Source organism: Hermetia illucens, chromosome 1 (assembly GCF_905115235.1).
Source record: "Hermetia illucens chromosome 1, iHerIll2.2.curated.20191125, whole genome shotgun sequence".
NCBI lineage: Eukaryota > Metazoa > Arthropoda > Insecta > Diptera > Stratiomyidae > Hermetia > Hermetia illucens.
The window spans coordinates 113745530-113872065 of record NC_051849.1 but is presented as its reverse complement, the minus strand read 5'-3'; the positions used below and the strand labels follow the sequence as shown (position 1 = coordinate 113872065).

At 39.7% G+C, this 126536-nt stretch overlaps 1 protein-coding gene and 1 long non-coding RNA gene across 5 annotated transcripts; one reads left to right on the top strand and one right to left on the bottom strand.

Moving 5' to 3' along the window:
• Window positions 1-9065: 9065 nt before the first annotated feature.
• LOC119646912 (homeobox protein orthopedia) lies at window positions 9066-117322 on the bottom strand. Of its 4 annotated transcripts, XM_038047585.1 has the most exons (9): window positions 117183-117322; window positions 116982-117122; window positions 113155-113498; window positions 87301-87461; window positions 87066-87224; window positions 22646-22844; window positions 22348-22473; window positions 12222-12385; window positions 9066-12147 (listed from the first exon to the last, which is right to left on the bottom strand). In XM_038047585.1, exons 3-9 carry the CDS (start codon window positions 113186-113188, stop codon window positions 11926-11928), a joined length of 1065 nt encoding a protein of 354 aa, XP_037903513.1. In that variant the 5' UTR covers window positions 113189-113498; window positions 116982-117122; window positions 117183-117322; the 3' UTR covers window positions 9066-11925. The 4 variants fall into 4 exon arrangements, with proteins under 4 accessions (XP_037903513.1, XP_037903511.1, XP_037903512.1 ...); XM_038047583.1 differs by having other exon boundaries at window positions 116950-117316; XM_038047584.1 differs by having other exon boundaries at window positions 116977-117316.
• Window positions 18136-18765, top strand: LOC119646913. Its single transcript, XR_005248785.1, has 3 exons — window positions 18136-18252; window positions 18347-18445; window positions 18502-18765. It is a non-coding gene; the product is annotated as an uncharacterized LOC119646913 (long non-coding RNA).
• Window positions 117323-126536: the final 9214 nt, after the last annotated feature.

Genomic DNA, 126536 nt, shown 5'->3' with positions numbered 1-126536 from the left:
TCCCATAATAGGCCCACTAAGAAGGCAAATCATTCGTTACAAAAATAACGAAATAATGATTATTTAAAGTGCACACAATACTCTGCGTATGGTCTGAAAGTGAAATTATCCCAATACCTTCATACAATGCCGTGACGCTTTTGAAGTCGACCTACTTGAGAAACTGGCTATTCGTTCAAACGCGCCACAACATTGGAAGGTGTTGGGACAGGTTCACTTTTAGACCATACGCAGAGTATTGTTGGTGGCAAAGTTTCGTAGTCGCTCGACAAGAAGAAAAGCATTCACCTCTGAGGAAACCGTCTGCCTTTGTAAAAGAGCGTGCTATAAAAGTTGTGGATATTTAGTTTTATGGTCTGGTAAGAATAAATAAACCTGTTTGGGTTTTGTAGGTAAGTCAATGTACCACGAGCCGGACTTTATCCCCAACCTGACGGTCATGGTATCGCTCATAGATTGCGCCGTTATGTACGGAATCGTCCATCCTCATGTAGAGGGCAAAAAATTCTTCGGAGGATTCTTCTCTCGAACCCGGCTAAGAGTTCGCAATTTTTCTTGCTAAGAACCCAAGTCTCCTAGGAATACATGAGGACTGGCAAGATTATTGTCTTGTATAGTAAGAGTTTTGACCGTTTCGAACGGAACAGTTTTTGTAAGCTGAAATAGGCTCTATTGGCTGCCAATAACGGTTTATCTGGCTTTGCACATTGGTCAAGGTCAGCCTAGTCAGTTCTATCAATTTCGTCGGGATACCGAATTTTCTCATGACTGTGTACAGTTTTAGCCTTGGCCATGCTATCATAGGCGGCTTTAAAGTCGATGAAAAAATGGTGCAACTGATATCCATATTCTAAGAGTTTTCCATTGCTTGCCGCATAGAGAAAATGTGATCTGTTACTAATTTGCCTGGAGTGAAGCCCCTTTGGTACGGGCCAATTATGTTCTGGGCGTATGGGGCTATCCGGCCTAGCAAGATAGCGGAGAATATCTTATATATGGTACTCAGCAACGTGATACCGCTGTAATTGCTGCACTGAGTGATATCTCCCTTTTTATGTATGACACAGATAATGCCTCCTTGCCAGTCGTCAGGCATTAATTCACTGTCAAACACCTTGAGCACAAGTTGATGAACCATTTGGTGTAATTGGTCGCCTCCATATTTAACCAATTCGGCTGTAATTCCATCGGCTCCTGCTGACTTATGATTTTTAAGCCGATGAATTGCACGGACTGTTTCTCCTAAACTTGGTGGTGGCAGTATTTGTCCGTCGTCTTCAGTTGGCGGGACCTCCAACTCGCCGATGTTCTGGTTGTTCAGTAGCTCATCAAAGTACTCAACCCATCGATCTAGTATGCCCATTCTGTCGGAAATCAGATTTCCCTCTTTGTCTCGGCAAGATGAACATCGAGGTGTATAAGACTTCCTACTGAATTGTTGGCAAAACTTCGCGCCTGGTGCGGTTGCTCCCTGTACTTTTCGAATTCACAGACCTGTTGGTTCTCCCAGGCTTCCTTTTCCATCTTTGAAGTCGCTTCTCCGCTCGCCGGAGTTCGTGATAAATCTCCGCGCGTACCCGCGTCCTTTGAGAATGCAACTACTCGGTATGTAGCATTCTTCCGTCGCATTGCTAGCTTATATTCATCGTCAAACCAGCCGTTCCGACTCTTTTTTGCGGCTGGGGCCAAGTATGTTTGAGTCCATATTTATGATAACGTTTTTCAGGTAATTGTGAAGATCATTTATTGATGTTTCATCTCCAGGATCTCTGTTGACTGCGGTTATTGCGACACTGATTTCCCTCAGGTGTTACTGAGGGCTGTATTGTGGATTGATTCAGTGTTAACTCTCACCTGATTGTCAGATGGGATTCTGGGTGGTGTTGTTATTCGAGCTTGGAAAACCATGCCAACGAGATAGCGATCCGAGTCTTTATTGGTCCCCCTATATGTTCGGACATTCACCAAGGCTGAGAGGTGGTGGCGTTCGATCAACACGTGTTCAATTTGGTTGAAAGTGGTCCCATCTGGACAGCGATGGCCGCTGTAATATATGGTGTAGCAACTGTTTTCCAGGAAACCGGTCCCTGTCCAACGCATTTCCTGCAACGCTACTGCTTCATCCCTATTTTGGGACAGGGTATCGGCTAGCTGGCTGGCAGCTCCATCTCTGTACATGGAGCACACGTTCCATGAGAAAATGCGCAAATCGTTATTCTTTTATCGTTGCCGGATTCGTCGTTGTGTTGTCCGTCAAGTCCGAGGCTCCTGTTGTGGCTTCGTAACATCGGTTTTCTGTGTAGAGTTGTCAGCCCTGCCCTACCCCCAACCTGGAGGACCAGTTAGTACAATTTGTCCCGTATTAGGTGCAGGAGACCCGCCTTCACCCTTCTCCGTCTGCAGCTTTTTGTTAGGGTAGAGCTCCTAGCGGTCACCACGTGGAGGTGGAGATGGGGTTTGGTAGTAGAGCTGGTGGTGTTGGATCAGCAGTCGTTTCCGAGGTTAGGATGGGCAATACTTTCTGCAGTGGAAGTTTTTCAAATATTTTTGATATTGTGGGAAGGAGTGTTATCGGTCCTGTACGATTTGACTTGAGTGGCATCCTTTTTAAGTTTTGGTATTATTTTCACGATTCCATTCTACCAACAATTTTATAAATATCCGATTTCGAAGATATACACTCCTGCACAAAATTATACGCCCACCTTAATTTGTTTGGTTTTGAAGATAATTCGAGTTTGATGAGGATTGTCCAATTCTTCTCAAGGATATTTAACTATAGTAATTCGTTTACTCCTTCTACTAGCAAGTGTTTCAACCTTCTTTTTTTTCAGCCTTTGTCCCGTTCACAAGTGGGGTCAGCTCGTCGTGATTGGTTTCGCCATTTGGTTCTATCAAGGGCCGATGTTCAGACCAATCTTGGCAAATCAACTCTCGTAAGCGCGAATTGCGTGACCATACCATCGAAGATGCCTCTCTCGCAATTTTCCATGTTCGGTGCAACTCCATATCGATCGCGGATATCCTCATTTCGGATGTGATCAAAACGTGTCACGCCACTAGTTCAACGCAACATCTTCGTCTTCATTACCGCAAGACACCGTTCATTGTCTTTTATAGTCGGCTAACACTCAGAACCATAGAGGGCGATAGGGCGGACGACATTGCGGTAAATTTTAGATTTGGGACGTTCATTGATACGTCGATCACAAAGAACACCAGTTGTAGAACATCACTTCATCCAGGTTGCCTTAATGCATGAAACGAGTTCATAACGCAGTTCTCCATTCGATGAAAGCATTTCCCCGAGATATTTAAATCACTCAGGTATGGGCAGGTCACTGCCGCTGACGGTGATTGTAATAGACCGCGGATGACAGCGATCGTTTTCTTTGCTTCCCGCTTGGTATTCTTATACATTTGCCAATTGGCCAGCGTTTTATCGTCGAAAAACTTATGGTTGGGGCGTTATTTTTCTTGGACCTTCATTTGAACGTCGTCCTTCCAAAGCCATGTATCTCAATTGATATACCGCTTACCTAGCTTGGTAACCCCGAAAGTTGCAGAGGCGGCTTTGTGAATCGTGTCTTTAATTTGGTTCCACAATTCTTCCACATTCGTAATGGTTGATATTCGCGTAATTGAGATCACTTCTTCTTTTTTCTCATGAAATGGCCACCATTTAATGCGCGACAGACCAGTGGGTTCCTCGCAGGACGGCAATCAAGGGTCAACGTTGAAGTGCGATGGTCTCATAGGGAACAGCTTTACAATCAGTAACGGTGGTAAAAAGTTGACGCCTTATGAGAATATAGCCGATTTCCGTTTTACTATTCCCACTATAAAATGTTGGAACATGAGACAATCGTTTGATGAACCATCTATTCATAAGTACAAGGTCATGAGTGTCCGCCAAATCGATTATACGCTCACCACCCTCATTGCAGGGTCCAAACCCCTTTCCCGCATGGCATCTGTTACCGTCTGCCTTTTCACTCACATGATATAGTCATCAGCAGACACCTTGCAGGCTGTGATTATGTTGTTTCTAACGACATTGGATGCATTTTCTTTGTCGGACCTGTTGCGGGACCTGTCACCAAGAGAGATTAGGTAGGATTTAGCATAGTAAAATAACTCTGACTGTACTTTATTTATCTCTTTCTTTGATCTCAGCATTTTATTTTTGTTTTACTGAGGATAGTATAGTTGATATTACGTATTCTCTGCCGGACACTGTCCCACAACATGTGTAGAGGTTTCATCACTTTCTACAGTGTCCGTAGATATCTGTAATTTCCACAGGTGATAGTTTAGCCTACAGTGACCAATGAGTATTGCCACTATGATCCGGCAGCTCCTCTTGGTAAGGTTTAACAACCTTTCGAGAGTTTCGATTCATTTCTCCCCTGGAATACCCTGCACTGTTTTATTCCCGATAAGTTCTGCGTGTAAAGTTCCCTAAGCCATGCTTCTTCGTTCCTTAGCGTAATCGCCTTCATAGCCGCTTGGCTTTTGATTAGAATAGCTATGTTCTGCTCCTTATAGTTCCTTTAGAGGTAGAAGGAGGCACATCTATCTATGGTGTATATTTCCGTCTGGAAATCCTCATTGGTAGAATGTACCAATTGATTCAAGGAATCAATTGGCACTCGCTCTCCCTACCGCAAGGGAATCATAATTGAACCAGGTAATCAGTTGCGGACACTCTAAAAGTCGCATTCTTTGCCTTCGTCTAAACGTGCTGATGGAAAAGGAGTCAATCCCGGAAGGTCCTCTAGGGATGCCGTTGGGGATGTTCTCATTGCGCTACTCATACACACGCAAGTCAGTCTTTGAAGTTTGTGTAACTCCCTAACTGTTGTTCTGTGTGTCCAGATTATCGCCCCATATATAATCATGGGCCTTACTGTTGTGTATATCCAGTGGAATGTTTTTGGGGTGCATCCCCTTCTTTTCCCTACTGTGGACCTGCAAGTCACCAGAACCCTTGTTGCTTTTCAACATGTGGCTTCCAGAGTAGTTTTTGGTCAAGTGTGATTACTGCTACTCGTTTCACATCCATGCCATGTAATCTAATAGTTTTCCAGGTGATTACTACTGTATACACTATACTACTATATTGGCCTTGACTGGATTTATGAGCAGCCCGCCTTCCTCACCAGTTATTAATGATTCGCAGTCCAGTTGGGATTCAGTCACTTCGGGTATCCTCATATCCAACCCTTCAGATTACAAAGTAACCCTGGACCTGTATTCCAATGTACTCATATATTAGCTCTCCTAGGAGTTCGTCAACTACCATGCTCCACACTAAGGGTAATAACAGCTTGGTAGTTAGAGCACTAGACTGTCGTAAGGAGGGTCGCGATTCAAATCTCACTGGCGGCAGTGGGATTTGTATCGTGACTTAACGGCGGATACCAGTTGACTCAGCTGGGAATGAGTACCTAAGCCAAATCAGGGTAATAATCACAGGCGAGCGCAATGCTGAACACATTGCCTTCTACAGGGTACTGTAATCCTATAGTGTACCGTTACGGTTTTGAATGAAGTCCAATTGGACTGTCGCCCCAACGATTATTATTATTGGGCGGTGTTCTTGACAATACAATTTGTACATGTCGCTATTTCTATTTGCCTATCCCGCAACATGCTGTCCATCCAGAATGCCAAGGTGTTATCCCACTTCCTTGCGGATTAAGGCATTTCGTATCTATGTTTGCGTTGTGTTATCGAACGCTCCTTTGATATTCAAGCACCCACACAGTGTTATTTCTTTTGTTTCTATGCCATCCCGTACAACATCCATCACCTGATCCAGGGCAGTTTTTGTTGACCACCTTGCCCGCCAAGCGTGCTGACATGGATGTAGGGAATTGCACATTAGAATGCTAGTTTTAATGTCCATGGCATTCTCCACTGTTTTGAGTACACACGATGTCAGGCGGATTGGTCTGAAAGGTTTAGGGTAATAAGTGTCCTTTTAAATAAAAACCGCCCTTTCCCGCCTCCATAGTAGTGTTTCCTGTTCACTCCTTGGTGGAGTATAGGGCATCCATACAGTCAGATTGTGCTTCAGTTTCACTATCAACACACTTTACGCTGTGCAAGTGATAAATTCATAGTAGCGAGAAAAATACAAGACGAACCCAGACACCCATAACGACTGGGATACGAACCTAGAGCAGCGAGATTGGGAGGCTGGCGATCAATCCCTTCAACCATCGCGCCGTCATTGCCCTTGGTCTATATCTCAAGTGTTTCCAATTCCCTGTCGTAATTCTTAACGGAGATTCTCTGGAAGTTGCCGAGCAATCCGCGAGGAAGTTTCTAAACAGCAGGAAAATAAGAATGGTTTGATTACTTCTGCAAACTGCCGGGGACCTGACAAAAATCCGTAAATGCGGTGAGGCAGCCCATAAAGCGAACACCTGAAATGAAAAAGGAAAGCTGAGTCCTATGCAGGGACCGTGGCGCGACTGATGAGAGCGTTGTGCACACTGCGGGATCGGGGCGGTGTCCAGTTTTCAGAGAACAACTGGAAAAAGCTAGGACACGGTCAACATGATTCCTACAAATCAATATGCAACCACTCACGAGTTGCTAGCGCAGTTCGCTATGGAAACCAAAGCTGATTTAGTACTAGTTTTTTAGTGTCTATCTTACGCCGAATGAGATGATGCCGGACTTTCGTCGGAGGCTTGATGCTTTGGAGGACGCTATCTTAGGCACGGATGGGCGGATCTTGGTCGGGGGTGACTTCAATGCTAGGGCACTTGAATGGGGCATGCCTCACACAGATTCCAGAGGGAAACGAATTCTGGAAATGGCGGCGAGAACAGGACTGGTAGTTCTAAACACCGGATCCACTCCAACGTTCCGGCTCCCGGGCTACGAAGGAAACATCCAGACGTAACCTTCGCGTCGGAATCACTGGGTGTCGCTGGTGGACGGGTGGCGAGTTCTGGAAGACTTCTCGGCAAGTGACCCCCAATACATTGCTTTCGAAGTGGTGGACACAAACTCTCGGTGTGCGCCGCCCCAGCAATCTTTCTGTGCATGGAACGTCGTGAAATTGAACACCGGGAAGTTTGTCGAAACTCTGGGAACAGGTGGGGCCACACTGGAGGGTACTCATGGGGGCGGTGGCGCCGCAGCTGATACTGTCGTAAATTCAGTTATGAATCTGATAACGACGGTCTGCGGAGCCTCCATACCCAGGAAGACATCGATGCGCGCCAAACTGTCCATGTATTGGTAGACAGTGGAAATCGCAGAGCTCCAGAAGGAGTGTCACAGGCTCCGCCGCTTAACACAACGTCTAGGCGACCGGGAGGAGGCATGTACCATAATAACGGAGTACAAATGAGCCAAAAGGAGACTCCGCAACGCAATAAACTAAGAGCAAAGCTCGCTGCTGCCAAGATCTGGTCGACGAGGTGAATGGGGACCCGTGGGGACTCGATTACAAACTGGTAATCCGAAAAATCGGGGTTTCTGCGGAAACGCTGTTCACTTAAGGCCGAGCAGATGGACTGCATTGTAAGGGCGCTCTTCCCTACGCACCCCGTATGGGATGATGACGTCGGCGCGGAGAGCACAGAGGACTGTCCACTTTTCTCTATAAAAGAGTTGGAACAGGCAGTCCTCTCTATGAAAAACAAGAAGACGCCAGGACCCAATGGTATTCCAGCAGAGGTATACAAACTGGTATTCCAACACCGACCAGACCTACTGCTCGGCACATTCAACGCTTCCCTGAAAGAGAGCATTTGCCCTGCTCGTTGGAAGGTTGCGAGGCTTGCGCTGATCCATAAAGAGAAAGGCGACCCCGAATTGCCGTCTTCATACCGCCCACTATGTATGCTTCACACTGCTGGGACAGTGCTGGAAAAGCTCATCAGAAGTAGACTCGCTGAAGCGATACGCGCTGCCGGAGATTTATCTCACCAGCAGTTTGGTTTTAGAGCAGGGAGATCGACAATTGATGCTGTCATGCAAGTCGTGGACGCCGTTCGACGAGCAGAGGCACATAGCCGCCGAAATCGACGAGTGGTGCTCCTCGTAACACTTGACGTCAGAAATGCCTTTAATTCCGTAAGATGGAAAGACATTCTAGGCACACTAGACAATACTTTCAATGTGCCGAACTATCTCTTACGGATTTTTAGGGACTATCTGCGGAACCGCTCCCTGCTTCTATGAAACACTAGAGGGTCAAAAGTGGATGAAGGTCACGTCGGGGATAGCACAGGGATATATCCTAGGGCCGGATCTCTGGAACGCTACCTACGGACCTCTGGAACGCTACCTATGACAGTCTGCTTAAACTCGACATGCCAGAAGAGTCGCGCCTGGTCGGCTATGTAGATGATGTCGCAGCGCTTGTTGCTGGACGCACTGTCGAACAGGCGCAAAGCAGACTCGGCATATTGATGCGACGGGTAAGCGGATGGATGAGTACTCATGGTTTCAAGCTTGCACTGGAAAAAATCGAAGTAGTCATCCTGCCTAAAAAGAGAATTCCGACCCTGCGTCCCATATCGTTCGGCGAGTCGATAATCGAGTCAAAATCAGCGGTAAAGTACCTCGGGTTGACTCTTGACTCAAAGATGAGCTTTTCTGAGCAAATCAAAGCAGCAGCGAACAAGGCTGCGGCTGGAGTTTCGGCGTTAAGTAGGCTAATGGCAAACATTGGGGGTCCTACGTCTAGTAGGCGACGTCTCCTGATGAGTTCAACGCAGTCTGTCCTGCTCTACGGCGCAGGGGTATGGGCTGGCGCTCTTAACAAGGAGGTATATCGTAAACGCCTCGCGCAAGTACAGAGACGGGGAGCTTTACGGGTGGCGTCTGCGTACCGCACTGTCTGCAATGGAGTTGTGGACAACGCCCACCACAGGTGGGATGGGGTTCGTCAGAGGGGATCTCTCCAGACAACACTGTAGAAGAGATGCTGAGGACTGCTGACAGGTGGAGCCGTGTTGCCCATTACGTTCGGGCCCTTCTCGTTGCTAAGAAGATAGAACTCGACCGGTGGAGGAGCCGAATGGTAAGGAGTTCCTTGAACTGACAGTTCCCTTCCTCCTCTCCCCTCCGGTTGGTGAAAGGAATTTCCTAATTTGAAGGCGCCGCAAGGAGGGAGAGTTCGGGGACTAGCCCGAAGTAATGTGACAAACGGTTCCAGACTAGCTCTCTGACGATGGGGAGGTGTTTAGTTGGTAGTCCGACGACGTACCGAACCGAGAGTCCAACACTGTGTGCGTAAATGCATTCACGGATATTCTCTGAAGATTGGCCTATTAATCTGTCTAGCTGCTTTCGACAACGCACAGTCATTGGACCTACATGCAGACAGCCCATCCAGGAATTGTTGTCTATCGGACTCCCGACCCTCTAAAAGCGCCAGTTGCGGCATTTGCAGTAGGGGAAAGAAAGCGCACAGAATTACAATGGTATTGTTTATTTTATATATATCGTATACAGAATGGCTTTACATTTCACATTATACATTCTTTACTTCATCACTAAATCTGGGATCTGTACAATTATAATTAAACTTACGAATATAACTACGATTGTAATATACTATAATTGGGGAATCATTTACTAATTTTACTTATTCAGCTTTCAAATTTTCCAAATGGTTTGCTTAGTTGTTTTATTACGTCTTATAGAATAGTAAGTTGAATTTGCTTACAAGGATCATATATTGTTTTTACTAAAGTATGTCTGTGGCGCTATTATGTGTTTGTTACCTTGGAATGTGTAAGTACAATATATTTTAATGTTCCTAGCGGAGAATCATCTGGTAAATGCTGATTATAACACATTGAATTTTTCTGTTTTTTAAAAACGTTCGTATACTTATTTTAGTCTTTTTATTGTTAAATATTTTTCATTGGGAAGTTACTCCGTGTCGTGGCTTTATCCTATTTCTGCGCTAAGTTAACAAAATAAATAGAGAACTGATAGGGATTGCGAAGATACGTTTGATTGCACTGAACTCAACTCACAACGATTGTCAGAGTTGTTTCTTTCAAAATATAGGACTCCATTTTTCGGGAGTCAGTTTTCAGATAGTATAAAATTTGACTATTTACAATTTAATCATGTGTCAAAGGCTGACCACTATTAAAATTTATGAATATCGCTCTTTCATACCGGTTGGAATGGTGGCGCATAACTTCTCCTTAACTTATGGTAGTCCTTAATGATTTCTGGATGTTGGCAACCGCCGAAAACACCGTATTGCAGGTTGAAATTACGATAATTTTGAATTGTATGTAGCTTTATTTGTCATTTGTTTGGAGACCATTAATACAGACATTTTCTTTAAGAAAATTATCTATGGCAATTGCTTATATATGTAGATGAAAAGTTTAAACTTCTACAATTTATATTGAAGCAAATTGAAACTAGTGTAAATCACAAGAGATAACATAATTGTGGTTATTTATGTGATATTCATTCTCCACCTCAGAAACATGTATACTGGCTTTGAGGAGTAGCAATAAATGCATAAAATGTTTGGATTAATTCAGGTAATTTCTAGTTGGAAGACACCCAGAATGCAAATTTATACTTTAAAGTTTCCAAAAAAAAGTTATTTATTTCGTATACATTGCTGTGAAATTGATATCTCTGAAATCATTTGCACTATCTCGGGACGATTTTAGGATGTAAATTCTTCACAGAAAGCGCTTTTGAAATTCATCATCATCATCAACGGCGCAACAACCGGTGTCCGTTCTAGGTCTGGCTTAATAAAGAACTCCAAACATCCCGGTTTTGTGCGGAGGGACACTAATTCAGTATCCCTATTAACTGGCGCCCTGGCCTACTATATTGCACCATTTGAATTTGATCATATGAATTAAGTGACCTGCCCCTGACAACGGTCATGATTCCGTAGCTTATACAACAAACTAGGGATCTACTTTGTTATATAAGCTACGGAATCGTCCATTTTCCTGTATGGGACCGTAGATCGTAGCATCCTCCTCTTGAATGCAGTTAAGAGTTCCAAATTTTGCTTGCTAAGATTCAGAAACTCTGATGAATACATGGGAAGAAGCAATAGCTAGTTTTGCACAGTAGGAGCTTTGACCCTATGGCGAGACGTTCCGACTGGAAGCGTTTTCGTACGCTGAAATAGGCTCTATTGGCTGGCAACAATAGGTGGTGGTTTTCGAACCTAACATAAATAGGAGAAATTTTGAACGTTTGCTTTCAGTTGACTAGTGGTATTGGATACTGCGGTTGTTTTTGTTTATAGCGTTGACGTTCTCACCAAATACTTGGTCTTATCTTTATTAAAGAGCAGTTAAAGACCTGGATGACGGCAGTTTATACATCTCATGTTGTTCCTCCCATTACGTGAATATCGTGGGATTTGAAAAAGAAATTGTTCAGTGCTGTTTGCAGATTTTCCCACCGTGGTGTAATTACTTTGAGATTTGCTAACCAATCTATGCTGGCTTTGAAATGGGCATTAAACTTTTCCATAATTAAGGTCAGTCCTTCTGGCTGGCTTTCTACGGTTATTCAAATATCTTCACTGAAACTAAACATATCGTATTTTACAAAACACTTGATAAACGATTGTTAGCAGGTAGAATCCAGAACAGCTACATATATGTACTAAAAACCAGTTTCGATGCCCGCTTCCTCTGGAAATTCCAAAAGGATGGAGTGAGTTGTTCATATTTGCTAACATAATCGAAAATCCCCATCAAGTGCTTGGTTTATTTTTTGTTTCTGTCGGAGTAATGCTGTTTCCATACCGACCTCCATGAATATCCTGAATAAAAGGATGCTTCTTATGATCGAGTAGACACTGGGCGTTTTGAATTTCGAAAACGTAAATTAAAGATCCTAGCATATATAACCACGATGGAAAGTTTCCTGGCACTCGGATAACTCTCAATATACGGAGTTGTGATGTTCGTAGCTGTGCGCGTGCAAGTAGGAAGGGATTGAGGACGCATTCAGTTCGGAGGCTCGCCGCCGAAGCGCTGCTATACTATGTCCCCGCCAGACATCATCCTCTCCGTCATGACCCGACTGCAGCGCCTGGCAATTCGTCGCGTGGTGGTTATTTTGCTCTTGATGTTGTCCTTGCTGCTGCTGTGGCTGTTGCGAGTTCTAAAATGTTCAGAATGGAAAGGAGATTTGGTAAGGTTTGAATACTCGGCTAATGGGATATCGAAGATCCTTACCATTTGTTCAGAATTGACGTCATTCTGACTAGGATTCTGTTGGTTATTGGAAATTGGCGGCGTCACTGACGAGCATGAATTTATGTTTGGGGGTGTAGTGGTCGTTGGTGAACTACCTGTGCAGCCGACACCACTCACTGAATGCTGGTACATCATGGTATCCCCTGCAGAATAAAGGAATGACATTATAATACTATGCTGAGGTTATTAGCCCACATTTCATTTAAGAACGTTTTGATATTTGTTTCAACTATAGTAATGGAATTACAAGAGTTACAAGAAAGTATAAGGAAGTCAGTAATTGGTGAAAATTTTCTTGATAATTCTTCTACAAAGACTGGGCTTGCTATAGTAGGAAGGACTATATTTCGCCAATCAGGTTAAACTAATAGCAAAAGCTTAAGAAATTTTTGGTGAATCTAAGTAGGTAGTAGGAACTGTTGCCTAATATCGAATTTACTTAATCAACAATATAATGGCACTTGCATCGCAAATGAGAGTGTTTAGTTTCAGTTCCGTATCAGCTTTCTGAAGATTATAAAACCTGAAGAGTGAATCTTTTATGAAAATGTCAATCCTACAAACAGTTTCTAATCAACGAGAAAAACATTCAATGAGAAAGGCGTTGGTTCTCTGAAAACCCCATCACCATTTACTTTGATCTTTTGAGCATCATTTCTTTACCGTACAAAGGTCAGCCCTGAGGAGATGGGAGGATGGGGTAAGATTCTCCCCGAGCCCGGAGTAGAAATTCCTATGTAAAATAAAGGTAACACGAGACCCGAAAATTGTTTTTCAAGATTCTTAACTGGTTTGCTCATCATGCGCGACGAACAAATGTCCTTTGAGTCAATGAGGTTCGTATAATTCTCCGAATACGTATTTCGGTAGCCATTTACTGTCTTCTTCAGCAGAAGAATTTGTTTATTTTTTGGGCATTACCTGGGGAAAATAATTCGCCCGACCTGAACCGTTTGAAAATGGCTGGAGACACAATCGGAATTTTACGACTCTTCGATTCCGACTCTAAGTGTGTTAAAAAGCAATAATTATGCTATAGAAGACGTCATAGATATACTCTTTAAAAGCATAATAATAATAATAATCGTTGGCACAACAATCCATATTGGATCAGGACCTTGAAGTGTGTTAGAGCACTTCATTCAAGACCGTAACGGTACACTACAGAACAGTGTAGGAGGCAATGTGGTCAGCATTACGCTCGCCCGAGATTATTACCTTGATTTGACTCAGGTACTCATTCACAGCTGAGTCGACTGCTATCCGACGTCAAATCACGATACAAATCCCACTGCCGCCAGCGGGATTTGAACCGCGACCTTCCGTACGACAGCTTTGCGCTCTAACCACTCATCTATCCGGACACTCTCTAAAAGCCTGCCGGACAAAATTAGAGCGCCATTAAACCAAAGCGTGGACCTGCCAAATATTGATTTTTAGAAACAAACTTTTATGTATTTGTCTTGAAGAATCAAATAAGAAAAGTAAAAATAACAATTTGAATTGAAGAGACGGCAGGAGCACCTCAGCACGATTCTAAATCGTATTATAACCAGTGAAACTCTACTCCCTGCAGTTACGCACCGTTCCTCTAAGCAAAAGTGAAATCGTCTTGGCCATGAACACCCTCACTGAAAAATAAGCTGCGTGAATATACAACGAATGCTTTTGAGGGGACACTCGAGTTCAATTTATCCACGAAAAGTAAGGTCATCCAGATTACTTAATATGTCATGGAAGCAAGTGATACTACTATACCCAGAAGACGATTGGTACCCAATAAGCAACCAAACTATTGGTGGAGCGAAAACATTACAATGTTGTGAGGCGCATGCTTTTGAGCTATGGAAATTTTTCAGAGGATCAGCGCTAATTCACTCCCACAACTCCCCAGAAAAATTGAGCGGATGCATATAGGCAATTCCAAGCTATCCAAGAGATCTAATAGATGGCAACCGTGTGGTGATCGGCGATAGTAAAACCTCAGGTTCGAATGGCATTCCCAAAAAACTTCGAAGCTTTCATTTAATGCCATATTGCTAAGTCATCGGTCACATTCACACCACACACCGTGAAGCCTGACTAACCGCGGAAATTTAGGAGGCTTAACGAATAACATAAGGAGCTGAGAACTTGAATGGACGCTTCTAGTGGGTGCAAGAGCAATGCGCTAGATCGTTGAGTGAAATGACCAGTCTGTTCTTCACACCCCGCTTTCTTCTTTTCATTGCACTAGAGTTGGTTGGTCCATTACCTTCTTGAAAGAGCCCAAACTACTAATTTCAAAGTAAACTAATGCTTCCTCGAAATGAATTTATACTTTTTACTACATTTCTCAAGCGATTTAGTCCTCCTACCAAGGAATGCAATTCCTTGTGGAATGTGCGGCTGTGGCTTTAAATTGAAATTTCAGCAAAATAAAGTTACTATTGCTAAACAGGTGTTTTGTCAGTAACATCATGCCAGACATTATCGGCATGCACAGGCGTGGCATTTCATAATTTTGATGGAGCAACTAATGATAGGCATTTTTGTCTAGGTAAATTTATTTCGTATTTGGTTAATTTTTAAATAAAACACGTCGGAATACGCATCGGACGTTTCAGATATAAGAGTTGTGTGTTCATCTTGTGTGAGAAACTATTTTTACACGTTTTTCCGCTCGTGGACAGATAAGAATTCAAAATAATCCTTGATATGCCTCGTTCATATTGTGGTGCACTTGAATCTTAGATCTTAGATTGCGATAATTTCACGTGAAATATACAATTTTCAACTTCTATAACTTTGTTAATAATATTTGCATCTCCTTCAAACTTTCCATTCCATTTCATTGTGTATTATATTATTACTTATATGGTAATAAATTTTTTACCCTTAGGACAAACTTAAGGGAATTTCGGGTAAATTTATAAAATATATACTATTTTTAACGTTAATTGAGCAGATATCGGGATGGGGTATACTTTGAGGCCTAGATTTTGTATAGACGCACCATTGTGATATTTTTTTTTTCAGATTTTTCGGTTGAATAGGTTCTGAGAACGAGACTTGTTACACTTTCCCTGGGCACATATTCTGAATCCTCGCTCACCCATGTTTCACTCTATATCAGAAATATCAGCTTCGAAAGTACTAATCGAGCCCTTTCTTTTGAAACCCCACATGACCATATTCTGTCTATGGATAATAGGGAATGACGATAACTAAATGACAAAAGACAGCAATCGCTGTTACCTGAGCAGTCCATTACAAAGATCTTTACGTTAAACTGGACATTCGGGATGGTAATGAACATCTGTATCGACTTGTCAAAAGCCAACACAGGATATCGTATACTTCGGTTACGTTAACGACAACAGCACTTTCCTTACTGATCAATGAGTCACGACGGATAGATGCCGATGATATTCCAAGCAGATACCAATTTCACCTGTCGAGGAAGCAATCAAACGAATAAAATCAGGGAAAAAAACGAGACGCCAGTTCTCGCATGTGAGTTCTGAATAGCGAAAATCTGAGAGCCAACGTTGAAGTCGAGCGAGTTCTTCAATCTGGTTATTGAGCAGGTTAGAACATCATCTGACGACAAGAAAGCACCACCGTTCCAATATGGAGAAAGAAAGGTAGTCCAGCAGAATGTTCACATTGTCGTCCGATCCGGTTACTCTCCAATACAATGATGATTTTTGAACGCATTTTTGACAACCGTATTCACGATATCGTTCATATAACTGTAAATTAAGCGAGGGTTTTTCAAGAACTGCGGAATTACATGCTGAGCGGTTAGTCATGGAGATTTACCGTGAGAAGCATCGCTTTCTTTACATTGAATTTCTAGATCTAGAGAAGGTGTTTGATCGTGTGTCACACAAACTCGTCTGGTATGCCCTATGGCGCTGTGTCAATTTGCTCTACCATGATCCGAAATGTAAAGTTCGAAGTTTGACGGGTATATTAAAACCTCTTCGTGTCTCTGTCCATGTTCATCAAAGAAGCACCCTCCCACCACTCCTCTTTGTTCTTGTTATGGACACACAGTTTTTGTCGACCGATACTAATGAAATAGGGACATTCACCGGTAGTAGCAGTGACCTGCCCAAAACTGAGCGATTTAGATATCGCAGGTCAATCAATGGCGAACTGCGTTATGAAATTATTTTACGCATCAACACAACTTAGATGAAGTAGCGTTACACAACTGGCGCTTTTTGTGATCACGTGTATCAGCGAACGCCTCAAATCCAAAATTTATCGCAGTGTCGTCCGCTTTCTATGTTCCTGAGTGTTGGCCGACCAGAAAATACAATGAAGGGCACCTCAAGGTATTGAAGGCGAAAATCTTGCGTTGGACCAGTCGCATAGCGCATCATGATTGCATTCGAAATGAGGGCAGTGAAAGAAGAGTGCGAGCTTTTCGGAAAATCGTGGTGAGACCTGAAGCACATTGCCAGGAAACGGCGGCAATGGCGCCTAGGTTTAGCTAATACACTGTGCCCCACACAGAATTTATGCCAGCCATTCATATAATTAATGCCATTGTTCATGTAGCCATTATTTAATCCGACCACAAATTATCGGTTTGGATAATTACTTGGCTTGAAAAAGTACTAATGGCAAAAGGATTGGATTGGTTGAAAAATCAAACATGGTTGACATTAGTTAGAGATGTCTAACTCATGAGTGAGCCAACTCAAACCGTGCCACTCAGTCCATTAATGTGAAGGATGGGACTCATCATAAGAGAAGCGAAAAAAATCAGGACTGTACGAATATATCACACAAACTCAAGGACACTTTAAGTACGATACACATCCAATTCAGTGATATGTGCAAGATGCGATTCGATTCAAACATCAGGTGGTAAGTTGATTAGGTGCCCTGTTGATGCGATATACTGTAGTGCATAGTGTTACCGAGTGTATTCTGTATTATACATTCAGCAAATATAAAATATTGTATGTATGGATGTCTACAGTACGATCTTGTATCTTATGCTTTGGTTTATTCAAACGATCAATCAAATAATGCCTTTTTAAAGTACCTACCTATGCATATATATTGCAATAATTAGCTATTTTTGTAATGTTTTTTGTTAGAAACGTATCTTTCTTTGATAGTAAAACAAAACATTTGATTGTGAACTTAGTTTAGATGTGTATTATTGTTATAAGCTGCTTTTTAATTTAACATAATGGACATAATGGAAGATGCTGCTACCAGTGTAAGGAATTAATCATGAATGAAATTTTTCGTTAGTGTTGTCTCTTCCCTAGAAACAATCTATTCCGGTGATTGGCAGGAAAAAACAGTCTGCCGTTATGTGTAGTGTTTGTGCTTACGAACTTAGCCTTTAGGGTGATTAACGTGCGGTTTTCTATTAGATAATGTATTGCTATGTGCTAGCGCAATAAAAGCAACCATGAATATGGATTTGTATCCGCATCACATATGTATTTGTTTTCTGACCTTGAAACAGTAGTTGCCCGAACAATTAATTAACAAGAAAACATCAAGTTAAAACCAGATTCTGAACCATTAATTTAAAAAAAATATACTCTAGAAGATGCATTAAGCGTTTTCGTGTACTATGGCATGGCAGCAACATGTCTAATTTGAAATATAAACAAAAATGGAAAAAATCGTGAGCTTATGATTTTTGAATGTTCGAAAAAATGACTGCACCTTTTCACGAATTTCCTAACAAAAGAAAAAATGCCGTGTTTGATTGTTATTTTTCAAGTAAGAAAAAATTGACATGAGCCACATTTTTTCCGTTGCTTATAGGTAAATAAGTCTATTTATTTTGTCCCGCGAACGAAGGAGCTATCCAGATGAATGCAAACATAAGCTGGTATGTAATTTTCCACCTTTGGGGCTCAGTTGAAGTTAAGTTTTGATGTCTAAAGTAATTATAAGTTCACAATTCAATAAGAGAAACCCAATGAAGATTTCTGCATGAATAAGCTCCCAAATTGGGTTATTCAGGAAATGTAGTTACTCCTTTGAGGTACTTTCTGAATTTCATTATTTAACGGGACAGCAGAACTGACATTTAATTTCAAAAAAAACTTCGTCAATTTACTCTTTGCTGTTTGCCCCAGGAATCAGACATTTATTTGCAAAGACCACTATCCCAGTTATTAGTTGTACTTTGGCATACCGTATCGGTACAATGATACATATTTGCATTGCAGAAAACTGTGAGTGAATTTAATGTTCTATCAATTCCACAAGTAATAGTACATATTTGTTGCAGGTATCATTTCAATGGGGGAAATCGTAGTTCGGTTGATCTAGGAGTTAGGCTAAGATTTTCATGTTCCCACGACTCTATTTGTATCCTAATAAACACCAACAGAGATAGTAATCAGACATGGAATCAACGAAGGCAGCTTCTAAGCTCGCTGCGATTTTGTTTGGCATTGAATTTGTTGATCCATCTCTTTCCTAAAAGCAAATACAAATACCAAGTCAAACAATATGAAATATGAGTCATTTAATGAATTTTGAAGGCACTTTAGTCCAGAGAATCGATATCATGGAGAACACATCAAAGATTTTCTTTTGCTAGACATTGATATGGAAGCCTCCAACAAATGCTTAACTAATTGCGCACGGTTTTACGAAACAGAAGCGCTGCCTATTTCAATTCAGGGTACGTAGTTCGCTACAAAAAATTACAGAAAGCGTAGTCTTCATAGTTACTTCAATTATCAACTTCAGTTGTAGGTTATGTAATTGTAAAGCGGACTATCCAACGCGTGCAAGTACTGCGAGATTCTCATCAAACCTTGCGTTGAAGTACAACTGAGTGGGAAATTATTATACCGACCCGATAAGTACACTCCGGGTTAAACTGCTATGGAACTACAATATTGTCACCGAAAAATCGGAACTACGGCCCCTAGGCGGTAGACATGAAGCAGACATGGAGGCTAAAAAAGATCCATGTACTAAGCACTGAAGGCGGTGGATCTAAGTGCTACAGTATACATCCAGATGCAAACAGAATAGTTCTGTCTGGTGACATCTTGGCTTAGAGCGCACTATTTTCAATTTGGTCGAAATGAAGGTAGCAGGGAAGTGACACTATGTACTGACTGGTTGAAAAGTACCTTGACAATAACTTCAGCAGGAATGGGGATTCCACTATTGGCTGAGTTTAAGCGAAGTAAACCGGTTTAATTCCGATTAGTGCTACTTTCCTCTCATGTCTAATCATATTATTAGTTTGTGGATAGATGCTAGCGATTTGCGGAGACTGAGGAAACTGTCTTGCCTCATGGACGAAGTTTACCTAATAAAATCCACCAGAGTACATAGGTGAACGCAGGAAGACATTAAAAGGGCTTCATCTCTATCATAAATCGATTGTCGGCCACGTCCCATAAGACATGGTAGAGTACGGAAACGAAAATAAGATCAATGAATGTAAGAGCTGCTGGTGGAGGTGAAAGAGGTGTGCTATAACATTGGTCAAGCAAGCAGAAGTTTTCAGAAACATGAATTTCCTTTCTCACTACTATTTTTTTTCTCGGAAACGGTTACTCCCATTGATACGAAATTTAGTGGAAAGGTGGTAATTGTGAATCACCAAGCATGCACTGAGTAATACTACGTTGATCTTAAGGGTAGTGTACAATTTTTTTTCGCCGAATATACGTGGTGTATCAAATGAAGATTTTAGCACTTTCCAAAGCTATCTTCAGTTCTGACGATTGACGCAAAAGCGGAGAAGTGCGGGGGATGAAAAGTGATCATTTCTTTCACGGACCCCCATTCTCGGAAGAAAGATATGAAAAAAATCACCAGGCTGCCACTGTACCTTCGATGCAGATATCTCTTTTAGTAAAGTTGATAATAATATTTTACTGTATTTTTTTCATCATATCATGAAATTTTGCCGTACTCGTAATGAATGAGTGAGCAACTACCCCATAGTGCGTATAACGCACATATCTGTGTGTGTGTTGATTAGAAGGCGAATATGGCATTTATATATGGAGCGGATTAGACAGCCATGGCCAAAAGTATTAGGCACCCCTAGAAACTGTTGATACATTGAACAGTACAAATTACTCTTACAAACGCTTTGGATACAACCTAGGCCGATACCGTTACATGTAAAATACGACAACATGAAACTTTATATATTGATTAGTGCAACATCTGAAAAAGTGAAGCTACCAAACACATGTTTTGAGTTTTTTCTTAATGATGTGTTATCAGTTTGTATTTGCTATTAGTTAGTGCAAGCGCATAGCTTTTTGTTGTTTCTTTGGTTAAGTTCGCTTGTTGTGTTTCCGAAAATAGTAAAATGAGTGAGCTTTCAACAGCAAAATGAATAAAAAACAATTTTTTAGAGAGAAATGAAGTCTCACGTTCAAATGTTAAAGTTAGTGAAGTGTTCACGGCGAGCGGTTGAGTCTGCTAAGGTTGAATGGGACAGGCTGCTACGCTAATAGATCAAAAGCGGTAGAAAACTGAGTCATGCCAGAACGGGAAACTTTCGTGAATCTGTTAAGGATCTTAAAGAAATTGTCTGAGCTTGCTAAGGATCGGCGGAAAAAAAATAGAAAGGATTATTGTTCGTACTGCAAGAAAGAGACTTGCGAAAGTGGATCTCAATGGTTATATAGCCGGAAAGAAACCGTGGCTTTTGGAGGAGGACAAAAAAGAATCGCTTGGAATGGGCTTGATGACGTCAACATCGGGAAATTCGATGAATTGAACTTGCGAGTAAGTTTGCATACGAGCGTTTATACAATATTTTTTTGTTTTTTCGCAGGCATAAAAAACGTCGATTATGACCTTCCTGAGACGTCGTCTTGCTGAAGAATATTATCTGGATTGTGAGGCGGTCACTGTTATGTACGGAGGAATCAATTTTATGGTGTTAAAATGTAGTGGCATGTAGGAGATGGTCTTTTGTGAAGGTCGGATAAACAGTGGCAAGCATATAAATGGCTTGATGTCTCCATTAACGCACATTTTCAGTGACACCGACTTGAATGGTATTAAATTCCAGCAAGTTAACTCACCCTATTACAAATCAGCTGGTCTAGAAAGAATAGCATTGTGTTGTTAGATTGGCCGGCCCAGTCCCAGATGTGAACCCTATCGAAAATTTTTGCGGCAGCTTAAACCACAAAGTAAGCATAGCATTGTTTAGCTTCTCCCCCATCATACACACACACACACACACATAGCATTACATCCAACGTTTTAATCCACGAATGGAACGCCACATGCGCTTAGCAATTTCGGAACCTACTAAAGGAGTATAACGTAAATGATGACCAACAAAATATTAATATTATATGAATTATACAACGCAATTTATTAAATCACTAAAAGAATTTCATTTTTAACTCTAAAAAAGAAAAAGACTATTATTTATGGCCAAGGCTGTAAGTGCGTTCTTGGATATGCCATGGAATGCAACCCACTTTTTCTGCAAAGTCAATGAGTAGGTCGTTCTAGAACTACATCGTGCAGGACAGTTGAAGAGGAACATAAACTTCTCGGGAAGTCTAAGGAAAATTAAAAGCGCGACGTTGATGACGTTTACTTTTCATATGGTTTTAGAGCGTTATTTGAAGGTTGCAGAATTCATCAGAACTATTCAAATTCTCTAATTAGTCAACTTAGTCTTATGTTTTACTCTGTTAGAATTCTACTTTTGCCGGATTTTATAAATGTGAAATTTTGAGCTGTTTAACTAAGGTCGAACAATCGGTTTTTCGTCATATCATGTCAAATTAAGAATTCGTTCATTATCAAAAATAGAAGAGTGTGAATACTTTTGAAGAAAATGCACAAGAATTTCAATAATATAATATAGGTTGCATGAAATAATCGACGAAACTGAGTTGTTTGATAAGAAAACTTTGTAATGCGTATCTGAAAGCTGAATGAATCCGCGTAGACATTGATATGCGCAATATATATTCCATTATACATTTTCTCATTGAAAAGGAATATGTAAATTGGATTATTATGTTAAATGTTTATTGTAAGTGGTCAGCACTAAAAGTTTTACAATGTATTAAAAAAATCTCTGGAGAAATGAATTTACTTAATTAATTAGTTGAAATCTCACCCAAAGCATTCAATCCATAATGTTGGTAACTGCCAGCACCCATAGCAGAACTAATGTTAATACTCGAATTAAGACCACTATTTAACGTAGATGAGAGTGTAGACGATTGGTTAAGTTGGCCAAAACCTTCAATAAGTAGTACAGACGAAGATAAAACGTTAGTAGATGTTAACCATGCAATTTTCACAACAAAGTTATATATCATAGCTAAGAGCAAAGTAGCATCACATATTCTATGTACTACGAAAATTACTCAATCATATTTTTCTACATATAGTTGCTACTATAAAAACTTTACCTGCAGTCATTGGGTTCACACCCCACCGATCGCCTCCGAACATAGAGGACCCACATAAGCTCTCGCCCATTGTGATATTAGTTATGTTAGTTCCAAACGGTGGTAGACCGTGTGATGGAAGCAGAGCACCGGGAGTTCGAAAAACATTGGTTGTCTTCTTGCGTTTCTTCCATTTGGCACGACGATTCTGAAACCAGACCTGCAAAGATCAAGTTTTAAGAATTAGAGGGAAGGGTTAACTGTAGGTTCCTTGTTAGACAGTTTAAAAACAAAAATTGTTGAGTTTAAGCTCGGCTTAGTCCTTATATTACATCTACTATATTTCATATAAGAGCCAAGTTTCCATCCATTTCTTTTGAGAAACTATGAAACAACGCGGGTTTAAAGTTTCTTTCAATTTACCTTACAGTGGCGTCATATGCAGAACGTGCACATATTTTCTACAGAGTTGGTGGTATCTTCTCTACTTGTAGTGTTATTGCTCAAAATCAAACACTCAGTGCGAGCTGTTTGATCAGTGGAAACTCTTATCTGTTTTACCTAGTGCAAAATTTAAACATTTCTCAAGTTTTTTTGTAAAACGGAGGGTGGGGGCTAGAAAGTGATCACTTACTTCACGAGGCCAAAAATGTGAAAAAAAAATTAAAACTACCCCTATAGGATATCATCATCATCATCAACGGCGCAACAACCGGTATCCAGTCTAGGCCTGCCTTAATAAAGAACTCCAGACATCCCGGCTTTGCGCCGAGGTTCACCAATTCGGGATCCCTATAAGCTGCCTCGCGTCTCGACCTCGCCATCGCTCGATCGCAGGCAGGGTCTGCCTCGTCTTCTTTTTCTACCATAGATATTAGATAGATAGATTGCCCTTATAGACTTTTCGGGTGGGATCATCTTCATCCATACGGATTAAGTGACCCACCCACCGTAACCTATTGAGCCGGATTTTATCCACAATCTGACAGTCTCGGTATCGCTCATAGGTTTCATCGTTATGTAGGTTACGGAATCGTCCATCCTCATGTAGGGGGCCAAAAATTCTTCGGAGGATTCTTCTCTCGAACGCGGCCAAGAGTTCGCAATTCTTCTTGCTATGAACGAGTCTGCGAGGAATACATGAGGACTGGCAAGATCAATGTCTTGTACAGTAAAAGCTTTGACCCTATAGTGAGACGTCTTGACCGGAACAGTTTTTGTAGTCTGAAATAGGCTCTGTTGGCTGTCAACAACCGTACGCGGATTTCATCATCGTAGCTGTTATCGGTTGTGATTTTCGACCCTAGATAGAAGAAATTATCAACGGTCTCAACGTTGTAGTCTCCTGTCTTTATTCTTGTTCATGTTTGTGTTTGACCAGTGCGGTTTGATGTTGTTGGTTGGTTGGTTTCCGGTGCTGACGTTGCCACCATATAATTTTGTCTTGCCTTCATTGATGTGCAACCCAAGAACTCGCGCCTCCTGCTGCTCGATCTGGATGAAAGCAGTTTGCACATCTCGGGTCATTCTTCCCATGATGTCAATATCGTAGTATAGGCCAGTAGTTGGGTGAAGTTAAAGAGGATCGTACCTCACGGCATCTCGGCATCACGGATGACTTTCTCAAGCGCCAGGTTATAGAGGACGCATGATAGGGCATCCCCTTGTCGCAGACCGTTGCTGATGTCGAATGGTCTTGAGAGTGATCCTCCTGCTTTTATCTGGCCTCGCAGTCTTATCAATTTCGTTGGGATTCTGAATTCTCTCATAGCCGTGTACAGTTTTACTCTGGCTATGCAATCATAGGCGACTTGAAAGTCGATGAAGAGATGGTGCAACTGATGTCTATATTCCAACAGTTTTCCATGGCTTGCCGCAGAGAGAAAATCTGATCTGTTGCTGATTTGCCTAGAGGGAAGCCTCTTCGGTATGGGCCAATGATGTTCTGGGTGTATGGGGCTATCCGGCCTAGCAAGATAGCGGATAATATCTTATAGATGGCACTTAGCAACGTGATATCTATATAATTGCTGCACTGTGTGATATCTCCCTTTTTATGTATGAGACAGATAATGCCTCTTTGCCAGTCGTCAGGCATTGATTCGCTGTCCCATACCTTGAGCACAAGTTGTTGAACCACTTGTAAATAATCACCACCATATTTAACCAATTCGGCTGTAATTGCATCTGCTCCCGGCGACTTATGATTTTTAAGACGATAGATGGCCTGCTTCTGCCATGCTTGATGGTGCCAGTAGCAGTCCATCCTCTTCAGTTGGCGAGACCTCCAACTCATCGATATTTTGGTTGTTGAGCAGTTCATCAAGATACTTAACCCACCGCTCCAATATGCCCATTCTGTCGGAACATAGATTTCACTGTTTGTCTCGGCAGGATGAGCATCGAAGTGTATAAGGCATCTCCTGCTGATTTGTTGGTAAAACTTGCGCGCCTGGTGCGCTTGCTCCCTGTACTTTTCGAGTTCACAAACCTGTTGGTTCTCTCAAATCTCCTTTTTGCGTGGGTGAAGTCGCTTCGCTCGCAAGGCCAAACGTGGATTGGTACCTACGATGGAGCATAAAACCTGGGGAACGCATGCTGAACCAACACCAACAGCTCTACTACCAAACCCTATCTCCACCTCCATGTGGGGATCGCTGGGAGCTACTTCCTAACAAAAAGCTGCAGACGGAGAATGATGAAGGCGAGTCTCCCGCGCTTAGAAAAGGGACAAATTGTACCAACTGGTCCTTCAAGTTGGGGGTTGGGTAGGGCTGACAACCCTACACAGAAAACAACCTGTTACGAAGCAACAACAGGAGCCTCGGACTGGACGGATTACATAACGACGAACCCGGCAACGACAACGGAATAACGATTTGCGCATTTTCTCATGGAACGTGCGCTCCCTGTACAGAGATGAAGCTGCTGAGCAGTTATCTGATACCCTATCCCAATATAGGCATGATGTAAAAGCGTTACAGGAGATGCATTGGACCGGAACCGGTTTCCTGGAGAAGAGTCGCTACACCATATATTATAGTGGCCATCCATGTTGGAATTCAGATTTCCCTCTTTGTCTCGGCAGGATGAGCATCGCGGTGAACAAGGCTTCATCCTGCTGATTTGTTGGAAAAATTTGCGAGGTGCCGTTAATCGCTGTGCTTTTCCAGTTCACAGACTTATTGGTTTTCCTAGGTTTCCTTTTTCCGTCTGTGAAGTCGCTTCTCCGTTCGACGGAGTTCGTGATAAGTCTCTGCGCGTGGTCGCGTTCTTTGAAAATGCAACATTACTCGGTATGCGGCATTCTTCCGTTCCGTTGCTAGCTTACATTCATCGTCAAACCAGCCGTTCCGACTCCCTTTGCGGCTAGGGCCAAGTATGTTTGTGGCCGTATCAGTGATAACATTCTTCAAGTGGTTGCGAAGATCATTTGTTGATGTTTCATCTCCCGGATCTCTGTTGACTGCGGTTATTGCGGCATCCATTTCCCTCTTATATGTGTCGCGGAGGGTTGTGTTGTGAATGGCTTCGGTATTCACTCTTACCTGATTGTCAGAAGGGATTGTAGGTGGTATCGTAATACGAACTCGGAGCACTATGCCAACGAGACAGTGGTCCGAGTCTATATTGGCTCCCCTATATTTTCTGACATTCGTCAAGACTGAGAGGTGGCGCCTTTCGATCAGCACGTGGCCAATTCGGTTGAAAGTGCTTCCATCTAGAGAGGCGCGTGTATGTTTGTGGATCGCTTTGCGCACGAACCAGGTACTTCCAACAATCATTTCGTGCGATACTGCTAACTGAATAATCCGCAGTCCGTTATCATTTGTTTTTTCGTGTAAGCTATGGGAGCCAACGTATCGCCTGAATACGCGCTCCCTCCCTACTTGACTGTTGAAATCTCCAAGTATGATTTTAATATCATACTTCGGACAGGCTTCGAGGATCCGCTCAACTGCCTCGTAGAAGGTCTCCTTCTCCGACTCTGCAGTCTCCTCTGTAGGGACGTGTACGTTAATGAGGCTTATATTTCTGGGAAATTCCTGCTGAACTAATAACAACAGCTCTACTACCAAACCCTATCTCCACCTCCACGCGATGATTGCTGCGAGTTCTTTCTTTATGAAAAACTGTAGATGAAGAAAGATGAAGGCGAGTCTCCCGCGCTTGAAAATGGGACAAAATGTACCAACTGGTCCTCCAGATTGTGGGTTGGGTAGGGTTGACAATGCTACATGGAAAACCGATGTTACGAAGCCACGGAAGGAGCCTCGGATAAGATGGATTTTAAAACGACGAACCCGGCAACGACAACGGATAAATGATTTGCGCATTTTCTCACGGAACGTGCGCTCCCTGTACAGACCGAATGATGCTGAGCAGCTAGCCGACACCCTGTCCCAATATAAGGTATGATGTAACAGCGTTGTAAGAGATGTGATGGAAAGGGACCGGTTTCCTGGAGAGGAGCCACTACACCATATATTATAGCGACCATCCAGTAAACCATGTGGAATAGGTTTCTTAGTCAGCTAAGAAATGAGACCTGCTGTTATCGGCTTTGAAAATATAAACGAAAGGCTATGCACTCTGCGTTTGCGAGGCAAGTTTAGAAATATAAGCCTGTAGGATATGTAGACCTCAAAATACCCTTTATATCGATATCTGCGTAATTGAAGTTGATAATAGTAGTTTATCTGCTGGCAGTATATTTCTAAGCATTTCTATAAATTATCAAAATGGATAATACTATAAATTTGTTAACACTGAAATAGGATCTCCGGTATTTAGGATGCTGTTCTTCGGATGACACCATCAATATAGTACCCCGATCAGAAGTTAAGTCCTCGGAGTAATCCATGTACAAATTCCGAATTCCGATATCTTCGAAAACTCCTAAATCATGAAGTTCTTAGATGTTTACCTCTGTCACATATATATGTATTTAGTGACTGTAAAAAAAATATTTTTCCCTGCAGGAGCTGACATCTTATATTTAATAATAATAGGATTTCGACAAAACTTTCCAGTACTATGCTCCACATTATGGCCTACGCCGCTCATGTGTACTTCTACGATGACCTTAAATCGGACTTTCAATAAAATTTCCAAAGCATCTGAAGATCTGTTTTGAAAAGTAATACCCAAGACCTTTTATTACACACCTACACGCCCATTTGGTTTCAAAATGTGGTGTCAATATATAGAGCGGTTCGTCAGAATAACGCGTGTGACCAATAGACAAACAAACAGACTGTGAGCCGATTTGAAATGAGCTTTGTTTTATAAGATGTTAAAAAGAAATTTAAACAAGTCGGAATACCGGAAGCTGGCACTTCGGGTGAAAAGGTTTTGTGTTCATCTTATGTGAGAAACTCTCCATGCAAATTTTGCCATTCGTATAGGGCTAAAAACCCAAAATCTCCTTCCTATTTCTTTCAAACTACAAGAAATACGTACATATTACAGACGTAGATATTATGCTCACCCTAAGCAAAAAAACATTGCCTATTGTCTAGAATACTATACTTATACATGCCCCTATATAAATTGATCATACACATATGTGTTTATGTTTTATCTTCTTTCAAACCTCCGTTAAATATAAAAAAATGTTAAATCGTTTGAATCGCTCCAAATCCATCCTTTAAAGTAGGTTGAACTCGCTTCATCCACTTCCGTTTCGACATTAATTATATCTAAATTCAAATTTGGATTTCTGGAAACTAAAATGCCATGTTCAGCCATATCCTCGACTGTTTTAAATTCGTCATCAATACTTCAAAAGTGTTTCCAACATTCTTGTGTTGCCAAGTCATCTACAGTCAAAGTGCGATCATTTTGTTCAAATTAAATATTGTATGTGCAAAAGAATTGTCTATTGTGCGTGAAGAAACACGACCCCAAGCATTTGAAATTAGAACAAATCGAAAAACTGGAAGCTGGGCGCTTCAGGTATGAAAGGTTTTGTTTGCTTCTTCTGTGAGTATATTTGGGTGCAGAACTATCCCATTTGTACGCAGCTCGTTATGTATATGCATTTAGCATGTCAGACTACTCACTTTATTGTGATTTTGATATTTAGTTACAGTAAAATATCAGGATAAAGTTAACTTTGAGCTACTGTAACTTTGTATGATTTTCAACAAACTTGGGGATAACATGCTTCATATTATATTCTGTAATATTACAAATTTTTATAGCTCTGGGATAAACTTAAAGGGGTTTTTACTCAGTTTCCCCAAAAATATGGTAATATACTATTATTATTAATTTGAGCAGATATAGAGTAAAAATAAAACTAGGTAGATTGCTCCTACTACAATATATTTTAATAGTTAGTAAATACGTATTCCGAGAGCTACTTACTCTCTTCCTCAGTACTTAAGCTAAATATACTGTAGTAGGAGCAAGCTACCTAGTTTTATTTTTATTTAGAAGAACTACAAACATCGGAACGATAACTATTTTACCATATAGAGATTTTTCGGCTGGGTAGAGAAATCATCACTCTTCACCCAAATCTTTGCAAACAAAACCTTAAAAATGGCCTGAAGAATATGTAATTTTTCAGGAACTCCTTTTTCGGCGATGTCTTTTAAGTTTCATGATTTAAAGTTTTCTACAGTGGGTTTTCAGTGAATTTATTACACCATGATCCATTGGTTGGAGAACTGCGATAGTATTTGGAGGAAGAAAGACTAGTTTATTGCTTTTAAATTTTAAATATTCGGCTGAGTTGGATAGTTATTCAAGAGCAATAAAATTTTCTTTTTTTTACGGAATAAGTTTATTGTTCCATCGCGTAATAATTTTTTCAAATAATGTTGGCGACATCCAGCTTGTATTTGTGAGATGAGAGCTCAATTTCACAAACGACGGGACAATAGAAAACTCAACTTTTTGGTCAGAATTCGTTGAAAGTGTTGCCGAAATCGAAGGTGAAAGGGAGGCATTCATCCCAAAATTTACATCCCCTCATTATTCGCGGAAATTAATAGAAAGTCTGAACATCAACGGCGGCGCGTGGGACAGCATCGTGAGCGGTTTCCACAAATGCGGAATCTATCCGATCAATCAAACGAAAATGCTTGACAATTTCCGCACTACAATGACGCATTGGATACGTTTTTCATACAGCTTCTGCGTCTCCTGGCACTAACGGCGGCCGCACACAGACAGCGTAAGGAGAAGCTGAATTTTACTCTAGGAAAAACTATCAGCTCGCCTGATTACCTTAAATCGAATCGCTTCACGCAAGGCCGTCACCACTTCTTAGTCGGCAAAAAATTGGCTGTCCACTAGCCGTGATACGATGCGGAACACTGTGCAAAGTAAGAAAATGCCCAGCAGCCCCGTCCGAATGGTCGACCTCATCTGATGATTCAAACAGCGACTTAAATACTCATTCGATATTTTCAATTTTTCATTCTATTTGTGTGTTCTCAAATAATAAACGATAAATTTTCTACTTCAAACACGGTTCTCAATGGTTTTTCCCAATTTGTTACTAAAAACCCCATTTTGCGAGAAATACTCTTTTTATCCTCTTTTCTTAAAACCGAAACTCCAATCAAAACAAAATTTCACTCTTCAAAGGTGCTAAACTGACTACTGAACGCAACACTTAATTGATTGCGTACGTTCTTTGTTGTGGTATTGACGAATTATGTTATGATGACGCCATACCTGTTTAGAATGCACAAAATCCATACAAAATGTAAAAGTTTCACCTTCTATAACATTGCAAGTAAGAATAGTTGAATCTCCTTCAAACTTTGCAAAGTTATGCCTTATTTTATCCCCCTATGCAAGTGCCAAATTCAAGGGGGGTTTCGGCCTAAATTCCTAAGATATGGTAATATACTATTATAAACTTTATTTGTGCAGATATCGAAACCGGATGCATTTTGAATTCTAGATTTCGTTTAGATACACTACTGTCATTTTAAGGTTTTGTTTGTAGAACAAAACCTTATTAAAATCGGTTCAATGTCTGTCTGCCTGTCTGTCTGTCACAGGCACTTTTCTCAGAAACGGCTATACCGATTGATACGAAATTTGGTGAGAAGGTGGGAACTGTGGACAGACATGCAGTGAGTAATATCCTCCAACGTAGAGATTTAGGGGGGGGTCTCCATACATGTAAAAGGGAGCTGTAAAATTTTTTTTCACCAAATATAGTCATGTATCAGATAAAAGGCCTCGATTAGTACTTTCCGAAGCCGGTCTTAGTTAGCCGGGGAAACAAAACCTTATTAGAATCGAGACGGTGTCTGTCTGTCTATCACACCCGATTTATTTGGAAACGGCTTAACCGATTGTCACGAAAATTGGTAAGAGTGTGTAATCTGCTGTTTCGTTTACATGCAGTAAGTGGCGCCATTTTGTGTTATGTTTGATATTGGGTGAAACATAGGGGAGTGAGGGCTCAAAATACGACCCACAAAAAGTGTAACAGGTCTCGTTTTCAGTACCTATCCAACCGGAAAATCTGAAAAAAAATCACAGTGGTGAATCTTTACGAAATCTAGGCCTCAAAATACATCCGGTTCCGATATCTACACAAATAAAGTTAATAATAGCATATTTCCACATTTTAGAAATTTACCTGACAACCCCCCTTATGTTCATCTCAGAAGTACAAAATTGGCGTAAGTGTAAGGAATAACATAATGCACAATTTGGTCAAGTTTGAAAAAAATCCAACTATTATTAACAAAGTTATAGGGGGTGAAACTTTGCCATTTTTCGTGAATTTCCTGCATTCTACACTCTGCATGACGTCATCATCACATATCAATTCATCAATACCACATCGAAATGAGTTCTTATGAATGGGGTCGCAAAGAATTATTTTTTTTTAGTTTTTTAATCATTTGTATAGGAATATCAATTACTCCAATCAGACATGTCCGTACATAGTATATGCGTGCTAATGAAGTTTGCGGGTAGTGTCTAATTCAGATAGATATATTTGTACATTAAACCAGCTATATTTAATATACGTATTATATATATACATATGTATGCTTGTAGTTTGGGAAAATATGAAGGAATAGGTTGGATAGAAATATGTGCGTTGAGGTTTCTTACATAAGATGAACACAAAACCTTCATACCCGAAGCGCGAGCTTCCGGTATTCCAACTTGTTTTTAGATTTCTAACGTTTAAGATATATTATAGATGGTTCACACGAAATTAATAATTTTTATTTGCTATAACTTTGCAAGAAATAATAGGATTTCCACGAAATTGTCTGTTATGATGTGGTGCACTACTCTTTATGCTACTGCAATTCCGAACTCCCAGGATAAACATGAGTCCTGGCCCTCCTTAAATTTGAACTATTCCACTACTTACTTCCCTATTTTGCTAGCTATATCAAAACTGCTTGTAAAAGTATATAATATAATAATTTAATACCCGACACGGATACATTTGGTGAAAAAAGGTTTACACCCTCTTTCCAAGGGGGAAGCCACATTAGGAAGTTTTCAAAATCGATTTTTTTTTATTGCAGATCGTTAACTTAGCTATCCATACGCTGCAAAAATTTCAAGGCAAAATTTGGATCCCTTTCCGAGGAGTGGACCAAAAACCGCCACCCAGCGAATGGCGTATTTAGAACCCCCCCATATTCCTAAAAAAATTTAAATAAGCCTCGGTGGGCTTAAGCTGAAAATTACTAAGTGGTTTTAAATATCAATATAATTCATACCCATGACCAAAACCAGGAAAGAAAGTTTCTTTTCAATTGGGCAGGTCCGGACATCAAGTGTAATTGTAGTTAATGTAAATAAAAAAATTTCACATGTTATTTCAATGTAAAAATTAAACCGCTTTTTTCTCGAAATTCTATTTTTGAGATTGGTAGTCATAATTTCTCGAAAATTATGAACCGATCTTCTTCAAATTTCGCACATATCTTTTATACAATATTGCTTGAAAGAAATTTTTTTTTCTATTTTAAGTTGTTTTTCAAGGCCATAGATGGTGCAGTTTTTTATTAAAAAGTGGGAATTTTAGTTCCATTAAAAACGCAAATTTTAAGTTTCTTTCCTTATTCAAGTACGAGCCATGAGCATCTACTAATAGAAAATTTTTGGTTTTTTAATTTCACATGAATCTGTCATGAGTTATCTTGACTACGCCGAGATGAGGTCTTAATGTCCGAATTTTGAAAATTTTTTATTAACAATTTCACAAAGTACAAAGTACTGTTTGAATAAAATATTCTATTGGACATATAAAAAAATCCTAAAAGTGTACCCGCTTTAAGCCCTTGAAACCCATCTAACCCTTTAATATAACATACATAACATACACTAAGAGCATGTACAAATGGAACTTTCGTTCCTTTAAGGCGTTACAGGCAGTTGTGTTGGTCGAATATTCCTTAAGTACATCATCTCTAGAACATTTTCACCAAATTTCATAATAACCGTAGGATTATTTGTTTTTGTATAGGCGGGGTCGACTATTATTTCTCCTTCAGCACACGTATAATTTCCGTCTTACTGGAAATCACATTTTGCTTGTCACAACTTCTAAGTGATCTCATACATTTTCATCCGGAGTCATGTCGGGGCTTTGGAGAGTTGTGTTAATACTTTACGACAGTTGAAAAGAAATTAGATTCCGCGATAGTGCACTTTGTGCTTTGGGTCGTTATTGTGTCAAAACACAAAATCATTTATCAACTCAATTCCTCTGCATTGCGTGGAAAATTTCTTTTAAAAGCTCTAACATAGGTTTCTTTGATCATAGTAGTATCATTTACTACTGATTTGACGACTCCTGCAACATATAGTCCCAAACCATGACGCTTCCTCCCCCACATGTTACCGTTGCTCGAATATTATTTTTGTATTGCACGATGTTTGGCTTATGATACACCCTGTGAAATAATCACTTCCCGCAACCCCAAATCTGTGGCATGTACCTTCTGTTTCATGAAAACTAGCCTTTTTTTCTTATAGCAATCAGTGTGAGATTTCGCGGTATACCACTTTCACCACTTTCACGTCAAGTCTTTCTTCTTCTGATATATGCAACGGTTATTTTTAATAAGCGTTCCAGACAATAGCGGTAGCCATTTTCGAATAAATTGGATGTAACAGACAGATAGACAGAGCTGGGGGTGATGATCTTGAACCAGATTGGATTTGTAGGTCCCCAATACAACGCACACAGTAAAATAAAATCAATGTATTTAGAGGTACGATATGAGCTACACTGGTCCTAGAACATAAACGCAACAGTAGAAGTAGCAACACAAACGTTCTCAAAGTCAATACTCTCAGTAGGAACCCGCCCTAGAAGTAATAACTCAGTAGTGGAGACAGACTGTACTCCGAAGCGCAAGGAGGGGAAAACACAACGGGCGCAATCAGCAATCTTATCTAGTGAAAGTGAATTGAACCATTTGGAGAAACGCATCAATGAGTCTACTTTGACCAAAGTAGAGAAGAAAGGCAGAAATCTTACGGAGGACATGGACTTGGGTGAAGACATGAGCAGGATAAGACACTCGTAGAAAAGCGATTTACGCTTTGAGTTTAGACCTGGGCAGAAAAAGTCCCACGATCTCCATAAGAAGATCAAATCATCACTGGGCAAAGCAGCGGAGGTAAAGGTGTGCCAAATTTCAATCCTAATTGAGAGCAAGGACCTAGATTAGATCACTAAATACTCGGAGATCTGTGAGACCTTAAAAACCCAATTCGGCAGATCTAGTAATTTGGAGGCGAAAATTGACGCCAGGGACGCGGTTGTCACCCGAGAATATCGTTGATCGTTGATATGTTAGCCTCTGAAACAACTTGTCCGGCGGTGGAAAAATTAATGAAGGCAATCCACAATCTATTGAGGAATGAGGGGCTTTGGAAGAAAGTAGCGAATAACGGCACGAGTCGCATTTCGTAACCCATCCTGCCTCGCGACGTAATACCCAAATAGCACTCCCGCGGAGTAAGCGAAGGAGTTGGTGATGGTTTTAGTGAGTAAAACTCTCACATAACCATCTGACAGAAGCTAGCGGTAAGTTTTGAACCCTTCCACCTTCTAATGCCAAAAAAAGACAGATAGATGTACAGACAGACATTGAGTTAATTCTAATGAGGTTTTGTTTTAATCTTAAAATCAATGTTTAGTTGATTGTTGTAATTACGGCCGAATCACTTAAAATCACGGTCTGCGGTCCCTTGGAGAACCCTCTTGGTATGTTAAGAGTTAAACATTCCTACATACATGAAAATTTACAAAATATATCATACCTGAAACGTTTTCGTCTTGCTTACATGATATATGGTTGAACAAGGTAAAACGCGAATTAGAACAAACATAGAAATCATTGATAGACGGGTTTCTGTTTCTTTCATTTTAATTCAGCTGAAAGGTGTCGTCTCTGTTAAAACACGCTGGCTATGTACTTACACCTTTTTATTTTCACAACAACCAACATTCTTCGACATATTCAGATTAGATATTAGCAATGATGAAGGAGACACATGGTTCCCGAAACAATTGTATAAATAAAAAAAATTACAGAATAAGGAAAGAACCCTAGTTCTTTTCTTAATCTATATTCAATATACACATTCAACCACTCCAAAGTGCCACTGTCGATTGAAACATATAACAGGTGTTCAACATCGTTTTCATAATGCACAACTAGTGTTTTGCAATCCAACATTAGGGAACGGTGATATCTGAAACAAGCGTTAGACAACTGAACTACTGACCATGTGGAAGAACAGGATCAAATAGTTTTTAAAATGAAGGGGTCGCTAATAAAGGCTTGGCATCGAACAACCCCTCAAAGGGTGGTATGCACTTATGGTAGATCGCCTGTTAGATATTACTATTACGGATAGTTTGATTAACAGGGGATTTTCGTGGAGGTGATATCATACCGCGTTTAATTGCATAATTTGAAACAGCTGATTTCTCTTCCCGGTGAAAGGACATTCAATCAAATCGAAACAGCGCCTTCATATTTCTAGACAATGAAAAGCCAACTTCAACATAGTATATTTTCGATTTACCGTTTGGGGTGGTTAACGTACAATCAAACTGCTTTCAACCTCAATATTAATCGCATCATTGATAATTTATTCATAGACTAAATCAGGCGCACCCTCAAAGCCATAATATTTTTCCTGGATGACTTTTTAACGCCTATTTATGGGAAACGTATAGCTAGGGTGGTTGCTTCGAGAACAGTCTTGGATAGTAAAACACATTCGCAAGATTTAATTTAAGAAAAGAGTTGACATGAAAACAGTTTGCTTTTTAGATAAGACTTTTGAACTTATGTTGTTCCTTAAATCATACACACATAAGGACCCAGGTGATTTTATAAATTTGTATTTTTCTCCTGTATATACTGTACTTTCATATCGCATCACGCATTTATGCGGTGAAAAGGGAATTCTTTTAGAAGCGCTTGTGTGTCAATTGCTAGATAGCGATTTCGCCTGAAAAATATACTTAGAAATTCTGTACACAAAACAGACATTAGAAGGGTTTCACGCCTTTTCAGGAGTTATAATAAATTCACATGTCGTCATTATCTCGGAAAAAATAGGCGGCGGAAGGAAGCCGGCGCATATTGCCAGAAAATTGCACCAGAATTTTCTTCATGGGATGCACAACAGTACAGGGGATGCTAACTGGAAGGAGAGAAATGAGGGTTCCACATTGCCTTGTACCCTATAACGCTACGGAATTCCCTTTGTTTGGACGAGCTATACCATTAAAAAGTCAAAACCGAACTAATCAATTATTTATGATGACACCGCAAATCTCTTACGTGTTAAGTGTGTTTTGATGCTACCCTTGTATAATAAATAGGGAGTGGAAATGTGGGGTTATGGTTGTGAAGATCTAAGGTTGTTATTAGGTTAGTTACCAGATTCAATAAGCTGAAACTACTTCTTGAATATCTACCTGATTGAAGAGTGCTTCGATCCTGCTGTTTAAAATCACATATTTGAATGTAAGGAAATATACTCTAAACAGTAGTTCTTAGGAATCCTTTGTTCAAACTACACACATAGTGTCATTTGTTAATATCATAACAATGGTGTCTGATTACTCAGTCAGTAGTTTAATTATTATTTCTCATCACCATGTGCTATTATCGTGACGGGATGTCGGATACCAGTCGACTCAGCCGAGAATGAGTACCTGAGTCAAATCAGGGTAATAATCTCGGGCGAGCGCAATGCTGACCAGATTACCTCTTACAGTGTACTGTAGTGTACCGTTACGGTCTTGAATGGAGTGCTCTAACACACACACATTATTGCGGCAACGATTATTATTATTATGTGCTAGTAGCTTTATTTTTTCTAAACAATATTGTTACGGGTAAAATCGAAGGATGACAATTATCTACTTAAGTTTTCCACGTAATAAGTTTCGATGACTGGAAATGAAAAACTTACGTTGTGTTCGAATTAAAAAACATTTAGAGCATGTGCAAATGAAGACTTTTAAGGGCGTCCCGTGTGTCGCATTCTAGGATCAATTGTATTTAGATATAGTGTAGAATATATGGGGAAAGTGATTTTTTGATAATTATAGTGTTAAACAGGTAAAATGTCACATGCCAGGTTTATGTCTATCGTCCAAGGCTTTACTTGTGCTTCTTCAAGGTTTATGGACTAATTATAGCAGATTAATGATCAGTTAAGATTTTATGATTAAAAATCGCATTCTACTTTTTAAATGCGTTTTTCTCGAAACCGCATGTTGAAAATCTGCTGAAATTTTCAGGACTCATTCGGAAAATATTTCTACGGTCCGCAAAACTAGGATAATTGAGATTCATTCGGCAGTTTTTTAGGATAATTGAGATTCATTCGGCAGTTTTTTTTTAATTCATTAAAGAAGCCTTAAAAAAACACCACAAAAAAAAAGTTTAAAGCAGCAAAATTTAGCTTTCAATATTTTTTGAATAAACCTAGTTTGCAAACTGTGGCTATGTCCGCACATTAAAATGCCGTTTACATTTTTCTTTAGGATGATCACAGCGCGCTCTATCGTGGCAGCAGAAAAAGCACCTTTTTTGGAGATGGGTGTACAAATTGCTCGGTATTTCAATAATGAACTATGTGATCGGGCTGGAAAAATTACTATGCATGCTCAAGATATTAATAAATCTATTTCTTCATTAAACGTTCGTGTTATGAAGTTTTCGAAAAAAAGAAAAACATTTTTATTTCTAGGCTGAGAGGCTGCCATGAACATGTGTGGCGTTTATTTTGAAGCTGCTATCGCTAAAAGCATAGCTGGAAGCCGATTTTCACGTTTCAAGGGAGGGCGATTTTTACCTAAAGAGATGTCACACTCCAGAGGATCACCAAACTTGGATGAATACCATTTGAATGCAATAATCCATGACGATACTCGTCAAATGGCAAGAGAACTTACCTAAATAAGGGATTACGACCGTCGTTCAACATTTGAAAAGTTAGGAGTATAGAGGGCGTGTTTTAAACGAGAATAGCAAAAATCAACGAGTTTCAATAAGAGTTTCCTTGCTCGTAATTCGGCAACAGCACAGGCGGTCTTTGTCTCGCATAGTCACCGGTGACTATGGTGATGAGGAATGGTACTTGTACTTGAATTTCAACACAGAGAACAGAATGGGTAAGTCAACACCAGTAAGGAACGCCTGATGCCAAACAAGTTCCTCACCCAAAAAAGAACGAAGATGTTATGCGTATGGTAGGATGCTATTCCCGGGAAGTCAGAAAATTAGTGCCCTTTATTGCCAATAACTTCGTCGATATCAAGCAGCTTGCTTTTCAAGAAAAAAGTCCAGAATGACCGCACCAAGTGATTTTCCAGTATGCCAATGCATGTCCTTAAATAAGAAATGTGACAAAAGTGGTCATTCAAGAGCTTGGTTGGCAACTTCTTCCACATTTGGCTTATTTACCGGATCGCACTCTGCGATTATCATCTATTTCGAACGCTTTCGAATAATCGAATATTTTCCTTGAATAACGGTGCTAAACTCCAAAATTAGTTTCAAGAATGTATTAACTCCAAGCCAGCCAATTTTTTAAAGCAAAGGATCCAAAAGTTATTGGAACGTTGGGAGAAAGTCATAAATAATTTAGGAGAATACATTATTGACTAACTATATCTCCTTTTTTTGTGAAAAAAGGAAAAAATAAAAGCTTAAAAAGACCGGAAACTATGCACCAACCGATTACCATCGAAGGGAAGTTAGATGGCGGGGGAGACTTGACAGCGTACTAGAGCGTTTTCGGAAGAAAGCGCGAAATTTTAACACCAACATATACAGCACATTCGTAAACCTTGAATGTAGGAGTATAAGTATAAAATTAAGAGAAAGACATAGAGTAGGATTATTCAACATAGAAAATTGAATACACACCGATTTGCCGCATCTTTTGGTTTCCAAATAAAACAAGTCGGGGAATCGGAAGCTGGACGCTTCAGGTATGAAAGGATTTGTGTATTTCTTATATAAAGATATTTGAGTGTGCATTTGCCCCATTAGTAAGTAGCACGTAATATATGCATATATTATGTGAGAGTATCCCCTTTCGGATGATATTGACTTTCATAGTCTTGAATTTGCAAAGAAGTGAAAACTTTGACCTATAATATAATAACTTTGTTAGCAATAGTGCGATTTCCACCACTTGGTAGCATCATGCTCTATCAAAAAAAGCGATGGCGGCTTTACGGTTTCTTACCAGGGTAGAGGCAAACCGTCAGACGCTGCCTTACCTCTGCCCTGGGAGCAGCGTGACCGTAGCGGCTCGCAGATGTTGAGTGCTCCTTTATATAATTCGTAGAACACGACATGCCTACGAATTATATTGAGCGCAAATCTGCCTTATTGACCAGAGCTTGGCCAGAGCTGAAAATATTCGTTTTGAGAATGAGGGGGTCCTAAGTCCGCATCAACTTAATGCTGGACCGGAACGGTAAGAAACCGTAAAGCCGCCATCTCTTGCTTTTTTTAAAAGTTTGGGTGCAAGCCCTAAGCGAGGGGTCCGTGGACCAGGAAAGAGGGAGTAAGTTGCTCCCCATTTGGTCCGGTCCAGCATTAAGTTGATGCGGACTTAGGACCCCATCATTCTCAAAACCAATATCATGCTCTATGTTGTAGCCTATTTTGCAGCAAATTACTAAAAATTATAATAATATACTACTATTAACTTTATTTAAATATAGAGCCTAGGAACCATACCGTGGCAGCCTCTTGTTTTCTTTTTCAAATTTTTTGGTTGTCTGAGAATGGGACCGTTAAAGAAATCATCATTTCCGACCCCTCCCACTCCCCGCCTTTCCAACAAATGTCAAAACTAAGACTGGCATCAAAAAGTGCCAATCAAGACCTTTCATTTGATAGAGATGACTGTATTTGGCGAAAGAAAAAAATACACCCCTTTTTTGCTGCCCTTTAAATTCGATGCAAAGGATGCAACTCACTGCATGCATGAGTGTTCACAGTTCTCACCTTTCCATCAAATTTGGTGTCAATCGCTACAACCGTATCCGAGAAAAATGTGTGTGACGGACAGACAGAAAAACGGACAGACAGGAAAGATTTTATACAAAACTTTCAAAAGGACTGGGGAGAAGTAGATTCTTCAGGAATAGAATTTTAATATTTCACTCGATTATCAACCATTCTCGTTAATTATGACGTCAGTATCTTATTTGCATGCCTTTAAAAGCAGTAAATTCGCGCGAAATGGCTAAGACAGTGAATCGATTTGATTTCACACAAAACCTTAAAAAGGGAATCCAGATAGCTGAGTGGATTGTTGCGCCAACGATTATTATTATTAAAAAGGGAACCCCTTTGAAAATAACAATAACATTCAGCTAAATTGATTCTATCGTTTTTAAGGTTTTGTGTGAAACAAAACCTTATTAGAATCGAGACGGTGTCTGTCTGTCCGTCTGTCCGTCTGTCCGTCTGTCTGTCTGTCTGTCTGTCTGTCACACCCGATTTATTCGGAAACGGCTAGACCGATTGTCACGAAAATTGGTGAGAGTATGTAATCTGGTGATCCCTTTACATGCAGTAAGTGGCGCCATCTTATGTTAAGTTTAAGGGGGGGCTCCCCGTACATGTGAATGGAAGGTGCAAATTTTTTTTTCACAGAATGTAGCCATGTAGGATATCAAATGAAAGGTCTCAATTAGTACTTTTCGAATCTGGTTCAATATTTGATATTAGATGAAACATAGGGGAGTGAGGGTTCAAAATATGATCCACAAAAAGTGTAACAGGTCTCGTTCTCAGAACTTATCCAACCGAAAAATCTGAAAAAAATCACAGTGGTGCATCTCTACGAAATCTAGGCCTCAAAATATATCCGGTTCCTATATCTGCACAAATAAAGTTAATAATAGTATATTTCCACATTTTAGAAATTTACCCGGCACCCCCCTTATGTTCATCCCAGAAGTACAAAATTTGGCATGCGTGTAACGAAGAATATAATGCACAGTTTGGTCAAGTTTGAAGAAAATCCAACTATTATTAACAAAGTTATAGGGGGTGAAACTTTACAATTTTTTGTGAATTTCGTTCACAATACAACCCGCATGACGTCATCATCACATATCAATTCGTCAATATCACAACGAAATGAGTTCTTACGAATTGGGTCGCAGACTTTATTTTGTTTTAGTTTTTTAGTTATTTGTCAACCAGACATGTGTGTATGTAGGTATATAATATATGCGTGCTAATGAACTTTGCCGGTAGTGCCTAATTCAGTTAGATATAAGACGTAAATCGGAAATATGGGTACGATAAATTTAGATACGTGCATATATGTGTACAGTAGGTAATAGGCAGTTTGTTTGTTTAGGGTGAGCGTGATATCTATGGCTCTAATATGTGCGTATGTCTCGTAGTTTGGAAAAATATGAAGGATTATGTTGGATTTGTAGCTATATACGGACAGAAAAATGTGCGTCTCTTACATAAGATGAACACAAAACCTTTATACCCGAAGCGCGAGCTTCCGGTATTCCGACTTGTTTCCTTTTTAAGGTTTTGTGTGAAACAAAACCTTATTAGAATCGATTCGATGTCTGTCTGTCCGTCTGTCTGTCTGTCTGTCTGTCTGTCTGTCTGTCTGTCCGTCTGTCTGTCTGTCTGTCTGTCACAGCTGATTTATTCGGAAGCGGCTGAACCGATTGTCACGAAAGTTGGTAGGAGTATGTGATCTGCCGTTCCCTTTACATGCAGCAACTGACGCCATTTTGTGTTAAGTTTAAGGGGGACTCCCCATACATGTGAAAGGAGGGTGCAAAATTTTTTTTCATAAAATGTGGACATGTGGGGTATCAAATGAAAGGTCTCAATTAGTACTTTTCGAAACTGGTTCAATATTTGATATTGGGTGAAACATAGGGGAGTGAGGGCTCAAAATATGACCCCCAAAAAGTGTAACAGGTCTCGTTCTCAGAACCTATCCAACCGAAAAATCAGAAAAAAATCTCAATAGTGCATCTCTACGAAATCTAGGCCTCAAAATATATCCAGTTCCGATATCTGCACAAATAAAGTTAATAATAGTATATTTCCACATTTTAGAAATTTACCCGGCACCCCCCTTATGTTCGTCCCAGAAGTAGAAAATTTGGCATGGGTATAATGAAGAATATAATGCACAATTTGGTGAAGTTTGAAGAAAATCCAACTATTATTAACAAAGTTATAGGGGGTAAAACTTTACAATTTTTTGTGAATTTCTTGCACTCTAAAACCTGATGACGTCATCATCACATATCAATTCGTCAATACCACACGAAGTAAGTTCCTATGAATTGGGTGGAAAAGAATTATTTTGTTTTAGTTCTTTAATCATTTGTATATGAATATCAATTATTCCAACGAGACATGTGTGTATGTAGGTATATAGTATATGCGTGCTAATGAACTTTGCGGGTAGAGCCTAATTCAGATAGATATAAGAAGTAAATCGGAAATATGGGTACGATCAATTTATATACGTGCCTATATGTGTACAGTATTCGAAAATAGGCAGTTTGTTTGTTTAGGGTGAGCGTAACATCTACGGCTATAATATGTACGTATGTCTCGTAGTTTTGTGGCTGTATACGGATAGAATAATGTGCGTTGAAATTTCTTAGATAAGATGAACACAAAACCTTTATACCCGAAGCACGGGCTTCCGGTATTCCGACTTGTTTGCATATGTAGAGGCTCTGTCGACCTCCAATTTGTTCTTTAGATCTGGTCGGCGGGTTGGGATTTACTCGAGAAGGTTCAACTTTGGTATTCTTTCCTGTTTTACTGAGTGTGATCATGTATTCCTTACGGCCATGATGCACATCATGCTTCAGTCTTCAAAGTTAGGAGTTACAACATTAAACTTATGAGTTACAACATTAAACTTATCATCATCATGGGGGTGGATCGACGAGACAATTCTAGTGTCTACTGTTAAATAGATTTAATGCAGCTGGATCGAAAACAGAAGGCAATAGTTATAGTAGATCCTATTTTGGAACACAAAACTTGACCTTGTCTTTCACATATCGGTTGAGAAAGAAATGAAAATGCACTGAACATCTGAACTACTTCTAGTCAGAGCAAGTTGATCGCTTCATAAAGTAGTTAAGAGACAACAGGAGCAAAACATATAAACTTACCTACTAAACTTAATGCTTACTAAATGAACAGACTAAGACGAAGTGAAGCCATCAAAAGGAGGAATCAACTTATCGCTGAGAATCTCCAAACAGATTTGGAGAGCTGGAATTCATGTGATATAAAGCACCTTAGACCTTTGGCTTTCGAATGAGTCAGAGCAGTTTAATCCAGAGTACAAGCCCTCGAACGCAAGGTGGCCCAGTATATACCACATAAGTTTATGTGGCACACGATCAGACGCTTTCCGCTAGATTCTGGAGTCCAAGCAAAATGTAATCATGAAATGTATATTTACAGATAAAATTGTTTTCGCAATCGAAATATTTGAATGATGAAACCTGAACCTGATATGAAACCTTTAGAATTTGGCGATTAATCGCCCATAGAAGTTTTTTTTTCTTCTACGATAAGCATAGGAGCACTGTCAAGAAATTCTGACCTCCTCTTCATGACGAAAGCTTCTATCAAATGGGTTGTCAGATATACTGAAGCTAGCAATGTCAAATGCACTTTGCTCAAAATTTCTGTCGACATCAATTTTCTCACTCGGTTTTCTCGTTCGAAATTCGAATATGATAAAATATACTTTGAAGTGGGCAGTCACAAACATTACTTCAACTGAATGTATATATAATTTCAACCCAACCCGCAAATACATACATATGTATTTGGACCATAGGGATTCAGACTACTGAGTGGGTTGGACACGTTCAACTTATTTGCACGACTACTTCGCTTTAGATGTAAAGTTCACCCTGTGGAACAGTTATATCGCATTTATTTAACCATGCTAGTTTATGCTATTCCAATTCAAAAGTCTTTTGAAACTTTTCATATTCTATTCATATAGTTATTTGAAAAGTCTCTCCACGGCCATCCGTTTTAGGAAGAATATAAATTTCCAAAGCTATTACTGAGAAAATCCTTGCTTAATCAGTCAAAAAGTTGGTGATTTCTTATTACATACTTCCATTAAGATTTCATTGAAAACCTGCGGAACTCTCCTCCGTACTTTCGATACAATAATACAAATAAGTGTGAGATATCCTAAACAAACGGGACAATAAACATCCACTGGCATAAAGTCCATTTACGAAAATGTCTTGAAAATAAGGCTGCCCATTTATTTTATTGAATCCTCTGGGAGTCCTGTATAAACCTTGCTGCTATGGAGGGGCACTGAAGGGAAAATCCGGCAGAGAAATGTACACAATACTCTGACTTCAATAAATTGAGATTCCAAGTATTTTCCGTGTTGTGTCCGGTTCTAGAGATGGATTGTCTTATTGGGCGGAATTGTATGGGTATGTATTTGATGTGGGGACGGGAATTCACAAACGGATTGAATCCTCAGAGCAACTCTGCAGCCGGTCGCCTCTTCGATAAACAACAATTAATCAAACAATGACCAATATATTGACCACTGACTATCTGTGCAGTCATTGTTGGGTACGAGGTTCATTGTAGGAGTTCTGGGTATGCTCCTGTCATATTTCTTGTCAGTGGGTATGAGAAAGGTTTCAGGCAAATACAGTGATATCCGCATGAATACCTTCTTGAGGCATTGAACGTGGCCATGCTTATCAATTAGGAAAACATCATAGCAGAGTATGTAGCCGTCGTGTTATGCATATGCATAAATTTTCATCCAAAGTTATTTGCAACTACTGTCCAGTAAGATAATTGAGATTTATTGGCCTTCGAACTAGAATCAATATCTATGGATAGTTTCAAAATTACAAAGCCATTCTTTTTCCACAAGTGCAATTCGTTTTCAGGTTAATGCCATCTGTGCATTTAGATCAACCGAAATGACACAATTACTGTACAAGAAAAATATTTAGGAATGGTTTTTATAAAAATTAAGAGGTGTTGCAGGGCAGAGGCAAGACGTCAAACACCCTGGGAGCAGCGTGACCGAAGCCGTTCGAAGATATTAAACGCTCTTGTATCATATATAATTCGAAAAACACTACTACAGCGCGTATTATACTGGACGTAAATCCGCCGGTAAGTTTGGCCGGAGCTTATGCTTAAGCGAAAAGAAGTCAGGAAACTGGCAGCTGGACGCTTCAGATATGAAAGTGTGCGTGTATTTCTTGCATTCTTAGATGAGAAGATTTAAGAAGACATTGGTCCAATTTGTCAAAAGTGCAGCTCGTAATGTTTATGCATTTATTATGCCAGCCTACTGGGGCCGTAGAGAGAAAATATGGGCCCGGTGTGAAAATTATGCGGAAAATGGGACCCGGGGTGTTAATTATACGGGTCTGGGGAGAAAATTATATGGGACTGCCTATTATGCCCTTATTCATTTAAATTTGTATTCTGGGCCCTTGAGAATATCCCGGACCGGGGATAATCCCTCCTTTTCACTGCCCTCCCATTTGAGCTGCAGACTACCGCATTCTGATACTGAGATTCAAAGTTTGAAATTGTAGCGAATTTGCACAAAAGCGACAGTTGCTTGACCTATTATTAAGTTGCTGGTAATAGTGCAATTTCCACGAAAATGCTCTAGATTATAGCCTCCATTACTGCGAAACTTGATGTTTTTAGGATAAATCTAAAGGGGATCCAGTTAATTTCTGACGAATTTAGTAATATAATAAATATAATAATACTATTAAATTTAATTAAAATTATTTAATTATTTAATAACTATAATAATACTATTAAATTTATTCGAGTGGATATCGCAACCTACAGTATGTTGAGGCCTAGATACCTGCCTGGACCACCATATTTTTTTACAGATTTTTTGGGTGAGTTGTTTCTGAGAACGGGTCCTTGAACAAATTAACCCTACGGATGGACAGATAGATAGACAGACTGATTTTAATGTGGCAGCCGGATAAAGATATTGTGACGAAAATCACTGTGGAAAAATATGTGTAAAGTCAATTTAAATCATAGCAACGACAATTAGTCAGGGCACTAAAATTCTATAAAAGTAGGAAAAATATTGATTGATAACAGATGACTCTAATGTCAATAGGAAAATCCTGTCAAAGGCCAAAGTAATTTCCCAGTAAAGTATTCGGATGTCCTTTTATAATGTTCCACGGGTTAAAAAAAGACGTTCTTGAGTCGGAACAGGATGCGTCTAGTCATGGAATTGTATCAGCTGTTTTATAATTAATCTTAGTAGTATGGATCCACGGGAACAGTTTGTGTAATTTGAACGAGTGTTGTCAACCATTTGTGCGGATTCCGATTACGGAAGTCTAGCGGTTCTAAGTAAAAGGGGCTTACGAAGCTCCAGATTTTCACGTAAACCAGTCTGAGTATGGAAGTGTCGGCGACAGAATAACGATTTGCGCATTTTCAGCTAGCCGACACTCTGTCCCAATACAGGGCTGATGTAACAGCGTAGCAGGAGACGTGTTGGACAGGGACCGATTTCCTGGAGAAGAGCTACTACACCATATATTATAGTGGCTATCCAGTAAATCATGTGGTGGGAGTAGATTTCTTAGTCAACCAAAAAATGAAACCTACTGTTATTGGCTTTGAAAATATAAGCGAAAGGCTATGCACTCTGCGCGTGCGAGGCCAATTTAGAAATATAAGCCCCATAAACGTTCACGCCCCTACAGAGGAGACTGCAGAGTCAGAGAAGGTACCTTCTACGATCATCGAAGCCCTTTCCCAAATTAGGGGTGTCCACACAAAATGGTTGTTGGAAGCACCTGGTTTGTGCAGAAGGTAGTCCACAAACAAACATGGGCCTCTTCAGACCACTTTCAACCAAATTGACCACGTGCTGATCGAACGCCACCACCTCTTTGCCTTGATGGGTACATATAGGGGGACCAATAAAGAGCTCGAATAACAACACCGCCCAGAACCCCCTCTGACAATCAGGTGAGGTTAACTCTCACTCAACCAATCCACAATACAGTCCCTCAGTAACACTTATAAGAGGGAAATGGGTGCCGTAATAATCGGAGTAAACAGATAACCTGGAGAGGAAGCATCAACAAATGATCTTCACAATCACCTGAAGGACGTTATCATAAATACGGCCACAAACATACTTGGCCCCAGCTGCAGGAAAAGTCGGAACGGCTGGTTCGACGATGGATGTAAGCTCGCAAAGGAACAGAAGAATGCCGCATACCGAGTAATGTTGCATTCTCAAAGGACGCGGGCACACGAACTGTGGTGAGCGGAGAAGCGACTTCACAGACAGAAAGAGAAAGCCTGGGAGAACCAACAGGTCTATGAACTAGAAAAGTACAGGGAGCAACGGCACCAGGCGCGCAAGTTTTGTCAACAAGTCAGCAGGATGAAGACTTACACACCTCGATGATTGTCCTGCCGAAACGAAGAGTGAAATCTGATTTCCGACAAAATGGGCATATTGGTGACCTACCAAACAATCAGAACATCGGCGAGTTGGAGGTCCCGCCAACTGATGACGATGGACAAATACTGCCACCACCATGTACAGAAGAAGCAGTCCGTGCAATTATTGGCTTAAAAATCATAATTCGCCAGGAGCCGATGGAATTACAGCCGAATTGGTTAAATATGGAGGCGACCAATTATACCAAGCGGTTCATCAATTTATGTTCAAAGTGTGGGACAACGAATCAATGCCTGACGACTGGCAACGAGGCATCATCTGTGTCGTACATAAAAAGGGATATATCACGCAATGCAGCAATTATAGAGGTAGCAGGTTGCTGAGTACCATCTATAAGATATTTTCTGCTATCTTGCCAGGTCGGATGGACGATATCGGCATTATGGGAAGAACAACCCAAGACGTACAAACTGCCTTCATCCCGATCGAGCAGGCAGCGATCGGCGCGAGATCTTGCGCTGCACATCAATAAAGGCAAGACAAAATATATGGTGGCAACGTCAGCACCAAAAACCAACTAACCAATAACATCAAACCGCACTGGTCATAATGGATAAAGATAGGAGACTACAACTTTGAGACCGTTGATAATTTCTCCCATCTAGGGTCGAAAATCACAACCGATAACAGCTACGATGACAAAATCCACGCATGGTTGTTGGCAACCAACAGAGCCTATTTCAGCTTACAAAAGCTGTTCCGCTCGAAACGCTTCATCATATGGACAAAGCTGTTGCTGTACTGCTCATAGTTTTGATCATGGCAGTCCTCATGTATTCCTCGAAGACGTGGGTTCTTAGCAAGAAAAATTGCGAACTCTTGGCCTCGTTCGATAGAAAAATCCTCCGAAGAATTTTTGGCCCCCTAGATGAGGCTGGATGGATGCTTAAGGTTATTATTTACATTGGTGTCAAATTTCGTATTTCTAGAATGAGCTCAAAAGGGGTTTTCGGGTAAATTTCCAAACTATGGTAATGTGTTATTATTAACTTTATTTGAGTAGATATGCGATGATATTTTTAAGGTTATTTGCAGAACAAGTCCTGTTTCACTTTTTGAGGCACATATTTTGAGTTATCACCCCCCTGTGTTTCCCCCAATACCATACCAGTTCGCATTGCACTCTACACATGGAAAAACTTTATATTTGCCAATTTTATGAATTCTTTTGTATTTGACACGTTTTGTGCTGTACACGCTAGCTACTGGATCATATGAATAGAGCCTTGCCGGCAAAATAATCCTTGGCAGTGGTCACGCGGGGTTACGGGCGGAGAAATGGGGGTAGTTTTAGTGTATGAAAGCATCACTACCACCACTACCTGGCGGAGTAGAATCTTTTTAAGATTTTCGCCTCCATATCTACAGAAAAACCCTCACCCCAATGATAGTATAAATCGTATAATATGAAATACAGGATTATAGTACCACTATAGGAGGCAATGTGGTCAGCATTGCGCTCGCCCGAGATTATTACCCTGATTTGACTCAGGCGCTCATTCACAGCTGAGTCGACTGGTATCCAACGTCAAATCAATATTCAAATTCCACTGCCACCAGTGAGATTTGAACCGCGACCTTCCATACGAAAGTCTTGTGCTCTAACCACTCAGCAATCCGGACACCGCTCATTACTACCATCAAAACTACGGCCTTCAGCTGCCGATATGGTTTTGCTTACTTGATTAGGTTGTTTTCAATTGACAATGGTAGGAATGAGTGGTTAACACCTCAGTTTCTCGAAGGGTTCATTTCTTATCAGAATGTTCGTACACACACATGTATCTATGTATGCATCCAATGCTTGTAATGTGGCAGTTGTCTGTCACCTCAATCGAGAGATTTACGCCCGTCTGCTTTTAAAAAGTCACCCAATCTTCTGGCTGCTATGGAAGATTCAATGCTCGGCATTGCATTAGCGTCAACTGGATATTCTACGAACAGTTTCATAACAAAGATAAACCGTAGATTCATTCGACTTTTAATATAATATCCATATTTACTGTAACAGTAAGTTAGGGAAGGTGTGTTTGGCTGCGAGTGGTAAGTCCCAGGGGAAACGTCCTGAAATACAAGCAAAATTACTTTAGTTGCATCGTATTTTATTTGAATGACAGTACGGTAAGTGTACAGTTTTTCCACTTGGAGGTATGGGTGGAAAACGTGTACACGAAAAGGGGATCCACAACAATCAAATTTTAATGCACTTCAGAAATATTTGCTTTTCCTGCTCCAGCATCGTTTGTCTTTTAAATATGCATGAATTCCCGCATGGAAAAAAGCCGGTGGAAGGATGTCCACAAGAATGAAACATGTGAAATTGATCTGTTGTTTCGATTTAAAGGAAAGGTTTCGCTAAATTTCAATTAGTAAAATAGTTTCTCACTTTTACAGGCGGACTTTAAGACAAAGAAAAAAGAACTACGCCTCCACTCCCTTTAAACATTCAGAATTACGCTATTTGAAATAAGGCTAATTTTGCGAAAAGTGGGATATGTATACACAATGGAATCATCGCAAGAAAAAATACTGAACTAATTTTGTAGAATCAACGTTTGTGTACGTTTCATACCAAGAAGAAAGAAGAAATTTTCACGTAGTATAAACAATATATCGCTCCGCAAAGAAAGGAGGTAACAAGGAATCGAAGCAAATAAATTTTCTATTAGTGAATTTTGAGCCGCCATTTCACTTCATTTTATTCATTAGTCAATATATTACATACATACGTACATACACATGTATGACCGAAATTATGTTGGATTAGAAATATACAGTTGAAGGCGAAAGTCTCCTTAAAACTCTTCTTTTTCTACTCTTGTATGTGTCGATTTGTTTGGCTTGTTTCAAGAAACACAAACGCGAAACCGAAAGCTGAACGCTTCAGGTTATAAAGGCATTTGAGTGGACATTTTTCCCATTAGTACCAAGCAACTGTATATGTTATGTGAGAATGTCCACTTTCGCGTGAGACTGACATTCAAAGTCTTGAATTTGCACAGAAGCGACAACTTTGACCTTTGTTAGTAATAGTGTGATTTCCGCCAAACTTAGTAGAATCATGCTCTATGTTATAGTCTACATTTCGTGATTCTAGGATGAATTTAAGGGGAGTTTTGCAGTCAATTATTAAAAACTATAGTAATGTACTATTATTAAATTTATTTGTACATATATCAATATGGAGGGTATTTCAGATCCTAGACGCCATATAATGGCAGTCTGTTGATTGTTTTTAAATTTTTCGGTTGGGTAGTTTCCGAGAATGGGTCCGTGGAAGAAGTGATCACTTTCATCCCGTGCTCCTCATCTGCACAACAAATGGCAAAACTAAGACTTTTATACTAGCTCTTATCCAGTAATTCTCCGGTTTTCGTTCATCTTACCCATTTGCGGTTAGAAATTTTTTTTGGACGGCCGCTTTTCGCTTTCTTTTCCACAAATCCTTTATTTGGAATTGTCACTTTCAAATAAAATACATATGTGAAAATCCAAATACTTTCTGTTCTGTTCTATTTTGTTAGCATGTCCTACATAGAGCGTATGTAAACCATGCCCACGCATCATGGTTTTTGGTTTTTGACAATATACATACTTCACTTGCCACTTGCCTCCAGAACTTTCTGAGAAGTCTATACTCTTCGCCAATTGTTTTGTCAGGTCAGTCAACTCGTCGGCCATTCTGCAATAGTGTATAACATAACCAGCAATCGAATTGTGGTTCTTTCTTAATGTGTCTCGTATTAACGGTCTGTTCCGGATTCCAGTCAACAAATGGACACGACCCACCGGGTCAGCTACAAATATCGCAAGTTAATCTTGTTAATAAGTAGCCGCGGACAAGCAGAACGTTTCCATTTGTGTTCGCTTTCCCTAACTCTGTCCTTCTTTCTGGGGGGAGTAAAGCTCCTTAAAAAATCCGTAATCCGGGGTAAACGAATCGTCGCGCATATCGGATGAATTGCAGTGACGCTACACTGTATTTCAGTGGCTCCCCTCCAAATACTTTCCCTACCTTTGGAAGTAATAATGGAGCATTACAGCATTGGGGCTCTGTGCCAAAACTGACTATTTCTCCACTACTCGCGGAAAAGGAATTGGGGATAGTATTTTAAACTTGGATTTGGAACGGAATCCATCAAGGTGCAGATACTGACTCCAGAACGTCGTTAATCAATAACGGGTGAGAGTGAAAATTAATCGTGTTGCCCTACCAAATAGGCAACAACTTTTCCGCTTGAGCTCAGTGTGGAGTCTTTAACACACCGGACTGACCAACGGAGCAACTCGAATACTCCCACCTATAAGGCCCTCCATGAACCCAGTAATCAAAAGGAGCGTAATGACTAGGAATGTCGACTCAATTTATAATGAAGCTTTGACTGCATCCTAAATCGCATTCACAGAATTTGCTGATATTCTCTCAGGCGCTAGGTCAAAGATCCTATAACTAAAGTTAATTTCGGCAATTACCAATATCATTGCTGCTGATTGTTTGGCTAGCGATATTACTGCGGCAGAGATTCACAACCTTATCTACGTTGCGACTGCCACGGTTGTTTGTCTTAACAATCAACATCTAGGAGTACATAACAGAGATATGCGCAGGAGGTTTTTACTATTCTGGGTGTATCGACTCAACAAAAGGGTCGAAAAATAAAGAATGGAGTGGTCGTGTTATGCAAGCACTTCTTGAAAATCCATCATCAAGGGTGCACAGATGCGTGTCCAACATATATATGTGAAAAAATCCAGTGATATTGACATTGACCTATTATAAATTTGTTAGTAATAGTGCGATTGGTAGGATCATGCTCTACATTATGCTGCAAAATTTCATGATACTAGGATGAACTTAAGGGGGGTTCTCCAGTCAATTATTAAAAATTGTAGTGATATACTATTATCAACTTTATTTGAACAGATATCGGTATGTAGGGTACTTCGAAGCCTGGACACCATATAGTGGCAGCCTCCTGATTTTTTTCAGATTTTTCAGTTGAGAATGGGTCCGTTAAAGAAATTATCTCTTTCAACCCCCTGCACTTCCCACCTTTCTAACAATTTCCGGGTTCGGAAAAACCGATACCGCACACGACCATATTTGATGAAAAAAAAATTACATCCCACTTTTGCATGTATGGGGAGCCATACCCATTTGGGACTCACATTTTCAGCCCTCATTCCCCTATGTTTCATCCAATATCATAAATAAGACCAGCTCCGAAAAGGACTAATTGAGCCCTTTTATTCTGTGAAAAAAATGTTGCACCCCTCTTTTTATATAGGGGGCGCCTTTCTCCTCATAAACTTAATAGAAAATGACGCCACTTGGTATATGTAAAGGGATTCACAGACCACATGTTCTTACCAAATTTCGTGAAAATAATTTCAGCCGTTTGTAAGTAAACCAGATATGGCAGGCAGACATTGAGTCGGTCTTGTTTCTCACAAACCCTTCAAAACAAATGAATTGATTCAAAGTTTTTTGAAACAAAATTTTTAAAGTATTTAGACAAAATTAACACTTTGAATCTGTCAACATAAAGGAGTAAGTGGTATTGGGGAAATATAGCAAAAATAAAGAAGGAAATCTTTATTTTCTCTACTTCTACATGTTGGCCGACGAGGCGCTTCAGTGGGGTTGCACTTAGGTGCTAACGGGCCTACACCGAAAACTTTCATCTTTTTCTATTTTTGAGGTAGCAGGGTTAAATTTACTCGTTGGATGGTTGGTTGAGAAGAGTCCTCAAGATTTATTCTTTACAATGTTTGGATATTTTTCATTATTTTGATTAATTACGTTTTTCGATTCTTTTACATATTTAGATTTTATTTTGACTTAGTTATCTTTCGCTTCGTTAGATGCTATTTTATTCTTTTCTACGTTCGTTTTTGCCTTTGTCGTATTATTTTGATTTGCATTTCATTTTTGTTTAGGTTCTTTTTCTACTTTGAAAATCCTTTGATTTTGACCAAAATCCTCTTTTCCAGCTTTTTCGTCATGATATTCGGGTTCTTTTGGCTCTTGACTCTTCGGCGCACGGCACAATGATGCGAAGCCATAAGGAAAGACCCTGTGGGTGCAATGCTGGTGAACGTTTATATTGAGTCGTAACCTCCGAATTCTTTCAGTCAAGACCGATTGGCATGAAATTTGGGGTGAGGGTAGAGGGTGACATAAGAAACATAAGTTATATAGCGCCGATGTGCGCTTCCTCCGCGGAGAGGAGTGGTAAAACCCCTCTCCAACGATTAAATAAATCCATTTTAACTCACAAATATTAGTCAAAATTTTCCGTACAAGTAGTAGTTGTCGTTTTTTATCGAAAAAATGCATGTTTTTCAACGTTTTTTCGCAAATATTTCGAAAGCCATCCATTTGATATAGAAAAAATATTAAGCAGAACCAAAGCATATTAAATAATGAAAAGAATACATGTTTTTATTTTTTTCTAAGGTACAATATGGACGAAGTTGGGGCTCGTCAGAAGTAAATTCGTAATGTTAAAAAAAAATAATATTTTCAAGGTCAAATGACGGAAAACAAATAATATTTAGTGGTAATTGATCTAGGGCTCGTTGACAGCTTGAAAGGACCTTTAAAATAAGGTACGAGAGAAGTCAGTGGGATAAATAGTAATGGAGTTATGATCAAAATAATATAATTTGAATTTTTCAGGTTTTTGAATTTTTGATGTAAAAATCAATAAAAGGTTTCTCACATAAATTGAAAGTAATCCGAATCCCTTGAGAATCTACTGTATTTAAACATCCATTCTTTTCGTTATTTAAAATGCCTTGTTTCTGTTTGATATTATTTCTACATGAAACGCATGGTTGTCAAATTATTTATGAAAAGCCGTTGAAAACCCCGCATTTTTTCAATGAAAAAATGATTTCTGTGATTATTTCGAAAAAAAATTAACTCCACAAAGGGGGGGAGGGGTTTGCCCTACTCCTCCGGGGGGAAGCGCACATCGGCGTCATATAACTTTTATTTCTTATACCACCCCTACCCCCACCCCAAATTTCATGTCAATCAGTCTTGACTGAAAGAATTTGGAGATCGCACCCAATTTTCTGCTTTAATGACTGGACTAAAACTATATTCCATTCATACAACAATATTCCAAAAACACCTCATTCTATAGGCGGCAGAGGGAGTCTGCAGTAAAACTGATGGGATTGCATGATTTGAAACTCTTCCGCGAACTAGCCGCCGTTATCAGCCCTAAATATTGAACAAGTGAATAAGGAACTACCAACAGATTCTAACTAAACAAGTCCACCATGATCAAAGCGCTTGTGATGTGGGTGGCAGGTCATCCAAACATCGTGGGTAACGGAGGTTTTCATAGATTAGCTGGCAGGGAGTTGGGCACTCGTCTCACCAGAGGCGGTTGGCGTTAAATTATTCACTGTTAATGTCGTCAAAGGGTAGTATAGGTCCCAGGGCGAAACGTGAATTCCTACCAATTGCTCTACTACCAAACCCTATCTCCACCTTCACGTGGTGAGCGCTGGAAGCTCTTTCTTAACGAAAAGCTGCAGACGGCCTCCCGCGCCTAAAAAACGCGACAAATTGTACCAAGTGGTCCTTCAGGTTGGGGGTTGGGTAGGGCTGACAACCCTACACGGAAAACAACTTGTTACGAAGACACAACAGGAGCCTCGGACAGGACGGATTACACAGCGAAGAACCCGGCAACGACAACGGAATAACGATTTGCGCATTTTCTCATGGAACGTGCGCTCCCTGTACAGAGATAGAGTTGCTGAGCAGCTAGCCGATACCCTGTCCCAATATAGGGCTGATGTAACAGCATTACAGTAGATGCGTTGGACAAGGACCGGTTTCCTGGAGAAGAGCCGCTACACCATATATTATAGTGGCCATCCAGTAAACCATTTGCTCGGAGTAGGTTTCTTAGTCAGCCAGAAATGAAACCTGCTGTTATCGGCTTTGAAAACACAAACGAACGGCTATGCACTTTGCACTTGTGAGGCAAGTTCAGAAATATAAGCCTCATTAACATTCACGCCCCTACAGAGGAGACTGCAGATTCGGAGAAGGATACCTTCTACGAGGCAGTAGAACGAACTCACGAAGCCTGTCCCAGATATAATATTAAAATCATACTTGGGAATTTCGCCAGCCAAGTAGGGAGCCTATATTCGCGGCAATACGTTGGCTGCCATAGCTCACATCAAAATACAAATGATAACGGCTGCGGATCATTCAATTAGCAGTGTCATACGAAATGGTTGTTGGAACTACCTAGTTTGTGCGGAAAGCGGTCCACAAACATACATGGGTCTCTCCAGACGGGGCCACTTTCAACCAAATTGACCACGTTTTGATCGAACGCCGCCACCTCTCAGCCTTGTTGAATGTCAGAACATATGGGGGCTAATATAGACTCGGATCGCTATCTCGTTGGCATGGTGCGCCGAGCTCGAATAACAATACCACCTAGAATCCCCTCTGACAATCAGGTGAGAGTTAACACTAAAGCCATCCACAACATAACCTATAAGAGGGAAATGGATGCCGCAATAACCGCAATCAACAGAGGAACTGAAGATGAAGCATCAACAAATGATCTTTACAACCACCTGTAGAACGTTATCATTGATACGGCCACAAAGACACTTGACCCCAGCCGCTGACAGAAGTCGGAACGGCTGGTTTGGCGATGAATGTAAGCTAGCAACGGAACGGAAGAATACCGCATACCGAGTAATGTTGCATTCTCAAAGAACGCAGGCACGCGCTGAGACTTATCATGAACTCCGTCGAGCGGAGAAGCGACTTCACAGACGGAAAAAGGAAGCCTGGCAGAACCAACAAGTCTGTGAACTAAAAAAATATAGGGAGCACCCGCACCAGGCGCGGAAGTTTTACCAACAAGTCAGCAGGATGGAGCCTTATACACCTCGATGCTCATCCTGCCGAGACGAAGAAGGAAATCCGATATCCGACAGAATGGGCATGTTAGAGCGATGGGTTGAGTTCTTTGATGAGCTACTGAACAACCAGAACATTGGCGACTTGGAAGTCCCGCCAACTGAAGACGACGGACAAATACTGTCACCACCAAGTATAGGAGAAATAGTCGGTGCAATTCATAGGCTAAAGAATCATAAGTCGCCAGGAGCTGATGGAATTACAGCCGAACTGGTTAAATATGGAGGCGACCAATTACACCAAGTGGTTCATCAACTTGTGCTGAAGGTATAGGACAGCGAATCAATGCCTGACGATTGGCAGCGGGGCATCATCATACATAAAAGGAAGATATCACACAGTGCAGCAATTATAGAGGTATCAGGTTGCTGAGAACCATCTGGAAGATATTTTCTGCTATCTTGCAAGGCCGGATAGCCCCATAAGGCCAGAAAATCATTGGCCCATGCTAAAGAGACACTCTAGACAAATCAGCAACAGATCAGATTTTCTCTCTGCGGCAAGCGATGGAAAAACTGTTGGAATATGGACAACAGTTGCACCATCTATTCATCGACTTTAAAGCCGCCTATGATAGCATAGCCAGGGTAAAACTGTACATGGCCATGAGAGACTGACTAGGCTGACCCCGACCAATGTGCGAGGCCAGATAAAAGCAGTACGACCATTCGACATCAACAACGGTCTACGACAAGGGGATGCCCTATTATGCGCCCTCTTTAGTCTGGCCCTGGAGAAAGTGATCCGTGATGTTGAGATAAATGCAAGAGGTACGATCCTCTTTAAGTCCACCCAACTACTGGCCTACTGGCGAGATCTTGGGCTGCACTTCAATAATGGCAAGACAAAGACATTGGGGGGGGAGGGGGGGTGGGGGTTTGGGGTAAGTCTGGAGTTGGCCTAGACCGGATACCGGTTGTTGCACCGTTGATGATGATGATGAACTATGTAGCCGATGAAATTCAAAACAATTGCACACAAAAACTAGAATTATAAAATGATATACAGACAAGGGCAGTATTTATAATATTCGCTAGGGGGGAGTAAATGCGTAACTGATTTTTTTAAAATAAAAACAATAATAAAAACAAAAAAAATCTTATATCAAGTTCATACGTTTATAGGAAAACGAGACAGGCTCTCAAAATTCAATGGTGTGAAAAATGATAGAAACAAACACATATTTTCTCCTCGTAAAAAATAACAAACATTTTCAATTGTTTTTTGTCAGAAATATTTTGTACTTATGCCAACTCAGGGGAAGGGTTTATTTATCATATTGCTATGATTGGGGATAAATGGGATTTAAAAAAAGGGAAACGGCTCCATTTTTAGCTGTGAAAAAGTATAAACTGAAATATAATATAATATTTTGTCTTTCCAAAAAATATAGACTCGGGGTCCTGTTCGATAACGCCGTTAGTTGTATCGTGGTATCAACTAGTGAAGAAACAGGCAAAACGTGATGCAGTGAATAATATCGTTAGAAGGTGAGCTTATTCAAGTTTTTATTATGCCCCGTTAAAGAAAAATAACGGGTTATCGGAAAATAGAATAATCAATTTGAAATTAAGTTAAATAACACAGAGACAAATTGTTAGAGAAATTAATCGTTTTTATTTCCTACGGATTGTGATTGAAAATTATGGAAAAAAGGCAATCAGAAAGCGACTTATGGAAGTGCAAGTCCAATTAGTTGAAACATACAGCATAATAAAATATGGCCCCAAGTATTTTTTAGTAATGTAAAGAAATACCATCTAGATGGCCCAGACAATTTCAAGTACTACTAGAATGATTTGAGTCAAGAATGGAGATAAATCAAACACCTGAAAACTGATATTATCTTTATTTCTGCTAGAAACGATGCAGCTAATGTAATCAACATGTATTAGACGAGCATCTTATTCCATTTATTACAATAAAAGAGGAACCCCATATAAATTTTTCAGCAAGATAAAGCTCCTATTTATAAATCTGGCACACTAATTGCATAGTTTGAAGAACACGGTACTCATCTTTTGGATTGACCAGCCTTATGTCCTGATCTAACCGCCAGTGAAATCCATAGGGCATTTGGGCAGTACAGTTTACTATAAAGGATAGGGAGAAATTACAAATTTAAATAAACTTAAGGAAAAGTTCTAGAAGCATGGAAAAACATACCAGAAACCATATCCAACAACCTGAATTCAAGTTTACTATCAAGATTACTTCAAATTCTAAGAAATAACGGAAAAAGCCTTTCATAGCTTCTGAGAAAAATAGTTGAGTTTATACTTTTTTATAGGTCAAATTTGACTTTTTAACTTTTCTTAAAGCCCACATATCCCCAATAAAAGAAATTCGGGAAAAACCCTTTTCCTGGACAATATTTCTGGACAAAACCAATAAAAAATATTTTTTTTTATTAATATTTTTCACTAGAAATATGAAAATATATGCTTGAGTCTATAATTCTTCCCAGCATTGTAGCCAGCTTACCTGATTAAACAAAACGTTTCCATCTACAGCATTTGGTGGATATTTTGGTGAAGAAGTTGGTATATATTTATTTTTAATCCATTATGCAATCATCTGTGCCTTGAGTTTTGAAAATCCTAATTCCATTAAAGTTTCGTTTCTCAATTTTGACACCTATTATCGCTGTGAAAGTCTATTGTTCTTTATAATGAAATCTGCCGATAGAATTGGAATGTTGCTTGTATTTTGTCTAGATTGCTTAGTCGATTGTTGGGTATTCTAACATTCGGTCGTGTCTACAAACAAAACTCATGGTGAAAGGCCTTTCAATCCAATCAGAGAACAGGAGAAAGCAATATTGATAAAAGCCAATATCAAACCAATCAAATTTCAATTTATCGTGGTAGTTGCAATCCGCAGTAAATAGTTTCTCATCCAGTTATTCTCGGAATCCTTTTCTGCGGTAATGAAAATACAAAAACGTAACATCGGAAACGACAAGACATTCGAATAGAGTAGATATTTGCATTCACTCAGGTGGAATTTCTGAGTGGAATGTTACCGAATGCAATGTGTGTTTGCCAACTGCACAAACTTTGAGGTTTGAATGCTCCTGGCTATCCCCACTTTGGAAACTTTTGCAACGAGACTGAGTTTATTGGCTATTTCAAAACAAATATCTTTCACAATAACCGATTGCCGATGACGGAAATTCATTCTATATCTACATGCTACACCATCATAAGAAATATGTACATGCTCAGAAAGGGGGTAACAGGAATTGTATGCATTTTGTTTTTGTTTTTCTTTACCAGAACCTAACGTACATCCTTTTGTCTACAATCCGAAAAAATGACGAAAAGAATAAAGTAAAACCCGTACTCAGGGCAAATTACTAAAAAAAAAAAATTCCGCTTTTGTAGACAATGTTGAAACCCGGATAGAGCTGAGAGAGAGTAATAACGACATTAATAGTAATAATAATCGTTGGCGCAACAATCCATATTGAATCAGGGCCTTGAAGTAGTGTTAGAGCACTTCATTCAAGACAGTAACGGCACACTACACTACAGTGTAGGAGGCAATGTGGTCAGTATTGCGCTCGCCGGAGATTATTACCCTGATTTGACTCAGGTACTCATGCACAGCTGAGTCGACTGGTATCCGACGTCAAATCACGATACAAATCCCATTGCCACTAGTGAGATTTGAACCGCGACTTTCTGTACGACAGCCTTGTGCTCTAACCACTGAGCTATCCGGACACGGTTGACATTAGAATGCCGAATACGAATACCCAATCACCTACGTCGTTCCGCTTCGCAACACCCAGATCAAAAATGTTTGGGCCTAACTACGAATATTCGAAAAAGAAATCCGGGAGAATGGTTGGATTGAAATGAAAATCTACTAGTCCAGTCATTAAACATTGGACATTTTTTTCAAAATAACCACAGAAATCATTTAAATGGTCAATTCTAAGCGAAAAATGCTTAGTAAAATTTTTTTGTAAAAGCAGTAGTTTTAGGAGTTATTTATCTTCAGACACGTTGCTTTTTCATCGAAAAAACGCGTTTTTCGACGGTTTTTCGCAAATAACTCGAAAATGGAGCAGAAACAAAGCATATTAAATAATATAGACTGAAGTTAATGCAATATATGAAGTACATATATGTTTTAATGGATTTGGATAACAGTTTTTGATTAAATATTTAGTAAGCTGTTGATGAAGAAATCGGGAAACATTTTCCCAGTTGTAGGACGTGTTCACTCCCCAAATTGGAGAATAAGGCTGCATGAAAAGATAGGGTTGATCATTTATCACAAACTTCCATCATATAAAACGAACTATTCTGAGGTGGTGAAATATTAATTTAATTCGGTTATTATCATACGCTCGATCTTATTGAATTTAGAGAACAACGTCAGAAAAATCGTGGCCAGACAAATTAAACAAAGGAATTTGATATAGCAATAATTTGACATTGCTCTATCACAAAGTAATAGAGAACCCAGAATTATTTAACTACCCTATCTCCCATGTGTAAACCTCTTATAATAAGTAATTTGAAGGACGAAGTCAAGCGACGTATCAAACCACCGAATAACTTAATTTCAAATCGTCAAAGTAAATTTCAAAATCGACTTTTTATCTAAATTTTAGTGAGCATTAGTTGTAACGGTACTTTAAGTTTACAAACTTGCAACGTTGATAACAGTTGCCTGATTATGTTAGCTTTCAAATGACATGTAAAAATGATGGGCTTAATTATGGAAAATTTATGAATAATAATTGAGATATCCGGTTGGTTTCTTTTTCGTTTCATTAAAACATACTGGTTTATTCAGAGAAATCTTTTGAAACAATTCGGTTGAAAATGTAATTTAATAAGCACACTGTAAACAAAGTACAATAATCAGTACATTTTTGTTATCATTATTATTTTTTTCCTTAGACCACGATCAGTTGTTGACATCGCCGAGATTTCTGTGGGCTCATGTTGATTCATATTATGTATCATAAAAATTTCAGGGAAATTCGTGCAGCCCTTTCTGGGAACAGTGTACCTCAAGACTCAGAAACACGATTTTCCAGGAGACCCATGTTTCTAAAAGCGATTTTTTTTCGCGTCCCATACATAAAAACGACGATATCACGCAGTGTAGTAATTATAGAGGTATCACGTTGCTGAGTACAGTCTGTAAGATATGTGTCCGCTATCTTGCTAGGTGGGATAGCTCCATACGCCCAACGCATCATCGGCCCATACCAAAGAGGCTTCACTCCAGGCAAATCAGCAACAGATCAGATTTTCTTACTGCAGCAAGCGATGGAAAAACTGTTGGAATATGGACATCCATTACACCATCTTTTCATCGGCTTTAAAACCGCCTATGGTAACATAGCCAGGTTGAAACTGTACACGGCCATGAGAGAATTGGGTATCCTGACGATATTGATAAGACCGGCTAGGCTGACCCTGAGCAATGTGCAAGGTCTAAGCAGCAGAATCACCCTCGAGACCGTTAAAGATCAACAACGGTCTACGACAAGGGGATGCCCTATCATGTGTGCTTTTTAACTCGGTCCTGGAGAAAATGATTAGCGATGCAGATGTGAATGCGTGAGGCACCGTCCTTTTCAAGTCCACCCAACTATTGGCCTACGCTGACGATATTAACATTATAAGAGGAACAACCCGAGATGTACAGTATACTTTCATCCAGATCGAGCCGGTGGGTTGGGTCAAAAATCACAACCGATAACATCTATGACGATGAGATCCGCGCAACATCATAGGGTCAAAGCTCTTACTGTATAAGACTATGATCTTGCCAGTCCACATGTATTCCTCGGAGGCCCTGGTTCTTAGCAAAAGAATTGCAAACTCTTGGCCGCGTTCGAGAGAAGAATCCTTCGAAGAATTTTTGGCATCCCTACATGAGGGTGGATGTTTCCATAGCCTACATAACGACGAAATCTATGAGAGATACCATGACCGCCAGGTTGTGGATAAAGTCCGGCTCAATAGATTGCGGTGGGCGGGTCACTTAATCCGTATGGATGAGAATGATCCAGGCCGAAAAGTCTATAAGGGCAATATGATAGGAAAAGGAGACGAGGCAGACCCTGCCTGAGATGGAACGATGGCGTAGGACAGGACGTCCAGGTAGCGTTTAGGGATATCGAATTAGTGGACCTCGGCACAAAATTGGGATCTCTGGAGTTCCTTATCAAGGCAGGCCTAGATGATTATGATATTTTGCGTCATCGAATGGTTTCTATATCGAGCATAATATTCACTCTCGTTATAGCTTTCATATTAACTTCAATTTACGGTTGCTTTATGTGGTGTGATCAAGAAAAACGATTTCGGTGAAAGTTTTTTTCTTGTTTTTGTTCTTCCTTTATTCCTTTTTGGTGGATTGGAATTTTTCGAAATGGTTCCAGTTTTATGATCTTTACAATATTCACATAAAAATTTGCAGAAGAAAAAACAAATTTTTTAATGCAATAAAAAAATCAAAGTTTTGGTGATATTTGGATCTGGTCTCTCTTTAAAAATGTCTAAATTTAGTCTAAATTTAAAAAGAAGCTTGGTTTGATTGTGCATATGTATATAATATACATAAACTGAGTTTTGGTTTCACTAATGATGGATGTAGTGCAATTTAATTTTCAAAAACTGCGTTTATGTAAATTATTCACACAACCAACAAAAACCGCTTTTATCAACAGATTCTCATCTTTATATTTGTATATATCCCATTGGGTGGGGTATATACAAATATATAGATATAAGATATCGATCACAAGATCGACGTAAAATTTACTTTAAAATAGGTTAATAAAATGATTTTTCTTTCTCGATTGGCCTATTCGCCCCACTGTGCGAGTGATGGGCGAAGGTAAGATTACAAAGCGATCTTTAAAAGCGCGTTTAATGACAAAACCCTCGTCATTAGTGAAGCTTTACAAATTATTTGGAATTCCATTGCCATTTACTACTTCGATTCGATTCTAATTTACGAGTAGAAGGTTAGAGGCGATGTAACCGGGAAGACTAGGCAGGATTGGCGCTGTTATACTATTCATTATCGATCGCAGTAGACGAAGACAAACGACTCACCACAGGAGAGGGCAGGGTTTTGAAATTATCAGCATATTGTACAACTAGGGCTGAAACAAGCTGATTTGCCCGTGATAGCCTGTTATAGGTATTAAACTATTGGCTTGCTTGAATATTTTCTGAAGCGGGGGCAAATTGCTGCATTGATAAGAATATTCCAGCTATATTGCTAGCCACGTAGTTCTATTAGTAGTTAGGGTGGGGATAGAATTTGGGGTGGGGTTTATAAGTGAACTCCACTATACAAAACAAATAACCTGATACATACATTTCCATTTCTTATGTTCTCTATTCTTATCCAGATCGGCTACCCATTCAATCTAAGTATCATTTCCCTCCTTGTATTCACAATAAAAGTACTTTAGATTATTATATAACGTAAACCCTTTCAATATGAACCGCTGACATTGCTTCGATTTCTAAATCCGTCGGGACATAAAAACGAATATCCATCCAATACATTCTCATACAGTGGAGCAGATAGAAGGGATATATTTTATTGTCCGCCCGGAATGAATCCGAGTGCTTCCAACTACTTTTTATATTATTGTTGCCGCGCCGAAGCCATTCCAGTTTATTATTAAGGCGATCAAGAAAATCTTCCACGCTTCCATTTTATTACGCCGACAGCAATTTAACTTGCAATTTTCTGGATACCTTGACATTAGTCGGTAGAGTAACATCCCTAAGAAAAAATAAAGCTCGATTCATGCCAAGTGGATGGTAAGGATAACCGATTCAATAGTATAATAGTAAATAACAGGAACAATCAGTTCTAAGAGGAAGGTTAAAAGCGTTGTTAAAAACAAACGCAATGCAGCCAGATTAATGGCACATCTGCCAGTTCTCTGACAGGATGATTCCTAGCGTGTAGTATTTTTTCTACTTCTGCTTGCCCGAACCAAAATACAACCTATTTCAAGGCATATAAAAGGATTTAAATGATTCTAAAAATTAAATCACAACTAGAGCCAGGTGTTTGCTTTAACGACACCAAATTAATTTCCCCCATTAGATTTTCTCCCCTGAAAAATCAATAATAAATACTTTACTTTGCTTGCCAAGTTTTACTTTTATTTATTAATTATTTCAATGTTTAAAACCCAACTCTGTTCTGAAATGGCGTATTGTAAGTAGATACATACATACCTACACAGAGCAATTCCGCTTCAGAAACATCTTCCAATCCGCATATTGCTGGCCTTTAACTTTGTTGTGGTTCACTCTATACAAGAGCTGTGCATAGTTTCCCCTGGGGTTGGAGTTTATATCAACGAGCTCCCTAGTGAGCGAATAGCACAACTCTACATTGGAATATCCGCCAAAGAAAATAAACAATGCTCCCAGGAAGCCAATCCCAAAACGAAAGTATGTTTGAAAGTAGCTTTCAGTCAATAATGGAAAGACAAGGCATACTGGGCAGCGCATGCTCAGCGAATTGGAATTCATCCATGGAATGTATTTCCATCCACCGGAGAAATCGGAAGAATGGAACTCTGTCATAAGTGGAGTTGCTATAGTTACCGCTACCCGTATACATATATACTCCAACACAAATGCATTGTGGTGGGTCTACTAGAATATGCTGCTTACACACACAGGGAGCCATATTATATTGACTCTGAAAAAGGAATTTTCGGAGATATAGGAAAATGTATGAATTCTCTTGTTGCAGTAAGAAATGGTTGGTTGGGACCGCATCAAGTTGCATTTTCTTGGAACCATTACTTTTGTAACACAGGAACGTGTAATTTTTAACAAAAGCTGTTTTTTATTTTCAGCCACATCCCTTGAGGGGGAGAGGAGTTTGTGGGGGAGGGGATATCTTCCATCTTCAACTTTCAAACTCGTGGCGGTCACCCTCCTTAAAAGTTATGGTCCCTCAAAGTGGAGTTTTTCGAAATCAGTATGGTAAAATTTGAATGTTCAACCCCTACCCCGTTATGGAGAAAGAGAGGCGAAGTTATGTAAGGGCCCCCCTTCTAACTCGTTGGAAAAATTGCTGCGGCAAAAAGTTATGGCGCGCCTAACGGTATGGTTTAATTTTGAACCCCATCCGTGCAGGGACAAAGGAGGGCATAAAAGATAAAACGGTCAAGACCGAAATTAAACTAAACACAAAAATCAGGAGACCAATTTCACAGTTAGAAAGTGTTTCGAAAATCATCTGTTCGGAAAAACGTTCTTTTAAGAAAGGATAATAAGTATTTTAGCTTATTTGTTAATTGGATTACAGTTAACCCAAAGGATAAAAAATGATGTAGATAAACTTTTACTTTTACCCATAATTTGGCCTCTCGTAAACCTCTAATGCGCAGTATCGATATTATTCACATGAAAAATCTTTATTAATATTGGCAGGAATTCCATCGTAATTTCCAAAGTTGTGTTCTACATTATGTTTTATGTGCATGCCATTTTGCACTTCTCCGATGAATTTAGGGTGCTTACCAAAACGTAATTACCATTATTAATTTTATTTGAGGAATGAGCAATGAGATATATTCGCAGGTCAAATTTCGTATAGATCTGTGGTAGTAACCTTTTTTTTACCATAGTTCCCATAAATTTAGCCGACATTAAAAGTTCAGCTTGTATTGCAATTAGTAAACTCTCGCTCTTGCTACATGTAAAGTGTTTCAGCGTCCACTTATTTTCGCCAAATTCTGCGACTAATCCTATAGACCTTTCGACTAAATTGTGTGCGTCAAATTCACAGACATATCGATATAATAGGATTAAGATTAGGAAGCTTTGCATGATCTCGGAGTTGGTTTTATGTAGAGTTCAGACTGAAACCAAGACAACGAACAAGCGTTTGAAATGCTTCCAGCATTTGGCTGTTAATTCATCAGATTGGATAACACGATGGAATATATAGGCAAATGGGTTTTGTTTTCTAAAAACCTTAATGTTTGGTCTGTTTAAGGTTCTGTGTAAAATAAAATTTTATTCAAGTCGGTTTACTACCTGTCTGTCACACGCACTCTTGCAGGAAACGGTTAAACCAATTGACATGAAATTCGGTGGCAAGGTTGGAGCTGTGAATTCCTCCGCATACAGTGAGTAACATTATTCCAAATTGAGATTTTCACGGAATATGGCCATGTGGGGTAACAAATGAAAGGTCTCGATTAGTATTTCTGGGCGAACTGGACAATAATCGTTTATTTCACAGACCAATTCTCAGAAACCATTCAACTTAAAAATCTGCAAACCTCATGAAGCGTTCTTTATCTGTTACCTAAACCTCAAATAATCTATCTAATCAATTAAAGTTAATAACATTATAATACTAAAGGAAGTCCCCTTAAGTTGATCCTAGAATAAATTGCAGTAATTTGGAATATTATGTAGAGCTCGATACTATCAAGTTTGGTGGAAATCTTACTATTACCGAGAAAGTTATAAGAGGTCAAAGTTGTTTCTCTTGTGCAAATTTACTGGAATCTAAGACTACTTGTAGCACAAAGTTTTGCGACCAAGGAGCATGTCCCATTAGAAAAAATCCCGTCAGACACACGTACAACGACTTTTTGTAAGGTTTCGCCTAGGAAAAAGACCTTATCAAAATGGATTCAGTCAGTTACACTCAGTTTACTCCGAAACGGTTTGTTGGGAAGGCAAGGTTTTCTGTTGGGTTTAGTGAGGCTCCTCCATACATAGCATACATGTGAAAGGGGGTGTAATGTAAATGTTTTGGGTGCCAAATGAAAGAGCCCTAGAGGCCTAACTTTCAAGTTCGCCTCGAAAATAAGGGAGTAAGTTCCAAAATGTTGCCACTGTTAGTTTTAATAGGTGTCTTTCTCAGAAACTATCTAACTAAAAAATTGAAAGCCACGAAGATGCAATCTAGATCTTCCAATAGATTTTAGTTCCGACATGTGCTTAAATAAAGTTAAAAATGGTATATTACTGTATTTTGAAATTTTATCAAAAAATACACCTTAAAATACAAAATGACATGAATGTCAATCATAATATGTTAAAGGCATAATACTAGAAATGGAAATCCTGCTATTATTAACAAAGTTATTGTAAGTATAAATTGTCTATTTCCTGGGAATTTACTGCACTATATATATATTGATATTGAGATACTCAGAACTCGTGTATACGAGGGGGGAAAGGGAGCAATTTATTTTGATCTTATTTAGGTTTTGTGTAAACACAAAACCTTATTAAAATCGTTTTACCGTCTGTCTGTCTGTCTGTCTGTCCGTCTGTCTGTCTGTCTGTCTGTCCGTCACACGCATTTTTCTCGGAAACGGTTACAGCGATTGACACCAAATTTGGTAGAAAGGTGGGAACTGTGAACGCTCACGCATACAGTGAGTTACATCCTCTTACGTCGAATTTAAGGGGGGGGGGTCCCCATACATGCAAAAAGGGGGTGTAATTTTTTTTTTCATCAAATATAGTCATGTGGGGTATCAAATTAAAGGTATCGGTTAGTACTTTTCGAAAACGGTCTTAGTTTTGACATTTGTTGGAAAGGGGGGGAGTGCGGGGGGTTGAAAGTGACCATTCCTTTACGGGGGCCATTCTCAGAAACTACCAAACCGAAAAATCTGAAAAAAATCAAGAGGCTGCCACTATATGGTGCCTGGGCTCCGAAATACCTTCCATACTGATATCTGCACAAATAAAGTTAATAATAGTAGTTATTTATAAATCCATTTCCGTTATTTGTGACCTATATACTGGTACAAAGTTTTCAGGTATCTAATTCAGATTCGTTAAAAACGAAATGATCGGATTGAGTCAGAAGCCTCGAAGAAATGCTAGGGCGTTCACCTCAGTCGACGCGGCAGGACATCCCAGTTCTCTCGAAAAATAGGCAAGGGTTCTTGACGCATGGACAGCGTCAGGACGCAAGTAAATTAGCGCGAGCAAAACAAAAATGTTATGGGTCTACACGATCAATATGGTATCCACCCTGGAAAACCGAGGAACTCGCAAGGGCCCCTGGGAAAAGGCGCATTGATATTTAGGTTTAACAAAAAACGCGATGGTCTGGTGCCAAAAGCTGTCTCATCTTCGTATATTTTATAGTGGGAATAGTAAAACGCAAATCGACTATATTCTCGGGAGATGCCGACATTTTACCGCTATTACAGACAGATTCTCATCATCAGCCGTTCATTGCCGTCTTGCAAATCAAGCCACCAATAAAACAGAAAACTGAAGAAAGAAGAATTACGAATTTGGAAGAATCGTAGAACCAAAGACACGGTTCACAAAGCAGCCTATGTGTAACCCTCGGGATCACCAAGTCATTAACCGAGATATTTAGCTTTGTAATGGCGATACTGAAATGAAGGTTTCTGAATAGAAACGCCCCTACCACAAGCTTCTTGGCGATAAAAAGCTCGCCAACTGGCAAATTAACAAGAATGCCAATTAGGAAGGAATAAAAGCGATGGCTGTTACGCGAGCGGTCAATTGCGAATGTCTTTACGATAAACTGGACACTCGGGATGACGCGAGAGATCTTTATCGACGTGTCAAAAGCCGATATGAACGCACGCAGGATATCGAACATTTATGTTGCATTAGTGGCAAGAACGGTATTTTGCTAAACGATCGACAAACCGCCAGGGATAAATGGCGAGAATATTGAAGACGGGGAAGCAATAAAAGGAATGAAATCGGGGAAAGCAACAGGACCTGACGACGTCGTATCTGAGCTCTAGAAAACAGAAAGCTGATCTAAAACTGTGGTTCAAGAAAGTAGAACACTATTTGACTGGCAAAAAGTACTATAGTTCCAATATGGAACAAGTCGGGAAACCGGAAGCTAGGCGCTTCAGGTATGAAAGGTTTTGTCTATTTCTTTTATAAAGAGATTTGAGTGTGCATTTGTCCCATTAGTATGTAGCACGTAATATATGCATATATATTATGTGAGAATATCCACTTTCAAGTGATATTGACATTCAAAGTCTTGAACTGAAAAGAAGCGGTTTTCACCAAATTTGGTAGAATCATGCTCTATGCTATAGCTTACATTATTGCAAATTTCGTGATTCTAGGAGGAACTTAAGAGGGGTTTTCCTGCCAATTACTAAAAATTATAGTAATGTACTATGGAGGGTATTTTAGGGCCTAGGCACCATATAGTGGCAGCCTCTTGATTTTTTTCAGATTTTTCGGTTAAGTAGTTTCTGAGCATGGATCCGTTAAAGAAATGATCCCTTTCAATCCCCCGCACTCCCCACCTTTCCAACAAGTGTCAAAACTAAGCTCGGCATAGAAAAGTACTAACTGAAACCTTTAATTTGATATCCCACATGACCATATTTAATGAAAAAAAATTCCCACCCCCCAGTTACATGTATGGGGACCACCCCTTAAATTAGACGTAAAAGGATGTAACTCCCTATATGCGTGAAAGTTCACAGTTCCCACCTTTCTACCAAATTTGGTGTCAATCGCTACAACCGTCTCCGAGAAAAATGCGTGTGACGGACAGACAGACAGACAGACAGTAAACCGATTTTAATAAGGTTTTGTGTTTACATAAAACCTGAAAAAGGAAGGTAGTTCAACAGAATGTTTAAATTAGTTTCGATCCGGTTACCGTTCCACACCATTAAGGTTTTTGAAAGCTTTCTTGACGTATAGGCGAAATCGTTCAAGTAACCGTGAATCAAGCGTGGTTTGTCAAGAACCGCGGAACCTCTGACACAATACACATTGTGCGGTTACTCATGGAGAAATACCGTGAAAAAATCGACCTCTGTACATTAACATTTCTGGATCTGGAAAAGTCGTTTGACCGTGTGCTACACGAACTTATCTGGTATGCTCTACGACAATACCTAATGTCAGAAGAACTCGTGCGCTGGCTTAAATGGCTTAACCGTGATTCGGAAAGTAAAGTTTAAAGTGTGGCGGGTGTGTCAAAACTGCTTCGTGTTTCTGTCGGCATTCATTAAGGAAGAGCCCTCTCGGCATTCCTCTTTGTTCTTATTATGAACACTGTCACACTGGACATCCAACGTCCAGTGCTCTACACACTGCTTTATGCGAAAGAAGTTTTCCTGGTGTCTTATAGCAAAAGACTATAAAAACCAATGAACAGCATCTCGCTACACGGAGACGAAGATTTTGCTTTTGGACTACTGGCGTAACACACCCTCGATATGGGGGGCTAACGAAAATTCGCTTGCTAACATTGGTCTGAACATTGAAGTCGATGGTACACGACTAAAAGACAGGTCGAAACAACAGTGCCTTAATACGATGGATGCATTCAGATCAGATCAGCCCTTTGACAGAACAAAAGGGCACAACCGATCATGGCGAGCCAACCCCGCTTGTGAACGGGACAACTGTTAAAAAAAAAGAATAAAAGATTTATAAATGATTTTTATTCCGAAGTAAAAGAAAATATTCAAATGTATACCCCGAAAGCCACCATGACAATTAGCTCCGTGTATGTATATGTATGTACACAATAAGCTGTGTTTGCCTTCAATTTGTACATATATTCATCTGTAAATATGTAATCCATGAAGGTTTGCTGGCTTATTTAAAACATTGTTCTTCACTTAATTCACACTTCACACAATTGTTTAAATTAATAAATAAAATGTTCAATACTTTACAGTGGTTTAACCTCTAAGGTTGTAGGTTCTTTTTTCATGCCTGCCATAATACATACAATGGCCGTAAAACATAGCAGTGTGACATCATGCATTATATTATCCTCAACATAATTTCTTTTATTCAATTTTTATTATAATAATTTGTTTGTTGTTAAATGTTACTTCCAGCGAAGGGTCCAAGTGGTTATAAATTACAGAAGATCACAATAACAGAACTTTTGAAAAAATTAATTTTTGTCAAAAAGTTGTCATTCAACCCGGTAAAAATAATAGCAATACGGAGTTTATTTTATTATTTTGCTATTGTCTTTTTCAAAAGACTGAGTTTGTAACCAGAACAATAAGTTTGGTCATTTGGAAATAAGATCGAATTTTTCGTATGCAAAATTGAGACGCGGACCAGATTGTACTCCGTTGAAACGAAATTCGAAGGAAGTTTATCAAGGAGGATAAAACATAAATAAAATATTCAAAGTTTACTTTCCTGCTTAGCTAAAATGATTGCAACTGCAGTCAAAAACAATTGAAACTCGTGGTCCAAAATCGGGTTTTATCATTTTTAGGCATAAAGTTTTCGAACAGAATGATTGTAAGCAACGTATATAAAAGACTTATAATGAGTTAAAATAGTTTGGAACAGATTGGCGTACCATAATTTGAACGACCGAAGTGCAAGGAATGAGCTACTTTTAAAAGCAACACATATTACAAAAAGAAAATGTTATGCAAAATAGCATCGAGAATGACCCTTTTAAAAATGAATGAACGCATTATCGATTAACGAAAGTAAAATCGTTCTTTTTTATCTCAATGGAGGAAGACAATTTGTTCGAGGTCCGCCGAATTATGACTACGGTTCTCGCTTGAAACGAAAACGATCAGGGTGGAGGTGCCAGAATCGTGAGGCTGGATATATGTAGGTCGGCTTTTCCCCCTATGGTGTTGGTCCAGTATATAAGATCAAGAGCCCCGTGGATCGAATACTTTTCAGGCGGTTATCCTCTCGTATGCTACATACGATATGCCTCCTAAATAAGTCCAACATACGGGTTGGAAATCTAAAGAATTGTTTTTGGACAATAAAATTGCCGGAATGTAGTAATGTAATTACCAGACATCAATCCAATAGAAAATCTTTAGAGGGACGTCTAACGACGGGAAAATTTTTTTTTTTAATATTGCATATATTATTGCAGGATGGAGCGTTTCTTTTTCCACATTTGCACATTTGCCAACTCAGATTTTTTTATGTGAACTAATATTGCAGTTTCATCCTTTGCAACTGAACGGCTTCCAACCTAGTAATACCTGAGTGCAAAATAAACACATCTACAGGTCAATCTCAATGAATATTTTTACTTGATACAACCACCCTTGAATATTCTCTAATACACTTTGTGATAATTACTACTGCTTATTGCAATGTAACGAACTATCAAGGTATTACCCCACTTGATAAATTGTTTCGGCGGTGATAGCATCCTAATCCTCCCTAAACACATTCGATGAAAGATTAATATCCTGCGAAATACAAGGCGATAAATATCTTTCTGAAAAATCAAGGGGGAGCGATTTCGGCAAAGCTGCACCCCGGTTCTCTCCTTACACTCAGTATGCGTTTGAACTTGTTTATTTGCCAACATGCTGCTATTAGTTGCTATATGATATACAATTCAAGGTTAATCTACGAATACTGAGCTGTGTTGAATTTTATTGCGTCCTAAAAATGATTTCAGAGTGAATTTAAATCTGGTCTAATCTTTTCTTTGTAAATGCAGTTTGTGCCGTCCAAAGCTCCCTGCAGCCTCAGTTGTACCTCCTTCTCTAACATTCTATTTGCACCTGCTGCGAATGTAAACTGTTTTTCACTTTCAGCTCTTCTTTGAGATTTTTACCTGTGACAACGATTGTCATTCGCTTCACGCGTGTGTATTACATACATATGCTACCTATACCTATATTTGTAGGCATTAAACCTCTTGCCTGTTGAAGGCGTTTATTTGGTCACGTGCCGGATATTAATGACAAATCCACTTGACAGTTGAAAATAGATCACTGGGTTTGATAAATTCAGAAGCTTCATGGAAACAATTAAGAGGGCATGGGAAGCAGCCCCTTCTATGGTTCTTATAGTGGAATTGCATTTTCGGGAACCATTTGGTTTGTTTGTTTGTTTTTTAGTAAAGTGTACATCAAGTCAGTTGTGCATGTAAACGGTGTACAACAGATATTTTATCGGGCACTAACGTCAGCTCAAATTAATAGTTTTGATCAATGATGATCATGAAAAGGAGGACAATACTTGCTTTATTATTACGGTGAATTCCTCAAACTGCAAATATTTGCGGAATAGTATAACAAGCTATGAAACTTCGCTTTCCATCCTCTCATTTGAAGCCGAATGTCAATAGAGGATAAATCAAATATAGACTGGATTTCTGATTCCCCAGCCAGTCACGAGCGGGATTGTAAAGTGTAGTTTTGAAGGTCGATGTATCAGGAATTGCGAACAAACTTTTGTGTCAACGCAGAAATGAGTAAGCAACAGGTCTATGACTGTGGCACAGTGGATTGGAACAAAGCGTCATGCATCAGAAATGTTTATTGGGCTGAAACCCGCTCTGAGTCGAACTACATTCCACCTCTAATCTCGTAGATAAGGGGAGTAGTTTGTAGCCTTTCCGAATGTGATTGGCAGCTCATTGTAAATCAAGTCACTTTGGAGGCGCTGATAAGTCATTGGAGTGTTCATGAAAAAGAAAAAGCATCTTGGCACTAAAAAGCCTAATAGCGGTGGATTCTAGATCACACTACAAATCTCGTGTTGACGAGGTGCAGATTCTCACAGGAATAATATAATATTTTATAGATAAAGTCCTTATTATCACAGCTCATTCACGTCTTGCTCCGGAATATGTTTCTCTTCAAGTCTTCTTCCCCCAAAAATATGCTCACTGAGAAATAGCTGCTTAAACTTTAATAAGTGTTTTAATCATATAGTCGTACTTGCATCTCCTTACCTATTTCTTGTGTACCATTCTTCACATAGATTTTGTAATAAAGTGGCTTTTTACTCCACGCTCGAAAGCAAAAACAACTCTGCAAAAATTTATATTCAAGTCTTCTACCACGATAAAGCATAAAATTTAATCAAAATGTCCTCAAAAGTGGGGATGATATGGGTTTCCATTTTCTCTTCAGGCCGCACTTTTTGCACGGATTTTCATACACACGTACACAAAGTCGTGAATGTGAGCGCACCTTTGTATGGAAGCAGGCGAAATGTAATAAAGACCCCGTATTTTAATTTAATTTTAAATGAAATGCCACAAAATGGGACATAAAAGATAATACCGCAAAGCTGGAAGAATTGCTTGAGTTTTTGACTGGCTGGCATTATCTTAAACAGTCGCAGGGACCTGCAATCATATTTTCCTAATATAATAAAAGGAAAAAATCCAACGAAATCAATGTTTTGAGCACTGTTGCCACGGGGATGTGATTAAATGAGAATGTTATTAGATTTTGAAATCGCTCCGCAAAATATTGAATGATTAATTTTGTTGGTCCTTTTGGCATTGCTAGTTTCCGTTTTTACAATATAATCTGCCATTATAAACAGTCCTGAGCCTGCTACAAAAAAGAAGAACAGGCTGTGATGGGAACAAGGCAGGAAAATTTAATAATTTTAATGAGTTTCAATGATTTCGTTCCCTGAATATATACATGACTATACAAGCCTTGAAATAAGCAAAACCTCTATATAGAACCAGTACAGAAACAGAATTCAAATGGCAGTAATCCGAAGAAGCGTTGAAGTATTCACTCACAATATGAAAAGAAAAATTGTGCAGGTTCCCACAATCCGATTCAATTAAAATCGGATAAATAAAGGCAAGAACAGTGTAGAATACTTTAATTTACATTGGCCGCGTGCCATCACGTTATTAAAACTACATTCAGTCAGTGTATTTTTAAAACCCTTAATAGAACTTACACATGTTCCAATATGTTCGCACCTAAAACGATATTACCTTCCTAAAAGATAGCCAGACAATATAGGGTGCAGAGAGGAAACCATTCCGCTCGCAATATAAATGTATATCACAGGATTACAGGATTATGTTTACGAGTCAATTCCTAGGCCCACGTCGGTCTATAATGTTATTCGTTCTCCCCTACATACACGCGCACAGCCGCCGGACTCCCTGCTGGTGTTTGTCTTACAGGGAAGTAGCAGGGTTCTTCTTCTTGGACTTAACCGAACTGTAAATGTCCAACAGGACTGCCAGTATATGAATGTTCACCCCTGGATTTAATTTGATGGTTTATCTTTGGTTGATCGAATTTACTGCTTCATTAAATGTTGACAGAGGCACGTCCTTTGATTTCGATTTGGGGTTTGCCTATATAGGGCCCAAGACACAAGTTCCAACTCAGAGGAAAGTTTCAAATAGCTTAGTATCGGTCGGAATAATGGCTCCTTAAGACCGCCAATAAACAATTCACTTGCTGTTATAGTTAAGCTAATAGTGTCGTAACAATTCGCTACTTTTAATTGACTGCCAACCAGGTTATTGGGCAACCATCATTACATCAGTTAACACAATAGCCGAAGAATTTTTGTATTTTTAGGTGAATGTTCGCAGTGTGACCACGAATGATGATTATGCATAACCAGCGTAAAGCAGATGGTTCGCAAAAATACAGGTATTGATCACACTATAAACTGATTATAAAAGTGTGAATAGTACCGCCAGCTGGATTAAGAATATATGCTTATTAGCAAGAAATGTTTTATGTTTTATATGGGAATAGAATTCTAGATTGAAAGAATAAAATGAAATGAAGCCATGTTTACTATAATCTCTGCCAAAAGTGCTACAATGCCGTTTGAGGGTAGGCGGGAGGAAAGTCATCACGGCAAATATGTGAGTATGGTGGTGTGTGATTTAAAATTAAACACAGTATTCCCACTTTCGCGTAAAAGTCAAATTATGCTCAAAGATAGACGTTTGTAATTGGCAATCTCCGAACCGCGACAGGTTTATAATAATCCTTTTCAGTATGCAGCATTGTACTTTGATGTTAATAATAATTTGGTACTCGGATTTATGCTTCTAACATATGCAGCGTACTAATTCTTGCACCGTGTCTTATATAGAATGCAATAGTACTCGTATTATATTATATAGCTAAGTTTCCCAGCGGGAACCTTAAAGGTGCATCTATGATTAATGACAATGGATCTTAGTGGAATCAGTGATGGAATTATCCTTCTAAATTCTTCTTTAGGAAGCTTGGTGGAAGCCGACTGTCTCGGCAATTGGTCTTTAGTCTTGATATGTATGTATTGATTGTAAGATTCTTTTGATTCGGAGCTTGTAGCAGGGACTTCTATCACTCAATGATTGAGGGCAGCACTACCGCATGGGGGCTGTTGATCCGCAATTCAGTTTTGGGCATTTACTGACCCTGGAAGAAAGTCTCTTGAAGATTTACTGGGTGAAGACTTCGGGTCGAGAAAGTACTGAACCTAGACAGCTTTGTAGAAATGTCTTCCAATATCGTCAAATTTTACTCTAAAGATAACTGAACCTTTTGAAGTCACGGTGGTAATTTTAAAAATAAACCTAGAAAGCATAATTTAAATAATTTTATGAATATAAAGTTAACGAAAAGACTGCACAAATTTTTTTTATTATCATATTCTATTCATTGAAAATCAAATGTCAATATTAATATCCTAACTTCCATTATTTTTTTGCGACCAAATCCAGGCCTACTCCGCCATGGAGAAAACCGGTGGTGGCAACTGTCGATCGAAATAAATTTTGAGTGATGTTAACTCCGCTGTGCCACAGGTCTATATTTGCTCTCCTAGGAAGTAAAGTGGAATCTTTCCATACCTATTTGTTTCTGGTTTTCGGGCATAAACTTCTTGAAAAATTTTCATTTGATGTGAGTAATTTTGGCAGTTAAACGGGTATGTCCTGGGTGGCTTAAGTGGTTAGACTGCTAGGCTGTTGTAGGGGACTGATCGCGGTTCAAATTTCACTGGTGGCAGAGTAGTCCGGTAGGTATGATTTCCTTAATCCAGGAAGGAACAATTAGATCCAACATTAATCTTTTGGAATCTAGGAGGAAGCAATATGAAAGCTTTTTACTGCTCCCGTACAATGGCATGTAATGTTAAATGAAACGAAGTGTCATGTAAAGGGAATGCATCCTCACCTTTCGAGGGAAGCTGTCGAGTAGATAAGTTGATGATGGCTCTTGTAAATACCTCAATGCAGTCAATAATTCTCTCACAGGTCGTCTGCGAGCCTTAACGGATCGTTTATGATACGAGAAGTTATACCTGCGCCTTAGGTAATAAGTAGCTTTGAGGAAAATACTCGGTAAAAGGTGAAGTGTGAATGGCCGATACACTGGGAGACCCTGGTGCTGGCGATAATCCTCTGTTTATGTCGACAAGGAAATGTCAGCATGGCCCTGCCGACGCGGTATTGGTGACGTGTACCAGAAGCCAGACTTTCAGGTTTGCATTGAATCGATTTTAGTAGATGTTCGGCTTATTGGGAAATGCACAGAAGCTGTGAAACGTGTACGCTGACGATATTGACATTCTGGGAAGAACAACAGCTTCCACAACGAAATCCGTGCATGGTTGTTGGCTGCCAAAAGCGCCTATTTCAGCTTAAAAAATTATTTCGCTCGAAGCGCCTCACCATCGGATCAAAGACCTTACTGTATAAGACTATGAACGTATTAGTCCTTATGTATTCCTAGGAAAGCTGGGTTATTAGCAAGAAAAATTGTGAACTCTTGGCCTAGTTCGAGAGAAGAATCGTACTAAAAATTTTTGGCCTCCTCTATGAGGATGGACAATCCCGCAGCCTGGCCCAGAGCAACCAAAAGTAATAACAAGTCGGGAAACCGGAAGCTAGACGCTTCAGGTATGAAAGGTTTTGCGTATTTCTTTTATAAAGAGATTTGAGTGTGCATCTGTCCTACTAGCATGTAGCACGTAAAATATGCATATATTATGTGAAAATATCCACTTTCAAGTGATATTGACATTCATAGTCTTAAATTTGCAGAGGAGCGACAGTTTTGACCTAGTATAACTTTGTTAGTGATAGTGCGATTTTCATCAAATTTGGCAAGATCATGCTCCATACTGTAGCCTACATTTCTGCAAAATTTTGTGACTCTAGGGTGAACTTAAGGGGGGTTTCCTGTCAATTACTAAAAATTACAGTAACATACTATTATTAACTTTATTTGAACAGGTATCGGTATGGAGGGTATTTCGGAGCCTAGGCACCATATAGTGGCAGCCCCCTGATTTTTTTCAGATTTTTCGGTTGGGTAGTTCCTGAGAATGGGTTCGTTAAAAAAAATGGCCACTTTCAACCCCCGTACTCCCCACCTTTTCAACAAAAGCCAAAACTAAGACCGGCTTCAAAAAATACTAACCGAGACCTTTAATTTGATACCCCACATGACTATATTTGATGAAAAAAAAAATTACACCCCCTTTTTGCATGTATGGGGACCCCCCCCTTAAATTCGACGTAAGAGGATGTAACTCACTGTATGCGTGAGCGTTCACAGTTCCCACCTTTCTACCAAATTTGGTGTCAATCGCTGTAACCGTCTCCGAGAAAAATGCGTGTGACGGACAGACAGACAGACAGACGGACAGACAGACAGACAGTAAACCGATTTTAATAAGGTTTTGTGTTTACACAAAACCTTAAAAATGATCGACTGATCTCACATTTGGTGACTGCTATCCCACAACTGATGAACGCAGGGGGACTATGTGAAGAGTTTACGGAGGAAGATATCGAAGAACTAATTAAATCCAAGGGACCTTGGACCAACGAAGATCTTTTGGAAATAACCAAACAGGAAGAGGATTGAAGAAACTCGCCAATCTTCAAGAAAAACCGCGGGTTTTGTCTACAAACATTTTGCTGGATGATTTACTGCTAATACAAAATTAATTTGGAGATGGTTATGAAAGTGAAAATTGTCGAAGATGGAGTAAATTGTTGCCCGCAGTTATTGATGGGAAAGAACCGAAAAGCATCGCACCCAATAATACACTTCCATCCAGCCACTTCCATCGTATAAATTATATCTGCTCTCTGACTAAACCCTGGAGCTCTCAATTTGGGAAAAGTCCCGAGTAATCTGATATTTCTAGTTGACGTGGTCTTCACAACTTTACCTCTTCTGTTAGGGGCACTCCCTACTGACTGCGTGTAAGCTATATCCGATTCATAACAATTGCAAAAGGACGCATTTCCCCCGGTTATAACTTTTACCGGCTGACCTTACGATTGTCGGTTATTCTAGACCAAAATTTGCCTTCCAGAATTTGTATAGGAATTATAATATAAAATATAATAAGATACTCGCTTTCCCCATTTATGGTCAACATGATTGATTGATTATTACTGATTTTGATGATCCTGGCGGGACATTCCGGGGTTAAAGTAAGTATAATGGTTGGAATCTGGTCCGTTTCTGTAGTGTCGGTGTCGGTTCAAGAACTGCGGAATTACTGACGCAATCCACGCTTCGCGGTTACTCATGGACAAACACCATGAGAAGCATCGCCCTTTTTACATTGCATTTCTGGATCTAGAGAAAGCATTAACAATTGTGTGTGACACGAGCTCATCTGGTATGCCCTTCGACAACACTTAGTGCCAGAAGAACTCATGCGCTGGGTCAACCTCCTCTACCACGATCCGAAAAGTAAAGTTCGAAGGGAGGCGAGTGTATCAAAACCGCTTTTTGTCTCTGTTGATGTTCATCAAGAAAATGCCCTTTCACCACTTCTCTCTAGTGTTGTTATGGACATCGTCCCACGGGACATCCAACGTCCAGCGCCCTGTACACTGCTTTATGCAGATGATGTTTCCCTAGCATCTGATAGCAAAAATGATCTCGAGCAGCTTGTCCAAAAATGGAATTGCCGCCTCATGCAACACAGTCTCAGATTGAATCCTGAATACAAATGAATTTTTGACGATCGATCCTATGAAACAGGCGCTATCACCGTCAATGGCATAGGCCCGCTTAAAGCTGAGCGATTTAAATATTTTGGCTCAAAGGCACCATCCAATGGAGAACTGCATTGAGAAATTGCTTCACGCATTACCGCAACCCAAGGAAACAAGGGAACAAGTGGTTCGCGAAATATCGGCATTTGCAAGACCATTAAATATCACTAACAAATAGAAAAAAACAAGGCTTAATTATTTGAAATAATTTAATCGCTAGAAACACGACGAAATTACACGTAGAGAACTCACTTGCCAAGATTGGTGTGAGCATCAAAGTTGAGGATGAGCGACGAAAAGGCCGGCCAAAACAACGGTAGAGATGGGGATTTGAAAGCCTAGCGATTACATTCGGATTAGGCTTTTGATCAAACAAAATGGCGAAACTGATCAAGTCGAGCCGACCCCACTTGTGAACAAGACAAGGGCTGAAGAAAAACAAGAAGGTGCCGGTTGAAACTGAAGAGAAATAGAGTTTTTATCCCGTTCACTGACAGGGTTTGCACGTGAAACGCTAATGGGTTCTACGAGGTTCTAGAGGAAAATGAAATCTGCTTTAGCAAAAGACCACCGGAACCAGTATTGGCTAAGGCTCTCTTCATAAGCCTGGAACAAGGTTTCTATAATGACAGGTGGCAGAGTTTAATTGCTGCTAGGCATACCAAACTTTTGCTATCAGCACCTAACACGCATAGTGCAAAGTTCACACTGTCGAAAAGCGAGAAAACTTGCAGGAGTGTTGTTGGCATTCTGACAGGCCATAATTTACTAGCTGGACATGTGTTCAAAATAGGAATTGTACGAAATGATACGTTTCTTTTGTGTAATGCCCCGCCTATGGACGCATCAGACATCAGATCTTTAGTGATGATGTGCTCTAGTTGTAACGGGTAGCATCACATCCACTAACGGAAATCCTATGATATATAAACGAATTCGGGATATTCTGCTAGACGAGGGAGTCGAGTACAATGAGCCGCCACGCTCTGAGTGCTTAGAAGCTATAGCTTCTCTCCTACCACAAACACACACAATGGGTTTCGCTCGCCTGAATCGAATTGTTACATCTATCGACCGTCAACTTGACCTAGGTGAAGTCCAGATGATTGCGAGTCAATCTCGCCTAGTCATCGCCAAGGGCGCTAGTTGTGGAGCATTCCTTTACTTAAACTGTGCTGATGTAGTAGATAGTTTTACTATTGCCTGAGGCCACTGATCTGTGGTAACAGTGGCAATATCCATTATACTGAAGTCGGTCGGAAGAAACTTTTTTTTTTCACATTTAGCCGAAGATATTGATAAGTAGAAGTCCGTGCCTGTTGGGAAAATGGACGAATTGCTTGACACCCTCTCTATGTGTGCCGAATAATGAAGTCATCCACAATGATAATGAACTCTTCTTAAGACACGTTGGCAGAATTTGACTCGAGCAGCAGTCAAAAGGCAGTGGAATTTGTATTGTGATTTGACGTGGACGTACTAGTCGACTCAGCTGTGAATGAGTATCTGAGTCAAATCATGATAACAATATCGGGTGAGCGCAATGCTGACCACATTGCCTCTTATAGGTGACTGTAATTCTGTAGTGTGCTGCCGTCTTGAATGAAGTGCTCTAACATATTTCAAGACCCTGATCCAATTGGATTGCTGAGCCGATTATTATTAAATAGACTATAAAAGTGATTTACTGAGTGACTTTCTTATTGCACCTGACAAGAGCTTCACAGCCATTAAAATGCAGTTATGCAAACAAAAATATTGGAAATTTCTTGTTTAGGGAGCACTTCTTATGAGGATATATCAAGATTTGTTTGAATGTAGTTCTTAATGGACCAGACAATCAGTAAATTTCTAAAGATTTGGATATCTGCAATCATATTTTCTAAGTATAATTGTGTGGATAAATTCGTGAAAGTATTTTGTATTTTTCATTTTGAAGCTACAGGAACCAACAACAATCTAGTTCCAAACGAGCTCCACTGTTGAATACATTATTGCAGGAGGTAGCGTTCTATATCGAAATAATCTCTTCAATCACGCCGCATGATATAAACCTCTAATTTATATGAAAATTACCCTCCCGGTAATCTGATGTGCAAATCCCGACATAAACTTGAGCGATTTCCAGGACATCAAAGTCATATATTCACCACAGTGGGTGGTGTGAGTGGTGCGGATACAACTAACGAAGCACGGGGAGGCATTTCCTGGATTAAATATTCATCACCCTCCCCAGTCCTTAGCCACTGATTATCTAGGAGCATTCCGAAAAAGATGTGTGACGTCTCTTGAAAGAACATTGTGAGTTACGGAGGAAGACGAGGTTCGTGTGGCTGCTCTGGAATCCTGAATTAGTCGTGAAAAGTGAATCATTCAAAGCTTACCCATTCTCTCCATGTTGGCCGGTTTGGAACAAGGACATTGTGATTGGAAAGCACATGCTGCCGTCACAAACAGATGTCTCCTAATGGAAGCGATCGATTAGCACTGACAACTGCTTTCCAGACACTTTTCTTCTCCACTGACCAGGCTCGCCCACATTGATGAGCCGACGACTGTGCGTGTGTCAGTTTCATTAATCGATTCTATTTCCATTATTTTCTTCATTTGCATCTGACAAAAAGGTGATTCACTTACACCTTACCTTCAGTTTACGCATTTTTACTACAACAGGAAAGGTTCTGCTAGTTGTTTATCACTGTCAGAATGGTTGTAATCTAATAACAAGGCAACAAATAATAAAAATATGATAATACTCACATATCAATTTCTGGGCAGGAAAAGTGTTTTAATTTGACATGAACCTCCTTTATAGAATTTTAGTTTTCAATCCGCAACATTTGGCAAATTTTTTTTCTCTCAAAATATCGTGGTGGTGGGACTCAATTAGTACTTTTCGAGACTGGTCCCATTTTTAAGGTTTTGTGTAAACACAAACCTTATTAAAATCGGTTTACTGTCCGTCTGTCTGTCTGTCCGTCACACGCATTTTTCTCGGAGACGGTTATAGCGATTGACACCAAATTTAGTGCAAAGGTGGGAACTGTGAACGCTCATGCATACAATGAGTTACATCCTTTTACGATGAATTTAAGAGGGGGTCCCCATACATGCAAAAGGGGGGTGTAAATTTTTTTTTCATCAAATATAGTCATGTGTGGTATCAAATTAAAGGTCTCGGTTAGCATTTTTCGAAGCCAGGCTTAGTTTTGACTTTTGTTGAAAAGGTGGGGAGTGCGGGAGGTTGAAATTGGTCATTTTTTTAACGAACCCATTCTCAGGAACTACCAAACCGAAAAATCTGGAAAAAATCAGGGGGCTGCTACTATATGGTGCCTAGGCTCCGAAATACCTTCCATATCGATACCTGTTCAAATAAAGTTAATAATAGTATATTACTATAATTTTTAATAATTGACAGGAAAACTCCCCTTAAATTCACTATGAATGTCAATATTACTTGAAAGTGGCTATTTTCACATAATATATGCATATTTTACGTGCTACATGCTAATCGGACAAATGCACACCCAAATCTCTTATAAAAGAAATACACAAAACCTGAAGCGTCTAGCTTCCGGTTTCCCGACTTGTTTGTACTTAATAGTGGTGGCATTTGCGTGCTCTCCTCCAGAAGAAAGATAACCGCTGAAAGAATACTCGCATCTACTTCGCGTAAGGGAGTACACTGAAAAGTTAATGGACAAATCGTTGGAATTCACAGCGTTGACCATTTCATAGATGATAATGGAATAATGTACGAAATTAAGCCCGTTAATTCTACATTTCAATAATTTCGTTAACAGAGAGTGTATGCCTTTGCAATACTTTGCGCATTAGAAACTTTCAAGAGAAAGTAACTGTTGGTGTACAACTATGCCAAATATCACGGATAATGACCAGGTAAACTTTAAGAGAAATTTGAGGTTATCGTCAAGTTGCGAATTTTTCCAAACTGGTTTTGATCACCTAAAGATGCTAGAAATTTTGGATAGACTTTGCAGTCGCGGGTATAGTCGTCAAGCGTGCACTTATTGTAGACCGCCTTCGAATCAACGAAAAGGGACCTTTTCTTATCAATCGTTCTTTCATGTGTGGTGGAGCTGGTTTGTTTGTCTCCCCCGGTTTCTTTTGCAATGTTGAAAAAAACATTGTACCTTCCGAAATGACCGTAGATTTTTAATTCGACGATCATCTGCAACCACTTTCAGAAGCTTGTTAAAAGTTAAGAAGAGAGTAAAGTTACCTTCAATACACGTCCCGAGCCGTACTGATAATTTTTGTACTACTAACCCCGTTTGCGAAGAAAGGAAAAATCAGTGTTCCCTGAGAGTTGAAGCTTAAGAATACACTCAAAGGTTCTGCAGGTCTGATTCAGAATTTTTCAGACAAAATTTAGTAATTTCCAAGCTAGCTTCAGATTTTTCCAAATCAATTTCCGAATTTTCCATTTCAAATACAGATTTTTCATTTTCTATTTCAGAACTTTTTCAATATTCTACTATCAAGTTCTACACCAGTTTTCTCCCACTGGATAAAGACGGAGACCAATATATTCTCAGGCCAGTTCATTAAAGCAAATAATGATAGAAAATTGATGAGTAGCTCAGATTTTTGCAAACAAAGCCAACCCTATCCTTGCCCAGTGAGAAAAAGTTTATATAAAGCTTTATAGTAAAATATCGAGAAAAATTGGAATTGAAAATGGAAAAGTCATAATTTGAATTGGAAAATCCTGAAAGAGACTTGGAAAAGTCTGAAATTAGTTTGGAAAGTTCTGAATTGATTTGGAAAATTCCGAATTTAACTTGCAAAACATATATATATACCCGATATTCGATGTAGTACTGATATTTTATCGATTAGGGAGTAGTAATTTGATAGTTACTATTAACAGTGCCATTTCCATCAAACTTTCCAGTATGTTGCTCCATATTAAAAGCTATGATATATCTTTGCAATTTTATGAATTTAAGATGAACTCAGTATATGTTTCGGAAATTGTCCCGAATCTCAAAGTATTATTTCCATTCTGGCGTGACCACAACGCACCATGTTTAGGGCAAGTGGAGTTTTGTGTATCAAGTGTAAATCACTGAAGTGTCTAATTGGACCATACCTTCTCATATTTCTGGTATTTGGTTTTATTTGGTTTTACTATTATTATCGGTTAGAATAGTTTGTGAAAAACGGAGAACCGTAGTTCTGACACCCTATTGTACCCCCTTCTAAAGAACGGTAAAAATTCCACCTCAGCGACCTCAGCCTTCTTCACAAAAACTGTTAACTGCCGGCAGGTGTTAAAATTTTTAAATTCGCTCTTTAGAGCAGAGGACAATGGAAGCCAAAAACAGACTGTAGTAATAACATTGTGGAGCCCACTTTGGTCGACTGAGTTTAAACCGAATCTACTAGCAGTACTACACAGTTAACATGATAAGAACTACTATTAAGTACTGAAAATGGTGCTTGACTCTTGGAACATTTAAAGGATGCCACCTTGTTAATTTTGACACCCTTGATTCTACATCGCTGCGATGTCTGTTTGTTTGGCGTCCACACAGCCCATTCGTTTTTATAGTTATTTTTTCCCAAATTTCTATCTTCGATGGGATTGTGCTTCAGCTTCGCTATCATAATTTAATGCTGTGCAAGTAATAAGCTTACAGCGCCGGAGATCAAACCCGGACCAACGAGATCTTGAAACTAACGCTCTACTCGCTCCACCATCGCGCCGTCAAAGTACAAGGTGGAAAAGACGTTTCAATCTTTAATTTTAGCAGTAAAAAGTTTTGTGTCAACATAGATCACAATTTAGAGCGTAATATCGAAAAGTTAATGAAGAACCATATATAATCAACAAAGTTATAATAGATCAAACTTGCCTCTTTTGTTTATACATATTTATTGCACCTTAAGATATTATAGAAGTCGGTATCACAATAAGGTAAAGGAAGGGAAACATAAAGGTCAAACCAAAAATTAAAAAATTCAGAAAATATTGTCAAAACAATAATTGATCGAAAAATTATAAACTAAAATAAAAATAAAATAAATAAAAGAAAAAAATAATTTGGAAACCGAAAGAATAGTAATAGTCCACGGCGGTCAGGTTTGTACGTTCGTAGTGTCTATTCAGTTTGTACTTGAGACTATTCACTTTAGTATCAGCCTTAGAGTACAGAAAAGTTACGCGAAAAAAAAAACTAAACTGACTTAATGTAATTTTGTTAACGTTAGTAGAATTTTAAACAAACTGTACAGTATCCTACTTCATATGTGTGCACATACTCTTGCACTCCTTTTATCATTAACAATGATCAACAATCAGTTAATCGATTTACTTCCAGTATCATGACCCACTCAGTTTTCATCCATCTGGGGTTTCTCCTAGCCTTTTCTCAGTACTATCCTACATCATATTTACATTGAATTCATTAAGTATGCGCTCTGCTACGTTTAATCACACAATGGACCATCATCCACTCACTGAGCATAGAAATAATTAAACTCCAATAAACTAATAACATTTTGTTGTTCGGGTTCCCCTCTACATATGTAGGGCCCATAAACAATTCAGGTTGATTGACTGATTGAGGTTTGGCTTACCTGTACTCTTGATTCGGTCAGTCCGATTCGCATCGCAATCTCCTCCCGCATGAAAATGTCAGGATAGTGGGTTTTCGTGAAGCATCTTTCAAGCTCATTCAGCTGGGCAGGTGTGAAGCGTGTTCGATGCCTTTTCTGCTTCCCTGATTTTTCTGAATTCTGAAAAAAATGCAGGATACGGAAGTGTGCAGCAAGTTAGAATTTGATTGAAAATTGCTCTCTGCTTGAAACGTACTTGGTCTTGCTGCATCGAGTGTGGCTCACATAATCCACTGGAAACATGTAATCGTCCCGAGGAACCGTTTGTGTCTGGCGTAGGAGTTGTAGGAACTTGGCCGAAGTTGTTCCCGTGCAGCGACGTTAATGCAGACTTGGGTAGATCGCAATCCTTAGATCCTGTAATTGAACCATAAATTGAGTTACCATTTTATGACTTTCCTATAAAAACGTATTTGAATGATATACCAGTTGACCTAGGGTTGCTAAATGCCGTTCATATTTATAGTTGAAGGGAAAAATCAATCATGGAATTCAAGGCTCGGCTACAAGTTGACGATCGAAGTCAACAGCCCCCCATTCTTAATACAAAAATAATTAGCTCTGTATTGAATAGTATGTTTATCTAATCCCATTGCGAATCACGAGCTTTCGAAATATACCAAATTATTCCTGCCCTACCTTGGCACTCATAACTGAAATTCACAAGCACCTAAACATCCTTTCCAGGAGTAATATTCCGCTTCGCTGAATAAAATTATTTCGGCTGGTAGCAACATGGATTTGCTAGGTGGAAGTGGGATATGTACAAATTTGCATTCCGGGCCCTTGGAACAATACCTTTCGTAGTATTATCGCTAAGCTGCTATGCAATATTTTCCGGGCGATTATTTTACACCGAAAAGATTTGAACTAATCCAAGCAATTTCGCAATTAGCTACCCGTCTATGTGCGAGTTTAAAACGTAGTGGCTAGAAGGTAACTGTAGGCCATCCACTAAAATCTTGTTAAAATTTTAGCTGGCAATAGCGATATTGAACTACATACCCGGAATATCTGAATGCAAAGCAGATAAACAAACAACGAACGAGTGGCCGACAAATATGTATTTTAAGAAGGGCTTTGCCGGCGCGCCTCGCACCTTCTGTAATTCCATTTTCGACTATCCTGCCTTAATTCCTTTAATTAGAATCCGCATCCGACTTAATTGTAAACGTTTAATTATGCACGCCATTAATTCATATTTTAATTAATTAATTGCCTTCCGCCGATTTATTAAATAAGTTGCAATCGTGTAATTGGAATAAATGGCCCTGCCACTATACGAGGATGCAACAACTTGCCGGAGTAATTGAATGGGCTCTCTTGGATAGTGCACGCAATGAAATTATAATTTATTAAAAATGTGACAATTTCACGGATAGATTTACATTGTAACAGTAGCAATACGTGCTAAGTAGGTGCTTGCGGTAATGTGCCTGTGAAGTGAGTTATTATATTTTCGCCAGGCATATTTCACTGCATACACAGAGCAACAAGCATGTAAATGGTACCACAAATAGTCGTACCATGTTCTTAGTTAACGTCAATGGTATCGCTTGGTTCGTAGCTCCGAAATCCCACAAACCTGAAAGGCAGAACTCTACTGAAGTCAGTCATGATTTTTCCCTTCTTCAAATCGCAAAGTTGGCTGATACTATCAAGATGAAAAATTGAGAGTTTATTTTGCGAGACTCTTCGAGAAGATGTAAAATTGTGAATTGAATTGACTGACGAAATGCAGTGGAATCCCGGTAATTCGCACCGTCAAGGGACTGACGGTTTAGTACGAATTATCGGGAATACAAAGTAAAGAAAACTAACTCTGGGAATCGGCAAATTTGTACGAATTAGCCGGAAATACGATTAATAGGGATACGTACTGTCGGAATCCCATTGTAGTACTGATATGGTCACATGGAAGTTAAACAACGTGCTTCTTTAGAAAACATACATACAACTGGCTCGCTAAACCTTCAATTTTTGTAGAGTGTGAACCCGCAAAGTTTGCATCGAAACCTTCACTTTTTAAGGTTTTATGTAAAACAAAATTTTATTAAAATCGGATTACTGTCTGTCCATCTGTGCGCCTGTCACACATATTTTTCTCAGAAACGGTTGAACGCTCACACATACAGTGAGTTATTATATTGTTCTACGTGGATGTTAAGGGGAGTCTTCATACATGCAAAAGGGGGGTGCGAATTTTTTTCGACGCGCATGCGCCTTTGTAACAATATCCAGAATACCTACAGTACTCACTTTCTTAAACATGAGCTACAATTGCAATGACATTTGCTACGCATTCTGGACTTGGAGGACATACCTTTCTCTCATAAAAAGTGGACAGTTCCTCCTTAGGATGCCTAGTAAATTTAGACATGGATTCGATATTGGGTAACTAGTAGCTATAACCTAATAATGCATCAACGAGAAGCATCAATATAGAGGAGAAAGCAGAAATAGGATTTTATGAGAAACTCAAACGTGCTCACAACGTGCTCGTATGAATGATGGGGAGGATCCTGATAAAAATTTCTCAAAATACGGTCCTGAAACATGATAACGATAACGGTGAACGATCGTATTTCAGTGCGAGTCTTCCTTGCAAACAGGATGTTGTTCAGCTGACGGATATGCATTCCATATAGTTCCACCGCTTATAAGTAAAATGGCTAGTCACTACGAGATATCGATACGAACTTCTAACAAATTGGAGATTGGAAGTCTGACGATTCACGTATGAAAATACGAGACTTTTCTTATGTAAAGAAGTTTAATATTATACTGATAACATAGGATTTTGAGTTACTTACTTTTACTTAATTTTGTTGACTATAGTAGGAGTGGGTGAAACTTTCAAGTGTCATCTTCTTTCTTAACCTTTCTCTCTTTTGTAAGCGCAGTTGGCGTGTTTAAATCGCGTTTGCCACTTTTTCTGGGTTTAGCTGAGGGGATCTCAAATCACCATCTATCATATCAAGCCGAAGTTTTATCGGTCGGCCTTCGTTATTACCGCAGATTAGATATCTATACCGTCAATACTGTCGAAAAAACTTTCCTCCTGATACGTACAACCCCATTTCGATCCTCATTTCCGACGTGAACGTGGTATGTTATGACATGTTACTGATGAACACAACATTTTTGTCTTCATCAACGCGAGGTGGCGCTGAAAGCTAAAGAGCATTGGGAATCATAGAGGACAAAAGGTCAGGTGATACTGCTATAGGACAATGAAGCTGATGTAAGGAGCAACTTCATGGCACAGTTCATCATTATCTGGGGGCATTGAGTTATGGTGATCCACTCGCATCCGATCATAGGAGTGTGTTGGAGGCCCTAGGTGTTGGATGCCACGTCCATGGTATGGCGGCGAACAGATTGCGAGAAAACTTCGAGCAAATTTCAATGGAAGAATTTGCTCATCCACCACTCCCGTAATCACTATCGACATTTGGAGGAGTCCCACTTATTAGCGTGATAGGAGCTTAAACACATAGCTTCTCCTTTTTACAAGTAGATTTTATTTTAGCAGATGAGCACTTATTTCAGGAGCTACCTATTCCCTTCTTCAGTGCTTAGCTACCTTAAATATTGCATTCTTAGAAACCGATGTTATGATTTATATTTTTGTAATATAAAACAAAGAGAAGGGAAGAGGAATTTAAGAAATTTTCAAAATATGGTAATATACTACTAATAACTTTGTTTCAGGAAACATCGGAATGGGATATATTTGAGGCCTAAACTCCATATAAAAACGATAATCGAAGTAATAACTGTTTAGATGTTCTGGTTTGATAGTTTCTGAGAATGAATCCTCGCTTATTTTCAAAACCTATGCCAAAATCAAGATCTATTTCTTATTAAAGTAATAAAAGTGGTCCATTTGTACTCGATTCCCACTGTCTAACGGAATATCCTGGATTCGTTTAGGTATCGCAGGGCTTCGGTTAAAGGATGTGAAGCTATCCGCTGCGGGGCACTCACATAGAAAATGTTCCGTGGATCCCGCATCCTCATTACATGGACACCTATAATCTTGGAGAATTCCTATTCTGAATATATGCCCAGCTAGCGAATTATGGTCAGTCAGAATGCCCACAATATTCCTGCAGTTCATCCAACTTTTGTACTAGATAATCTTTTTACTATGATTGTTTGGTTTTGATGGGAGAGGTTTGGCCTGTTTAGCAGTATTAAGGCTCTCATTATAGGAAGCTTGTTCCCAGTTGTTGATAGTAGCATTAGCCACTACTACTGCCGGCCAAATTGTTGGTTCTGATTCAAGCCTGAGGGCGATTGAGCTATAGCATCCGAGATTTAATTTCCCTCCACACCACAATGACCGAGTATCAGACTAGTTCCACTGTAGTGAATCTAGAGGCAGACTTTCAAGTTGGTTTCTAAATTTCTGAAGCGATTTTTGAAGTAATCGAAGGACTGCACAATGCCCTCAATGTAGCTTCACTATTGCTACAAATTGCGATTTGCCTGCCCTTCAACCGCTCGTCAATCATCCAAGTTGCCGTTCTTAGCATCGCATAGATTTCAGCCTGAAAGGCCGTTGCATATATTTCCAAAGGAAAAACTCACTTCTCAAGACTCCATCAGTGGTAGAAGACGTCAATATATCCTGGCACGCAATCTTTTGGTTCGTCCCAGTTTTCTCTTCGTTCAAAGATAACAGATATGACTGCCAGATATTTCACTTCTCCTCTTTTTTGTAAATAACACCATTGTGGTTGTATTTCATGTAAGGGGGTCATCCCGTGTCTCGGATTAGCGCAATCGATTTTTTTTGCATCAATTGTACCTAAATATCATCATTATCATCATCAACGGCGCAACAACCGGTATCCGGTCTAGGCCTGCCTTAATAAAGAACTCCAGACATCCCGGTTTTGCGCCGAGGTCCACCAAGTCGATATCCTTAAAAGCTGTCTGGCGTCCTGTCCTACGCCATCGCTCCATCTTAGGCAGCGTCTGTCCTCGTCTACTTTTTCTGACACAGATATTGCCCTTATAGACTTTCCGGGTGGGATCATCCTCATCCATACGGATTAAGTGACCCGCCCACCGTAACCTATTGAGCCGGATTTTATCCACTATCAGGACCGGTCATGATATCGCTCATAGACTTCAGTCATTGTGTAGGCTACGGAATCGTCCATCCTCATGTAGGGGGCCAAAAATTCTTCGGAGGATTCCTCTCTCGAACTCGGCCAAGAGTTCGCAATTTTTCTTGCTAAGAACCCAAGTCTCCGAGGAATACATGAGGACTGGCAAGATCATAGTCTTGTACAATAAGAGCTTTGACCCTATGGTGAGACGTTTCGAGCGGAACAGTTTTTGTAAGCTTAAATAGGCTCTGGTGGCTGACAACAACCGTACGCGGATTTCATCATCGTAGTTGTTATCGGTTGTGATTTTCGACCCTAGATAGGAGAAATTGTCAACGGTCTCAAAGTTGTATTCTCCTATCCTTATTCTTCCTGATTGATCAGTGCGGTTTGATGTTGTTGGTTGATTCGTCTTCAGTGCTAACGTTGCCACCATATATTTTGTCTTGCCTTCATTGATGTGCAGTCCAAGATCTCGGCGCCGATCGCTGCCTGCCAGGTTAAAGAGGACGCATGATTAGGGCATCCCCTTGTCGTAGACCTGTTGTTGATGTCGAAAGGTCTTGAGAGTGATCCTTCCTGCTTTTATCTGGCCTCGCATATTGGTCAGGGTCAGCCTAGTCAGTCTTATTAATTTCGTCGGGATACCGAATTCTCCCATGGCCGTGTACAGTTTTACCCTGGCTATGATATCATAGGCGGCTTTAAAAGTCGATGAATAGATGGTGCAACTGTTATTCATATTCCATCGCTTGCCGTAGAGAGAAAATCTGATATGTTGCTGATTTGCCTGGAGTGAAGCCTCTTTGGTATGGGCCAATGATGTTTTGGGCGTATGGGGCTATCCGGTCTAGCAAGATACCGGAGAATATCTTATAGATGATACTCAGCAACGTGATACCTCTATAATTGCTGTACTGTGGGATATCTCCCTTTTTATGTATGAGACAGATAATGCCTCGTTGCTCTAGATATAGTGTAGAACATATGGGCAAAGTGATTTTTTGATATTCGGAGTCGTTTGGAAATTATAGACATAATAAGTCACACGGCAGATTTATATCGATCGCCGTAATAAAACGCGTATTTATCGGTCCGAATGATGATCGAACGACTACGCTAAAAGGACAAGAATTGAAACCAAGGCTGTATATGTGTTTTTTGAAAAAAACCTAAGGTTTATGAACTAGGTATAGCAGGTTAATGGTGAGTTAAGGTTTGATGGCTAAAAATCGCATTCTACTTTTTAAATGCGTTTTTCTGGAAACTGCATGTTGAAAATCGCCTGCCGCCATAGCCCGAAATCTATCCGACGAAATTTTGTGAAATTTTCACGACTTATTCCGAACATATTTCCACGGTCCGCAAACTAGGATAATTGCGATCCTTTCAGTAGTTTTTTTTTTATTCATTAAAGAATCTAAGTGCTCTACACCCTTCTTTAGCCTCGCTGGATAGACACAATTCATGCCAAATGCCAGCGGAGTACACAAAGAATCATTGATTAAGTAAGCAGAGGCAACTATGCCGGTTCTCCTCTTGCCATTAATCAAGCATTTCTTGGTAGGAACCTGGTTTTCCCTGGTAAGAACCGAAAAGAAGATTCTGACTGGCAACCTTGTAGTCGCCTCTCTTTTGTGGCTCAATTTTCCTTCTGCTGAGCCATCCTCTTCTATTTTCTGGAAGAATTATGCAACAGTATCGCTGATAGGCCGGCCATAGTCAGGTTTCCAATTCTCCTCATTAAGGGAGTAACTGTACTATCCTTTCTGGCTGACCGCTCCATAGACACTGAGTGGAGGTTTTCCACTGAAATGGAGAGCATCTTTTCCACAGATCCAGCCATCCCCTTCTATTTTCTGGAAGAATTAGGCAACAGTATCGCCGATAGGCCGGCCATAGTCAGGTTTCCAGTTCTCCTCATTAAGGGAGTAACTGTACTATCCTTTCTGGCTGACCGCTCCATAGACACTGAGTGGAGGTTTTCTACTGAAGTGGAGAGCATAGCAGAGTGGGGAAACATGAATCTGGTTAGGCCTCCAAAATTCGTCCCCTGGCCACGACATTGATTTCTCAAAGTCGCGAGTGGATTCGAAGTCTATGACTGCTTACCACTTTCCGAGTTATACTCCGTTTTCATGTGTTTTTAGACGCCTTTGGTAGAGTAGTAAACCACTACAGGCTCCCCCACCACGTAAAGGTGGTGCCGGATGGCTGGTTCCAGTTCCACTTAGGAAACATAGGGGAACAAAAAGCAGAAAGTCTGTTCCCACAAAATCTGCTTTTCAAAGTTTTATGAAGGTAAGGGGAATATTGTCGTGTGGGGCGTCAAGTGAAATGTTTCTGTTAGCACTCTATTATTCATGTCTGACCCGATTGAATAGAAGGAAATCGAAGGAAGCCACATCAAATGAATTCGATTGCTGTGCGTTGCTATCCGTTGCGTGATTAGTAAGAATTTCATGGATAATGATGATATTATTCGTTTGACTACAAACCTTCTTGTTTTTCATGAACAGCCGCATAAATGATACATCTTGTTCACTATCTAATTTTTGGGAAAAAATTATGGTAACCCTGCTGTTCTAAACAATGAAAACCATGAGTATCGGCATTTTTCAATTAAAAACTACGTGATTTTTTTGGTTTCACCTGATTCATAGCTCACGATTCACCCACCAAATGTCGGCATTGCGTACTGTACTCAAGCTAACATCTCTTCTACAGTAATAGCCCATTTGACGAATGTTGGTGTCGATTCAGCTATAGAAATCATATCTTTTGCGAAAATTCAAAACAAGCTCGTTTTTAAAATTGCGAAAAAGCCAAAACACGCACAGATGTCAATAAAAGATGTGTCAACAAGAAAAGCGGAACTTAAATCGAACGAACTTTTGATAGAATTTAAGGGATGATAGCATTTAAGGGAATAAACAACACATAGCAACCTCTGTAAGTCGCGCTGGTACCAGGGTTGTCTCTGCCCTATACAAAACCGTCAGTCACCATTTTTCTATAAGTTTAGTTCCAATGGGCAGATATATGTAAGTTCTTTACCTCGTGGGGACGGTTTGATCCTAAACCATTATTCACAGATCGTCTTGAATTACCTTAATTAAGGACTTCTCAGTTCACTTTTAGCCAGTTCCCCATTGAAGTAAACATCTCCCAAATTAAGTTATCCTCCTCCTTTGGGAAATAGAGCAGCGAATGTTGTGACCTCTGGTCTCATGTAAATAGGGCGCCTCCATTGATGTGGTTCTCAAGGAGCGGCATTATCGGCTCAGTTAAGCGGTATGCTGAGCTTCTCCTTTTGAGATTAGTTCCCACAGCTAACGCTTACGACTGAACTGGTGCCACATGCATTAAAGTTTGAAAGTCCTACACACCGGCTTCAACATACGACTGGGCTTCGGCTCAACAACGTGGTGTGCCTTCTTTGTTTCTTTCTTTGCTGACGAAGTGTTATCATTTTTTGCTTTCTCAAAAGCAAACCTACATATGTGCTTCAATTTTAACTTCGCATTGATCTTAACACCGAGATATTTGTTAACCGAGCCCGAGATGATCATATAATTAATAATAATAATCGTTGGCACAACAATCCATATTGGATCAGGGCCTTGAAGTGTGTTAGAGCACTTCATTCAAGACCGTAACGGTACGCTATAGTACACTGTAGGAAGCAATGTGGTCAGCATTACGCTCGCCCGAGATTATTACCCTGATTTGACTCAGGTACTCATTCACAGCTGAGTCGACTGGTATCCGACGTCAAATCACGATACAGATCCCACTGCCGCTAGCGAGATTTGAACCGCGACCTTCCTTACGGCAGCCTTGTGCTCTAACCACTCAGCTATCCGGACACGATCATATGATTACCAATCCGAAAATTTACCTTGTTCTTTCTTCCATATAATGCTTAAGATCGCCTTAATTTTTTCTACCACTAGATTTAGCATAAACCCTTATAGCCAACCTCTTACTGTACTGGCAGTTTCCTATCTGTATACTTAAATGCTCTCGGTGTCTTTCGCGGCTATGATCAAGACCAGCTCATCGACGAAACCTACTATAATGGCTTCCTTCAACATAGGTAAAACAACTCCAGACTCCATCCGCTCATTACCCCGTTTTTATGGGTAAACTGTTTGCCCGTTGCATTGATGTCAATCAATTCCATTTTTACATAGAATATGCTCTCTCAAATATCGGATATCTATTGCTAGTCACGATGTGGTCTATGCCAGCACTCTGCTTTCTCTTACAGAAAATACATTTCGAATCATCTGTACGTTCCCTAGATTCCAGGCCTACTTCCCCGGAACTCTTAAATTTTCCAGAACTTTCCTTACTGCATTTAAACGTTTTAGTGGCTTTTTCTCTTTAAGGCGACTGGCCCCTAGATGTTTTCATTTACTGCTTGTCGCCATATATGTTCCTAAAGTGTTTGGCGCAGACTTCTCTAATCCCTACAGGACAACCTTTGAATGGAGTCATTGTACAAGCCTTTGCCCTGGTTTCGTTTACATCTCTCTACTCCGCAACTTCTTCCGTATTCCCCGGCCAGTCCCTCATCCTTTATAATCTGCCTTCTCATAAGTAGCAAGTATGCATTATCAAGAACACTTGAATAATGAGAGACGGCATATTATTGAAATTGACGTAAAGTACGGTTTCACAGGAAGACGAATGAAGAAGTAATCTTAAAAAATTGACAAAATTTGAAAGAAGTAACCGTGACGATACTTTTTCATACAGTTCAAAAATCTCCAAAGGAAACGAGACGTCGAAGGGATATCTACTAGCAGGATCGCATCAACTAACGACACAATTGGGAAACATCAAGGAACCAAAGAATGACAGCAAGAAAAGCGGAATCTATCGGATAACCTGCACCGATTGCGAAAAAGCATGTATAGGACAAACCAGAAGAATAGTAGCGACGAGGCTCAGCAAGGGGAAAATCTGACGAAAGTGAAAAATAGCCCAATACATACCCTCAGCCAGACACATCACCGATGAGAAGCATTCAGTAACCGAGGATAACTTAAGGGTAATTAAGGAGTTTAATGACTTCCGTAAATTAGTTGCAGTAACAAGTTTCATTATCCAAAAAATATCTGAGGATAAAAGGATCTACGAAACACCAACAATTCTTATTCGGCATCCCAAAAGAAAAATTTAGGGGGTGATTTTCCATGTGGTCCTTCCATATAGTGACACATCAAGAATATTAATATACAGTAGCCTCAATTTGATCTTGGTGGTGGGATATCTGCATTTCCAGATTCTAGACAAACCACTTCCTAGATATACCAATTGATCGACGGCTTGGATGCTATGCCTATTAATACAGATAGGGAGAGTGCGATGATCCGTCAGACTGAGAACCATGGTTTTGTTGGCATTTATCTTCAAATCAACTCTATTTTCTTTTCTTTTCAAATGCAGAGCCATGTCAGCGATAGCAAGAAGAAATTATATCGGTGACGGGATGGCAACTCCAGATACGCTTACTATTCAGGCTGTCAAAAGCCTTCTCAAAGAAGATTCATTCAGATTTGTAGAAACTGCAGGAGGGACCGTCAAGGCCAGAATTGATGGCTGAGATGATTTCTCTTCTGTTTGGCCGAACAGTCCGTGTTCGTACATACACTAGCCGTTTTATCCACAAGAGACGAAACTTTACAGGATATGATACCGTACGGTGTACCTTCCACCCTTTTCAGGCTGCTCGTCATTGTGAATGGGGAGTCGACCGTTAACGTAACTCACAGGAAGAAAGATTTCCGACCACATGCAAGTTCATTCGTAATGCGCTATTCGATTCTGAAATCCATTTATCTACCATTATTAACCGGTAATTTACCATTACCGTGCGATCAACAAGGAAGCTCTCCCACTGCCGAGCGACAACTGGATCATATTAATGTTCAATGCTGACTGCAAATCATAAAATCAAACACCGTTTCCACTTTGCCAATTTTTTTTATTTATTGATAATTGATATGCATTGCCGTAGCTCTTTAAACTTCTGGTGTTGGTCTAAACCTAGTAACCGAGCCCTCATTTCTCCCACTTTACTTGACGTTTTCATCGGTGTTCGACGTGACTGGGAGTCCGAAAGAACGAAGCAAATCTTCTACTACTACTTCTACTCTACACTATACGACCAATTTTAAAGTTCCCATATCACTCGTACCGTACTTAGTTAGCAACACGAAATTTCAAACCAGCTCGTGCTCAACAAAATTCCATATTAAAATTCGACAAAAGGTAGAAACTTGGCTGATGTAATGATAATAATAATTGTTGGCGCAACAATCTAAATTGGAATTGAAATTGGATTGAGGCTTTGAACTGTGTTAGAGCACTTCAGTCAAGACCGTAACGGTACACTACAGTACATTGTAGGAGGCAATGTGGTTGGCATTGGGCCCGCCCGAGTTTATTACCCTGATTTGACTCTGGTACTCATTCATAGTTGAAAATTTGGTGGATATGGAGTGTATAGTTTCAGAACAAAGAGTGATCTACCCCAATTTTTTTTTACTTTTAACTAGGAAAAAATATTTTTTTTTGTTAAATACCTTAAAAAGATACAAAAAAAATATTTAAAAAATGCATCTTTATTTTTTGAGATATTAAAAAAAAGGTTTGCCTTTGTAAAAATAAAGAAAAATTTTTGGGAGCAGGCCACACTCCTTTTCAGAAACTACGCACTCCATATCCACCAAATTTTTAGAATTTATTGCGAAGGCTTAAATACAGGCCTACTTTCAATTTATATAATAAAACCTTACTTTTATTTAGTTTTATATGAAGAATCCAAGTAATTGCATTCTTTTGATCATAGCTCCGTTATTATTTATCCAACCTACTTCTATCATACCTCATTTGAAAGGACTTCCTCGGGCAATTTAAAAGAGCTCTAGAATCTAGTTCCACTAAGGATTACTGGTTTTGTATTATGTGACCTTGAAAGTGTTAATTGTTTTTGGAGATTACGAATTTACGTTTGACGAGCTATAACTTGGTCAATCTTGCACCTACAAAAAAAATAAAAAGATCCATTGCTATTTAATGGGCTTTGCTTTTTGCTTTATATCATTTCTACATGAAATGTACAGTTTTGAACTTATTTGCGAAAAACCGTTGAGAAACATGCATTTTTTCATGTTTGAACATGAATTATTCAATTTCTGTGGTTATTAAAAAAAATATAAAAAATCGACATACATTGGCGCAATATAACTTTTATTTCTTATGCCCCCCTCTACCATCATCATCAACGGCGCAACAACCGGTATCCGATCTAGGCCTGCCTTAATAAGGAACTCCAGACATCCCAGTTTTGCGCCGAGGTCCACCAATTTGATATCCCTAAAAGCTGTCTGGCGTCCTGACCTACGCCATCGCTCCATCTTAGGCAGGGTCTGCCTCGTCTTCTTTTTCTACTATAGATATTGCCCTTATAGACTTTCCGGGTGGGATCATCCTCATCCATACGGATTAAGTGACCCGCCCACCGTAACCTATTGAGCCGGATTTTATCTACAACCGGACGGTCATGGTATCGCTCATAGATTTCGTCATTGTGTAGGCTACGGAATCCCCCCTCTACCTCCACTTTCATTCAAGACCGATTGACATGAAATTTGGGGTGGGATTTCATGTCAATCGGTCTTGAATGAAAGCGGAGGTTGAAAGTTCAATGACTGGGCTATGGTGGATTATCACGTGAGGGATTTTACACTCAAAAGCCCAGTTGGAGTGTTCTGTTTCACAGTTGCCAATCTTAAGATTAATTGTCCGCCATGGGATGAGGTGTCAACTTTGACGCCCTATATAAGATATATTTTTTTCTACTCTACATACTTCTAATTGACAAGAAAAAGTTACGTGTTCATATTTAAAAATTCACAAAAAATGGCTATTTTGGCCTTCTAATGTAGGCTTAGCACCTTTGAATGAAGCTGTTCGAAGCATAGGATAAGGCCAGGCTGGATGCGTTATCTCCTGCTCATACCTTCTGAAGATCTGGTACTTCACCCCAGTCGAAATTTGTAAATTTGTAAAGACCTCTTACTCAGAAATGATTTGCGGAATGGTTTGCATCGACTCTTCAAACTGAAGAATTGGGTTAAATATAGTTCGGTTGAAATGTCATTCATTTACAAAACTAATATCAACTTTATGCGTAAGGAATGGTGCCTATTGATCTTCCCCGACATGGTTTGCTTTCCTAGACCAACTCATTACGAAATATTTGGGAAAAGAGTCAATTGTTGCGCATCGACGCTGCATACTACTGACCTCCCATACATTAATTTTTATACTATTTGCTCGACACACCGGAGCTGCTGAGGGTTCCATACATCATTCCAGTTAATTGTACACTCATTTCGTCTACCTGTCAATCGCCATCCGCGAATAGGGTTGCTACAAGATTTCAATTTGATTAAGTATTAGGGTATGACCTGGGAGTTTATTAGAGTAAAATATGATACCTAGATATCTTCAAGTCGTACTGTGAGCTTCCGAGTCCCCCATCTAATACATGTTATCTTACCTGCTTCGATGCTTTCTTTGTTATGGGCAGAGCATATGTGTTGCAAGTCCGTCTTAGTCCACTAGATAAGAATGTATATTTCTATGCAACCATCGATACCTTGCCCTAACTGATCACATCCTCACACTTCGCCTACCCGACAAGTGCTACCAACAACTCACAGATCGGTTCCTTGTGCGGAGTTTACATTCAGTTACGAGTATAATTGTTCCCCAGGTAAACGTCTGATAGTGTTTGACTAAGCGACGAACAACGAAGAAATGGCCATAAAAAATGAGCGAGAACACTATCGCACGTATGTGTTAAAATATTTTTAAAAGTTACATTTGCTTCGCGTTTCGGCAAAAACATGTTAAGAAATAACAACAAAAATCACAGAGAAAACACGATAAATCGGCAAGTACCGAACACTTTGGTGCTTAGCCACGAGATGGAGGGCCGGTGAGAGAACACCTTACTCCATCGCAGCCAGAACCTCGAGCACCACGAAATATATGCGGGCCTCATTCTGTTCACTTTGTTACTGTTGGAAGTGAATCAAATTGCAAAGCAGCAACTTAAAAAGTAATACCGACATCAAGATTACTTTCGGAGGAAGGAAGAAGACTAGTATTAGCAGTTGTTCTGCCATTTCGATCCAAATAAACTACTAATCACCGTCTTCTTCCAAAGCAAGTGATAAACTCAAATTTGAACAGAAGTTAATTATCTGCTGGGACCATGAATTGCTGGTGTGGAGTATGGAGGGTGATTGCCGAGTGAAGATGAAATTTATAACTCAATCGTAAAATTCAGTGCAAATATCCTAATTATATAATTCGCACTTATCCGAAATTGTTACAGTTACATTGCTCAGTATATAAGTTCATCCATATTTTTCCAATAAATCAGATTTTTGTGGTATATGTTCTCACTTTTAAGGTTTCGTGTGAAACCAAACCTTATTAGATTCGATTCGATGTCTGTCTGTCCGTCTGTTTGTTATCACCCAATTTATTGGGAAACGGTCACAAAATTTGGTGAAAATATGTGGTCTGTAAATCCCTTTACATATAGGTAGTTGGGCCATTTTGTGTTGAGTTTAATGGAGGGTTCCCAAACATGCGAAAGGGAGTGCAAAATTCTTGTTCATAGAATATAGCCATGTGGGATATCAAATGAAAGGCCTCGATTAGTTCTTTTTGAGGCTGATAACATATTTGATATTGAGTGGAACGTAGGGGAGTGAGGACTCAAAGTATGACCCCCAAAAAGTGTAACAGGTCTCGTTCTCAGAACCTATCTAACCGAAAAATCTGAAAAAAATCATAGTGGTGTCTTTAAACTAAATGTAGGCCTCAAAATACCTCCGAAATCTGCACAATTCAAGTTAATAATAGTATATCCATATTTTAGAAATTTAAGCCGTAAACCCCCCTTAAGATGACTGCTAGTAGTATAAAATTTGGCATATCTTGCAGGTTGAAAAAAATATGAAGAATATTTTGGATTTTTAGCCATATATGAATGGAAAAATATGCGCAGAAAGTTTCTCATATAAGACGAACACAAAATCTTTATACCCGAAGCACCAGCTTCCGGTATTCTGGCTTGGTATAATTGCTGTGGTTTTCATACAGCAGCAGGACATAGAAGGAATATACTTAAAATTCCTCAGATGTGTCCATTTCCCTATTTCGAAATTACCATGCAATAATTACAATATTTCTGGGTTTGGTTGTAGGGATTCTTGATTGCTTTATTCATAATAGTCAATTTGACAATTACACGAAAAATCCGCGGACATTTTTTACTTTTATTTGGTTGGCTTAGAAATGAGTGCGAGTTTTCGTATTTACAAGCGATAGTACTTCGCAGTAATTGAACACCTATACATGTTAGCCATTGTTTCAGTTGCAGTCAGGTATCCTGCAATGAGCACGTACCTGCTTGGTCCTCCATCAAATATTGACGGACTGCCAGAAGAAAATGCTCTTAAATATTATTGGAGATGTCCTATGCAATAAATACTTCATTAAATTTGCTTTAAAATGAACATAAATATAAAGTGTTTAAAACGATCGAGAGTATGAATTAATTCTTATCGATTTCATCTTCTGAATTAGACTAAAAAAGGTTCGCTTTAAGGGTTACTACCTTGTGTGTATGAAATTAATTGCAATCTTCTAGAACTTATAGAAGAAAAACGAATAAATATTTGTAAGTTTTCCTTCTTACATTCATATATGTCTTAAAGAATAAGGAGAAATTAATTTTAAATTATTTTAAAACAAAATAGCGACGTAATAACTGATGAAAAGAGACTCCTCATTTTGCAATGACCACTATGGCGATCTTCCGGGGGTCGTAATATTTTATATAAAGAAGTCGGGATACCGGAGCTGGGTGCTGTTAATCTTATGCGAGAAACTTTCTATGCACGATTTTCCATTCGTACATAACTGAGAATACAAAATATTCCATAATATTTTGTTAAAATCCAAGATACACAGATGTACACACATATTAACGACACACACACTGTGTTCATCCTAAATAAATAAACATCCTCTGTTATCGCATGAAGATAATATATATGTGCGCATTTAAATTGACGTAACGCATCTTCACGCATTTCCACTTTACTCCGTGCACAAAAGCATACATATATGTGTTCCAAATTCAATACGTGCCTTTCCAACTTTTATTTAAGCTCAGTACAGCGTGTTCACTATAAAAGCCGCAGTCAAATCCTGATAAGGGCTGCTTTCTTATTTAGAAGTGAGGTTATTGCTGCCATCAATTCAAACACCTTAACGGGTAGAGTTGGCGAAATTGCTCTGGTTTTGGAGAAAGAATCAAGGAGTCTAAAGGGTTATTCTACTCTTGCTATCTGGAGTAATGGATCGAGCATGGAAGATACCAAACATTCAGAATATTTATCCATAGCTGCATCGAACATGATGTCATCCGACGCTAGATCCGTTTTCGATGTTTTATGGCAGACAAAACCCTTAATTAAATCAATTCAAGGTCTGTTTGCTGTCTGTGACACCCGATTTACTCGAAAACAGTAGACAGTAGACAGTATTTTGAAGGTGTACATATATAGCATAGTATGTACGTTACTTTTCCACCGATAAACTGGTAGACAAAGGACGGGTGCAGTAGAGTTTAGATTAGTTCGAAAACAGGATTGCATTTTAAACTTACATAACGCACTTAACTTCTTTTTAAAATATAAATTCTTCATAGTACGAAACAGTTTTTTGCTCTCTTCTGCAATCTACATAATTATTTTTAAATATGTCTATTGTATTTTCCAGACGGTGGTTGCTGCTCCTGTTTTTTGTTCTCCAGGTTTCCTTCGGGCTCTTCTATGGATGAACTTTTCATTTTTATGAATGGTTTGACATTTGCCTTTAGACATGCATCTACAGCACATCAGTCCATATAAGTGAAACCTATATATTCAGCGAAAGTCATAATTTCGTCGAATCATAATCGAAACTCATAATTTTAAGCAATCGTGGAACTAAGTTAAAGCCACGATCCACCATGCATCCTATGTAACCCTTGTGCTTGTGCTTAACAAACCGGGTCAATGGTTCACCATGCTTTGGAATGACAATATCAAAATGAAGATCCGTGAAAAGTAACGCCTCTACCATACGTTTCTCGAAGATAAAACGTTGGCTAATTGGCAAATTTACAAGAATGCCAATGAGGAAGCAAAGAAAGCGATCGCTGTTATCCGAGCATTGTGTTACAAAGATTCTTACGATAAATAAGACACTCTGGTCGAGAGAAATTTATAGATTTATCAAAGAACGACACCAACAGACACAGGATATCGAACAATCTGTCGCGTTTATGACAAGAATGGTAATTTCCTTACCGATCGACGAGTCGCCACAGATAGATGGCGAGAATATTTCGAGGTGATTTCAACGAAGAATTTGTTCATCCTCCACTTCCACAAGCACATTCGACATTTGGGGCAATTCCGCCTGTCAGCGTCACTAAAGACGAGGAAGGAATAAAATGAATGAAACCGAAGAAAGCAGCATAACGCATCTGAGCTCTACAAAGCAAAGAGCTCAGCCCCAATACTGTGGCTCAATAAGTTCTTCAACCGAGTTATTGAGGAGGGCCGGGAATCATCTGAGTTGAGCAGAATGTTTAAATTACCGTCCGATCTGGCTGTTTCTTATCATGAAGATTTTTGAAAGCAATCTTAAAAACCGCATTCGTAACACCGTGTAAATAACTAAGTATCAAGCGGGTTTTTTTCAAGAACTGCGGAATTACTGAACAACCCACACTGAGCGGTTACTCATGGAGAAATATCGTGAGAAGCATCGCCCTCTTTACAGTGTATTTATGGATCTAGAGAACGCATTTGACCGTGTGCCGTAATAACTCATCTGGTATACTCTGCGGCAACACCTTAAATTTAAATTACTCTACCAGAATCCGAAAAGTATAGCGCGAAGTGTGGCGGGTGTGTCAAAACCACTTCTTGTCTCTGTCCGTATTCATTGGTGCCCACAGGTGGCGGCGAGGGAAGACGGGGTGGCAACCTTGTCGGCCTAACCAAAACCAAGTGGCCGAGGAGAACCTCCATAGTGGTTTGCCTGCCGTGAGGCAGCAGGCGAATGCTCGGCTAATTAGGGACGATTAGGCCCGTCTGTACTGCAATAGGTCACGAAACCTTACCAGGGGTATACTAGTACCATGGAAACCGGAATAGCCCCAGAATTCATATACTTCAGGAGAATTCCTTTGTATGTGCCCTCAGCTCGGTTATTGCGGTTGGCCCCTAAGTAAGAGCTTCATGGAGGTTATGGGTTACGTTCAAGCGAACAGAGACCTTCGGGCCTCGACGTGGTGTTCCGTTTTAATACGAGAACCGTATTCATTAGTTCGGTATAGATTTAGATAGGTCTTGTTGAATGCTGAGCCATGCACCCGGTATAGACTGGCACCGTTGTAGTTTGTCGCAGCAGGGCTCTGACCGTGGTCACAAAATCAATCCGTCTCTCAAGAAAACCGTGAGATTAAGTTCCGGAGACAGGTGCACACGTAAAACCATAGAAACGTAACTGTCAGTGGTCATCAAGGAAGTGACCTCTCACCACTCTTCTTCGTTCTTGTTATGGACACTGCCACACGGTGCATCTAACGTCTAGCACCCTATACAGTGGCTTGACACAGATTATGTTTTTCTAGCGTCTCACAGCAAATCTGATCTCAAGCAGATTGTTCAAAAATGGAATGATCGCCTCATGCAACACGGTCTCAAATTGAATCTCAGTAAAACTGAATTTTTGTCTACCGATCCTCATAAAACAGACACTATCACTGTTAGTGGAAGTGACCTGCCCAGAACTGATCGGTTTAAATATCTCGGAATATGGCTATCAGACAATCGTGAACTGCGTTACTACATTTTATGTTACTGTTAAACTAAATAAAAAATGTTTATCATATTATTATTATCTGCACACTTTAAATTTAATAACTTTCCAATGCAAACTATTGAGAAAAACTAAGAAAAGCATGGGTGTCTAAGGGGATTTTGAACTAGAAACGTTTAACCACACAACTTTCTCCGCCAGTAGAAAGGAGGAGGCCCTAACATTCTGCACGCTGCAGCTTTTATGTGTTTTACGTAAATATTGTCTTATATATGATGAAAAACATTGAGAAGCATATATATAGTAACATTCTTTACTTTTCGTATGGTGGAAAAGTTAAAATGATGACTGACTTATTGAGGATGTTGAACACGTGCGAAAAATCAGTACTATAAAGTAGGGATCCCGTGGAGGGTAATACGAAAGCGGTCCTTATCGTAAAGTGTCAATAAAGGGACTCTCCATTAGAGTAGAATGATACATCATCATCAATTCCTTGACAAACACCAGACTAAAAATTGAGCAGCTCATAATCAGAAGTGATGAAAACACACGCGACAGCTTCTCAATGAAAAGTATCAAATAAGTGCAATTCACATAAGAACTACCAAAAGATTATGTTGTACCTTTTAAACCGTCTAGAATGCACAAGGAACGTGCCATTGTTAGAATGGTGCCGACCGATATTCTGGCGGATAAGGTGGCGTACTTCTTTGACAAGAACACTTTCTTTGATACGCACATGAGGGGAGGAATCGGCTAATAAGCTACTGGACCTAGAAGGTGATCCCCAGACTTGAATGCAGAAAATGCCTGCAGAGAATAATTATCATCTCAAAATTCGACTCTGATGTTCTCCTTGAAAACTCGGATCACGTTGTCTTTATCGTCGCGGATTTGTGAATGAAAAAGAGAGCCTGGAGGAGGCACTGCGTAGGACATTCGGCGTACGAAGCTACGCCTGTCCTTCAAAACTACGACGAGGGTAGCGGGCAGAACTTGAAAAACTTGAAAACTCTCATAGCATGCATGACTGGTACAACTCTTTAGAAATAACGAGTTCCGAATCAACTCTAGAATAAATACGATTGTAGTTCAAAGTGACGAGGTTAAGATAAGAAATGGTAAGACACCAAATAGAATATATCTTGGAAAATTGGTGTGCTAACAAATGTAGGGATGCAAGGCGAGGCTTAAAAACAATATCTAGCGATCAACACGGAAAAGGGGGAAACTTATTGAAAAAATTGGAGAAGACTTGAAGAAGAAAGATTTAGACAGGAAGATGAGAGAAAGTTATGAGGAACCCAGCGGACATCGAATTTCAGTAATCCAAATCCTCCTGTAAAATCTTGAAATCAGCTTCAGTAGAAGTGTCTTTGGTATCTATATTATGTGATACAAACGAAGAGCAGGCATCCTCAATAATGTTCATCCCCAGAGAAGACCCAGGTAGCAGAGTTTTTGGAAAGGAGTGGGCTATTATTGACCGATTTCCTTCACCAAATCATATCGAACATATGGAAAAAAGAATAACTACCTAACAATAGACATCCCTCGTTAAAAAATGACTTTATGTTTTTTTCACTGAAATAGTAGTTTCACCTGCCAAATTACCATATCCGCTAAAAAAACAATTCGGAACGCTCACAAGGCAGAAAAGAAAACCCGGTGACACCATCGAGCGAGCAATTTGAATCTTACCTACGTGAAGGCATCCGGTTTAGTGTTTGTTACTTATTACTTTTCAAGTAATTAATCGGTTTTTAACAGGAAAGTGGGAAATTGATGCGGGAATGGACAAACAAGTTATATAGCAAATTTCGACATTTTACCCGAACCGAAAATTTACTCTTCTGAAAGATTCACGGGTCGCAAAAAATCTTAATTTGCACTGACCGGGGTTTGAACCTTGGGCACCTTTAATATTCGGCGGTATCTCTTCTCTTGTTACTTGATTTAACTTGAATAATAGTGACACAAAATATGAACGCAATGGTATATTATCAATTAAGATTGAAGTTAAAGATTGAAAGATGTTAACTCACATTGAAATGAACCTCACAATTTATACCTGACTCCAAAAAACTGGATTCCGTCGGACGATGGCGACCCACTTCTTCCGAATATCTCCTTTCGGAACAGCCAAAAAGCATTCTGCGGGGTTTTTGTGGGGGTTACTTGTGCAGCAAGGCACGAAACAATATTTCATCGTCCTCTTGGCATTTCACGCGAGAAATTAATTTTGACAGTTTTATATTTTTATGAGTAACTGGCAGTTGCCGGACCTCTGAAGTTTCTTGGCGCGAATTGTGACGTCACACAATATGGCGTGGGCTTTTCAGTCTGTTTGAATTTGGTTGAAATCTAAAATGCTGATAATTTTAAACGCACAATTTCTCATAAAATCGGTCTTTGAGAGTTTTGTTAAATTGCACCATAGTTATGCTATTAATATAGTATGCTGGTCCCAAGCCCAGGTAAAGGAGGGGGGTTTGAGGCAACGTACTCTGTACTATCGTCAGTAAAACAAAAATAAAATGCTGAGATCAGGGAAAGAGATAAATAGAGTATAGTTGGTGTTATTCCACTATGCTAAATCCTACCTGATCTATCTTGGTGACAGGTCCCGCGACAGGCCGATCAAGAAAATTCATACAATGTCGTTACAAACAAGATTATCAGATTGAGTCAGAAAAGGCGCATTGACATGTGCACTCTGCAAGAAACCCGATGGTCTGGTGCCAAAAGCTGCGACATTGAACGCGAACGCGGTAAAAATTTTGGTAACCCACACACTCAATATGGTGTTGGCATTGCCATCTCACAGGGTTTCTGTGATGCCATTAAAGAATTCGAAGAAGAAGCTCACCACTATATCAGCTGATCGCACTATTCACTTCTTCACCGCGCACGCACCACAGACAGCTCGACTTGATGCCGAGAAAGATGCCTTCTGGCAACTTCTCGATGAAAACACTTGTCACGTGCCTGCTGACGACTATATCATCATTGCCGGGGACCTTAATGGTCATGTGCGTGAAAAGGTAGACGGTAACAGGTGCCATGGGGAAAAGAGGTTAGGAGCGCGCAATGAGGGTGGTGAGTGTATAATCGATTTTGCGGACATCCATGACCTTGTACTTAAGAATACATGGTTCATCAAACGATCGTAATGATTATATTGATTATAGTGGGAACAGTAAAACGCAAATCGACTATATTCCCATAAAACGCCAACATTTTACCACTGTCATTGATTGCAAAGCCGTTCTCTATGAGAACATCGCACCTCAACATCGGCCGTTGATTGGTGTCCTGCGAATTAAGCCACCAATGAAACAGCGTGAGGAACGCACTGGCCAGCCGCGCATTGAATGATGGCGATTTCGTGAAAAGAAAGAAAAAATGATCTCACTTACGCGATTACCGACCATTACGAATGTGGAAGAATGGTGGAACCAAATGAAAGGCACGATCCACAAAGCGACCTCTGCAACACTCGGAGTCACCAAGGCGGGAAAGCGGTATATTAACCGAAATACTTGGCATTGAAATGATGATGTTGAAGTAAAGGTCCGTGAAAAAAAAAACGCCTCTACCACAAATTTCTCGACGATAAAACTCTGGCCAATTGGCAAATTTATAAGAACGCTGACCGGGAAGGAAAGAAAGCAGTCATTGTCACCCCCACTGACGATTACAAAAGTCTTTACGATAAACTGGACACTGGGAATGGCGAGAGAGATTTGTATTGATCATTTGGACCAGTTCCACCTGTTAGCGCAATCGAAGTCAAGGTGTCAATAAAACGAATGAAATCTGGGAAAGCCAGAGCACCTGAGCTCTGGAAAGCAAAGAGTTGGGACCCAACACTGTGGCTCAGTGAATTCTTTAATCGGGTTATTCAGGAAGAAAGAACACCATCTGACTGGAAAGAAAGTACCACAGTTCCAACATAGAAAAAGAAAGGTAGTTCAGCAGAATTTTCAAATTACCGTTCGGTCTGGTTACTTTCCCATACCATGAAGATTTTTGAACAAATTCTTGACAAGCGTATTCGCAAAATTGTAGAAATAACCGTGAATCAAGCCGGATTTGTCAAAAACTACGGAACTACTGACGCAATACACGCTGTGTATTACATTGTATTTCTGGATCTAGAGAAAGCGATTGACCGTGTGCCACAAGAACTCATCTGGTTCTGCTTTACGACAACACTTCGTGCCAGAAGAACTCGTGCACTGGATTTAGTTGCTCTACCACGATCCGAAAAGTAAAGTTCGAAGTATGGCGGGTGTATCAAAACGGCTTTGTGTCACTGCTTTATGCAGATGATGTTTTCCTAGCGTCTAATAGCCAAAATGATCTCGAGCAACTTGTCAACAAATGGAATGATCACCTCGTGTAACACGACCTCAGATTGAATCTAAACAAAACTGAATTTTTCACGACCGATACCCATGAAACAGGCGCAATCAGTGTCAGCGGCAGTGATCTGCCCAGAACTGAGCCGTTTAAATACCTAGGGTCAGCGCTATTAGCCCTCTATCGTTCTGAGTGTTTGCCAACTATAAGACAATGAACGGCGTCTTGAGGTAATGGAGACATAGGTATTGCGTTGGACTGGTGACGTGACACCTTTTGATCACATCCGAAATGAGGATATCCACGATCATTATGGGGTTGCACCGATCGTGGAAATATTGCGAGAGAGGTGCCAAGGTTGGTCTGAACATCGAAGTCGATTGTAAACGACCAAAAGGCAGGCCGAAACAACGATTGCTTGATACGCTGGATGTGATTTCGAAGCCTCGAAATTGCACCCAGATCAGGCATTCGATAGAACCAAATGGCAAAACCGATCACGATGGGCCGACCCCGCTTGTGAACGGGAGAAAGGCTGAAGAAGAAGGAAAAAGAAGAAGCCCCGTAGAAGTGATTTTCGCCATTATTGAAAATAAAGCGGGGAGTCTATTAGTGGAAATCATAATATTCATGATACCTTAAAAATGCGAAATTCTTCACTGTAACAGTACAAAGTTTCGACAAAGGTTGTTACAAGTCGAATACTTTCCAAACTAGTCCAAATGCCCAAAAACCCCTCATTGATACCCAATCCTAAGTCAGATTCAAAAATGTACATAGGCAGATGGTCTCGACTCCAGGCTCTTTAAACTTGTCCTAGAATACGTCATCAGCAAAAAATTCATCGCTACCGCGGGAACGTTGCTTCTTAAATCAATTGAATCCATAAGATTCATTTGAAAAACTGCCGGTTTGGTAGTCAAGCCCCATGAAGACTGACTGACATTTTTGCGGAAATTTAGTTATCCTTTTGCTTGTGAGCCAAAATTTGGTTCTCAAGACTTGGCATTCCGACTAAAATATTTTTAAGGTCAAATTCGTAATTAACGAAAAAAAAAAACAATCCCATGCACTAATACTCCCATTCGAATTCAAAGATTCTTTGAGTTTTTAATCGGAATTTTAATTTGGCCTTATCGTTTGCAAAATTTAGAATTTTCTATTGTTGTCGTTTGGTAGTTAGTGACCCCAAAGCCAAAAATATGAATATTTTGGTCCAATAGTTATAGTAAGTAGCTTAAGTACTGAGGAAGAGAGTAAGTAGCTTTCGAAATACGTATTTACTATTATAACTATTAAAATATATTGTAGTAGGAGCAAGCTACCTAGTTTTATTTTTATTTTGATCCAAGTTAAATTGTTTTCCAAGTTTTACAACCGTAAGGGGACATATTTTAAGAGGTTTTTGCTCACATAAATACATGAGTATCCAATTGGGCAGTGCAAAATTTTCGTTTTCAACCTTAAGTTAACTTCATTTATAGAACTTTAATGGATGCGGTTGAGGCCATTTAAATTTGAAGTGAGTTCCTTTTAATTTTTTTATGAAGTTTGCTCCAAAGCATGCAGGATTCACAGTGGAACAGACATAGAGAGGTAAGGTGCATTGGTGCATCACTTATTGTGATGAAACTCATTATTGATTCAAATCAATGTAAAAGCATTAGCAGGCTCCCAGCAGAGGGAAAACGTTTTTGGAATACAATACAACAACCAGCTTTAACACGCACATGCAAGTGCTAATTTTAACACAACTGTTCGATTTTAGCTACCGTTCTATAGTTGCTTATAGTGATGTGCTCATACATAAGTCGTGGAATTTTTCGACACATTCATCGAATGAGCATCAATGGCGCACATATTATCTTTCCGAAGTGTACCCACGGATTTCATTCCATTATTGTTGGCTTGATACTTCGAAATGATGAGCTTCAAAATACGGGAAAAGTAAATAGATGTATTCATTGGCGTGACTCACAAATTACAAGCTCAGAACTACGTTAAAACCCTCAAGCCAATGTGAAATCGTTAAAAGTAAAGAAAAATACATACGGTCATCACTCCAACAAGTCCACGCACCGGAACTGCAGAGATGTTCATTTAGAAAGACCGAGTCCATGTCCTCCAGATTAGCCAAAAAACCGAAAAATATTCGCAACCATGCAATAATATTTTGAATGCATTTGACGGATTTGTCGGTTTCTATGCACAGAGAAATCGGTCAACACAAATATCCTCGCAATACAAAATTAGTTGAGATGAGCCGATAAATATCAAATGCAGCTGTTATATAAATCCGGGGTCCAGGGAAGTTACACGTATTTCTCAATATATGTACGCATATTCGCATGGCCATACATATATGAATCCACGTTGAATGCTCTTCCAGAAAGATGGCTTATAACGTGCTGTAAACTATTATGTAGGAACCACACAGTCCGAGCATTTGGGGAAAAATTTAACGGATTCGAAAGACCTAATCGATACAGTAGATGCTATAAACATTCAATTTTTGTTCCATATAAACCCTAGTTACTGTGGTATCAATATAATTTGTAATTAAGTTAGCAAAGCGCACTTACCTCCCAAAACTGATGAGCTCAAATTGTTCAGCATATTCGCTGAAAAGTTGCGAAGTGATAAAGTCGACAGTTTGCTAGCTCCGGAGCCACACGCACTTAATTATTTCCGCAAAATTAGATGTTAATTTTGCAATCAACTGGTTCAAGTTAATTTTACTGTCTGTTCTGCATTAATATCACATTATTTATTAAATGCATTGATTATCTGTAATAATGAATCCAAACAAGCATCTCGAAATGGCATCGGAGTAAATGAGTTTGTTATCCACTTTGTCGCGTTGATTTAAGTGCCTTTGAACTAATTGAATATGAATTTAAATAAGTTTTCAAGGATCCCCGGCTTCCTGTGAATGAAGTACAATTTTTGTTTAAACGATGCTGATTTTTTTTTTAATTTGGGTACAAATTAGTTGTTTTTAATGGAAATAACAAACGACTAGGCCTTCCTCGGCTATCTTCATGGCAAATGCCGAAAAGCGGTCGTACAGCTCAGTGGCTGGTTAGGCATTTCACTTCATTTCATCGAAACGGCTGGCGTTAAAACTTTATTCGGTTTGACTGATTCTTTGTTAAATACAATGTTTGTAAACGTGTGTTGGTATCCACAATTCTACATTCATATAATAATCCACTAGGATACATTTTTTAATAATAACTTATCATATTAAAGAAAATACTCAAAGGTGCCAGACAGATTTATAGGACGGAATTTATTTTGAACTGTTTTTTAAGGTTTTGTAAGCTAACTACTGATGCAATACACGGTGCGCAGTTACTCATGGAATCGCCTTCTTTACATTGCATTTGTGTATCTGGAGAAAGCGTTTGACCATGTGCCACACGAACTTATCTGGTATGCTCTACGACAACACCTACTGCCAAAAGAACTCGTATACTGGGTTAAATTGCTCTACCATGATCCGAAAAAGTGAGGTATGAAAGATGTAGCGCTTCGTGTTTTTGTCGGTGTTCATCAAGGAAGTGCTCTCTCACTACTCCTCTTCGTTCTTGTTATGGATACTGTCACATGGGACATCCAACTTTCAGGGCCCTATATACTACTTTATGCAGATGATGTTTTCCTAGCGTCTGATAGCAAAGATGATCTCGAGCAACTTATCCAAAAATGGAATAATCACCTCATGCAACACGGTCCCAGATTGGATCTGAACAAAACAGAATTTTTGTCTACCGATCCCCATGGAACAGGCACTATTACTGTCAGCAGCAGTGATCTGCCCAGAACTGAGCGATTTAGACATCTCGGTTCAATGGTATCAGAGAATGGAGAACTGCGTTACGAAAGTGGTTCACGCATTAACGCTGGATGAAGTAGCGTTCCACAACTGGTATCCTTTATGATCGACGTGTCAATGAGCGACGTTCATATACCAAAGTGGAAGAATAGCAGGCCGGAGGTGAGGTAGCGCCTGATGAGTTGCCTCTGCTCTGGACGAAACTGCCAGTCAATTTTTTCGTGCTTTTTTACAAACTTGGATGTTTAACTAAAAAAAGAGGAGTCCGTGGGCTACAAAAGAGGAAGTAAGTTGCTTCCCAAGTGGTCCGGTCCGTCACCAAGTGGGTGCGGACTCAAGACTCCCAGCATCCTCAACAAAAAGTTGACTTGTAATTTTTGTAAGAGGTTGCAAACCGCAGACTATTAGCATTTGTTGTTTCGAGTGGTCTGGAGGTAAAACCTATATTGTAGGTCAGGTCTGATTTCAAATTATGTATACATAAAGGGGCGATTACTACCTGTAACCACTTTCGATCACGTTGATTCCAGGGCAGACGTAAAGTAACGTCTAATGAGTTGCCTGGGCTTTGGACGAAGCACTCAGTTGTCCTTTTGAAAACATGGGCTTCAACCCAAAATACGGCTCCGTGGATCACAAAAATTGAAGAAAGTTTCTTCCAAATTGATCCAGTCCGTCATTAACTTCCTCAATTCGCGAACACAAATTTTGGATATACATACTGTAGCTACCGAAAAGATTTACTCTTTCTTTCAAATTCGTAGGAAGAGTATGAAAAATGGAAGATGCGTATACTCTTTAGAAGGCTTTATGCCTTTAAGTAGGTCATTCTTGGTCCATCACTGATGAGAAGAACTCAAAGAAATGACCGTAGTACGGTCTAAAACCCCATGTAACGAAGGAGGTTGTTGAAGATGTAGATTTCCAGTCACTTCGTTAAAATTATGTATATCAGATGGTATATAGATGTGGGAACAGTTGACATAACAGACCTCCCAAATTTCAAATTTCTTTTTAGAAACATCCCCCCACCCCTCTCTTCTATTTCATGTGGACAGAAAAATCACGATAGGGACCAATAACATCCTTCATATTAAAAGTGGTCACCCACACGAAATAAATATTTCCTTCTTCTTGGGTCGAAAATTGGAGGAGATAGCGCTATCAACCAAGCTTGCATAGAGGGGAAAGCGCTTTAGCTGCATATCTACAACAATGAAGCTCAAAGTGAACAATTGTGGTCACTCTGGTTTTCCTCGATGAAATTCAATTTCATCTAGTGGTTGGTTTGGACATTTTTGAGAACTGATCAGGAAACTGTAATTGGGAGCACAATGTTGGCAAAGGATTAACATAAAATGAAGGAATGGGTGCCACTCTGAGGTGTATATAGGAGAACTTCCGGAAGACCGCCGTTTTCCCGTATGTTGCCAAAATTTAAATGCATTTATAAACCTCCACATATTTTGTTAGAATGTCTGACCGCCTCCATTCTGCCAAATGTCAAAAGGGTATTTCTTTTTTTCTTATTATGGAGTTTGGAACCTTCTGGATGATAGCGGCTTACTGATGATGGAAGCTTCGACAATTTTGAACAAACCATGAATATCTAACCCCGGCGCCTCTGGCGGCTCATACCAACTGTCACTTCCTCACGTTGAATATGAATTGAAGGAAATTTTAGTGTTGATAGGCACACAGACTCAGGCTCGTTAAACGCCAAGAAAGATCAAATTCCACCGAAATGAGTGGTTTTGATAGTCGAACGGAAAGACGACAAACGGGCCGTAGGGAGGAGAAACCGGGATCAAAATTGCAGAACTGATTTGATTTTGTTAATGTTTCTCTACTCCTATCCCCAAGAAATCCCCTGACCCGGGAGGAAATCCCCCCCCCCCCCTTTAGCAAGCCTGCGGCCGGTGAATTTGAAGCCAACATCAGCGACTTTATAGTGTTGAGCAAGCGAAGTTTTACGTTAAACCAAGAAAACATTCCTAAGAATGTTACGGTGAAATGTCTCTTTCCAAATTTATTCAAGAAAATCAGGCAACGACAGGAGAAAAGTGGAGTGAATCAAACGCTAATGGTGAGATCTGTAACCAACCGCTGAACAGCTGCTGTACGAAATTCTCGTCATTTATTCATTGCCTTCTGCTGTCGAGAAAGCCGCACTATTTGAGACTTTCATCACAGAATCATCGATTTTCTCTATTTCGGCAAATATGAATAATCAATCTGTTGTACTACAATTTACTATTTGATTCACTGACAATTGCACACGATTTACACCTCAATCACAAAACTGGGCGAAAAGTGAAAACAACACTGTCAGGAACATTGCTTGAGTCAACTAATTAAATTGTCGTCTCTGGGGAAGATGGTTCAGGGTCGTCACCTACAAGCCCGAAGGAACGCAGCGACCTTCAACCCATCGTCCATGCCTTCCTCCTCGCAAGAATGCCCTCGTCGCACTTGTTAAGTTCCATTAATTGAATAAGTAACGAACAAATTTAATTTATTAGTGGAGGAGCAAGTATACAGAAAAAGTCCTATACATGAACGCCACCTGACCTAGGTAAGCGGGGTGGCGGCGGTGGGGATCAGCCTCCCAACGTCTTCTTCAGTTTTCTTTGTCCACGGAAGCACAACACTTTGATTCCAATTTAATTATGGCACGGATCGTAAATGCCTTAACGAACGACGCGCGAGCCGCTGCAATTGAATCGCGGGTAATAATTGGCGTGCAATTAACTCTGATTTAATGCAATTTACCGAGATTTAATAAGCGGAGCGCCACGACGTCGCGGGCAATTCGGATGAGAACAAGCACCAAACTCTTATCAGGGCTCAGTCGACCGCAGCGCCGGAACTTCTTCAGCGACGTCCACGTCTCAGCCGCGATCAAATCTTTGAATTTGAGCAGACTGAAAGCATCTCGCCAAGCAGCGTCGGACTCCGTCCCGACAGGGCAGGCACCAAGACGGATAGGAGGCGGGTACGCGGCGAGCGAGCGGCAGCGGGACGCTGATTGGTCCAGAAACGAAGAATCGCCGCAATGGCTGCATCGCCATGGCGTGCAAGTGGGAAAGTCATCGGAAATTTCTATGGCGGCGCTGCATTTCCTCAGGTACGAGCTGATTCGCGATAGACAGCTTGTTAAGGGTTGCATCATCAGCATTTCCTACATACAATGCCGTTAGATACAATCTACAAGCTCTGTAGAAACTGCATATTCTCAAGAAGTAGTGGACTGCATCTGAGATTGCAAGGCGGGGCGGAACTCCACCCATTCTCGCTGGAAAGTGCTGTGGAGTGGTGGTGTCCGGGAGACTGGGCGTACATTCAATGTGAACCGTGTGGAAGCAGCAACCATCATGCGCAGTTGCGCCCTTGCCGTGGAAACTGCGGCTGGAAATAATGGAAGAAGGTGAGTCCTATTAATTCCAGGCACGTGTGGAGAGTTTTTGAATTACGAAAGGAGCAATTGCTCCTTTTGGGGAGTCGCATCTGGTAGTGCTGCCAGACTTGGGCTTCATTTTGAAAATTTGAAGTGATATCAGAATTTAAAAAAGTTTCAAGAGATTGTTATTGAGGATTCTCCTTGTAATTATGGCAGGTACCTCATTGTTACAGATAAGAAGGGCAAATTTAGCAGCATTGCATTGCTGTGCGAGAAAACATGGCGACTAGGACCTCAAATATAGTCGCATCATTCGGTCAGATATCTTTTGTGTAAAGACAATACATCGTTGTATTTAACAAATGTTAGCGTAGTTACACAATTCACTAGAACTGAGTTGGCTTCGATAGAATGCTATCATCCGGTTCGACAGAAAACTGGCAGAATTGTTATTGACTGAGTACTTTATCCTCAATCAGTCCGTCCATTACTAAAGCAATGAATGAGATAATTTTCCATCATCCACCACACTAAGTAATTATAATTTTGATTCTTGTGTAAGAATTGACGTAGCGGTTTCTTCTTCATACCTTTAATTCGCTCTTAAAGCAGCAGTAAATCTGTGATTTTAGGCACACAGTTTACAATTTGCAAAATTCATACGGTTCCACGGAAGGGAAAATAAAGGAATACTTTGTCATTCACTTTAAGCATTTTAACAGTGAAAGGGTAGCTATGTATATTCTCAAGGAAGAAGGAAAAAAAAAATTTTGGGCACTCACGCGGTTTTTTTCAAGCAGTTAGTGCTATATGTGTACATATAGTATTTTTTAAAGTGTGTAAAGAGTTATACTTTCGTGGACAAATACTCTATATTAGCAAGTTGAATTTAGGATGCATGTAGAATAAAGTATTGGTATATTTTGTAGATGCATTGTAATATAGTATTGAGAGAAAATTCGGACCGTGAGTGAAAATTATCATCCATTTTCTTATTATTCTCACTCCCGGCCCCAAGAAAATCACAGACCCCGGGGAATCCACCTTTTCCCACCACCCTCATCAAGCCTGTTTTTTACAACTGATTATGAGATTTCTAATTTAATGCAATGTACATGATACGATATTATTTATGAAGGTAGGGAAAATGTTTGAAATATAAACAGAACGAATAAAAAATTAAACAAATTGCACTAAATATTCATCATCAAAGGAAACTTACTTCCAAAAGAACCACCTGGGGCCCAAATCACGAGGAGAAGGTTACTCCGCCGTGCCATGTCCTATCTGATCTTTCTTTGTGTCCCCCGACAGGTCTACTAAGAAAACGCATTGAATATCGGTACAACAAAATCATCATACCATTTAACGAAACCTGCTCGTGTCGAAGAAGAAAGAATTCTTGACGGTCGACGTTAGTACATGAGCAAACAGTTCGAGCACGAAACCTACGTGTGATCGCTAAATATTGGCATCCTCAGTGGTAAGATGGAGGAAACTTTCAGGAAATTCTATGGTTTCGTGTCAAGAGCTGCAACGTGGAAGGCAAACACGATAAAAATGGCTATCAACTTCTGTATTGGTACCTATGCGCGCACTATGTTATCGGTGTTGCCATCTCTGAAGGAAAACGGTTGATGAGGGTCACTTTAATCTGCCTGACGGAAAGATTCATTCCTTTCTGCGCAGGCACCAGAGGGAGATCGACCTGATATAGATGACTTCTCGACACAAGGACTTGTAATATACCTGCTGATGGCAATACCATCATTCCCGGTGATGTTAATGGTCATGTCGTCAGCAAGGCTGACGGGGTCAGGTGCCAGGGGTTATTGTTTATTTTCAGTTTCATGAGCAAAAATGGTAGTCACAACGGCGTAACGACCGGTATCCGGTCTAGGCCTGCCTTAATAAGGAACTCCAGACACCCTGATTTTGTGCCGAGGTCCATCAATTCGATATCCGTAAAAGCCATCTAGCGTTATGAAATAAACCATCGCTCCATCTCAGGCAGGGTCTGCCTTGTCTCCTTTTTCTACCATAGATATTGCCCTTATAGACTTATAACCGTGCACGGATTTTATCATCATAGCTGTTATCGGTTGTGATTTTCGACAATAGATGGGAGAAATTATCAACGGTCTCAAAGCTGTAGTCTCCTAACTGTTTTCGTTTGACCAGTGCGATTCGATGTTGCTCGTTCTTTCGGTTTTGGCGCTGACGTTGCCAACATGTACTTCGTCTTGCCTTCATTTATCGATCTGGATGAAGGTAAACTGTACATTTCGGGTTGTTCTTCTAATAATGTCATTATCGTTAGCATAGGCCAGTAGTTGGGTGGACTTGAAGAGGATGATATCTCTCGCATTTATGTCTACATCGCGAATCACTTTCTCCAGGGCCAGGTTCAAGAGGACATATGATAGAGCATCCCCTTGTCTTAGACGGTTGTTGATGGTGAATGGTCTCGAGAGTGATTCTACTGATTATCTGGCCTCGCACATTGGTCATGACCAGCCTAGTCAGTCTTTTTAGTTTTGTCGGGAAACCAAATTCCATCACTTGCCGTAGAGACAAAATCCGATCTGTTGCTGATTTGCCTGGAGTGAAGCCTCTTTGGTATGGGCCAATGATGTTCTGGACGTGTGGGACTATCCGGCCTAGCAAGATAGTAGAGAATATCTTATAGATGGTAATCAGCAACGTGATACATCTATAATTGCTGCACTGCGTGATATCCTCCTTTTTATATATGAGCCAGTCGTCAGGCATTAATTGACTGTCCAACAGCATTAGTTTATGAACAACTTGGTGTAGTTGGTCTCCTCCATATTTATCCAATTCGGCTGTAATTCCATCGGCTCCTGGCGACTTATGATTTTTAAGCCGGTGGATTGCACGGAACGTTACTTCTATGCTTGGTGGTAGCAGTATTTGTTCGTCGTCTTCAATTGGTGGCACGTCCAACTCGCCAGTATTTTAGTTGTTGAACAGTTCATCAAAGTACTCAACCCATCGCTCCAATATGCCCATTCTGTCGCGCCTGGTGCGGTTGCTGTATTTTTCGAGTTCACAGACCTGTTGGTTCTCGCAGGGTTGCTTTTCCGTTTGTGAAGTCGCTTCTCGCCCGCGTTGTTTGAGAATGCAACATTGCTCGTATCCAGCATTCTTCTGTTCCGTTGCTAGTATACATTCATCGCCGAACCAGTCCTTCTGACTTTTCTTGCGGCTGGGGCTGTGGTTGTATCAATGATAACGCTCTTCAGGGGGCTGTGAAAATCATTTGTTAATGCTTCATCTCCAAGGCACTTGTTAGCTGCCGTTATTGCGGCATCCATTTCCCACTTATAGGTGTTACGGGGGGCTGTGTTGTGAATAGCTTCAGTATTCACTCTCACCTGATTGTCAGATGGGATTGTAGTTGGTGTTGTAATTCGAACCCGGAGCACTATGTCAAAGAGATAGTGATTCGAGTCTATATTGGCCCCCCTATATGTTCTGACATTCATCGTGCCTGAGAGGTGGCTTCGTTCAATCGGCACGTGGACAGCGGAGGCGTCGAGAGTCCACGCAACTGCCTCGTAAAAAGGTGTCCTTCTCCGACTCTGCAGGGGCGTGAACGTTTATCCTTTCGCTTATATTTTTAAAATCTATAACAACAGGCTGATTAAGAAACCTACTCCGAGCACATGGTTTACTGGATGGCCGCTATAATATATGGTGTAGTGGCTCTTCGCCAGGAAACCGGTCCCTGTCCAACGCGTTTCCTGCAAGGCTGCCGCATCAGCCCTGTATTGGGACAGGGTATTGGCTAGCTGGTTAGCAGCTCCATCTCTGTCCAGGGAGCGCATGTTCCATGAGAAAATGCACGAATCGTTATTCCGTTGTCGTTTCCGGGTTCGCCGTTCTGTTATCAGTTCAGTCCGAGGCTGTTGTTGTGGCTTGGTAACAAGTTGTTTTCCAGTGTAGGGTTGTTTCCCAGGTTATATTCTCCATCGTGGGTACCAATCCACGTTTCGCTCTGGGACCTATACTACCCTTTGACCACCCAAATTTATAAGTGGTCGCTTTAATCACTTAGCTGGACTCTCGAGTGGCGAGAAAGATCTATAAACAGGATGGTAACAACTTCTGTTTTGCAAATGACAGAAACAGTGCTGTGCTTACCGCCCTTCGAGCAGCCGACGGCTAGACGCTAAGAATACTTTGAGCAAATTTCAACGGAAAATTTTGTTCATTCACTATCTTCACAATTCCGCGAAATGACCACACAAATTAAAGAGAGTAAGGCAACACGATCCGGCGACGTAGCAGGTCAAGCCGGCAAGAAATGCGGATTTACTGACACAACATACCCTGTTCAATTAATTATGAAGAAGCAGAGTGAAGTAAAGTTCGAAGCGTATTAAAACCGCTTCGTGTTTCTGTTGCTGTTCAAAAAGGAAGCGCCTTCTCATCACTTCTATTTGTTCTTGTTATGGACACTTTCACAAGGGACATCCATTGTCCACTGCCCTACACCCTACTCTATGTAGATGATGATGTTTCATAACAAACAGATTGAATCTGAATAAAACAGAGTTTCTAACGATTGACCTTAATATATCAGGCACTATCATTGTCAGTGGCAGTGACCTGCTCAGAATTGGACTATCTAAGTACCTCGCTAACATGCACTAAGGAAGCGCTGCACAAATCAGGACAATCTCGATAACGCTCCACATTTGACTTCTTCGGCATCAACGCATCAAAGAACATCTCGAATCTAAAGTCTACGGCAATGTCATTCACCCTATATGGTTCCAACTGGTGACCGATTACTAAAAACAATTAATATTACTTCATGATAATTAAGTGCCAGATAGGTTTGTTCAATGGACCGTACTACCATTACTAAGGTAATGGAGACGAAGCGAGTGACGTAACCCGCTATGACCATGCCCAAATCAGGACATTGGTTTTAGAAAAATTGATAGACAGGCATCTAATTGTAATCTCGCGATGTTTCTAGCGATTAAATTAGTTGAAATAATTAAGACTTGCATATTTTTACGCTAGTAATATTTATGAACCTTGCGAAAACCGATATTTCGGGAATCATCTATTCCCTTCATCAGTGCTATAAGCCTCGACTCGTAATAAATATAACTAGCCAAAAGTAAATTCAAGTCTTAATTATTTCAAACCGAAACAGGCATCTTCGATAGCTCATGTAATCTATTTTCGGTGGCTCATAAAATTCGGCTCTGATGAACTCACGTTGAGAGGTTACAAGAGAGTTCCTCGAGAACGCTACAGCTATATTTTAGTCGATGGGAAATAACTCACAAGCGGGTCGAAACAGCGGTTTCTTGACACGCTAGATGGTAATTAGAAAAGCTCTCAAATCTGACTGCCTGGAAAAGTATAAAAGATGATCTTGGAAATCGATCTTGAAAGTCAAAATACAATATATATATCAACATATAAAATTAGGGTGTTTTTACGTATTTTTTTCATAAGGACTGTTTTTGTTGGTACCATGAAAAAAATACACTATTTATCATACAACGTTCCGAAATTTATCACAAAAATTTCCGGACGTGACAATGTCAAGATTTTCGAAATGTGCCAGTTCCGCTGATAAAACAACAACTAATATCTAGTGCCAATTTAATTTGAAAACAAAACTAGTTTGAAACCGGAAGCTTGGACTTTGGGTATGAGGGGCTTTGTTGATTTTTTAAGCAATGCTTAGGTACAGGATGGCTCTATTTCCGCAGTGTACATACTTGAATATACCCAATAAAAAATTCGGTGTGGCACTGACATTTTATTTCTAAGGGATTTGACTTTGTTCACAGATAATTTTCAAAATAAAATGTATTATTATTAACTTTATTTGAACAAAGATCAAAAAATGTTGAACTCCCCTATATATTTAGGTTTAATTTGCATGCTTCGTTTCGGAATTTAAGGGGGTCATCCCCTGTGTCGGATCCTTGGAGTCCGAATTTTTTTTTGGCATCAATTATATGATGTTCAAATGGCTTCGATAAAGAGACAAGAATTGAAGCCAAGGCTGTATATGTGTTCTTTGAAGAAACCTAAAGTTTATGAACTAGGTATAGCAAATTAATGGTTAGTTAAAGTTTTATGGCTAAAAATCGCATTCTACTTTTTAAATGCCTTTTCCTCGAAACTGTATGTTGAAAATCGGCTGCTACCATAGCCCAAAATCTATCCAACGAAATTCTTTGAAATTTTCAGGACGCATTCAGCACATATTTCTACGGTTCGCAAAGTAGGATAATTGCGATTTATTCAGTAGTTTTTTTTTATTCATTGAAGGAGCCTTAAAAAACACCAAAATTCACAAAAAAAAGTTTAACACGGCCACCAAAAATTAAGCTTTTAATATTTTTTAATAATCCTAGTTTCCGGACTGTAGTTAAGTCTGTACGTTAAAATGCCGTTTAATTTTTTTTCTTTAAGATGATCGCAGCTGCCCTCTAGCGTGGTAGCATAAAAACACCTTTTTTGGAGATGGGTGTATAAATTGCTCCGTATTTAAAAAACGAACTATGCGATCGGCTGGAAAGATTACTATGCACGCTCAAGATATTAGTAAACCTATTGTGAAAAATTTGTATTTGTATCTTTATCCAGTTCTTCACAATAAAATTTAAAAAAGGCTAAAAAAAACGGCCTTCACACGGGATGACCACCTTAATCTTCCTAATTTATATGGCAAGTCTGGAAACCAGAAACTGGACACTTCAGGAATGAAAGATTTTAGGTATTCTTATTTGAGAAACTTCAACTATACGATTTATACTTATTCACACTCGTAAACTGAGCTAAAATTTCAGTTTTCAACTAGTGTTTAAGACCCATTTCGCAACGAATTTGCCTTGGAGTGCACTGTATCGGGAACAGTCCACTTGCCTTAGTTTACTGCTAGCAGAAAAGGTCACGCATACGAACCTTTAGAACAGAGTATTTCAGATATTCAGTGATATCTTAAGATTTTAGATAGTTTTAATGATGTGATGTGCTGTAAAACGATGGCATTAACATATAATTATGTTAATCACAAAAAGCTTTACACCAAACTTTTCATAAATATAAATCTAAAAATTAAAAATGTCACTGTGGTTCTTTAAGATCGGGTTTAAGATTTCATTGAAAGTGCTTGTTGGCGAAGACGACTAAAAGTGACAGAAATTTGCGGGCAACGTACAAATTTTCAAACAATAGGGTATTATTTTAGAAGAGAAGAACTCTGAAATAAAACAGAACAAAGTCTTCATTTTAGAATAATTTGATGACATTAATATTTGAATATGTTTTCGGTTGTGAGGCCACCGATTCTGCCCCGTACATGTCGTAATCTGGAGGTAAAGGTTTTCGCAGTAAAACAGGCTCTACGTTAGCAATAACACATCAAATGTTGGTTACTCAATTGTTTCCGTTTTATCTGTGTAAGCATGCGACTTTACAGGCCCCCAGAGCAAATAAAGAAGTCAAAACACAAAAACGAGGTGGCGAGTTAAACAGTTAATTTCGTGGAATTATTTGTTCGACAAATGTTCCATTCAATAAATGAATTGTATTAGGCCCTGTATGGCATGTGACGCCTCTTCCTCCGAATTGGAGCACGAAAAGTTGTCAGCTTGTCCCCGTTGCGCTCACCGTTGAGTGCAACATTCGGATCATCAACAATTTTGAAAACCGATGAAACCTATGCTTCCATCGGCCCATAAAACGCACCAAACGTAAATTGTCAAATGATCGTGAGTCTTCAGTTCGTGTACAAGTTGAATATTGAAAGGACGTAAGGAAAGATTTTTACGCAAAACTTTCCATAAAGTGGATGGACACAAGTTTAATTGTTCATATGATGAAAAATTAACACATTTTGATCATCGTCAACACTATGCTCTACACTATCAATCGTTTTGTTGTGTGCGCATTGTACGACGTCTTACGGGATAGGAATTAATTACTCTGGTGGAAAATTATAAAATGCACGCAATGCCCGACAAATTTTTTGAACTGAACAATTTTCTTTCGAAATAAAAAACAGTCACGAATTGTCAGGGTAGGTGTCATACAGTGTGCCAAAACAATGTTGTCTATTCAAAGTTCTCTACCTCAAAAAATCCCCCTGCATTTGGCTACCAAAACACCAAATACCCCTAGGGCGCATCTCTCCCAGCTGAGGTAGAATGAGGGATGTTATCGACAAGGAGAAGAAAGCGTGTCGATGACTTAGTTGGACTTTGTTTTCGGTTCCAAGATTTTATCTCGATGTGGCACGCAATCTTTGCGACTTCATAGGTTGCTCTTGTAAAAATTGCGGAAGTAGATGCAGTCGTAAGTAAAAGTAAACGCCAATTAAATTATCGTTTAGCCCAACTTCCCAGCAATAGTGGATATAGTATTATATATTATGCAATTTTTGAAATTGAATGAAGGGCAACCTCTAAATTTAACCCAGCAGCAGTCAATTTGCAACTGAAGAAATATAACTCCCAACGTAAGGCAGGATACTGCCACAAACCTTTATAGTTATAGTATAAAAGCTATAGTAAGTGAAAATCGTACTTGCTGCACCTTAAGTCATCGTAGGTTACCAGTATCATAGTAAAGACAGTGGTGAACTCGAAAAATGTTACGTAAGAAAATCATAAACCTATATCTTATCTAAAACGCCTGCCAGAAGCAGTCTGAATTTTATTTTG

Coding starts and splice junctions, on each gene's coding strand:
- LOC119646912 (XM_038047585.1), bottom strand. CDS start 113,188: ATGCTGAACAATTTGAGCTCATCAGTTTTGGGAG. Junction 87,225..87,300: donor ACTCGATGCAGCAAGACCAA/GTACGTTTCAAG, acceptor CATTTTTTTCAG/AATTCAGAAAAATCAGGGAA. Junction 22,845..87,065: donor TGACCGAATCAAGAGTACAG/GTAAGCCAAACC, acceptor TGATCTTTGCAG/GTCTGGTTTCAGAATCGTCG.